The 137,009-nt window shown below is 59.1% G+C and overlaps 6 protein-coding genes across 8 annotated transcripts; 4 read left to right on the top strand and 2 right to left on the bottom strand.

Annotated features, from left to right (window-relative positions):
- The first annotated feature begins 18,440 nt into the window (after nt 1-18,440).
- On the top strand, nt 18,441-20,250 carry FGF4 (fibroblast growth factor 4). The gene is made up of 3 exons (XM_043581963.1): nt 18,441-18,780; nt 19,299-19,402; nt 19,903-20,250. The coding sequence occupies exons 1-3, from the start codon at nt 18,441-18,443 to the stop codon at nt 20,077-20,079; spliced, it is 621 nt and encodes a 206-aa protein (XP_043437898.1). The 3' UTR covers nt 20,080-20,250.
- A 46,890-nt stretch (nt 20,251-67,140) lies between these two features.
- On the top strand, nt 67,141-70,993 carry FGF19 (fibroblast growth factor 19). Its single transcript, XM_043582334.1, has 3 exons — nt 67,141-67,381; nt 67,735-67,838; nt 70,651-70,993. Exons 1-3 carry the CDS (start codon nt 67,141-67,143, stop codon nt 70,963-70,965), a joined length of 660 nt encoding a protein of 219 aa, XP_043438269.1. The 3' UTR covers nt 70,966-70,993.
- A 9,489-nt stretch (nt 70,994-80,482) lies between these two features.
- Nucleotides 80,483-92,762, top strand: LOC122484386. The gene is made up of 4 exons (XM_043582332.1): nt 80,483-80,549; nt 81,120-83,389; nt 83,480-84,587; nt 92,515-92,762. The coding sequence occupies exons 1-4, from the start codon at nt 80,483-80,485 to the stop codon at nt 92,760-92,762; spliced, it is 3,693 nt and encodes a 1,230-aa protein (XP_043438267.1).
- Nucleotides 92,706-102,127, top strand: LTO1 (LTO1 maturation factor of ABCE1). Of its 3 annotated transcripts, none has more exons than XM_043581965.1 (6): nt 92,710-92,882; nt 94,960-95,065; nt 97,045-97,115; nt 99,963-100,080; nt 100,371-100,483; nt 101,027-102,127. In XM_043581965.1, the coding sequence occupies exons 1-5, from the start codon at nt 92,833-92,835 to the stop codon at nt 100,437-100,439; spliced, it is 414 nt and encodes a 137-aa protein (XP_043437900.1). In that variant the 5' UTR covers nt 92,710-92,832; the 3' UTR covers nt 100,440-100,483; nt 101,027-102,127. The 3 variants fall into 3 exon arrangements, with proteins under 3 accessions (XP_043437899.1, XP_043437900.1, XP_043437901.1); XM_043581966.1 differs by having other exon boundaries at nt 101,011-102,127; XM_043581964.1 differs by having other exon boundaries at nt 92,706-92,882; nt 100,371-102,127.
- Nucleotides 102,128-109,743: 7,616 nt separating this feature from the next.
- Nucleotides 109,744-124,760, bottom strand: CCND1 (cyclin D1). The gene is made up of 5 exons (XM_043581961.1): nt 122,471-124,760; nt 120,695-120,910; nt 120,005-120,164; nt 115,803-115,951; nt 109,744-113,215 (listed from the first exon to the last, which is right to left on the bottom strand). The coding sequence occupies exons 1-5, from the start codon at nt 122,666-122,668 to the stop codon at nt 113,051-113,053; spliced, it is 888 nt and encodes a 295-aa protein (XP_043437896.1). The 5' UTR covers nt 122,669-124,760; the 3' UTR covers nt 109,744-113,050.
- LOC122484100 lies at nt 112,511-119,727 on the bottom strand. Its single transcript, XM_043581960.1, has 2 exons — nt 118,060-119,727; nt 112,511-112,524 (listed from the first exon to the last, which is right to left on the bottom strand). The coding sequence occupies exon 1, from the start codon at nt 119,708-119,710 to the stop codon at nt 118,715-118,717; it is 996 nt and encodes a 331-aa protein (XP_043437895.1). The 5' UTR covers nt 119,711-119,727; the 3' UTR covers nt 112,511-112,524; nt 118,060-118,714.
- Nucleotides 124,761-137,009: the final 12,249 nt, after the last annotated feature.

Here is a 137,009-nt window from a genome sequence, read left to right as displayed (position 1 = left end):
ATCCATCTATCCATCCATCCATCCATCCATCCATCTCTCTGTCCATTCACCAATCTACTCACCCATCCACATCCATCCACCAATCCACCCACCCATCCATCCATCCACCCATCTATCCATCCGCCCATCCATCCATCCACTCATTCACGCATCCATCTGTCCATCCATCCATCCATCCATCCATCTGTTCATCCATATATCCACCCATCTGTTCATCTACCCGTCTATCTATCCATCCATCCACCCATCCCTCCATGTATCCATCCATCCATGCATACATACACACACCCAGCCTCGTAGAAGACAGAGGTACAGCTCTAAAGTAACAGGTTGAGAGCAGTGACCTGGAGAAATTCAGGAAAAACCGTGGCAGCTCCCTGTTGGTGAGGACAATGGGACACCGTCAGTTAGGACCCCATTCTTGAGAGCCTTGTGACCAGCCAGCCGCCATCTAGATGACAGCTCGACAACATCCTCGCCCCCCTTCGGAGTGGCCCCGGGGAGTCGAAAGGTCCAGAATGAAGAGCTGAGGCCATGGTTGGAGGGGATGGATGAGAGAAGGAACCGGCTTCGTGGCGAGGGCTGTTTGGAATCCCAGCCCTCGGGGTTGTGCCAGCCTGGGTCTCGATCGAGGCGGGTCTTGATGTCCTGTTCGGGGCTGGTGCGGCCGGGGAAGGTGCTCTACTCACTCTGAGCTTCGGTTTCCTCCTCTGCGAAATGGGGCAATAAAGACACGGACATCACAAGGTTGTCTCCAAGATTCAGTGCCGTGAAAGGGTGAAGGCTGGTGCCTGGCACGCAGACCCCTGGCCAGGCTGGGCTGAACCAAATGGGGTGGACCTTCCAGGTTCTCCAAGGAGGGTGGGCCCCCCCGGCCCTGAGCCCAGGGGGTGCTGGCCGGGAAACCTGCCCTGCTCACTTGATTCTTGTGCCCGGGCTGCTTTTTTGTTACACGACGTTTCTCTCTGACCTCCTCCCTTCACGGACTCTTACCATGCACAAACAAGTCTATCTGCAAGCTCAAATTCTTGAGCGGACTGAACCCCCAAGCACGTGGCAAGGCTTGGTGGCTTTGCCAAGAGCCGCCTCCACCGGGATTCTCTTCTAGCCACCTCTGCCTCCTACGTCCTGTGCCCCTCAGTCTTTCTCCCGTTCCTCCCTCCAGCCCCACTTCGCTGCCTATCCCAAGCCCTTCCCTGCCACAGGACCTTTGCACACGCTGGCCCTTCACCTGGGATCCATGGGACAGTGAGGCCAAGGGACAGTGTCAGCTACACCCTGGTGCTGGCTTTTTGTAGAAGAGAGAGCAGCTCGGAGAGATTGAGCTGTTTCTGGGGGGTCACACGTGCAGAAGGGAGCATGTCAGACCCTTGGCTGTTCCAAGGTCTCTCAGGCTCCAACCCTTGCGCTCCTGCCCTCTGTGCGTCCTGAGGACCGGCAGGACACTCAGGAGTGGGCACGGGGGTGCGGCCACTTTGGAAGACGGTCCGGCGGTTCTCTGAAATGTCAGATAGAGGTTACATGGGACCCCACACTGCCTCTCCTAGGCACGTACCCAAGAGAGCCAAGAACGTACAGCCACACGAACACCTTATAGGGGCGCCACTCACGGGAAAACGTTAGCCGATGGACGGACCGTGAAAACGGGCCGTGGCCGCGCGGCGACGCATTGCCCGGCCGGAGGAAGAAACGACGTACTGGGACGCCGTGCCAAGGGGGGGAAGCCCGACACAAGGGCCACATACCGGTGGTCCCATTTACGCGAAATGTCCAGAATCGCACGTCCGTGGAGACAGAAAGGAGGCTGAAGGTGGCCAGGGGTGGGCGGGGCGGGCGGGGGAAAGGGGATCACGGACACTGGACGCGGGGTTTCTTTCTAGGGTATGGGGACGCCTAACACAGGCGGTGACGGCACACGGTGCTGTGAATACAGAGCCACGGAATCGGGGTGTATGGTAGGCAGACTGTCCCTCAATAAATGTGATGCCCCCCCCGCCACGCCTGCAAACTCTACCGTGACAGTTGGGCTGGTTCCATGCTTTGGGGACAAGTGGGAGACGGGGGGCTGTGTTGTCCCAAGGGGTCTGGGAGGGTACGCTGCCTGCAGTGCCACAGCCCACCAGCAGGTGGCAGCGCGCTCAGCGACGAGCCCCAGGTGCGTCCCGGGACTGAGGACCGGCCACGTGGTCTGCCCAAGCCTGGTAGGCAGGCCCCGCTGGTGACCTGTTCGCAGCACCCGCTGGGTCACCAGGATCAGGCCGGGGGGTGGGGCGGGGGGAGGAGTTGGCCATCAGTTCAGGACTGACCAATCCTAGGGAGGCGACAGCATCCCTGCATGGACACGTAGGATGCCCCTTGGAGGGCACAGGGCCCCCTCCCCGGGGAACGAGGGCAAGACGCAGCTGGTGGGCCTGGTCCTGAGCAGGGTACGTAGCAGGCTCCCACTCTTGCTCCCTGGGTGGGAGACAGAGAACTGCTCCCCCTACTGAGAACACATTCATCCAGACATGATGATGATGATAAGGGGGGGGGGGTGGCAGGAGGAAGAGGAAGAAGAGAAACACGCATTGGCCGCTTGCCTGGCTTGGTGCCCTGTCATTTGGATTGATCCCCACGGAGCGGGGTTCTAATTCTCCTCCACGTGATGGACGAGGAGCCAAAAGCCCAGAGGAGGCAGGCTCCTTGCCCAAGGTCACACAGCCTCCAAGGTGGGAGCCCACATTCAGACCCAGCCACCGGGCTCCCGTACGTGGCTTGGGCTCCAGCGGTCCTAAGGAAGGGCGCGGTTTCACATTTTTGTCTGTGCGCCCTTGATTTCAGCCAGCGGTGCTCCAAATGTGGTCTCCTGACATGGGATTTGGCTTGAAATGCATTCCCGGGCCCCACTGCAGACGTGCTGAACCAGAGCCCCCGGGGGCGGCCCAGCAGCCTGTGTGTTAACAGCCTTCCTGGTGACGCCTGCGTATTTACAAGTCCGGGTGGGCAGGGATACCCCCACAGTCGCTCACGCTCAGCAAGTTAGCACATCGAGCGCTTTGCTATGGGCGGGGGCTTTTCACCCCTCATCACGCTGAACCCCTTCCGGCCACTCCACAAGGCTGGCCCTTGTACAGGTGGGGAGACTGAGGCTGGGGGGTAAAGCCCCCAGCCCCTTGTGGTAGGGCATGAGCTTAGACTGGAAGCTGGGTCTCAGCGGTCGCTGTGCCTGCTGCCCTGGGGACGGACAGTGTTCCTGGGAGGCATGACTGCCCTCTGGCCCACCCGTACATCCTTTCTCGATGGGCTAGGGGGCGGGTGGGGAACTGGGCACAGACGGGCTACCCCCAGGCCGGTACGTGGGTCTTGGGAAGGTCACTGCCACAGAAATGTAGGCATCATTGTCTGAGGCCGCCTGAGGCCTTCTGCTGGAAGGAGACAGTCTGGAGTGGGGGTGGGGGGCCACAGTTCCCCGGAAGTTCACCAACATCTAATCCGGGCCATCCCTGGCCCTGTCAGCAGCAGCTTGGGTCCTTCCAATGCTCACCCCCGACCCCGTGTGCCTACCTCGAGGTTGCTTGCGGAACCAAATAGAATTGGACATCATAGCTCATCTTTCCCCAGTGAAACCTCCTGGAGTATCTGTGAGTTAGTATTCACTCAGCTACAAAGGTCAGAAACCTTAAGGTAAAGGAACTCGAGGCAAGATGAAAGTGTGTAGCTCTCGTGTAAAAGAGGTCCAGCGTGATAAGGCTGCTCCAGATTCATCAGGGTCTCAGCTTCCCCCCATTTTTTCCTTCTGTTTTCGCTTTATGGTGTTGACCTCATGGTACAAAATGGCTGCTTGGGCCCCAGCTGTTCCATCGCATTGCACCCCGCCACGGCAAAGAAGACCAGCGTATCCCCACCTCACAGGACATCTCCCAGAAGCCACACCCCCTAGCACTGCTTTCCTCCCATTGGCCAGACTTCAGTCACACGGCTGCTTCAAGCAGTGACGCCACAGGCAGAGAGAGAAGAGGAGAAGGGGGAAAGGAGAAAGGATTAAGATTTACTGCCAGCCCAGCCTGAGGCCACCTGCTAGAGGTCCGCACCCCTGCTTGTCCCACCGGGAACTTCCCTAACCAGGGCCCAAGAGATGCACAGAGGCTTTTCCAATGGGACACTGAGCGGCCGTTACAGAGGCCCCTTCCCACGCAGGGGCAGGGGCAGGGGCAGGGGCAGGGCAGGGCAGGGCGGGGGCTGGTGCCCTCACCTGGCACTCCCACCCTGCCCTGGGGGCCGGGGCCATTCAGAGGGCCTCGGGCCAGGCCAGCACCGTCTTCAAAACCGCACCCTCACGGGAGGTGCCGGGCTCCGGGACCCTGACCCAGCCATGCGTACTGGACGTTGTCACCTGCAGCCCGTCCTCCGGTGCGACAGCAGGCAGGTGTCCTCCGGGGCCGGGGCTCTCAGCACCTCCGGGAGTGATCTGGTCTCTGCTCGTCACAGAGGCTCACCAGGGGCCCGCACGGGGCACGCAAGGTGGGGCTCGCACCTGAGCCGTGCCCCCCCGTCCCCCATCTAGACTCTGTCTTCTCCCGAACGTAACCCTGCTGTGATTCAGGGGGGGGCTGGGGTGGGCGTAAGCGGGGGAGGGCCCTGGGCCAGGAACAGAGGTTCGAGTCCCGACGGCCGCGGCTAAGGGCCACCACGCCCAAGGCCGGAGTCCCCGCACACACGCGCTCCGGCTCGGGCCACACGACCGTCCTCGGAGGCACGCGCTCTGACTATCGTCCCAGGTTCGCCGATGAGGAGACAGTACGGAGAGGTGAAGCCGTCTGCCAAGGTCACACAGCGCCCCGTCTTGACGGTCAGAGCGTGGGCCCAAAGCCCAAACCTGACTCCTCTTTGCACTCACCGTGGCCCGGGCAGGGCGGTTGCTCTGTCTTTCACATCCTGCATCTCCCTGTAAGATGGGGGTGCCCGCCCCCGCCCTGGCCCCTCGTGGAGAGCCTTGTAAGCCAGGCAGCGCGAGGAGCTCCGGGGAGGGCTCCGGGGCTTTAAGGCAGGCGCGCCACAGAGGTCACGGGCTCCAGCCCCCGCCGCGATGTCAACGAGTGGGGGCCGGGCCGGCTCCTGGGGGGAGAGCGCTGGTCACCGGGCAGAAGTGGCCGCTGTCCAGGGCCAGGCCCTCCTCGCCGGGCCCCACTCCCTCTCTGCATCGAGCTCTGTCCTCGAGGCTGGCGCTGTGGTGGCCACGGGCTGCGGCCCCTCCGGCAGCAGATGATGCCGTCCCATTGGTGGCAGAGAGGTCCCGCTTGGTGCCGTCCACACCGCCCGGCCGCCCCCCCATCTGCTTTCACAGACGCCGCTAACCTCCCCTAAGTGCCGGTCTGGTGCCGATGCCGGCAGAGAGACAAGGGTGGGCCAGTCCCACTGCTGGGCCTGCGCTCTGGAGGCCCCCCGACGATCCATGAGGGACCAACGGCTACTTTCAGATGGTGTGAGCACCGCCTGTTCCACAAGGCAAGCCGTGAAGCGGGCTCCAGAGGGATGTGGGGGATCGGGTGACACTTTGACCCAGAAGATCTGTCTGGGGAGGTGACGTCCAAGCGGACACCTGAGTGATGGGAAGGAGCCCCCGTGCAAAGGGGCTGGCCAGCCAGTGCAAAGGCCCTGTGGTGGGGAAAGTCCCGGGCGAGACCCCAAGTAACCGTGGCAGCTGAAAGGCCGCGCGGAGCGAGGGCAGAGGGGCCCCAGGCCGGTGCAGGCAGGCAGGTCATCCGGGCAGTGCCGCCCTGGGGACTCTGCATTTTGTTGGGAGCGTGCTCAGAGGCTGAGGCCACTCTCCGCCTGCCGGGGGCGCTTTGCGCTTGGCCCACCCGGGGAAAGAGATGCCCTCTGCTCCTGAGGCAGTGACCGCTCACGCTGCCCCCAAGGTATTTTACCCCCCGGCCAGGCCCTCCCTTGACCCCCGACAGAGCTGAGGGATATAAACCTCAGTGTGGGCTTTGCCCATTAACAGCCCCCAGCCCCATCACCCACCAAGTACTTCCAAATAAGAGACCCGAGTGAAAAAAAACAAAGAAAACCAGAGGTGTTTAAATGGGGGACGGGGGTGGCCATGACGGGAAAGGCTTTATGCTCAGAACCGCTGAAGCCACCAGGGTTTCTAGGACAGCTGTCCAGACCCCAAGAGAAAAAGAGGCACAGACAAACGACACCCACAGAAGGCAGCTCCTGGAGACCGATTAGCCCCGCCCCTCAAGGGCACGGGAGTTAACGCAAGAAAATCACTTCAAAACCATCAAGGTCACCAAAACAAAGCAAGTCCGAGCAACCAGCCTGGCGGCCAGGAGAATGAGACGCACTGACCGAACGTGCTGCGGGGTCCTGGGTGGGAGCCTGGGTCAGAAGAGGGACATTGAGGGGAACGCTGGGAAGATGGGATCACGGCTGGACATGGGTTAGTGACAACGTGTCAGGGCTGGTGAGGAGACTGGGTGTGGGGTACACTGGAACGCCCCGTGCTATCACCGTAGCTTTAACGCAAACCTAAAACCATTGTAGAAATTAGAAGTTTGTAACAGGGGCGCCCCGGGAGGCTCAGTCGGTAGAGCGTCCAACTTCGGCTCAGGTCACGATCTCGCGGTCCGTGAGTTCGAGCCCCGCGTCGGGCTCTGGGCTGATGGCTCGGAGCCTGGAGCCTGTTTCCGATTCTGTGTCTCCCTCTCTCTCTGCCCCTCCCCCGTTCATGCTCTGTCTCTCTCTGTCCCCAAAAAAAAAAAAAAAAAAAAATGTTTACGCACAAAGATGTTCATCGCGGCGTTGTTTATAATAGAAAAGGCAGAGAAACGAAACCGTCGGAAACCATCTAATATTAGAAACGGCAGAACGGTTAAGTAAACCGCGGTCCGTCTAGAGAAGTCACAGGGTTCACAAAGATCACAGAACGGTGTGGGAAAATGGTAGGGTCTATTTATTACGTGAAAAAAAGGACCGCGTTTGCAGGATGATTCATTCATCTGCTCGTCGAGCCAATAAATATTTATGGAGGCCCTGGCTGTGCGAGGGAGGCCCTACACTTAAGAGCGGGGGTGCCATGGGAGAAGCGGACTCCGGAGCCAGCGACGATCCGCCCCCCGGGGTGAGGGCACCAATGGAGGTGACCGTGCTGGGCCCCGGGGTCGGGGAGGGGCTGCTAGTGCAGCCCGGGGGGCAGGCAGGTTTCCCCGAGACGAGCCGGCGCTCCGTCTCACAGAAGAAGGTGGGGGCACGCGGACGACAGGGTCCGCACGTGAGGCCCGTCGTCCTGCTGGGTGGGCACCGTGCAGGGAGACGAGGCCTGGGCGCACAGCCAAGGGCATCGGGCCTCCTCCGTCCGCGTCGAGAGCCACGGAGGGGCACGGAGGCAGCGGCCGCATCAGATAGTTCACCAGCCGCTCTGGGGAGTCGCCGCTGCCCCTGCATCGTGGCCCGACCCACACACCGTGATCCGCGCGCCCTAGGTCAGAGGAAGTGTCCCCCCGCCCCCCCCCGCCCGAGCTATCAGGGCCTCTATCTCAGGGGGCCTTTCTGCTGCCACATTCCTGTCCTGCGCGATCAAGATGGACAGAGGCCGCGTCCCTTCCGAGTGCCACGGTCACTGCTTCTGGCGTGTCCACATCCCCTGCCTCCTGGGACCACAATGGCTCGTGAGAAACCAAACATCCCGGGGCTGCCTAGGCGGCCGTCCTCCGCGGGGCCCTGGGTCCTGGGAAGCGCGTAGTCACACAGTCAGGGGCCCAGGGCGTGACGGAGGACGGCAAGAAGCCGTCTGGCCCCGGCCCAGAGCCTCTGTTCGGAAGAGGGGGTCCCCGGGCCCCCTCTGTCCAGCGTGGGGCCTTGCTGCCCGCACACACCCACGCTGCCCAGTGAAGGCAGACAAGCCACCGTCCACCCGCCCACGGGGCTCTCACCTTCCTCGCCCACGTTCTTGTTGAACCCCCACCGCGAGGGGAGGAGGGGGCCGAGGCTCAGAGAGGGCGAGCAACTTGGCCACAGGCACACAGCAGTCGATTGACGGGTGGCGCTCCACAGAGGTCTTCCCATCAGCACGGGCTGGGATGCTCCCAAGCCGGCCTGGGCCTGCTGCCCTCGCAAGGGCCGCTGGGAGAGATCGACCACGGCGATTTGCACTGCCTCAGTTTCCTCCGCTGCCTCCCGGAGCTGCCGATGTGAAACCTACCTGAGACGCGAGCAAAATGCCCCAGGTCCGCCCTCAGTTCATGGCAGCTGCTCTCACGATGTTCTGCCAGAGAAGGGCAGTTACTGTGCCCGAGTTCTGGAAGTTTCCGAGGCCTGAGAGGGTGCATTTCCCCTGGGGAGCCGCAGGGGCAGAACGGCCAGCCGGGTAGGTTCAGAGAGGGAAGACGCTGGAGGTGTGCGGACAGTGCTCCGGGGCCCCAGCCCCCCGCCCCCCACTCCGTTGTGCCCACAGGCCCTGAGCGCCCAGGGGCCCCAGCCTGCACATGGAGTCATCCCTCCACACGGGGGTGCTTCCCTGTTGTCCGGGGTGGTCCCGAGCAGAGCTGAGTGGCCGGGACAGAGGCCGGTGGCCCACGAAATACTGCCGATACTTCCCAGCTGGCGCCTTCCAGACCCGCGTGCCCACGCTGCCTGTGTCGGCGAGATTCCAGAAACACAGGCCACCTGGGGCCATCCTCCACCTTCGGTTCTCCCGTTGCTTCTCTGCTCTCAAGAGAAAAGCGCCTCTCCCCGGCTCACGGGACCCCGGGTCCTGAGCCCCCATTTCCTGCCCGGCCAGCGAGGCAGGGCCTGGGCCCTGGGTCCCGGCAGCCCATTCAGACCTGAGGCCGCCCGGGGCCCCGCCGGGAGGAGACCGGGTGGCCGCTGCCCGAGGTTCGGAGACCACGCGAGTCTGGTTCACCCCCCGGGTGTAGGGTAAAGCCTTCTCTGCTGCCCCCACACCCGGCCCCTGCTGGGAGCCGGGACCCCCGCCTTCGCCGCATCTGGAGGTGCTGGCGGCAGCGGGAGAGCCCCACCTTCCACACAGAGCTACGTTGGTGGCCTGTGGCTTTTTCGAAGGCCTGCCGCACCCTCTGTCCCCTGCCACAGCACGTCCCCCTCGGTGGCGCCTCCGGGCCTTGCTCTCCGCCTAGGTCACCCTCCCCACCCTGACCCGAGCTTCGGGTTGACCAGATGCCTCTCCTTTGGGGGCCGCGTCCCTGACCCCCATCGGCCCCCACCAGGAGGCCCCCCCGATTTCCCTGTCTGAATCCTCACCTGTGGCTCGTTCCTTGCTCAGGATGTGCTCTGGCCGTGGATGGCGGGTCCCCCGAGGCGGGGAGGGCAGTGGGCATCTCCACCACGTGCCCTGTGTCTGAGACCCAGCTACCCCAGCGCAGCTGACGTTGGCTGAGTGACTCACGGGGCTTTGAAGTCCCCCTGCCTGCGCCTGGGGGTCGGGGCGGGGGAGGGAGTCCGTGTCTCCGGGAGGCGGGGAGCGGCAAAGGACGGGCGACGGGGCAGAAAGAGCGGACACGCTCCACTGAGCCCGCGGCCAGCGTCTCGGGGACCGGGAGGCGGATGCGCACCTGATCCAGAGTGCAGCCCGCGACGCACCCTCCGCCCAATCGGGAGTCGCGCCTCTTGGTCGCCGGGACTCCTTTCTGGCTCCTTTGCCCCCGAGCCTCCCCAGGGGTTGCATGTCTGTGATGTCAAAGGAGCAAGAACGTGTCGCGGAGCAAACTCGTCGTCGTCGTGGGCGCCCGGCCGTGGAAATTAAGGGAAGGGGGGCCTGTTTCTTGGGGCTGTGATTCGGGGACTCCGGAACTCAGGCCGTTTCTCCGACACGCTCTTCCCCCCAGACGCCTGTCCGCGGAGTGAGGGCGCATGGGAGCTGGCTCCGGCCAAGCCTCCTGCCCCCGGGCCCGCCGGCCGCCTCCTGCAGCCGGCCCCCCGGGATTGCACAAAGAAAGTAGCGCGTCTGTGAAACAGAAGCCGAGGCACCTCAGGGGGCCGGGCAAGTTTTATTTTGGCTTCGGCCCCACGCTTGCCTGTTGGCCTTTCAGTCGGGCCCTCGAGGCAGCCCCACATGCCAGGGGCGGTCTGGTTTTACTTGAATGAGCTGCTGGGAAGAAGTCTCAGCCCATCTGACCCGGTTCTCAGGGAATGACCTCTGGCTGGGAGCATCTATTTTAAAGGAGGCCGCCATTTGGTCTTCACCAAAATAGTTGAAAGAAGGCCCCAGAATAGCAGGCTGGGTCTGCCCCGGCTTAGAAGCCGCATCCCAGGCTTAGAGCAGGCGCACGGGATGGGGGACGGCAACAAACAGGCGGCAGAGGCAGAAATGATGCTGAGTGGGGAGATCGTAGTTTCTCGAGTGCGGGTGATGCCCCTTGCTGTTCCCTGAGCCCCGGAGGGGGCGGGACAGGGGGTGGGGGATCCCTTGTTTTTCCAGTCCGTGGGGGGGGGGGGCTCGGCTCGGCACCCCTCCCCCCAACCTGGGTAGGAGACGAAGGCACAGCAGCGAGTTTATCTCGCCCGACGGGGGGCCCTAAAAGCAAGCCAGGGGCGACCGCAGAGGACACAGCCAACGAGGTCGACCCTGCAGGAAAACAAGACACAGTCGACTCCGTGAGGGTTCGCTTTGTCCACACCGGCAGTAGTAGGGACTGATAAGACCCGGCTGGTGACAAGTGGGTGAGAAACGGGGCCCGTGAGGCGCGGTCCCCCTGCCTTTCGCTGAATCCTGCCCAGATGCAGCGCCTCCCCACGGTGGCTCTCACTGAGCCAAACACAGCCCTTTAAAGGGCCAGCCTGGCCGGGGCAGAGTGGTCACAGGGGAACCGAGTGCCCTGAGCCCTCTTCAGGAGTGCCTTGGCCGCCAGAGAGGCAGCACGAGCCGGAGTCAGCGACCAGGGTGCTTTGGGGGCCTCCGTGCGTGGAGGGTGACAGCTGGCACAGGGAAGGGGACCGTGAGCCCCCGCTTGCCCAGGGGTGCCCCTTTGGTCCCAGGGCCACATTAGGAGTCTCCTTTTTGTCTCAAGAGGCCACGGCTGCCTTTCCTAAGGCCAGGCTGTGATGCCGTTGGACTTGAGAGGCCAGGCAAAGCTTCCCCGAAAGGTCAAGGTTGCAATGAGGTCAGGAAGGTGAGTAGGGGGCTAATTAGGCAAGGAGAGGGGGATGCCTCTTCGAAATGTCTCTGCCCCCTCCCGGAGGGCCACACCTGCAGCCCAAGCCCCCGTGTCCTCTGGCCCCTTGACTAAGAGGAACAGGTGACCCGCTCCTGGGACAGACCCCCAGGCCGCCTCCCTCGTGGCGGTCCCCACCCCGCTTCACAAAAGTCAGGCTAAGCTCTGCACTGGGAGGTGCCACAGCCTCAGGACAGCAAACGAACGAACAGGGACACCTCCTTCAGCTCCCCCTGACCCAGAAGCAGCCCCTACCGGGGTCGAGAGCAGCTGTAGGGACGGTGGGGCCCGCACCGGGGGGTTGGGGATGCCGACATCTTGGGGAGCGGAGGGCCCCAGGCATGCTGCTCTCACGCCGTGACCCGACCCCCAAATCCCACGCGGATGACAAGGGTGCATCTCTCCTGCAAGGGAGGCCCGAGGTCAGCAGGCACCAGCTCGTGGCAGGGGGCTGGCCGTTTCTGTCTACTTGTGGACACGCTTGTCACCCGGCCCCTCGGTCAGAGCCACAAGTCAGACGCAGGGCATCCGCCCTTGACACACATCCTCCTCGCCTGTGTGAATTGGGAAACGGGTCGGGGGTCTCCCGACGGCGATCTGACGCGGTCGTCTCGCCCCGAGGACCGCCCTGGCCAATCCGTCCAGCTGCGGGTTCCCCCACGTCAGGGGGACGAAGCCTGCAGGACCCGGGGTTGCAAAGAAATGTCCATACAGCACACGAGACGTCAGAAGGTTGTCACCACCCAGCAATGACTCCGCCCCGCCTGTCGCTTTGCTCCCCTGTATCGGGCTCAATGCCGTGCCCCCCCCCCCCCCCCCCGGTCACAAAACAGCTGGCACCATTCAGCCTTGTTCCAAGGTCTTGGCAGAAAAGCCTTTGGAGGAACTGCCCAGAAGCTGAAACGCCGGCTGCCGGTGACTGGTGAGAAATCCTTCGCGGACTCTGGAGGCTTCTGCGTCCTTACCGTTGACAAATTTTAAAAAGGGATCTAGTCCAGGTGTCAGTGGACAGAGTGGGGAAAACCACTTTGGGTGGTAAGTCGTGATTTTGAACACACGCTTGGGCAGGTGTTCGAATCCCTGAGTGACTTCATGGTAACAGAGCACCCCCCCCACCCCCGCCCGTTCTGTGAATGAGGTTGGTATTATGTTCGCAGTATTTTGATCAATTACGTATTAATAATGTTTGTGATGGAAACAAAATCCAGAGCAAAAACGCTCACAAGATCATTTTTAAGACGTTTCAATCCATAGGGGCACCTGGGGGGGGGCTCAGTCAGCTGAGCCTCTGACTCCTAATTTCGGCTCAGGTCATGATCTCACGGTTCGTGGGGTCGAGCCCTGTATTGGGCTCCGTGCTGACAGCTCAGAGGCTGCTTGGGACTGATTGTCTCTCTCTCCCTCTCTCTGCCCCTCCCTGCCTCTCTCTCTGTCTCTGTCTCTGTCTCTCCCTCTCTCTGCCCCTCCCTGCCTCTCTCTCTGTCTCTGTCTCTGTCTCTCCCTCTCTCTGCCCCTCCCTGCCTCTCTCTCTGTCTCTGTCTCTCTCTCTCTCCCTCTCTCTGCCCCTCCCTGCCTCTCTCTCTCTCTCTCAAAATAAATGAATAAACTTAAAAAAAATCAATATTTAGAATACACTAGAGACGGTCTTTGCAATGCTTCCTGATACATTTTGGATTTCAACCAGGGAGGGTCCCTCCCCTGACCTCCTGTCTCAGAGAACGCAGGGCCCCCCAGCCCCTCCCCAAGGGATGATAGGTCCCATTTCCTTCAGTCGTCCCAGATACCTGAGCAGGTGGGCACCGTTGTAGACCCGGCTTTGCAGAAAAAGCAACAGAGGCTCGGAGGGTGTGACTTACCCAAGGCCACACAGCCCGTAGGGGAGGAGCCGGCATCTGGCCCCCGCCTGTCTGTCTCCAAGTCCCCACCATAGGTGATACCTTGGGGTTTTTCTTGGCTTTGCCGTCCCAGGGAGAAGTAAAGAGAAAAGACCCATCTGGGGCAGAGATGCCATACGCAGGCTGAGCATGTTGTCCAGAACTTTCCCTCGGCCCAGCGGGTCCATCCAGGGCATGGGGTGGGAAGGGAGAGGAGAAGGAAGGGAGGAGGAGGGCAGGGCCCAGTTGCCTGCGTTGAGGCTGACCTTTGCAATGACCTGCCTTTCACCCCACCTGCCCCAGGATGATCCTCTGAGGGCCCTGCAGGCTGCGGGTGAGAGGGACGGGGGTCCGGCTCCCTCCCACACGGGTGTTTCTCGCGCCCTCTCATTGAACCTGGCTGATTCTCACGCCCGCCCAAACAGGCAGACCCCTGGCATTGCTGGGAAGAGGGTGGCCTCATTGTCAGAGGTGCTGGGACACGTTGAGCCTAGGGACAGGGGAGCCAGCCCCGTCTCACCTCTGATGACACACCCGTCCCAGCCTTCCTGGTGGTCAGCCCCCAGACCCCTGGGATGGTCACAGCGCTGTGAACTAGAACCCTGGCCTGGTCCACAGGTCTGCCCACCTCTGGACCTTTGCCCCACCGTCCGCTGTGCCCAAAGCTCCCCACCCTTCCCTTGACCGGCCCCTTCTCACCCTGCAGGTGTTGGTGGAAATGTCCCCATCCCGACGGCCTGCTCACTCTCCACTGAGCCTGCCCTCGTGTGTGTCCCAGAGGACATCCCACAACCCCCGAGCGGCAGCCTCCTGGTGGCTCTCTGGTTTGGGGGCTCTCCTTCCCCAAGATGTAGGTTCCGCGGGTCCGCGGCTATCTGACTTGGGCAGGGAGACACAATGCCAGAGTGGACAGACCCCTGAGTGAACCCTGGGTGACCCTTTCCTTCTCTGGCCTCCCACTGTCCACTGTGGAACAGGAGGATCATACTCAGCACCCCTGGGTGGGTCCCTCCTGGCTCCGACTGTCTGATTTGAAATGTGAGAAGGGCCTGGTAGGCAGCGGGGGCACTGACGGTGTTCTATGACTTTCCACGGTTGTGACATCATTGCCTGGAGCTTCATCCCCACTCTGGAGCTCACAAAAGATTTCCCCAACATGGTCTGGATCCCTAACGTCCGCGTGGAGCAGACACGGTTGGGACCATGAGCTCTGCTTCCCAAAAGAGGAAACTGAGGCAGGGATCAGGGTGGCTGGGAGCTTGGGCTTTGGTGTCCAACACCTCAAGGGCTTGAGTCCTGGCTCTGCTATTTGTCAGCCTTGTGACCTGGAGTGATGATAAGCTCCTCCCGCCTTCCCTGCTGTGGGATAAGAGGCAGAGGAGCAGACCCGCCAGGCCTGGCCCGGACTGGCCTCCGACAGCACCCAATAAGTATCCCGGCCACAGCTTTTATCTGGACAGGTGCTCAGGTTCAAGGTCTGGTTATGCATCTAATTCTCATTCTCTCCGCAAGTGTGTGAAGGTAGATCCTGGGCTCTAAGAGAACTGCCCATAGTTATGTGGTGTGTGTGTGTGGGGGGGGGGACAGTCAGGACATGTGCCGGGCCCCTGGCTCCCCAGCCAAGTGCTCCAGCAGGGCAGCAACATCTGAAGTCGGCATGGCCTTCCTGGTCTAAGTGCTAAACACACATCCTCCCATTTAAATCTCCCAGACGTTGTTGGACATGAGAACAAGGATTCCTCAGCTTACAGATATGGAAACCGGGGTATGGTTCATCCAGTTCTCCCAGGCCTGGGTGTCTGATATGTACATGGATGGACGTACCTGGGTATCTGCATGGTGAACCGATTTACTGATTTCTGGTTGGAGAAACTGTCCCTGCACCTGTCACTCTCACCTGGCTGGGTCAGCTTCCAGGTCAAAGAGAACCCAGAAGAATAACAAGGGGGAGGAGAATCCAGTGGGCCCAGAGTGACACCTTGCAGGAAGGCCCTACCGTGAGGGCCAAGTGGAGAGCAGGAAGCTGGGCAGAGAAAACACGGGGAGCATTTGCTAAGTTCCTGCAGCCGGAGAGCCCCGTCTGGCTGAGCTGCCATTGCACTGCCCCGAGGACTGGGAATTTACATTGGCTTCTTTATTAGTAGTAGTATTAGGCCAAGTAAGGTCTTGACGGCTGGGCTGGTCGTTCTGAGAAGCCCTGTCACTCCTGGGAGAGGAAAAGCCCCGTGTGATGATATGACATCGTGGGGTGCTTCGTAGGTTAGAAAAGGTCACGGTTAGGAGGGCTCAGCTCGGAGCCTTTGGTGGGTCCCTCGAGTCACTGGGGATGAAGCAACGTGCAGCGTCCTCGAGGATAAAGATGACCTTGTTGTGCAAACTCCCACCAGCTATTGTGAGCCAGGCCCTGTCGGAACCCCAACAAGGAGCTGCCGCCATGGGGCTGAGTGTCTTGTTAAGGTTGACACCCACCCCTCCACGTAGCTGCTGATAAGCCCATTTTGCAAATGGAGACGCTGACCACGATCAGAAGTGAAACGGCCCATGTTCCGAGGCTAACGGGGACGGAGCAGGAGGCTGGGAGCCCAGAGCCTCCACAGGGCCCCACACGCTTCCTTGGCCCCCAGGTTCGTGGTACACGGGGGTCCCTGGGGTGTGGGTAGGGCCTGTTTCAAATCCTCAAGGGGGCTGGGTCTGGAAACATTCGCCACCTTGGTACCCTTATTCCTCCCGTTGATTAAAGGCGAAAACCCGGTGTGGAGCTTCCTTTGGGGGAGCTGGCAGTGGATCCTGCTGCCCCTGCCAGCGCCCCGCCCCGGGCACAGCGAGGGGTTGGGCGTCCCCCACTTGAACTGGAGGATCTGCAGGTGGAGAGGCTCCAGGCTGCACTGAGCCAGGCAGCCATTCACGCTAGACACGTACTGAGCACCTACTGTGTGCCCGGCCCTGTTAAAGGCCCCGGGGGCACAGCTGGGAATAAGACACGCCTGTGCCTGCTCCCGGACGTGACTAACGGAGGGTCTGCAAGCAAGTGGAGGGACGTCCCGAGGGCTGGGAAGGAGCTCTGACAGAGGACAGCCTCGGTGGGGAAGGGCCACCCGAAGGCCTCCCTAGTGATGGGAAAACCTGGGGACGGTCCTCCAGGGAGGAGGCTGGAGAGAAGCCGGATGGGGCCAAGGGAGAGACTGCAGGAGACGGGGTGGGGGAGGGGGCGGCGCGGGGCCTGGAAACGCGAATACTTCTCCTGCCGGCTGGTTCAACGTCACTGTGACTTGCCAGCCCCGTTGACACCTGAGGAGGCCTGCACAGGCAAGGACGGCGAGTTCCCCGCTCCTGGCACCCCTGCCGGCTGTCGGTCCTTCCAAAGACAGTCACCAGGACCATCGACAGTGTGCGCAGGTGGGCCAGGAGTTCTGGGGGGCCAACCGGAGGAACCAGCCGCTAAATTCCCTCGCCGAACTTTCCAGCAAACAGGAGGCACGGGATGGGAGCTCCCTGAGGGGGGTCCTGGGAAAACAGGACCACGGGCTGCCAAGACATCAGGGGGGCCACCTCCCCAGAGGCGCGCCCACCCCAGCTTCCATGCTGCTTTGCAAATGGGGGGTCAGGGGGCGTCCTGGAGACTGAGAAGGACTTTCGAAGGCTGCACGGAGAGTGGGGAGGGGGGCAGGCTAGGGGTGTCTCTCAGTTTCCTGCATTTGCACCCTGGCCGGAATGATCTTCTTGGCCCAGATCCGAAGTCTCATCTGGGGGGTCCCGGGTCCCTGCAGCAGCTCTGAGCTGACCAGCAGCTCTGGAGCCCAGGAGGGCCCCAGTCTCTGGGTTGGCGCTTCTCTGGCAGGCTGCAGGCCCGGAGGGGGGCCTAGATTCTCACAGAAGAGGCTGGAGGCCTGGCTCAGGTCCTGCCAAGCCCCCCCCCCCAACCTCTTTCTGGGCTTCGGGATGGAGACTTCAAATCTCCCAGGTTCCATCCAACGGGGTGTGGGAGCCCTACAGGGTTCAGAGGTTGGGTCGGAGGGCTCCCCTGGCAGGAATGGGGTAGGAGGTGCGGAAGGCTGAAATGGCCTGAGGACATCTCTGGTCGCAGGAGCTGGTGGCAGCAGGGGCTGAGGGGGGCTCCGACCCCCCCCCCCCCCGGAGCTGTGGCTGGGCAGGACCTGCTGGGAGGTGGAGGCCCAGCTCCTCAGGTACCACAGAAAACAGGTATTTTCACACGGAGGTGAGCCAGCACCTAGAGCGTCGGGTGAGCCCCGCCCCCATCAGGGGGCGCAGCGGGAGTAGTGACAACAGATGCTGAGGGTGTCTCCAGAGGCTTGGCCTGGGTCCCCACTAGGTAGGGGGCTCCGGCTGTGGCACTTGACTATTTCTGTTGCAAATCAAAGGGCAGAGGGCGGCGAAAATCCTGTCTGTCCCTGCGCCCTGCCACCTGTCCTGACGTGGTGCAGGATGTTCGCAGAGGGCGCAGGGCTGTGGCCTCTCCGGGCTACACCCTCCTCACTGCCTCTCCCCCTGCGTTCTCTTGGCAGCGCCCACCCGGAAGCACCCTGCTCCGGGGACGCCTCCACCGGGCTTACGCTGTCGCGGCCCCCAGAGCGCGCGGGCGGCCAAACCAGAGTGCAGGAGGGGCCTGCTGGGACCGCTGGCTTCCTCCTTCCCTGGCCGGGCTCTCGCGTTGCTGAGTGCCCCCAAGCTACCCCCAAACCCAGGAGGGGCTGCAAGGTCCCAGCAAAGGAGCCGGGCTCCCGGGAGTCCCCAAGAAGCCAGGCGCCAAGAGTGGCTGCTGCGAATTGAGGGTGCCCGGGTTAGGGCGGCACTCGGAGAAGCTGCTCAGGCAGAGGCGGAGAGAAGGGGACGGGCGGGGACAAAGTGCGGGAGGCAAAACTTTGGCTGGAAGGCCGGGGTGGAGGAGACGCGAAGGGGCGGGCCAAACAGGTCGGCGAGCCGGGCGAGGCCAGGGGCGGGGGCCGGGGACCCTCCAGGTGGCACCAGCGGCGCTCGTCCCGGCCGCCTCCCCTCCCCCAGCCCTGATTGGCAGGCGGCCTGCGACCGGCCGCGAGCGCCACAGCGCCCCGGGCGCCCGGGCGAACGCGATCGGCCCCCCGCGGGAGTAGGAGGGGGCGCCCGGCTATATATAGCGGCTCTGTCGCGGCCGGCCCAGCGCGCAGGGAGGCGCGCACCGCTCCGCAGGGTCCCAGCCCGGGCCGCGCGTCCCGCCCCGCCGCCCGCCCCTCCATGCAGCCCGGGTAGCTGCCTGCGCCCGGGGGCCCCGTCGCTCGCCTCCCGCTCCTCCGCCGGCCGCGCACTCCCCGCCCGGGCCCGGCCGTGCGCTCCCGCCGGCCGCCACCGGCGCAGCTCGGCCCCGCGGCGTCCCGGGCGCACACGGCGCGACTGACGGACGCGCGGCCCGAGGGCTGGGATGGCGGGGCCCCGGGCGGCCGCGGCGGCGCTGCTCCCGGCGCTCCTGTTGGCCGTGCTGGCGCCCTGGGCGGGCCGAGGGGCCGCCGCCGCACCCACCGCCCCCAACGGCACGCTGGGGGCCGAGCTGGAGCGCCGCTGGGAGAGCCTGGTGGCGCGCTCGTTGGCGCGCCTGCCGGTGGCCTCGCAGCCCAAGGAGGCGGCCGTCCAGAGCGGCGCCGGCGACTACCTGCTGGGCATCAAGCGGCTGCGGCGCCTCTACTGCAACGTGGGCATCGGCTTCCACCTCCAGGTGCTCCCCGACGGCCGCATCGGCGGCGTGCACGCGGACACGAGCGACAGTGAGTGGGGCGGGGGCCGGGGCAGCACCTGCCGGCGGCTGTGGGAAGCTGGGACCGGCTCGGGTCCCGGCCCCTCTGGCGCAGGGACACGAGCGCTCTCGGCCCCCCGGAGTCGCCGCGCGGACTGCCGCTGCGCACCCGGGCGGCCGAGCCCCGCCTCCCCGCCCTCGGAAGCCAAGCCGGGCTCTGGGTGGCGAATTCCAGCGCCTGCGCCCGTGGGCACGGGACGAGCGGCGCAGCCAGCGGCACCCGCGGGGGCCCGGGGAGCGCGTCCAGGTCCGGGACGGCGGGGCCTCCTGGGTCCTACGGTCCGGGGCTGGGCGCGGCCGCCGCGGGGGCCGGGCAGGGAGGCCAGCGAGTCCGCGCCCGCTGGGCCCCGGGGGGTGGGGGGGACCCTTGCATCCATCCGCACCCCAGAAATGAGGGGCCCGGAGGCTCGCAGGCCGAGGAGGGGCGTCCGAGCCGCGTGGGGCGGGCCAGGGTCCCCTGCCCCGGAGTGACCGGCGCCCCGCCCCCAGGCCTGCTGGAGCTCTCGCCCGTGGAGCGGGGCGTGGTGAGCATCTTCGGAGTGGCCAGCCGGTTCTTCGTGGCCATGAACAGCAAGGGCAAGCTGTACGGCTCGGTGAGTACCGCAGGGGCCGGCGGAGCCCCAGGCTGGGGCCGCGGCGCCCGCAGGATCGCTCGCGACCTCTCCAGGCCGGCCGATGCCTGGATCATGGCGACTGTGGTGTGGGTCACAGGATCGCCACCGTCCCGGGCCCCAAACACAAGCGGCCTGAGGCAGTGCGGTGAACTGGGCCAGTGCGAACGAGGGGCAGAGCCCCAGGACGGGGAACCGGGAGATTTCTGCCATCCCTGAAATCCCTCAAGAGATGCCCTCCGCAGCCCTTCTCTGTAGCGTCTCTGGTGGGTTCCAGCCCCAGGACGCAGGACGGGAGCCTTTAGGGCAGGTGGCTGGAGCACCAGCTGCTGCTGCGGGCTGGCCACATCTGTCCCCAGCTTCCCAGGAGACACCTCTCAGCCAGAGCAGGGCCGGGCCAGAAAGGAGCCCCTGACGAGTGGCCCTCAGGGTTCCCTGGCCAGGAGGTGGCCCCTCCTGACGCCGTCCCTTCTCCCTCCCAGCCCTTCTTCGCGGAAGAGTGCAAGTTCAAAGAGATCCTCCTTCCCAACAACTACAACGCATACGAGAGCTACAGGTACCCGGGCACTTTCATCGCCCTGAGCAAGAACGGCAAGACGAAGAAGGGGAGCCGAGTGTCACCCGCCATGAAGGTCACCCACTTCCTGCCCAGGCTGTGACCCCTGGCCTCCCGCCCCGGTGTCTGGGCGCTCGGGGGGCCTTTCTTCAGATGGACAGTTTAAGGCGAGAGTAGGTGTAAGATATTTAAATTAATTATTTAAATGTGTATATATTGCCGCCAAATTATTTATGGTTCTGTGGGTGTGTCTTTTTTTTTTTTTTTTTTTTGGAAAAAAAGACAAACAAAGCGAAACAAACAAACAAACAAAAACCCAGCCCCGGGCTCTCTGGTAAGACGGTGAAGAGCCTGCCACCGGCGTCATTTAAGGGGTCAAAAAGTTGTCACAAGTGTGCTGCTACTTCTCTGTGTGTTTAAAAACGGTGACGTCAGCCGCCGGCCTCAAGCCCGCTTTGCACGGTGCCCTGTAATGTGGCTGTGAGCGTCCCTGCGTCTGGACGGGCCTTCCTGGGGGCCCTGGAGCCAGCTAAGGACCCTCCCAGCCCCCGGCTCTGCTCCCGGCATCCTCCGGCGCCCCTCTCCTTTGGGCCCTGTCGCTGTCCGTCGGGGCGTATCGCCTTACTTGGGGTACAGAAGCCGCACTGTGGGAGTGAGCCCTGCCGCTCTGTTTTTAGACCTGCCAAGACTGACCTTTGAACTTCCCTGCAGTCAATCTTCCTCCATCTCCCCGACGGGGAGACTCTTAGACCACTCTGTAAACCCCCACGCTCCTTTTTTGGATCAGCCACAACCCGCGTTGCTCTGTGGCCCCTGGGAAAGAGGCCGAAGCAACGCAATTTGGTACATCCGACGGAAAGGAACCGACATGCCCGCGGGAAGCTAGACGTGGGCAGACAGGCGTGAAAGACTACAGTTCGTGAGAGCAGGTACTTCTGGTAAGTCATAGAATATAGGGTTAAAAAAAAAGAAAAAAAGCACCAACCTGTGCTTGGGCAGCTTGGGGCTGAGAACGAGCTGTTGACTTTAGGTGAAATGTCCCCATAACGGGACAAAAACACGTGATGCCGTGTTTGCGTGGAGGAAGATGCTGTCCCTCTCCATTGCATTCCCCGATTAAGTGCGTTTCGCATCTACCTCGGGAGCCCTTAAACCAGTCGTCTGGCGAGATCTGCAGAGGGCTCGGACCGGGTGCAGGGGAGCACCACCCCCAGGGTCTCTTTTTCCATATGTAGCCAGAAGGATCGCAGATAGCCTCCGTGCGTCCCATTCAAACCTTGTCACGTTTGAGCTATCTTTACCCCGTGATTTACTTTTAGTAAGGATAATCATGGTGAAAATATTTGCGGACAGCTGTTAGAGTGCACTATATGGTCACCAAGTAACCTTATATTTTTCTTTATATATTTTACAAATGTAACCCCTGTCGGTGGCAGCAAAGACACAGGGGGGCAGGGTCGGTGCTGTTTAAAAAAAGGCCCGAGGTGACGGCAAACATTTAATTTTAATGAATGACTTTTTCGAGTTTCTCCCAAATGACCTTAGCTCGCTACCAGGAATGCTCCGAATGTTTCGTCAAGACTTCAGCGCTCTCCCAGGACGTTCCCGAACACGGCGTCCCAAATTAACTTTATGGGAGTCCACAGACGGCAAGACTGGACGCTCGGATTGGCGTTTTTTTGTCTTTCACATTCCTTTTGGAAACCCTGTGGTTCGAAGGCAAATCATCCACTCAGAACACTGTCCTTCCGCCCACCGAGGCGGCTCGCGAAGCCTGACCGCCACCCGGACGGTACGGTTTCACCTGCCGTCCATGCGGCCGAGCCCAAATGTTTTCCATTTTAATCTGCGTCCTACACTCCGGGAGAGGAGTGTTTCGAGGAGAGGAGATAGATGCTAACGGGTCTCCGCGCGGATGGGGCCGCGGGGCGGGGCGGGGGGTGGGGGGCGGGTGCTGGAATGTGCGGACCTTCTGGATCCAAAGGACTCACGCGGCGAAGTCTTAGATGCCTTGGATTGTGGCACGACACCTCGTCTCAGAGCCCGGTCGAACTGTCAGGAAGTGAGAGGCCTTCCGTGCAGACCGTGGTCTCCCCCCACCACCGGCGCGTGTTCCGCGAGGAGTCACGCGCGAAGCGTCGAAGCGATGCATTCGGACCTTTGAAATATTACGAGGGGTTTCTATTGCCGCGATAGGATTTAGGGTTTCTGTATCTACCGATGTTCCCAGGATCTGTCTGTAGTTCTATACAGGTGCCGACCCCACGTTGTGATGTATGTGCTGTGCACATTGAGATGCCGAATAAATGGAAACATTTATCGTGTATAAAAAGAGCCCCGTTGGACTTGACGTAGCGTTCGGGGGAAGGTGTCGAAAACGATTAAAACCTGCGCCGAAAGGCCAAGTGTAGGGTTCCCTCCCCGTCTCCCAGTGTCTATTTGAGGCCTTGAGCCTTGCAGGGCTGCGGGTGGGGGTGGGGGAGACGGATTTTCGCCAGCTGTGTCCACACAAATGTGGCCTTGAAGACGGGAGCCTAGCGGGGTGTGAGCGTCACGGGGTTTCGCGGGGACTCTGAGTCTTGCGGTTTATTCTCGTGATGGGGACGGTTCACGCCGTCCCCACGCTGGGACCAGCCAGAGCTCTGTGCCCCCTGCCCCGGTCTGGCACGGGCCCCAGCACTCTCCCGGGGGTGTAGAGGGAGCCCCCAGAGCTGGTCAACAGAAGCCCGACTCAAGAGGTGCCGGGGTGGCTTCAGTCGGTTGAGCGTCCGACTTCGGCTCGGGTCAAGATCTCGCGGTCCGTGAGTTCGAGCCCCGCGTCGGGCTCTGGGCTGATGGCTCAGAGCCTGGAGCCTGCTTCCGATTCTGTGTCTCCCTCTCTCTCTGCCCCTCCCCTGCTCACACTCTGTCTCTCTCTGTCTCAAAAATAAATAAAAACACTAAAAAAAAAAAATTTTTTTTTAATTTAAAAAAAAAGCAGATTGACCCAAGCGGAGTTTTCAAACCCTTAAGAAGATGCCACCAAGGAGTCTTGAAATCGATGTGCCGACTACAACTAGCCTTTTGTAAAAAGGAAATGGAGTATGGTCACGTGGAGCAGAAACTTCCAGAGCCCGTCCGCCATCGGAAGGGTATAGATTAGTTTGGGAACACTATGTATATAACGAGTCTCTACTAGGATGTGACATAGGACGTGTCTGCTCGTGTGCGTTGCAATAAAAGAAATTAAGTGGCGACCTCGGGTGCCTAGGATCTGGGTCCCCCACCCCCTCCCCACCAAACAGATGCAATCACCTGACAGAAAGAACCCAAAGGAGGCAGTTGGGGCTGTGGGGTCCTTAACCGTACCCGCTGTGGTCTCCGAGACGTCACCTTCTCCTTTTCGACGCCCGAGACCTAGCTGTGCCCAAGATGTGCACGGGCGCTGTTAGGGGTTGAATCGCGGCCCCCTGAAAAAGAAATGTTGGAGCCCTGGCCCCCAGGACCTAGAAGGTGACTTTGTCCGGAAATAGGGTCTCTAAAGAGATAATTGCGTTAAAATGGGGTCACTCGGCTGGGCTTTAATCCCGTGCGGCTGGTGTGCCTCTGAAGGGTCCGTGTGAAGAAACAGTCGGAGGGAGAGAAGGCTGGGGTGTCGTACGTACAGGCGGAGAGATGCCACAGCACGCCGGCAGCTGGGAGGGGGGCCCCGAGAAGATTCCCTCTCACAGCCTCGGAAGGAGCCGAGGGGCACGCGCCTGGACTTCAGACGTCCGGCCTCCGCAGCGGGGAGACGGCGCGTCCCGGTTATGTGAAGGCACCCAGGGTGGTGGCATTTTGTCACCGCAGCTCCAGAGAGACTAGTACGTGTAGTTGACTCGTATTTCCTCCGGGGTGGGGGGTGGGGGGCAGGGATGAGGCCCGGAGCCCTGACTGGCCAAGTCCAGGCTTGGCTTTTCTTCTGCTGTCCCCTGGGGTCCCCAGAAGGTCTCTGGCCAAACACCCCCGGCCTCGTCCAGCTGCTGGGGTGAAAGCCTCCCGTTTGGTGGCAAAACCCGACAGCCAGACCGAGCCTTCCCGCCTCTGGCACAGGCTGCGAGGGGCCCAGAGGAGGACGGAGGGGCCACTCACTCACTCGTGTGCCTACGACGCTGCCGGGCACAGTGCTAAAAGCTCGGTAGCTAAGTGAGGAAAAGGAAGGGCCGGGGCCCTCGTGACAATGAGGGCGCCGGCCGCCCAGGAGGTCGTGAGAGCCCTGCGAGGTAGATGGGGCCACCCCGAGGGGAAGGGAGGGCGACGTGGGGAGGCAGGTGGCCCCCACCCTGGCCTCGCTGGGGAGTGGCATTTGAGCAAGGACTGGAGGCCCTGAGGGAGGAAGCTCTTCTGGGAAAAGCGTTCCCGGTGGCCGAGGGAACAGCCAGTGCGGAGGTGCTGAGCTGGGGCAGCCCCTGTACGTGGGGGCCCCCCCGAGGGGCGGGGGGGGGCTGGAGTGCTGGCGTGGGGGCGGGGAGGGCAGAGAGGTGGGTCGTGGGGACTCAGCGGAGCAGGGACGCTGCCCGTGGGCGAGAGTGGATGGTGGCGGGAAGGGGACCAGGCTCCCGTCGAGTGGGGTCGTCCTGACAGCAGGTGTCCCAGTGGGGTCCCTTCTCCGGTTGTGCTCCTCAGCCCTGCCCTCTCGGGTGAGCCAGCCTCAGGCCCCCTGCCTCCCAGCTGTGTGACCTTGGACGAGCCCAGTGACTCCTCTGTGTGTGAGGCCCGGGGCACAGTAACGGCTGCTTTTTGTTATTCTTATGCTCCAAACAGACGCCATTGCGGCCTTAACGTCCCAATCCTTTTCACCTTCATGCCTGTGCCCGGAGTGCTGTCCTGTGAGCAGAGGCCCTCTGTGCTGGCAGCTCCTGGCTCCTTGGAGGAGACGCGTCACACCCCGGATTTCTCCTCCTCCGTGCAGCCTCCCTGGTTCACTCCAGCCTGCCTAAAGCAGGAGGGGTCGAGTCCCCTTAGCATTTCCTCAAGGCTAATACTTTGTAAGTGTTCTTGGTTCATAATTTGAATCCTACAAGCTTCCTAAAGAACGTGGGAGGGGAGGCCAGGGCCTACAAGGGGGCAGGGAGAGCAGCCCAGCGCTGAGGCCTGGGAAGGAGCTGAAAGGCCACCGGAGCCCCAGGGCCTCAGACGCCCTTGCTAGACGCTGAGATGCCCCCTCCCCACTTGGAGCCTCGGGCGCTTTCCGCTTGGGGCTGCGAAGCCACCTCTGCCTTCCCGGGTCCACACCCTAGAAGATCCGCATCCACGGGCCTGCCCAGCTCCCGCCCGGAGACGCAGGCCAGACCCTGGGGTCGCCCTCCCGCCCCCACCCACACCCGGCGGACTCTGTCTCACCTCCTCTGAAATCTGTCTTCCCACCTCCCTGCCGGCCCCCCACTTGCCCCTGACGACCCATTCTCGGGGCCTGCTCGGCGCCCGTGTCCCAGGCCGCCTCCCCAGGCTGAGCGGCAACCCACAGCCCCCTGTTGCAGTGAGAACCAAATCACGGCCCTTGCTTGGCATGGCCGCCGCATAACAAGCTACCCCAGAGCTAGCGACTTAAAACAACGGTTTTCTCAAAAACCGTGCACCAGGAATTTGTACAGGACCCGGCAGGGGATTCTGCAGACCAGGGGCCTTACAACAACAGAGATCTGCCATCTCACCATCTGGGGGCCAGAAGTCTGAAATCAAGGTGTTGGGCGGGCCCGAGCTCCCTCTGGAGGCTCTGGAGAGGTCCTTCCTGCCTGTTCCGGCTTCTGGAGCTTCCGGTTCTGGGCTTGTGGCCCCATCCCTCTGGCCTCTGCCTCTGACTTCGCGTGGCCTCTCCTCTGTGTCTCCGTCTGAATTTCCCTCATCTCACGGGGACACTGGTGGTTGGGTTTAGGGCCCATCCTAAGTGGATGAGACCTTATCTGAATTAATTACCTCTGCAAAGCACCTATGTCTAAAACTGTCACATTTACAGGTTCAGAGCGGGCATGAATTTGGCAGGGGAGGGGGGGGGGAGCCCGTAAAAACAAATGAGGGAAGCAGGGCAGGGCCAACAAAGAGGGAAACAAACACGGGATTGCAGTGGAGTCTGGGGTGTGAGCCGTATGCTAGCTCCTTCCCACCTGAAATCATGGGGTCTCTGCTTTTGTACCCCCTTATCAGTCAGTCCCTGCCTACAGACTGCCCGAGGGGACAGCAGATCCTTCCAGGCACAGTCAGGCAAAGTGGCTCCTTTCCTGGAAAGGTAAGGAGCTGGGGGGCTCGGCCGTGAGCAGCCGGGAGGTAGAGACCCCTGGAAAAGGGATCTGGGTGGGGACCACCAGCATCCACCACACCCACAGTTTTTCCTAGCCTTCCAGGCTTATTCATGGAGTAATGAATGACGTAATGATGTGTGCGGGGCCAGCTCCCCCTGTCTCCCCAAGACTGGGATCTTCGGGGACAGGGGGGTGTCCCCAGGACCCAGCGCCACCCTGGGTCCCTAGCAGGCAACCTGAGGAGCCTTTCCTGCCCTCGCTAGGTGTGGAAGTTCAGCGTGCCTTCTCCCCCAGGCCTCAAGTTCACACCCCCCCCAACCTGTGCTGAACAGAGACCCCCGAGCCAGCTGGTCAACCAGCTCACAGCGGGACTCACGGAAAGAGAACTTCCCGGTGCCATGGTCAGGGCGCTTAGCCACTGACTCTCCATCCCCCCCCGCCCCCCCCCCCCGGCTTCTCCCACCCCCGGGCACCTGCCGCCCTCCCTACTCTCCATCTCTGTGAACCAGAGGACTCTAGGGACCTCTCGCCAACAGGATTTGTCCTTTGGTGTCTGCCCTGCTCGTTTCGCTTCGCATAATGTCCTCAAGGTCCCTTCGTGTCACAGCACAACATCCTTCCTTGTTAAGGCTGAGCAATATTCCGTCGTGTGGATGGACCATGTTTATACGTTCAGATGTCGACGGACACGCGGGATGCCTGCACCTTTTAGCTCTCGAGTTTTCCCCAGCCGCTGCACCACGTTCCCTTGCCATCGACAGGGCACGAGGGGTCCGGTGTCCCTGCGTCCTCGCCCACACTTGTCTTTTCCGTTTTATTGATGGAGCCATCCCGATGGGTGTGACACGTATCTCATTGTGGTGTTGATTCGCACTTGCCTGAGGATTAGTGGTGTTGAGCACCTTTTCATGTGTTTATTGGCCTTTTATTCGTCCGGCTTCTTTGCAGAACTGTCTATTCAGGCCCTTTGCTTGGGTTTTAATCAGCCTGTTGACGGGTTTTCGCTCTGTGTGTGTTCTGGGTATTGATCCCCGGTTAGACAGACGAGGTGCAAATAGTTTCTCCGGTTCCGTGGGTGCCCGTTTACTCTGTGGGCCGTTGTCTTTTGATGCACAGATGTTTACATTTTCGTGGCGTCTGGTTTGTCTGTTCTTTTCTTCTGTCGTCTGTGCCTTTGCTGTCTTCTCCGAGAAATCACTGCCAATGCGGCAAAGCTTTCGTGCTATGTCTTCCTCCAAGAACTTCACAGTTGAGGCTTTCCACTGACGTCTTTGAGCCATTTGGAGTTTATTTCTGTGCTTGGTGCCGGATAAGGGCCCTTGTTCTCACCTGGCAGGTAGCTGACTGGCCTCCAAGCCTCTCTTTCTCAGCGGTCTGGGCCTCTGATGGTGAGCTGGGTTTTCCTGTCGATGGAGAAGCTGGAGGATGGCCCCTGGGATGAGGTGGGGTGTTTCTTGCCAGGCTGGTCCCCCGCGTGGCCGCTCCTTGGTGCTCCCGGGAAGAGACCAGGGTGCCCTGGGTTCACATCCGGGGTGATGTGACGTTTTTCACTTCATGAGCTCACTTTCACGCCATCGTGCCCGGCCTCCCCCAGGAGCCCCCTGGCGTGTACACGAGGGGTCATGTGGACTTCGGCTGTCGTGCCTTTGAGGGGCGGGTCTCACACTCTGGACGGCCTTCCACACTCCTGGTGCCCGGGACTCGCTGGGGCTGCTGGTGCCATCTTGGGAGGTGTCCGAACCCAGACTGGGGACCAAGTCAACCTCGGTCCGGGTACTCTGCAACCCCTCCTTCCCCTGCACACACACACACACACACACACACATGGTCACAGAGTTGACCGGATGATCCTAGGAGCCCCAGGATTTGTACCTATGGGGTCAGCCTTGGGCCCCCGTGGTCAGGTCACAGCCCAGGGGTGCTCTCTCTGGCTCCCGAGCCCCAGTGCCCACACCTTTGCCTCTGGCCTTGGACAGCAACCATCCCCCAAGCTGCCCCCATTGGTCCTGAGATGTCCCTCTGTGTTGTCAGCCCCGGGACTCTCCAGCCGAGGTTGGGGGAGGGGGGTCCAGGCCAGAAGCAGGGGAGGCAGCGGGGGAAAGCCTGGGTCTGGGGTGAGTTTTGAACAACGAGATCGAACCCCACTGAGTCCTGTGTCTTCAACCTCAGGATGGAAATAGTAGTAATAAGGCCTCCCGGCAGGTCGTCTGGGGGCTAAGGGAGGTGAGACAGTGCTCCCGAAATCTCACAGCTCAGGGGCCACTAGGGCTGCCACGACTCAGCCCCAGGGGGCTGTGTCATCCTGGGCTCTGGGTTCCTCTGGCACGACTTAAAAACATTTTTTTAATGTTTATTTATTTTTGAGACAGAGAGAGACAGAGAGCAGCAGAGAGAGAAGGAGACACAGAATCAAGGCAGCTCCAGGTTCTGAGCTGTCAGCACAGAGCCCGACGCGGGGCTCGAACTCACGCACCGTGAGATCATGACCTGAGCCGAAGTCGGACGCGTAACCGACCGAGCCACCCAGGCGCCCCCTCCTGTGTGACTTTAACTGCTCCTACAAACCTCGTGTACTTTTATTTGCCTGATATTTTTGTTGCCGCCGATCCCTCCATTACTTAAATAATTTGGAGACTACAGTACCAGCTGAAATGGGAAAACGCTGTCCCTTGCCAGACGCAGGAGGTAGGTAACCCCTGGGAACAAACACAAAATGCAAGATACAGTTACCTGCCCAAAGCTCTGAGCCTGGGGCTCACTATTTCTCTCTCTCTCTCTCTCTCTCTCTCTCTCTCTCTCTCTCTCTTTAAAGAGGGAGATTTGCAAGTGTTAGAAATGTGTTAAGAGCTCCCTGTCACCAAACAGAAACTTTCTCCTCTTAAAGAGCATGGCCTAAAGGGACTCTCTCCCCGTGACATTCCAAGTGATTTAATGGCACCCTCGTCCCACCTAAAATCAGCCCTCCTGCTGGGGGCCAGCGGGAGACCCTGCCCTTGGATAACACCCCCTTAATACACACACAAAGGGCAAAGACAGCCGAGTCCCTGGGCCGATGGGGAGCGCCCTGGGCGCCCTCTCCACACCGCCCCGCCGGCACCTGCCCCTCCCTGTGCACGCGCCCGCACTCTTGGATCAAATACAAAACAGTAGATCGAACTCCGTGGAGGTTTGAGGGTGGTCGTGACTTCTTTGGCTCTCCTCGCAGCGAGTGTCCCCTCCCCTTCTGGCCACCCCCCAGCAGAAGTACACCGTGTGCCTTGTAAGGCTGGGTCGTGAGAGGCGGTCCAGCCTCCGTCTAGTTCACGGGCCCCTTGTCCTTGCGACCTTGAGCCACAGCATCTGGAGCCCAGCGACCCGAGGCGGCCATGTTGGGCGGAAGCCCGAGCTGCATGAAGAGGCCTGTGTCCTTTGTGTGCGGTGACGGTCCTCGCTGTGTCTGGAGCTCAGACTCTCGCAGCCCAGGCACGGGACATGGAAAGAAACCTCCAGGCGCTTGCCTTCTGAGCCGAGGCCCCAGGTATCTTGCAGCCAAGACAAGCTACCTCGTGTCGTGTCCAAGTTCCTCACGACAGACTCCGTTAGCCCGGTAAAATGGTTGTTGCCTTTTTTTTTTAAATGTTTCTTTATTTTTTAGAGAGAGAGTGAGCACAGGGGGTGGTGCAGAGAGGGAGGGAGACAGGGGATCCAAAGCCGGCTCCAGGCTCTGAGCTGCCAGCCGTGAACCCACTGTGGGGCTCGAACTCACAAACCATGAGATCGTGACCTGAGCCGAAGTCAGACACTCAACCGACTGAGACCCCGGGCGCCCCCATTGTCGCCTTCTGCACTAAGTTTGGAGGGAGGGGTTACGAGGAGCAGGCTGCGACGGGGCGGGCGGGGCGGCTCGGTCGTTAAGCGTCTGACTTCGGCTCAGGTCGTGATCTCACGGTTCGTGGGTTCGAGCCCCGCATCAGGCTCTGTGCTGATGGGGAGGGGCCTGCCTGGGATCCTCTGTCTCCCTCCCTGTCTCTGCCCCCCCCCCATTCACGCTCCCTCTCAAAAATAAACAAATAGAAAGGACATTTCTGGAAGAGACGCAGTTAAGGCACAGGAACCAATCTTAAAAATGAGTTTTAAATGTTCAGTAGACGAATTTTTGTTTTTTTAAAGGATGATGGTTGAGTCTTCTGCAGGAGCACCCAGAAGAAATACCTTCCAACTCGTCTGTCTCGCTGCTTTCCTGTGGTCCCGCCCCTGGGCCTTTGCACACTCGCCCTGCTAGCCCTCTGGGGGGGGGGGGGGCTTCCTCTTTCCACCTGCCCGCTCTGGGCACCAGCTCACTCACAGGCCACACGGATAAGCCGGTCTCCTTGTCACCCTCCCCTCGAGGCAACTGCGTCGTCTGAAGTGACCACATGTGCATCTTCGTATTTGCTCCGTGGGTCAGGCCTCGCCCGTCTGGGTCAGGGCTGTGCCCCAGAGTGGGGGCAGGGCACCCAGGGGACCCTCGGCGTGTGCTTGTTGAATGAATAACAACGAATACGTGGAATCCGAACGCCTGGTGATAACCGAGCTGGAATGTGTCACTGTGGCTCAGGACAGGTCTTGGAGGCAGAAGAAACCGGCCTTAAGGAAGTATAAATCATCCCCCGAAGGGTGCTGGACACTTCTGGGTAAGCCGTTCTGTTATTAGCTTTTTCTTTAAATCGGCTCATTTGTTTAAGGTTACTTATTTATTTGGAGGGGGAGGGGCAGCGAGAGAGGGAATCCCAAGCAGGCTCCACCCTGCGCGAGATCCCATGAACCGTGAGATCACGACCAGAGCTGAAATCAAGAGTCGACGCTCAGGGCACCTGGGGGGCTCAGTCGGTTGAGCGTCCGACTTCGGCTGGGGTCATGATCTCGCGGTCCGTGGGTTCGAGCCCCTCGTCGGGCTCTGTGCTGACAGCTCGGAGCCTGCTTGGGATTCTCCCTCTCTCGCTGCCCCTCCCCCACTTGTTCTCTCTCTCTCTCTCTCTCTCTCTCTCAAAAATAAACATTAAAAAAATTGTTTTAATTTCTACCTTTTGGAAAAAAAAAAAAAAGACTGGTAGACGTCTAAATTGGCCACAGGCTCTTCCTGTTTCCGCGGTGTGCGGCTGCAGGGTCCTCCTCAGGGTCCGGCTGCAGCTCTCCCGCCAGGGGGTGGAGTCTGTTTCCCCTCCTTGAACCCGGCCATCCTCCTCCCGCTGAGGTTAATGGAGCAGGAGCCGCACACGAATCTATACGGAGGCCTGGAGCCCAGAACAAGGCAGCCAGCCTCCGGGGCCGGGACAGGCCCCGCTTGCCTGCAGGCCTGTGGTCAGGGCCTCCCCGAACACTCACACTTCCCAGGGAGGCCCCTGGCCTCTTCCCAGCTCCTTGACACGAGCCCAGGAGTCGTGGGCCTTCAACAGAGGAGCAAACAGTGCCTAACAAGCCCCCCGGCCCTTTGAAACTGGCCTGATTTGTACTTCAGAGCTAATGTGATTAGAAATGAGATTGTCACCAGGATATGTTAATGGGTTCAAACAGCTCCCGGTCACCTTCCTGGGGGGCTGCCCCAGATGACTGGAGCCTGGTGTCTCCAGAGCTCTGGAGGGCGCTGGGGGGCTCCAGGGGGGCTCTGAGGGGCTCTAGGGAGTTCTAGGAGGCTCTAGAGGGAAGTCTGGGGGGTTCTAGGATGCTCTGGGGAAGGTCTGGGGGGCTCTGGAAGGCCCTTGGAGCTCTAGACGGCTTTGGGAAACTCTGGGGGGCTCTGAGGGGCTCTAGGAGTCTTTGGGGGACTCTGAGAGGCTCCGGGCAGAGCCTGGGCTGGGGCTGGGGCTCCCGCTTTGCTGAGATCCTTGCTCCTGGGTCTTATGAGAGGCCCCACAGCCCCGTGTGATGATGGGCACCGTGGGTGTCTCCTTTCGCAGGTGAAGATCAGGCTGAAAAGCCAGAGTTTGCCTGGCCAGTGGGTGGGGGGAGCACACTTGGCCCCCGAATTCCTTTAACCCTGTACTCTCCTTAAGCCCTTCTCCCCATAGAGAGGGAAAGAGAATGTCCAGGCTGGAAAGACAAGGAGGTTCACAGGTGTCCGCGCCTCTTGTCCCCGGAGCAAGTGGAAGTCAAAGGGTGCGGTCCTGGGGCAGCTGTGACAAATCGCCATATGCCCTGGGGGCTTAAAACGGCAGAAGGTTCTCTCCTGGTCTGGAGGCCAGAAGTCTGAGACCCAGGTGCCCTGCTCCCTCCGGAGACGCTGGGGGAGGGCCCTTCCTGTTCTCCCAGCTTCTGGGGGCTCCGGTGCTCCTGGGGGCGGCCGCCAGCCGCCAGCCTCTGCCTGCGTCTCCGCTGGCCTTCTCTGTTCTGTCTCTGCTTCTGCTTCTCCTCCCGTGAGGACACCTGCCATTAGGTTTGGGGCCCAGTCTAAACCCAGACTCATCTCACCCCAAGATCCTCACCTTAATTACAGCTGCACAGACCCCTTTTCCGAATAAGGTCACACACGCACAGGTACCTTGTGGGGTTAAAACTTGGGCACATCTTTGGGGGGGGGGGCACCATTCAATGCATTACGGAAAGGGGCCGCAAGCCCAGCCCCACCCCAGCCAGCCTCCCGGACTCCAGATGGAAGAGACAGGGAGCTGCTGGCTGGCCCCACCCAAGGCCACGGCCCAGACACAGCCGACAGAGGAGCAAGCCCAGGCATGGGTGCCGCGCGCGATTCGAGCAGAGACCGAAGCCGGTCTGGGAGGGCGGGGGCAAAAAGAAACAGCTCTCGTCGCCCAGCCCGCGAGGTCCCTGCCACCTTCCCAGCCCCATCTGCCCCCCTGTCCTCCATCCCTGTCCAAGAGGCCCCAGGGCCTTTGCACTTGCTCACTCGGCCTGGAGCGTTCTGGCCCCAGATCTTCACAGGCGGGCTCCTCTGAATCCGAAAGCCTCCTCCCTGCCCCCAACTAAAGCTCCCTCCCACAGCCCCTGCCTCGGTGCCTCCTATCAGCAAACCAAACCATCAAGTTCATGAGCCCCGCGAGGGCAGGTTCCTGCCCACCTCATGTCTCTCCTTCACCACTGCATCCCTGGCGTCGTGGCAGGGGACGTTTGTTGGGCGGGGGGGGGTGAGCACGGACACAGGCGGATGCCCCCTCCCCGGCAGCTCTTGTCTGGGGCAGCGGCTCCACGCTCCCCGTCCCCTGCTGTCTCCTCTGCAGGCTCTGGGGACCTTGAGGACAGTCGGGTCCTGGCTCCCAGCAGGCCACTCCCGCCCCACCCCCGGGATGGCCTGGTCCAGCCAGGTGGGAGCCGGGTAGAGCCCTGGGAGGGCCCAGCTGCCTTCACACCTGGCGCGGCAGGATCATCCTGGCTGCTTGCTGGGGTGTGTGTGCCCGACCCGGAGCCTTTTGGTGACAAATGTGCATTTTTGTGAGCAAGATGGCCTCAGGAAATCTCTACCTATTCATGCGCAAACAGCAGGCCTTGAGCAGCAAGGGTCAGAGGGTGCTGGCCCCTCTCCCGTGGGGCTCTCTCTCATCCAGCTGGGCGTGGGGGACAAGGCCCTGGGTCCCCGAGGTGCCACAGCCTCTGCCTCTGCCTCTAGTCTGAGTCATTGGACCTTGATCCACACCTTGAATACTCCCAGTGACGGGCGCCTCACTCTCGAGACCAGATGGACTGCGTTCGTGAGACGGAACAGAGCTTAATGTTTCGCTGGTGACCTTGGGGTGATACCTCGTCCTCCCTGGGGACACACAAGAGTTATCAGGTAAAATCCCGGCCGGCCAGTTAAATCTGAGTTTCGCCTTTCTAGCGTAAGTATATCCCAAAGATGGCACAGTTTACTGGATTTGGGATGTACTCGTATGAACAAATTATTCGATCTTGATCTGAAATTCAAATTTAACTGGGCGTCCTGTTTTTTTTTACTTGCTAAATCTGGCAACTCTGGCCCCCAGTTCTTTTCTCTGGAGCCTTGAGGACTCTTGGATACTCAGGGCGGGTCTTATGGAGGGAATGTGACCCTCTGTGTGTCAGCTGTACTTAAAAAAAAAGAGCAGGGCAGAGGGTGAGGCCCCGGGGGACTTTGGGTTCAGCCTACCTGTTGGGGTTCCACTTCTGGGTCCTGCCCCACAGGCTGCGCAGAAGCTGTTTTTCTGCTCACTGGCCCTCTGCCCTCTCGTCTTCTGGACTCTCCGTCCTTCTGGCTGGATCGCCACCCTCCAGTCCCCGGTGGGGAGGGAGGGGGCGGGCTCACTTGTCCCCCTCCCTTGCCCTGAGGACAATGTTCCGTGCTACCCTGGCTCGAACCCTGGCGCTCGGTTTCTTCCCCGGGGACCTTGCTGGTGCATGATTCCGAGCAAACCGTCCCAAAGCAGACTCTGGACACGTGGCACGTTGAGGGCCTCCCGTCATTGGGCGTCCGCTCAGCTCTTGGCCCAGAGGGGCGCGGGGCTCTCACGATTGAGCGCACAATTCCTGCCGCCGATCTGCCCGGCGCTATTCCGGTGAAGGGGCAGACACCCTGGCCCCACGGAGCTTACGTTCTGGTTTGGGGGACAGGCGGTGAAGGAAACAAGAGGGGCGCCTGGGGGGCTCAGTCGGTTCAGCGTCCGACTTCGGCTCAGGTCACGATCCCGCGGTTCGTGAGTTCGAGCCCCGCGTCAGGCTCTGTGCTGACAGCTCGGAGCCTGGAGCCTGCTTTGGATTCTGGGTCTCCCTCTCTCTTTGCCCCTCCCCTGCTCACACTCTGTCTATCTGTCTCTCTCTCTCAAAAACAAACATTTAAAAAAGAAAGAAAGAAAGAAAGAAAGAAAGAAAGAAAGAAAGAAAAGAAAAGAAAACAAGATGACTTAGCGTCCCTTCTAGAAGGGATCTTCTAGAAGGCTGGATGGCCACGGGGAATGCCAGCCTGTGGACAAGATGCGGGGCCGCAGTTTTAATTCAGGAAAGCCCTTGCTGAGAACGAGTGTGGCCTCTGAACATTGGCGTGAGGGCAGAAGCCAGCAGGTGGACCTAGGGGGTGCCAGGCAGAGGGCACAGGGGGACTGAGGCTGGGTTTGGGGGGGGGAGGGCTACAGGAGCCGGTGAGGGGGCAGGGGGCCGAGGCAGGCACCGGCCTCTCCTGGGGGTGAAGGGGAGCCGCTGGGTGGTCTGAGCAGAGCAGGGAGGTGGGAGAGGAGGGCGGGCGGAGTGGGGAGCTAGCTCTTTGCAAACACCCCGTGCTGTCCCAGCTCGTGGGGACAGCCGGGCCACCTCCCTGCCCTTGACTTTGATGACCAGTGAGCCTTCAGATTGGAAATGCGTTTGTTTTTTCCCCTTTTCAGTGAATGACTTATTTTCCGGTTTATAAAATGCACCCACCACACTGGCTCATGAGCTCACAGACCCAGAGAAAGAACGTAAGGAATTTCCCAGCAGCACGGGTGCCACTGTCACCCCCTCCCCACAGCCAGGCATTTCTGCCCGGCCCCCTCACCCCTGCCGGGCCCAGCGCCCAGAGGTCCCAAGCCAGCGGCCCCGTGGGAGCAGATTCCAGGCCTAAAGACCCACCCTCGCCTTGGGCCACCCCATCCCGGAAAGGTCCCCTGCCCGGCTCGCCCGTGGGCTGGCTGCTGGCAAAACAGGGGACGGCATGGGTCTCCAGGGACGTCAGGCCATCAGCTGAGCCCTGGGGCGTGGGGGGCGGGGGGGCAGCAGGACGAGACCCAACCAGAAGAGAGGAGGCAGCAGACAGAGGCCGGGAGCGCCCCTGACCCCGGGGAGGGGGGGTCTGCCCAGCTCTGCTGTGCAATCTCGGACAAATCGCTTAATCCCTCTGTTCTGTACGCCGTCCAGCTGCGAAGCAGCACTTAGGAGGCTGGGAGCCTTCATTAAGCCGCCCTGGCGAAGAAGGCCTCCGAGGCCGCAGATGAAAGAAGGCCACTGCTGAGGCACAAAGCGTGCCCGCCCGTGACCCTCTCGGCCCAAGTGCGAGCGGAGGGAGGAGGCGGCTGACGGCATTCGGCCCCTAGCACCCACCTGGCCTGCTCTGGGGCGAGGCTGGGCCCCTACAGCCCTGCAGGGTCTCCCTCCCGGCCCTGTCCCCTCCCTGTGCCTCACTGGGCAACTCGGCGGGCATGTGGCCTTCAGAGGCGGCTGCTCTCGGGGCCAAACAGGGGGCTAGAGGCTGCAGCGGGTGTTAGGAGACACCTGTCTGGGACTGGTGTTCTCGGCTGTGTCACGGCCGGCCTGGCCCGCTGTGTCCTCTGCCAGGACTGCCCCCGTGCCTCGGCCCGGATGTCCCCCTTCTCTCCCCTCTCCTAAGCCCCGCTCGTCCTGCAAGGCCCCCCTCCCACCTCCCCCCGCACGGCTGCTGGCCTCTGGCTTCCGTGACCTGGTTCCTGGGTGCTCGGGACCCCTGACGGGCATGTCGGCGTGTGCTTCCCCCATCCCTTGAGCCCGCCCACCTCAGACCCTGGGCTGGCTCCCTTGTCTCCTGGCCTGCCCACATCCCATCAACGTAGAGACTCTGGTGTTCTGGAAGCATCTCTCCAGCCGAAAGCAAGCCCATTCCCTCTGGGGCCCTGCGCCCAAAGCCCACGTTGGTGGGGCGTGCGGCCTCGAGGGGTGCGACACGGGGTTCCCACGGGGCCTGGCCGTTCCGCTCTGGGGATGTGCCCACAAGGCCGGAGACACGTGTCCTCGCAAAAACCTGGACGTGAACGTTCAGAACGGCACTCTTCACAGCCACCGACAGACAGAAGCCACCCCCATGTCCAAGCGATGAACGGATAAACAGCATGCGATCCGTCCACACGGTGGAGTAGGACTCAGCCACCAAAAGGCAGAAAGCCCGGATATGTGCTACAGCGTGGACAGACCTGAGAGACGGTCACTAAGTGAAAGAAGCTGGACAGAAGGCCACGGACTGCATGACTCTGTACGAGATGTCCCGACTAGGTCAATCGCAGGGACAGAAAGCAGACTGGTGGTTCCTGGGGTGAGGTGGGGGTGGGGGGCCCGGGGATCCTCTGTGCCTGGTGCAGCATCATCGTTCGTTTGGGGGGATGAAAACGTTCTGGAATTAGATGATGGTCACACAGCATGGGGAATGTACTCACTACTCCTGAATTGTGCATGTTGGAACAGTTAAAATGGTAAATCTTTTTTTTTTAATGTTTATTTTTGAGACAGACAGAGAGAGACAGAGCATGAGCAGGGGAGGGGCAGAGAGAGAGGGAGACCCAGAGTCCAAAGCAGCTCCAGGCTCCGAGCTGTCAGCACAGAGCCCGACGCGGGGCTCGAACTCACAAACTGTGACATCATGACCTGAGCCGAAGTCGGACGCTTATCCGACGGAGCCACCCAGGCGCCCCTAAAATGGTAACTCTTATGTGTACAAGCGTTTTCCACGATAAGCAGAAATGTCCCACGTCCAAAAGGAGACACCATCGGTGCGCACTGGAGGGGACAGTTAAGTGACACTCAGTTCACATCCCGCGACGTCAAAATGATGCAGCTAGATGGCCCCGTGATATGGAAAACAGCAGGTGAGCCACAGTTGGAATACAAAGGGTTTGAAAAGTTTGTTTGTGATTCTGTGTGGAAGTTCTAGAAGGATCCTCCCCAAACTTCTCAGGCTGATTATCTCTCGGTGATGGGATTCTAGAAGGGCTGTACGTCTCTCGGGTGGCTCACTAGGCTAAGCGTCCGACTTCGGCTCAGGTCACCATCTCGCGGTTCGTGGGTTCGAGCCCCGCGTCGGGCTCTGTGCTGACAGCTCAGCCTGCTTGGGATTCTGGGTCTCCGTCTCTCTCTCTCTCTGCCCCTCCCCGGCTCACATGCTGTCTGTCTGTCTCTCTCAAAAAGCAAACAAATAAACATTTTGTAAAAACTCTTTAGAAGGGCAGTGTGTGAGCACATTCATTCTTACTATTTCTAAAATGTCCGCAGCAAACTTTTGTAACCAGAAAACGTTTCGGACGCGGACAAAGGAGAAAGCGTCAGGATCTCTCTAAGGTCCTGCCAATGCTTCCTGGGGTACAGAGGTGTGGGGGGTCAGCAGGGGAAAGTCGGAAGGTCCTTCCCCAGCCCAAGTGACCCACATATCTCCCCCCACTGTCCCTTCCCGGCCAGGGGGCCCAGGAGATGAGGAGGGCCCCTGTGGACAGCGGGAGAAGGTGTTTCCTGCCCAGGAAAGGCCAACAACTTTTCTCTGAGGACCAGCGGTATAGCATTCATTCATTCATTCATTCACTCACTCACGCCGCTCTTGGTCCCGACACTCGCTCCGTGCCTGCTCAGGCCCCGCGTGAGAGTCTGGGCAGCCGGGAGGCTGGTTGAGGCAGGAAGGATGCAGGGATAGAAGGCAGGGTGGCAGGCAAGCGTCAGGCCTTGCACCAGCCTCCCTGCAGTTTGCCACAGAGCACTGGACCACCCACCTGGGCTTAGGGGCGATGCATGGTGTGGAGGGGAGCCCAGAAAGTTCTCCCAGGGAGGGGCCCCAGACCAGACATATCCTGTTCCCCAAACAGGGGGCCTCAGAGACCACCCCCTAGCCCACCGCCCTGCTCTCCCTTGCAGTGGACTTGACTTTAATCCGGTGAGCGGACAAGCGATGAGGCCCTACTGTGCGCCAGGCCCCGGGTGCCGGGAGTGAGACACGGGGCCTGCTGGGGCCTCCGTTTGACGGTGGCTTTCCGGGAAAGCCGTCTGGGAAACTAGATATTCACAGAAAATACCTGTAAAATCTAAGTCACTCCCCTGCCCCGAAACTCCAGCGGCACCCCACACAAGGTCCACACACCCTGTGGGACTGGGCGTGGCTGTGCTCCCCGACTCCCGTCTGCCCCGTTCCCCTTGTTCACCGCCCTCCAGCCATACTGCCCGTTCAGGCCGATTCTTCAATGCTCCAAGCTCTTTCCACCCCAGGGCCTTTGCTCTGGCTGCTACCCATCACACGGAACACAGTAGGTGCTCGATAAGTTTTTGTTGAATGCACGAGGGACTAGAAAAAAATAGGGTGTTGCTGACCCCCCCGAAATACTGCCCGGACTCCTGCGACAGGGCTCTGATCAGGGCAGCCCTCTGGTCTCGACCGCACGTATTTTTTTTTTTTTTTTTTTTTTTTTTTAACCGTGGTGAGAATCCGCAGTCATTGCTCGGCTCGGCACTAATCCTGAATTAATGAGGCACCACGGTCCTTTGGTGTTAACATTCTCTGAAGTTCGGCTCAGAAAAAAAAAGAAGAAAAATGAAAAGGAAGGCTCCCCCCTCCCCCCCCCCCAAAGAAAGGCACAAGTGAGCATCGCAGAGTTGGGGGCGAGTCAAGACCAAAGAAGAAAGCACAACCTGGCCCCGATGTTTGGCCCAGGCAGCCTTTGAGGGCCAGCTGTGCCCGGTGCGTTTGTAGTGCGGGCGGCACAGCCTGCCAGATGTTCCGCGGGACGACTGGCACTTCAAACGCCCAGGCCCCAGCCCGTTACCTGAGCAGGCTTTGTGCATTTCAAAGGGGAAGCCACTTGAACTTTCCCTGTAATCATTAGGCCCCAACTTGTCTTTCATGGGCCACGCTGCACGGGGGAGTCCCGACCGTTACCAGGTTCTGATGGCCTTGGAGCCCACCTGGAGAGCCCCACCCGCGGCTACCTGCCGCGTGAGCTCTCGCAGCCCCGGGGACGCCCAGGACCCCGTCTGGCCGCGGTGTGGACCGGGAGGGCAGAGGCGGCCCGCACCCGCCTGCGTGGCCGTGGCGTCAGGCTCCTGGGGCAGGCTTCCCAATTCTACCACCTGTCGGCCGGCAGACCTGGGGCGCGTCCCCGGGCCTCCCCGACCCTCCGTCGGGGGGGTTGCAAAGAATCACAACAGGGCCTATGTTGCAGGCGTGCGGGGAGCTGCGAAGCGCTGGCATTTTCCAAACAACAGAAGCCGGAACCAACGTGTGGCGGGTTGAATAGCATCTTTGCGAGATTCGTGTCCACTCAGAACCTCGGAACGTGACCTCATTTGGCATAAGGATCTTGGCAGATGTGGCTCAGCTAGGGATAGAAATGGGATCTTCCCGGCTTGGGGGGGCGGGGAGGGGGGGACTAAATCCAATGACCGTTGTCCTTCAAGAGGCAGAAGGGAAGAAGGCCCGTAAGAGGAAGCCACGCGCGGGAGGAGATGACGGAGGCGGGGCCGGGGGGACGTGGCCGCAGCCCGGTGACCCCTGGAGCCCCAGGAGCTGGAGGGGCAAGAAGGACCCTCCCCAGAGCCCCCAGACTCTGGCCCGCAGACTGGGAGAGAATACATTTCTGTGCCTTTAAACCTGCAAGTGTGCAATGCTTTATCACAGCCGGCTGGCAAACAATTAAAACAGGCAAATTGTTGCTACTCTAAGGGATGCTCCGTGCAGCCGAGGCGTCTCAACGGAAACCAGGCCCGACGCCCCGCGGTGGCCTCTTTCCAAGGGCAGCACTCTCTGCTTCCAAAGCAAGCGTGGGAGGAGCAGACAGCAAGGGAAACAGGTTTGGGGGTGACAGAGCCGGCTCGAAGCATGGCTCTGACCCCTGCCCGGCCGTGGGACTCTGAGAAGTCACGGCTCCTCTCTGAACCCCAGTCACTTCCCCTATGACGTGGGGACCGTTACATCCACCCTCAGGGTCTCCGTGATGATGAAACCAGATCAGGATGGGAAGCACTCTGGGCCTAAGTGTTCAGTAAAAGCGTGTATTAGTGACCCGTTAGTTAGCTAATTGTCACATAGCAAACAGCCCCAGGAGCAGCGGTAGAAACCAGGGTGAACGCTGACTGCCTCATGCAGTGGCCCCGCGTCCGAGCATGGGAGGAGCTTAGCTGCGTGTTCCCGGCTTGAGATCTCTCATGAGGTTGGACTCAAGCAGCTGGCCGGGGCTGCAGTCTCTTCCGAAGGCTGGCCTGGGACTTCGAGATGGCCCACCCACACGGCCCCTGGCGGGGGACACGGCGGCCTCTCCCTAAGGCTGCTTGGGTGACCTCACAACATGGCCGCCAGCTTCCCGGAGCAAGTGATCCGAGGGAAGACAAGGTGGAGACAACAAGTCGTCTGCTTGTCGTATGCACAGCGTGTCCTTTCTGCCACATTCTACCGGCCACACAGCCCATCCCTGCTGCAGTGCGGGAGGGGGAGGGGACCGCCCAAGGGCACAGATCCCAGAGGCCGGATCCGTGCAGGCCATCTCGGAGGCGGGCTGCCTGGGGTCTAGGACCAAGATGTTCTGGGGAAGGCGGTGGCCCTATCCTCCAGACGCGCCTTGGGTCCAGCCTGCCAGGAGCTGGAAGGCTAATCGGGCCCCATGCCCGGCCGCTGTCTGAATCCCCCCACGTCTCACCGTGTCTCCCTCGCGTGGACGCGCAGGGCCAGCGTCGTCAACTCTCCATTTAGTGGGGTCACAAAGCTCGCTTGGGTAGGACTGCTGGCCCGGAGCCGAGTCAGCCCCCCACAGGCGTCCCCCCTTGCTCCCGGGGTTTCAGCCTAAAGACTGAAGTGAAGGTGTATCGATCGGCTCGGGCCCCGGAGCCCCCCCCCCACATTCTGGGGGGACAGTGGGCGGGACCGAAGGCCTGTCGCAGGGGCACCTTGGGCCCTCACCAGGGGCCCGACGACAGCCTCTCTGGCCGGTCCCCGGGAGTGTGCGTGTGTGAGTGCCTGCGTGTGAATGCGATTTAGACACGGGCCTGGGCACAACTCCGCCCGGAATCTGTTCAATCACCGACACGTACCCAAGACTTGCACCTGATGCACGTGCAGGCGTAAAAAACAGCGAAGCAGGCAAATGCCCTGGACACCCTGGGGGGGGGGGGGGGGAGGACAAAGAATGAGCAGGGGTTTGAGAACATCAGCGCACCCAATGGTCCTACGCTGGAAAGAAAACTGAGGCCCAGAGGAGGATGGGGACCGTGCGCGCGTTCACGGATGCCACCGCAACCTCAAGGGCGAAATCGTAGTTTATTTAAGGTTTGATTGGTAAGGAAACTACCCCTCCCCCACTGTGAGGCCCAGGTACATTGTGTGACCGGGGACCTGGCCAACCAGTGCGTTGAGGTCCTCCGGCTGCAGTGATTGGTTCGCGGACGGCTCGTGACCCAAACTCATCCAATCAGGGGGAAGCCCCGGACTTGGCTTGGGGGGGGGGGGGGGCGGGTGTTCTGGCTCCCTGCCCGCTGGGGCCTGACCGCCCTGGAGCCAGCCGGGACACCGCGGCCGGCAAACTAGGGCTCAGTGATACCCTTTGAACTCCTGGAACAAACCACACCTGATGGCAGCTCTCCCTGCCTACATCTTCTTTGTTTGAGGCAATAAGCCTCCCCTCCACTTTTTCCCTGAACAACTGGGGTTGAGTTTGCCTTCACCTACGACTCCAAGGGTTCTAGCTAATTCGCCTTCCACGTGGGCCACCAGGCCAGTCCGTCTTCCGGAATGAGCTGGTGTCCCTGCTGCCCAGGATGAAGCAAAATTGCACGGGGGGGGGGGGGGGGCAGCCTCCTCTGTGGTGGCTCCTACCACACTGGGGACCCAGCCACTTACGAGGGGCTCGGCCTCTGAGGACCAGGACCACAAAGGCTGGGCTCTTCCCCCCACCCCACCCCCACCCCGGGGCACGCGGCCCGACCGCTGGGCCCGTTGCTAAACTACACACCCACCCTGGGAACCCGTAACACGTGACCCCAGGTGTGGCCACGGGACTCGTCCTGGCCAGCGAAGTGGCCACTCCGGACAGGAGCCCCGAGAGCCGACCAGTGCTTCGCCGCGCCCCTGCCTCCGGCAGGGGTGCAAACTTGGGGTGAGCTGAACCCGCCATCCGCCCAGCTCCCTGGGCACAGCTCGAGGTAGAACCCCCCTTCCAAACCTGGATGGGCGCCGGGCTGGAAGGAGAGACACGGGTTCCTCTCCGAGCTGCTGCGATTTGGGGGGAGGTGTTTGCTCCTGCGGCCCAGCCCAGGCTTTCCCGACCGACCACCGTCCAGAGGGGGAGGAGCTATAGCCGCCGTCCCCCCCGGGAGCCCCGTGACTGCGTCTTGCGGACGGCATGTCCGTGGGAGAGACACAGGACTGGGAAGCAGGTGTGGGCGTCTTCTCCGCCCTCGTGTCCCGTCCTCCAGCTCAGGGTGGGGCGCTCTGTGGCTCTAGGACTGGGGCTGGCCTACCTCGGCCCGCGGACCCGCTTCGGCCGTTCGTGGCGTCGCCTGCGGCCGCTTTCCTGCTGCAGCGGGGGCCTGAGTAGTTTGGGCGGAGACAGTGTGGCTCGGTTAGCCAAAGATGCGTACTGTGTCTTCACAGAAGTTGGCTGATTCCTCCGCCCAGGAGACGGTGGGGCCCAGAGCTAGAGGAATCTGGATCCCTGGGCCGGCACGCGGCCCTCCCCCAGGGGAGCACCCCCATCAAGCGATCGGGTAAGCAGGAGATAAACGTTTGCGGCGTCACGCCACTGATCTTGGTGGCCCGTTCTAGAAACGGGCATTATAGTGATCGGTACACGGCCAGCAGCCACGGGGCAGTGGGAAGAACACCGGCTTCCGTGTCAGGGACCTGACTTCTGTTCACTCGTTCGTGCGTTCATTCACTCAGCGAAGAGCCTGAGCTCCGGTTATGTCCCCGGCACTACCGGATGCTGGGACAGTGCGGTGACTTGGACAAGATTCCTGTCCACACGTGCGCTTTGCTGAGGCAGCGGAGACCCCGCTCTTGACTAGTTTTGTACGTCCTTTCTCTCTCCTGACTCAGCTGCAGCCCCCACCCCGTGAGAGGAGGCATCTCTCCAGAGACCCCGACTCCTGTGATCCCCTGTGACTGTCCAAGGCGCGGGCTTCGGATTGAGTTATGACCCCCAAAAGACACGCTCGAGTCCTACCCCTATGCCTTGCATTTGACCTTATTTGGAAACAGAGTCTTTGCAGGTGTAATTGGTACATTGAGATGGGGTCACGGTGGATCCGGGTGGGCCCCACTCCAATGACCAGTGTCCCTTACAAGAGAAAACAAGACACACGGACACACAGTGAGGACACCACATGACACGTGAAGACAGGGACAGAGATTGGCTGGACGTCTACGAGCCTAGGGACCCCTAGGGTTACCAGCAACCACCAGAAGCTGGAAGAGGCCAGAAGGTGCCCCCCCCCCCCATAGCCTTCAGAGAGAGCACAGCCCTGCCTTGATTTTGAACTTCTGCCCTTCAGGACCATGACAGAATACATTTCCATTATTTTAAGCCGCCTAGTTTGTGGTCATTTGTTATGGCCACCCCAGGACACCGATTCAGTGGCTCACGTGAAGGGCCAGCCAGGGTCTGCCTGGGCCCTGAGATCCCAGAGCTGAGCAGGGTTGACGGGTCTCTCGTTCATAACGTCCCTCTGGGAAGGAACCACCCGAAGAGACTGAGATGAGTCACCGTCCAATGTCTGATCTCCTCTTGGGGACCCCTGGATGGAATTCACGGGGCTTATGAACTAGGAAGAGAAGGAGGTGATGTGTTTATTAAATTCACCACTTTCTCCGTTTACGAGGGCGGGCGAACCACGGGACGTCCACACGGCCCTCGACCTTGTGGTCCCGAGGGGTTTCGGGTGTTTCTATGTCATCAGTGCAGTGGAATAATCTTAGAGGGTCAATTATCCTCACTGCCCCTCCTCAGTGATGGTGGCTGTTGGATCTACTATACCACCTTGCTGTTGATGTTTCTGGAAAGAGGCACAGAATTCCCCGGGGCGCCCGGGTAGCTCCATCGGTGAAGCGTCCGACTTCGGCTCGGGTCACGATCTCACGGTCCGTGGGTTCGAGCCCCGCGTCGGGCTCTGTGCTGACGGCTCGGAGCCTGGAGCCCGCTTCCGATTCTGTGTCTCCCTCTCTCTCTGCCCCTCCCCTGCTCGTGTTCCGTCTCTCTCTCAAAAATGAACATTAAACACAAGCACAGAATTTCCTCAATCCCCAAATCATCTTTCAAATGTGTTTTGATAGCTGCCTTTGAGTGTAATCGGTTACCACTGTCCGCCTTCCGTATCTTCCTCTAAACACTTCAAACGATTATTCAGGGAAGGGGTCGTCCTTGGAAATAGGTTGACCGTCTCTGCTGTAAAGGAGGAGAACCCTCAGCCTTGAGCTGGGCGTGTGGCCCCCGGGGTTCAGACGCCCAGGCAGCCACAAGGCCACGGCGAGAGCGGGGAGAAGCCGCGCGTTGTGTCCTGAAGAGGCAGGTGTCCTCGCCGCGAGCTCGCTGTTGTTTGCGCCTCCTGTGGCTTGACCTGCGCTCCTGTGGCTGCACCGTCTCGTAGTGCACAGGTGAGGACGGAATGTCTGGGGAATGGGCGGGTGGTGGGGCGACGAGGTAGGAGCCAGGCCTCTAGGGGTCCCTCGGGGCTCAGACAGTTCCGTGAGGCAGACGCAAACTTCTGACTTGAGTCCTGCTCGTTTTGGAAACTTTTAAAGGACAGAACTGAGCCGAAGGCTACTCAGTGCAGAGCCTGAGGCAAGGACCCAACCCACCGTTCAGAAAACGGGTGACGCTGGGATGCCCCCCCCCCCCCCCCCCGCCACCACCTGCCCGCTTCTCTGTCCTGCAGCCCTGCCCGGAGGAGCAGATTCTCCGAAGCCCCACTTTCTTCTGGCCTTTGGACCTTCGAGCTGCGGCCAGGAAGCGGCATTCGGGGGCTCCTGCACATAAGCCTCCTGCTAACCCCTGTGCCATGCAGTGGGGGGCAGGCCCTTGGGGCCTCCCCAGCATCGGGGAGCGGGAGGCGCGGGGCAGTAGAGCCGGCAAAAGCATAAGCCCTCAGCCGTGAGACTAGAAGGTTCTTGGAAGCAAGTCCCAAACGACAAAAGATCTGCTGCAGCCCCTCCCTTGACTCTGGGCTGGCCTGGGCTTGCTTAGACCAAGAGCATGTGGCAGAAGTGACCGGGGGCCAGTTCCAGGCCCAGGCCTCGAGGGGCCCGCCAGCTTCTGCTAGCCTTCTCTCGGCGACCCGAGCCACCACGCCAAGAGGCTCGGCTGTCCCGCTGGGAGGACCCCGCGGTGAGACAGAGGTGCCCCGGCAACCCCCAGCCTGCACAGCTATAGCCCAGCAGGGGCACCTGCTATGGAGGTGAAGCCGTCCAGAATGTTCCAGCAGGGGCCCTGGGGAGAGGCGCCCATGGGAGGGGCCCCGCCCACCACGGGGAGTGGAAATGAGCTGTGCCCACTGAGCCCCTCCCAGGCTGCAGAATGGGGAACGAGAAAATGGGGGGCCGGGGGGTTGACTGGTCGGGGGGGAAGCTCTCTGAAACCCCGGCCGTCCCCAAAACACCCCAAAACACTTGGTTAAGAAATCAGAGAAACCGTGATTCCGCCCAACTGCGGATGCCGCCCCTAAGTACATTTGACCCCTCCCCATCCCATTGCCAAGTTCATCTGCACCCCTCCCTGCAAACACTCCCGGGTGGGCACAGGATGGTGAGCTGCAGAACCAGGTCTGGGTTGGACAGAGAGCCCCTCCCGCCCAACTCACACTCCTGGCACATCTCACACTCAAGGGGGGAGACCCCAGAGGGTCCCCGGCACGCAGGCCGGCGAGGGCGTCCCCAGACAGAGGCCTTTCCTTCACCGACAGTCCATTTGGAGAAAAAGGAAGTCGCTCCGAGGAAGCCCCTGGAAAAGCCCCAGGGAAGGCCAGCGGAGCCTGGGGCGGAGAAGGGAGAATTTCTTCTGCAAAAGGTCACTGGTCTGCATTCCCTCACTGGTTTTGCAGCCCGCCGGCCTGTGAAAAGGTCTTTATTCTTCTCCCGGCGCTCCCCAAATAGCCGAGCTGTTTGCAGTGTGGACTCTGGGGTGCCGGGGGAGGAAGGGGCCCAGCTTTCCGTCCATCCCGTTTCCCTAACGGCTTTTTGATGTCGGTTCCGTCAAGCATGGGGCTTCCGAATGTCAGGGCTGCAAATTCCCGCAGAACGTCTCAGAAGGTCCGCCCGGGGAGGATGTCGGCACCCCGACGCCTCTGAGCTGTGCGGAGGTCGGGGGCCGGCTGGCACGGCCTGGGCACCAGCTGCCCTCCAGTAAGGTCACGGTTTCTCCGAGCGCTCAGATGCCCGCCGTGGCTGTGCTGACGTGGCTGTCGCTCTGGGGACGCGGGCCGCCCCCGAGATGTCTGGTTAACGGAGGCCCAGCTGCTCCAGACTCTTCGCACGCTCCCGCTCCCCGTTTCCCTTGGAGCCCAGACTGTCAGATCTGGCCAGCGAGCCGTGGGCCTGATCCGCCTCCGGAGGAGCCCCGCGCGGAGGCTGAAAACGCAGGTGCACGCTGGAGATCCACATCCTGTCTCTCGGTGGGCCCAGCTCTCCGTCGGGTTGTCCTCCGCTTCCTCTTCGGGGGAGGGGGGGACCTGGGCAGGCCCTCCCGCCTCTCGGGGCCTCCGCTCCCTCCTCCGTGAAGTGGGCACAGCGTCCCCCTGTCTGCTGTGTTGCTGAGAAGATTCAGGAGACAGTTTCAAAGGGCCCGCCCACTTTGGGGGCCTAATAGTGGTCCGTCATCTGCCAGATCCCGGGTGCAGCCTCCGGGGTCCGGTGGTGGTGGCAGGGCGGAAAGCCCCCCAGAGACCCGGGGTTCCCAATTTGTAGGCGTCTTGCCCCATAAGCCACCGAGGCCTCCGCAGGGGCCGGTCACCTGTGTCTGAGGCTCCAGCCACCACTTCACATCAGCAAGTTTATTGCCGCCCCAGGGGCTCAGCCCTGTCCTAATGGGCTGGTCCCCCGGGGGAGGGTCCTGCCCTTTGAAGAGAGTCTTTATGGTAATTGTGGTAATGGGTAAGTGGCCTGGGAGGGGGGGCAGGTAGGAACCCCCACCCCCACCCGAAGGATATAATCAAATTAACCCGGAAAACAAATCACTTTCAATCACAGAGCCACTGATCAGACTCCAAGGCCACAAAGCCACTAAAGGCTCAGGGAGAAGGCCAGGGTTGGGGAGGGGGGCGCTTGGCTGGTCCCCAAGTCTTTGGGACATGGGCTGATCACAGGCACAGATGGGGTGGGCCCTGGGCCGCCTTCCCCCCCCCCCCCAGCAGCCAGGCTGTGCTGACCTTGAGCCGCAACCCCGCCATCAGCAAGGCGGATGTGGGGGCACCTGTTAAACTAATGGAAGAGGGGCAAGTTCCTCTGGGGCTCTGTGTGTGCCAAGTGCGCATGCGGGGGTACAGGCGGCGTCTACTGGCCGGCTGTCATTTAAGCACGGACTGGGGCATCCTCTCTCAGCGTTGAGATGGACTGGGGGCCCCGTCTGCAGATGCAGTGTTTTCCAGGAGGCTCACGGGCACAGCTCTGGGCTCCAAGTCGTGCTCCAGCCCCCCTTTCTCCTGGCCTGTCCCCATGAGCGGCAGACCTGCTCTGAGGTCCCGGGATAAACACCAACCGGCCCCTTGACCCCACTCCTCCACCAGCACTTTTTCAGCAGCCTCCCCACCCCCGCTGGGGCCTGCGCACCTCCCTCCCGTACTCCGTGGACCCGCCCGGCCCAGGCCAGCGCCTCCCCAGAACCCCGAGCCTGTGTGCTGCCCCTTCTCAGCGCCCAGCTTGATAGACCCTCCTCGTCCCACTGCCGTCAGAGCCTCAGTGCCCATCGGTCCGTCTCCCTGTGCCTCCTCCCTGTGGATCCCCTCCTTGGGGCTGTCTTCTGGGCCCCCAGACCCACGGCGTGGAGGGAACGACGCCCTTGGGTCCCCGGATGCCCACACAGGGCCCTCCGGAGGTGACAGCTCTGAGCCAGGTGGGAGGAGGCCTCGCCGTGGGGACAGCCGAGGGCCCCGGGAGGCCCCGGGCTCCTGGGCACAGAAGCCGCCTTGGGGAGCCCAGCAGCCACACGGGCACACACCGGCCGGGTTCCCCGTTCCTGGGCGCAGGATGTCCAGCGACAGTATGGTTGCTTGAAGCCACTAAGTTTGGGGGGTGACACCGTCCGTGTGTTTCACTTGTTGTGTGTATTTGTTGTTTGTTTCTTCTGGATCCACCACACGTGTGCACGCGCGTTCACACTCGAACACGCTCTTGCCCACACTCATGCACATCACACACCACCTCTCACACACCCACACGCACACCCGCACACCTGTGTGCACGCGCACACAGCCTCACGCTGCAGTTGAAGCTACGTGAGGGCAGCCTTCGCTTGGTCGCCGACCAGCCGAGCCCCGGGCGGGCTGGGGAGTCGCTGAGGGCGCCGGGCGAGGAGGGTTCAGGTGATTCAGACCCGCAGAGATCGGAAAGCAAGGCGCCTGCAGCACTTGGGGCGCCTTGAGCCCCAGGGAACGTTGCCGCCGGGCCCCCGGTTGCCCTCTGCGGCCACAGGAAGGGGCATGACAGGCCTCCGGGCCCCCCGATGCCAGGAGAGGAGGCGCCGCCCTCCCCCCGCCGAACCCCGTGACCAGCCCGACGGCCTCATCTGTCTCCTCTGTTCATCTTCTGCTTCTCTGACTCTCAAACGGCCCCTTAATTGGCCATTTGGCCCCTAATTTAGGGACGGTGAGGATCAGCCCCCCAAGCAGCATTTCAGATGGCGGCCAGAGGTCTGGAGCCCCTCCTTGGGGTCCCCGGATCTTTCGACTTGGTCACACAAAGGTCAGCCCTGTGTCCTGGCACGGGTGCCTGGGTAGCCTCTGACCTTCAGCTCTTAAACCTGACCCTGGCGATTCAGAGCTGAAGCGCTCAGCAGAAATGGCGAAGAAGGACCCACCCGGTAGTGCGCAGAGAGAGGGCCCTCACGTGCCTGGAGCTTCTAGAACTTCCCTCTGTGGGCACCTGCTGGGCACCATTTCCTTGTTGGCTCCCGGAGTACAGAAACCGGTACAGACCCACCCCAGCCGGGGTCACCGTGGCTTCGTGGCTGTTCGGCTGAGCCGGCAGGAGGCAGGTGCCGTGGCTGCCGATTCCACCTGTCTCTTGCTTGCTCTTGGACCTGGGCGTATGTGCACAGTGTGCAAGCTGGCCTCCTGGTCCCCACACCGAGGGTGACCCCAGGACCGTGATTCTGTAGTGCTGCTCTGAAGGGTCCTTGGGCACGGGCACGGGCAGGTCTGCCTTGTACAGCTGTGCGGGTTGTGCCCTGCACAAGGGCTCCTCCCGGCTCAAGTCTGGCCTGCCCTCCGAGGCTGCAAGGCTGCGTCTGCCCAGAGCGAGGGGGACCTTTCCCAGTTGCACACGGATGCCTGAGAGGCCGGGGGCCAGCTAGCTGTTGGTAGGCCCTCCTAGGGGGCCTTGGGTCCCATGCCCTGCCCGGCTACAACACAGATACGGCCTCAGGGGAGCCAGGCTTGCTCTCTGGGCCTCAGTTTCCCCTGGGAAACACGCATTTCGCAGCTCCCTCCATCCCTGAAACGCCAGGACGGCCAGGACGCGGCACACAGTAGGTGCCCTGTAGCGTGAACTTGGCCGCTGTGGCTGCCTGTGGCATCGGGACGGGACTGGATGATCTGGTCGCCCAACAGGCAGGCCGAGCAGGTATTAGCGGGTACCTGCTGGCTTACCTCAGCCTCTCAGACATTCACAGAACCCACGGCCGCGCCAACGCTCCCCGTTGGCTTATCCACACCTGCAAGGCATTGATGTGGCCCGTCTGATGTGTGTGCTCTGAAACCGAAGCCCCCTTCGCTGTGGGCCTGAGGAGCGTCAGCCTGAGGCCCCAGGAAGGGGGGCCCCACCCCACACAGGGCGCCTGGTCCCCCGCGTGCCCCCTCGGCGTCGTGCAGCACCCCCCCTCCCATTGCCCTGGCCAGGTCCTCCCCACCTTTGTTCCAGGTCCTCCCCCGGGAGCCCCAAGGCCATAGCCCTGTGGAATGCCGCACCTCTGAAGGGCAATAGCCCCCCACGAAGCGGCCAGCATTGTCCCCTTGTCCCCGGGCCTCCCAGCTGCCTCCCACCTCAGGGCAATTTATGGGGTCACGGACCACCTCAAGGGGGCAATTCTCTGCCCTGGTGTAAACGGGGTCTCCCAAAGTGCTTTACAACCCGCTTGTAGCCCCCGGGGACAGCCCGAGGCCCGGTGGCCTTTCCATTTGTCCCCCAGGTCGGGGGGCAGGCGGGGAAGGCCAGGTCCTGCCACCGGGAGCCCCAGCCCCCCTACGCTGCTTTTCTGGTGGTGTTGACAGAAGTCACCTATGGTCATTTTCGAAGCAACACCCCCCCCACCCGGCCCACGCCCACGGCTCTCCAGAAGGACAGGAGCGTGAACCCCACCCCTCCAGGTAACACCCTCAACTTCTCTGTGCCTCAGGCTCCTTAGGTGTGGAAAGGGGGTAATCAGAGCTGCTTTTCAAAATTGGTTGACAGATGTCAAGCACTCGACACTTTATCAGCACGCAAGTGGAAATTGCCCGCAATCTCACCTTCCCGAGGTGCCCTCCGCAGCCCCCCCCCCCCCGCCCGCCCAAGTCTCTGCCTCCTTGCATTGTGGGAAATAGCATACGCACCCAACAGTGCACGCAAGACAGGGCAGGCCCACGAATGCTTTCACAGCGGAGACCCACAGAACCCACGGCCAGGCAAGAGGCAGAGCGGCTCTGGGGTCCAGAACCCTCCCTCTGCCGACCCCAGCCCAGCACTGCCCCCCGCCCCTACTCAGCATCCTGGATTTTTCAGACTTCTGCAAATCATTTCCTTGCTTCCATCCAGACAAGCCTCTCTCTCTCTCTCTCTCTCTGTCTCTCTCTTAAAGGATTCCTTATTTAAAAAAAAATTTTTTTTTTTTAATTTTTTTCAACGTTTTATTTTATTTTTTTTTTGGGACAGAGAGAGACAGAGCATGAACGGGGGAGGGGCAGAGAGAGAGGGAGACACAGAATCGGAAACAGGCTCCAGGCTCTGAGCCGTCAGCCCAAAGCCCGACGCGGGGCTCGAACTCCCGGACCGCGAGATCGTGACCTGGCTGAAGTCGGACGCTCAACCGACTGCGCCACCCAGGCGCCCCTAAAAAAATTTTTTTTAATGTTTATTTTTGAGAGAGAGAGAGAGAGAGACAGAGCACAAGCGGGGGAGGGGCAGAGAGAGAGGGAGACACAGAACCCGAAGCAGGCTCCGGGCTCCGAGCTGTCGGCACAGAGCCTGATGTGGGGTCGAACTCACGAACCGTGAGATCATGACTTGAGCCGAAGTCGGATGCTCAAGCTCAACCGACTGAGCCACCCAGGCGCCCCTAAGGGATTCTTTATTTTAGTTTTTTAAGTCTATTTATGTATTTTGAGAGAGACAGAGACGGCATGAGTGGGTGAGGGACACAGAGAGAGAGCACTGTCAGCACAGAGCCCGATGCGGGGCTCGAACTCACGGACCTGAGTCGGACGCTTAACCGACGGAGCCCCCCAGGCGCCCCCCGAGAGCTTCTGAAAGAAAGTCGTTGCCTGTGTCTTGCCCCCTCCCTCTTCACATTCGCGAGCTGTCGGCAGGCGGCCCCATGAACGTGTAGTTCACCCACTTCCCTTGGCGCTATAATGTTCCACGGTGCGAACGTGCCCCAGTCCGCGTGTCCGTGCCCCTGCACGCGCACTTGGGCTGTTTCAGGCGGCGGCTGCGGGAATGTAACTGCTCGGGCTGGATGGGTCGGGAGTGAAATTGGGGCTCACAGCTCACGGAGGGCTTCAGCTTTACCAGATGATACCACACAGAGCCAGCATTTTGCTGCAGGAACACGGGGCCTGGGTGGCTCCGTCGGTTAGGCGTCCGACCTCGGCTCGGCTCAGGTCACGACGCCACCATTCGTGAGTTCGAGCCCCGCGTCGGGCTCCGTGCGGACGGCTCGGAGCCCGGAGCCCGCTTCGGATTCTGCGTCTCCCTCCCTCTCTGCCCCTCCCCTGCTCACGCTCTGTCTCTGTCTCTGTCCCAAAAATGAAGACACATGAAAACAAATCAAGACCGGCAGCGGTGGGGGCAGTGCGTGCCCGCACAGAGGTACAACCGAAAGGCTTTCCTGTGAACGCTTATGGGCGCAGAGAACATTCCAGAAAAGAGACAGCCTACAGCCCGGCCTGTCAGCAAGGAGACCGCTGAGAAGCGAAGGGGCTACTTTCGCGATTCATTTTATTCGCTTCTTTACCGTCAGCTCCTGGCGCCGTGGGCACGTAGGCGCTGTCGTGGAGCCTGGTTTTACTAAGTGCCGTGAACCCCCACCGCACCACCCCCGACGCCCTCCTCTCCCCTCCTGCCACGCCGGGCTTGTGCTCACGCTGAGCTCGAGGCCCTCCCGCGTACATTTCTGCCCTGACAGGCCGTGTTTCGGGTCCCTGGCTGCCCAGGGCCCAGGCACAGAGAGAGAGGTTCTGGAAAACAGCGCACTCGGCTCGCCACTTTGCTCCCGGTTCGAGGCAGGCCCTCGGTGCGTCATCTCTGACGACGCGGCCCCGTCGCCCCTTGCTGCCTGCCCCCCTCCACGTGCTTGACAGGTGGGAGAGCCGGGGCAGGGCCACACGGTCGAGGCGGGGTGCCCGCCGCTCCTCCTGGGGAGCCCTCGGCTACCCCGCCCTCGGCAAAGGTCCTCTCTCTCCGGCTTCCTTCCCCAGCGCACCCCTCTGCCCGGGCCCCGAGTTATCGAGGCAGGCTGCCCATCTCGCGTCACCTCGCCGCGCACCGCGGCCTTGCGCCAGGGTCCCTGAGCCCCAGGGACCGAGAGAGAAGCGGTTTTGATGGACAGAACCTCCCGGGGCCCGGGTGTCTTTCCGGTACGGCCCCCGCCCCCTCCTAAAAGTGTCCGTATCACGACGGAAGCCCCCAAGGGGGGCCGTGATTTGCTCCCCAGTGGCCCGGTTGGGTGGCCGGGAGGCACGACTGGAAAGTTCCGGCGTCCGTTGCGTGCCAAGCACGGGGCCGGAGACTTCCACCTCTCGCCTCGGTTACCCTTGAGCGCAGCCCTGTTGTACCGTAGGGGAAACCGAGGCTCGGGGTCCAGGGAGCCTCACGCTGCAGGTCAATATCAGACCCAGGAGCACCCAGAGTGAGCCCGCCCCTGAGCCGTAAGGGGCTCCCCCTCCCTCCGCCTGGAAGGATCACAGGTGCAGCCCCCAATTTGTTCCCTGTCCATTAACAACCCCGACCTCTGAACCATACTGGGCGTCAAGGAATTAGGGCAGAGATATGCCACCTTTTGGGAGCTGACACCCCTATTCTTATTTAATTCCACCCCGCCTCCGTCAGTCCCTCCAAGTGTGAGCTGGCAAACATCTGTCCTGTAAATCAAAGCGCCCACAAGGGACTCGCTGGCTTTGACGGGCCTCTGAGAATTTCACGGAGCCCTTTGGAGAAGGCACCGTTGGGAGCTGTGAAAGCATTTGAAAAAGTTAAAAGCCTTCTTGGGTAGCGCAACGTGGCCCGGGGAGCCTGGCTCTGCGCGGGGGTCACCGCCTCAAGCAGCCGGGCGAGGACAGGTCCCCTGACCCCCCCGGCCCGGGGTAAAACCTGGGGACGGTTCCGGCTGGAGAAGCCTGAGTGGAAGGCCATTGTGCCGGCCTCTCGGGTCTTGTTTGGGAGGAAGGGGACACCCGGGGACCCGTGAGACGGTGCTGTCTGCGCACCTTTGACCACTGGAGCCGCACGGACGTCCCCGTATGTGGTCACTCGCCGTTGACGTGGCGTTTCAGTGACCGGTTGGAGTCGCTCAGCCGTGCCACAGGAGTCCTTTGTCCGCCGGCCCCGAGGGAATATCTAAACAGTATTGTTGACTGATCGAGTGACTTCTGTGTTGTGACTATAAAAGGGATCCGTGTCAGGGGCGCCTGGGGGGCTCGGTCTGTTAAGCCTCCGACTTCGGCTCAGGTCGCGATCTCGCGGTCCGTGGGTTCGAGCCCCGCGTCGGGCCCTGCGCGGACAGCTCGGAGCCCGGAGCCTGCTTCGGGTTCTGTGTCTGCCTCTCTCTCTCTGCCCCTCCTCCACTCGTGCTCGATCTCTCTCTCAAAACTAAATTAGGAAGAGCAGAGGGGTACAAAAAGCAGAAATGAAATAGGCGAATTCTATTGCTTTCTAAAACTGTACCTCGGGGCATGTTTTGGGGTTCTTTTCTTGCTCTTACACAATCAAATTCTACTGTGTATTTAGTTTGGTGCTGTTTTCTTCACGCGGCCTTGTACGGGGCCCAGTGTTTGCACATACCCCCATTCATCTGACCGGTTCATTGAGCCCTTGCCTTTTCCAATCCGCTTCAGACCCACGGATTCCCTCCCTCGGCCTTGCCTGCGAAGGGAAACCAAGGCCCAGGTTCCACACAAACCGTCCGGAAGCATCCCTGGCCCCTGCCAGGACGAGCATCCGAGGCCAGCCTCAGGGGCGTCTGGGCCTGCTTAGCTCTCTGCGGGCTGGCTTCCGCCCCGAGGACTCCCATCACTCCCCCCACCACACCCCTACCCGTGAGCGTGTTCCCCTGTCTCTGCTGGAGGCCTCTCCGGGACCACCCCTCTCCCGGGGCGAAGGAGCCACCTCAGCTGGGGCTCGGCGTGCTGTAGTGGGACAAGCATTGACCGATGGAGCCTGCAACGTGTCCCCAGTAGGTGGGTCCCCCTGAATCCTGTGGATGTGACCTTATCTGGACAAAGGGTCTTTGCACATGTACTCAAGTGAAGGACCCAAGATGAGATCACCCTGGATTATCCGGGGGGGGGGGGGCCCTAAATCCAGTGACAAGTGTCCCTGTAAGGAAGGAGCCAGGAGTGGGAGATGTGAGACACAGGTGGCGGGGCGGGAGGGGGAGGGGAGGGGGTGCGTGGGACGGAGCAGAGGGCTGCGGCCACAAGCCCGGGGACACCTGGAGCCCCAGCAGCTGGAGTTACAGGAAGGACCCTGCCCCTCAGAGCATCTGGGAGGATCAGCTCTGTCTCCATTCTCATCTGGGAGTTCCGGCCTCCGGAGCGAAGACCGTATCGGTTTCTGCTGCCCAGGGAGGGAGCCTTTGTTCCCACAGCCCCAGGACGCTAACGCAGGGGTCCGCCGGTTCTGACCTGGAATCCCAGCCCCCGTGCTTGTGGGCTGTGCGGCCGTGGGCGGGAGTCCCCACGGCCCTCCCGGTAGGTGTGAGACTCCAGGTGAAACAGAGCCTGGCACAGAGTAGGTGCCCAAGGAATGGCCACCCGTGTTCTCGCAGATGCTGACTGTCGGTGGGCTGGGCCATTTCGAGTGAAAGAGCACCGAACGCCATGTCCCTACCCCTCGGGAGCGTCCCACGTGAGCTGGTGGGAGGCAGGTCGTAGTGATGCCTGGGGCACGGGTGGTCCGGGGGCCGCTCAGGGGCTGTGTGAGGTGCCTCAGCTGTGGCCCCCCCACCCCCCACCCCGCCTGGCACCAGACTCCACACCAGTAAGGGACAGAGGAGTCGGAGCTGGCCACCCCTCGCCGGGGACATCACATAAGCACATTCCGGGTCACTGGTCCCGAGTGCAAGACAGACAGATAACATGACTCCAACTGTCTTGTGAGGAGGCCTCCGGAAGGAACCCTTAAAACAAACAAAATCATGGGACTGAGACGCTGATGATGAGAGCGGAAGTTTCGCCCACGAGGGGCCAGGCTTTCTACGCTGGTGACGTGGTCGCATCACTGCCTGGCCGGTGTCTGAGGGCCACACCCTGCCCCCCCCCCCCCATTACTGACACCCTCGGGGACGCAGGCCGGCCCGGCCTGCTGAGCCATGATCAGCCAGAGGCAGGGCAGACATCGAGTTCGTGTCTGTCCCTAGCCATTGACCGTGGGGAGTGAGCCCATGGCTCTGCTTGAAGATCGAGGTACGGCCACCTTCCAGGGGCCACGGAGCGGCCACTGCCAGGGTCAGGTGCCGGCATTCCTGTCCAAAGACCACCAGGCACTTAGCGAGGCTGGTGATGAGCTGTGCCTGGTGAGGAGAGGCCTGTGCGTGGAGGGCACAATGCCTGACCGCCTCCAAGGCCAGGCTTGGACTCCGAGGACCCGGTCCCTCCACAGGGCTGATTCCTGGCCTCCCGGGGTCATGAGCCTCTTGGAGAAGGTGTTGAGAACTGTCCGTAGGTGGGGCCCAGAAACCTTGACATGAGATACCAAGGGTTCACGGGTCCTAATTGACACGGGGGTGCCGTCGAGACTTGAACAGGGCTTACGGGTGGATATTTGTGGGAAAGGAGAATGGAGGCAGGTGTGTGGACAAAAGGGGACATGGGGGGGGTTGGAAAGAAGAAGAGAAAGGGGGTAGAGCCGGAGGAGGGGCGTGGGTTGGGGGTCCCTCCGATCTCTACTGGTGAGGACCGTCTGGCTGACGGTCCCCGGGCCTCAGTCTCCCCGTCTGGAGAGTGGGGCTGGGTCAGGCCCTTGCACAGACACTGCATTCTATAGACGGTGGGGAAACAGGAATCAGACCGGAAACAAGGGGGTCAGGGGGAGGGGTGTCACCGGAGAGTTGACGGGTCAGCCCAGGAATGACGGGTGAGGCTGGAACAACCCGGGGGGGGGACCCGGAGGCAAGGGCTGGCGGCGTCTGAGTCCAGACCGGCCCTGGGCAAGGCTTCGGGAAGAGGTCCCTTCTTGTCACAGCTGAAGCACGAGGGGTCTGGGTTGGGGCTCCCGCCCCCCCCCCCAGAGGTGCCTGGCGAGGAGCCCAGCCCGCCTCGGGGGACCCTCGAGCCTTTGCTGAGCCTCTCCTCACACAGCCCTCTGCAGGGTCTCGTCCCATTTCCTAGATGGGGAAACCGGGTCAAGTGCTTGTCCCAAGGCACACGGCAGGAGCCTCTGGAAGGAACCTCCGGCCCCCTTCGTCTGTGGTATGTGCCGCCAGAAACCCTAGCCGGAACTGAGCCCCGAGCATCTGTTTAAATGCCTCAAAACAGAAATACCTCTGTTGTCCGCTGACCTGCTGCTGGGAAGGCAGGCCCGGAAGCCCAGGAGGCCGAAGCCACCGCTCTCCTGTCCTTCCTCCCTTCCTTCTCTCCTCCTTCCTTAACCCATGTTTATCATGCAACTCACGCCAGGGCTGTGCTGGGCTGAGGGGCGACGGCCGTGACCGAGACCTCCACGGCCCCAGCCACGGCGCCCGCCGAACAGACCGCGGGCGTCAGGTCACCCGCGCGCTCACGAACACACACTCGGGCAGGCACGCTCATCCACGGGCACGCACTCGGGCATGTGCTCACGCTCAGGCCCACGCCCGGGAGGGTTCGCGCGCACGCACGCGCACAGGGTCTGGTGGCGCCGGTCACCGGTAATCGGACCGTGCAGAATGCTCCGGAACTGGGCTTCTCAGGGTCTCTTTTCTCCCTAAAAGGGCTGTGGCCTGGGACCTGGGTGCAGATTTGCTTCTGAGGTCTTACACGAGACAAACCACTTCAAACAAGGTGCTGAATTCCCAGTACAGAGTGAGACCCCCCAAATCATTTCCCATTAAAGAAGAAGAAGAGGGGGAAAAAAAAGGCATTACTTACAACCAAGTGACAGAAGACTGAGTCACCCTGCACAGAGTAGGATGGGGTGGGGTGGAGAGAGGGTTCCTGAGGGAATGACAAGACTTTGGGGTCATTCTCCAGGGAATGGCTGCCTCGGAAAATATGTCCTCTGCCTGTGACATCAGGGACGCAACACGACTCCCGTTTATCTAGGAGACATGCCCCCAAGGACCCAAAATAGCCACACTTCTTCCCCACACCCCACTTGGTGCTGCCGCTGTGGGTGGGCCCCGTGGCTTCCCAAGCCTTGGTTTCCTGCTCTGGAAAATGGGACGTATGACAGTGGCCACACGCATTCATGGCACTCTTGTAGAGCCCCCCGGGGACGGTGGCTGGGAACCGGGTGCGTGGGCTGCAAACCGCGACCCAAGCAAGGCCTGCCACAAACTGGTACCAGGCAGGTGGGGTGGGTTCCCCCTCCGTTTTTTTTTCTTTTTTTGAGAAAGTCCACACCTCCAGAGAAGTTTCTAGAGCGGTGTAAAGAATGCCCGTCCCCCTTTCGCCTGTATCACGGCCCTTCCCGCCACAGTGGCACTCTCACTGCCTCGTACACACGCATTTATTTTCCTGAACCGTCGGAACGCGAGTCGTGACCAGGACTACGCGAGAGGACTCTGGCACGGGGCTCTGGAACGCAAGGACACTGTGTACATAACCAGGATGCGAGCGCCCGACCCAGGACACCTAACCACGCAGGTGCTAACTAACCAATGAGAGTCCGCATCCAAAGGTCCCCAGGGGTCTCAGCGGTGCCCTTTATGGCAACTTACTTCCCGGTTACTTTTCAAAAATTGAGGGGAAAGTCACGTAACACAGTGTGAGCCGTTTCATTTACTTATCTATTTTAAGATTTTTTAAATAACATTTTAAGTAATCTCTACACTCAATGCGGAGCTCGAACTCACAACCCTGAGGCCAAGAGTCACACACTCCACCGAATGAGCCAGCCAGGTGCCCCCAGGGTCAACCATTTTAAAGTGTAATCTTTGTTTATTTTTATTTTGTTTATGTTTGTATTTACTTTTGAGACAGAGGGAGACAGAGCATGAACATGGGAGGGGCAGAGAGAGAGGGAGACACAGAATCGGAAGCAGGCTCCAGGCTCCGAGCCGTCAGCACAGAGCCCGACGCGGGGCTCAAACCCACAGACCGCGAGATCACGACCAGAGCCGAAGTCAGACGCTTAACCACTGAGCCACCCAGGCGCCCCTAAAGTGTAATATTTAGGGGCATGTGGGTAGCTCAGCCAGTTAAGCATCTGACTCTTAATTTCGACTCAAGTCATGGTCTCATGGTTCATGAGATCGAAACTTGCCTTGGGCTAGATCGTGGACAACATGGGACCTACTTAGGATTCTCATTCTCTCTCTCTCAAAATAAATAAGTAAACTGAAAAAAAAATAAAGTGTAAAATTCAAAGGCACCTGGCTGGCTAAGTCACAGGAGCACGCGACTCTTGATCTCAGGGTTGTGGCTTCAAGCCCTGCGCTGGGTATAGAGATAACTTAAAAATAAAATCTTTTTTTTTTTTTTAATTTTTTTTCAACGTTTATTTATTTTTGGGACAGAGAGAGACAGAGCATGAACGGGGGAGGGGCAGAGAGAGAGGGAGACACAGAATCGGAAACAGGCTCCAGGCTCCGAGCCATCAGCCCAGAGCCCGACGCGGGCCTCGAACTCCCGGACCACGAGATCGTGACCTGGCTGAAGTCGGACGCTTAACCGACTGCACCACCCAGGCGCCCCAAAAATAAAATCTTAAAAAAATAATGAGTTAAGCGTAAAATCCACCATTGCATTTACTGGCTTCACAGCCACCAGAAAAGGACACTCCTGACCCGCCAGTCAGTCGGTCAGTCCCCGGGGCACCTCCTCCCCAACCCCCTGGAATGACCAGTCTGCTCAAGCAGGTGTCTTAAAATATTTTTTAAAATGTTTATTTAGTTATCTTGAGAGAGAGAGAGAGAGAGAGAGAGAGAGAGAGAGAGAGATGGGGACAGAATCCGAAGCAGGCTCCAGGCCCTGAGCTGTCAGCACAGAGCCTGATGCGGGGCTCGAACCCACGAACCGCGAGATCATGACCCGAGCCGAAGTCGGACGTTTCACCGACTGAGCCACCCAGGCGCCCCATCCCAAGCAGGTGTTTTTAAGAAGGAGCCATCAGCACGTGGGGTTTTTCTTTTTTAAAAAGACTTTATTACAAATCAAATGTCACACTGGAGTCTGGGTGTGCTCCGGGAGGGAAGGGACGTTGCGGGGATAGAGTGTGTTTCTGGTCCCTTCTCTGCTGCCCCCACACCGAACGTCTTTGGGCAAATCTTTCCTCCTCTCTGGTTCTTATTCTGTTCATTTGCTGATCCGGGGCTTCTAAGAAATTGTCTTAAAGGTCCCATCCAGCCCTTGAATGAATCACGTGACCAGGCATCGCGCCTCAGTGCCCCTGGCCTCCGGGAATATCTGTCCTGCTCGAGGGTCTCCTCCCAGGCCTGGGGGAAAGGGCCAAGTGCGCAGAAGTGCTGTCCTTGGGTGGGTGGGGGGTGGGGGGAATCTCACTCGGGGCTTCTCTCTCTCTCGGAGCCTGGCTTCGCACCTCGGTGTTTCACCTGCCAGATGGGTCAACAGCTGACTCCTGGTGCCACCGCAGGAACTCTGTGAGAAATGGCTTTGCGAAGCAGACCCCTCCCCGGAGGTGAGGACTTCTAGGTCGGCGAGGCAGGCGGACTGGCTCTGGTCCCGGGTGAAAGTCGCTGCGCGTCCTCCTCCTGCCCCGGTGGCTTTCTTTCTCTCATGGACGCCTCTCCGAGAGGCCTTCCGGCGGTCCCAAGGTCAAGGGGAAAAAACGAGAGTGGGTAGGGCAGTGTCCGAAACAGCTCCTGAAATGTACTTATGGTGCAGGGGACAGTCTCCGGGATGGGTACACTGCTGGGGACTTCCGGAGAAAGTTCCCGTTCGCGCTACTCCCGCTGGCCCCAACAATCCTGCAACAGAAATGTCAAGCTTCACCCACATGGGGCCCCCCTGCTTGCATCACTGGGTGCCCCAAGCACACGCCCTCTGGCTGGGTTAGGAGCCCTGCCTCTGGGGTGACATGGGGCAAGGAAAGGTCTGATGCCTGAGGTCTGACCCATCAGGAGTGCCCGGAAAGTGTTGGCAGATCAACGAGCAATCAGTACGGGGAGGGAAGCCAGGGAAGGGTGGAAGGAAGGACAGACAGAATGCGCAAGGAAAGCATAGACAAACGGAGAGGCCAATGCATTCATAGCCGCATCGACGCCTCCTGGTTCCTTTAAGTGATTCGTGCACTATATCTTGACCCGCAACGACACGTCAGCTTCTGCTCAAATCACCGAGGGGCACGGCTGTGTCAGGAGCGGGGGGGCCGACTGAGCCGGGGCGGGGGTGGGGTGGCCTCTTGCGGTCCTGCCGGCCAGGGGGCCCACTGCGTCAGGAGGGCTTCCACTCAGCGGCTCCGGGGCTCTCCGGTATCCGTATGTTAATGCTATATTTTTTGGAGGCATCTCTGTTAGCACAGTTCAAGTTTTCTCAGGAAGCTCTTTTTTGTTTTCTTTCACTCGGTGACATTTACCACGTTCTCGCGTTCCTCAGATATCGATACGCCGACAGGTCCAAACATTTTCCATTGAGCACCTGTCCGCTTTGACGAATAGAATCCACGTACAGAAATCAGCTTTGCAGCCACGTCGGCCAGAGTTCCTGGGTCCCAGGAAAGAGTGCCGGCTCCTGTATCACAGATGAGAAAGGAAGACCCAACCACACCCAGGTCCTGCCCAGACAGGGGAGCTGGGCCAGCGGGTGGGTCTCGGGCCCTGGGGGTGGCGTGGGGGGTCTGAATCGGCGGCAAAAGAGGCTTCCCGTCCCAGGACCTGTGGTACTTGCTGTGGCTGTGACTTCAACACAGTCTCAGACTGGGGGAGGTTGTGCCTTCCTTTAGGTGTGGATACAGCAGTGTCGAAGGGGGCTGTAAGAGAGGTTTAATGCCCTGGGAGACGTTCACAAGAAGAGGGGGAAAGGAGGATATAATTCAAATGCTGTTTCTTTTAAAAAATTTTTTTAAATGTTTTTATTTATTTTTGAGACAGAGAGAGACAGAGCATGAGCAGGGGAGAGGCAGAGAGAGAGGGAGACACAGAATCCCAAGCAGGCTCCAGGCTCTGAGCTGTCAGCACAGAGCCCGACGTGGGGCTCGAACTCACAGACCGCGAGATCATGACCTGAGCTGAAGCCGGATGCTCAACCGACTGAGCCACCCAGGCGCCCCTGTTTTTTTTTCTTTCTTTCTTTTTTTTTTTTTAAAGATAAATATATACTTTTTAAAAGTCTGAGGAAGACATTCACCCAAATAGAAGCAGCTCATAATGCGCTCATGATATGCTAGGTTTCAGACTTGTCCCTGGTGTGTTCTTCTGTACTTTTCAAATTTGCAACCACAAACGAGTGCTACTTTTGCAGAAAATATCCAGACTCCACTTCACTGAGGCATTACTTAAAACGCACCCTACTTTTAAGGGCACCATTCAGTGAATTTTGACGGATCTCATTGTCTGTTACCACCCCGGTCAAGAAAAAGGACATTCCCATCATCCCAGAAAGCTTCCTCCTGCCCCTTTCTGGTCAATCCCAACCCCCATCTCCTGCCTCAGGCAACTACCGATCAGCTTTTCGTCACCATAGATTAGACTGGTTTTTTTCCCAGTGTGGCCACTACATTTTAAAATAAGCAGTAGGGGGTGGGAGGGAGGAGAGGGTGGGTGATGGGTATTGAGGAGGGCACCTTTTGGGATGAGCACTGGGTGTTGTATGGAAACCAATTTGTCAATACATTTCATAAAAAATAAAATAAAATAAAATAAAATAAAATAAGCAGTAAATATGAGGCAAAGAGAGCCAGAGAGCAGCCTTTAAATAAATAACAGCTACCCCTTCTATTCTGCACCCGCATATGCTAGGCGGTCTCTACATATTTATCTCTCTCCTTCGCTAACGATATCTTTGCCAGTCCTCACATTAACTCATTTGGAGCTTACAGCGTTCCTTTTGCTGTTTTACAAATAAGGAAACTGAGGCTCAAAGAAGGCTTCCCTTTTCCACTCTGGTAATGGCCTCTGCCAATCTCCCAAAAAGGGGCTGGGAGGTACCCCTTTTTTGGAATAACGATCGAAGTAGGGGAAAAACAGGTCTCGATGGTGCAGAATGCTTTGGGGGGGGATGATGCGTGTGCTAGCATATTCTAACAAAACTGTCTCAGGTGTCCCTGGGTTCCAGTCTTGGCTCGGCCAGGAACCAGTGGCTTCCCCCAACCCAAGTATTCACAGCCCTTCCTGTCCCGGGTTTGTTATGGCAGCTTTTACTTTCTAAGGAAGATTTTTTACCACCACCCAGAAGTTTCTGTAATTACAAAGAACTCAACAGCGGGGAGGGGGCAGGGGATTTGGGAGGGGCATGAGGAGGTACTTATGTACTTAAGAAGGCATGTTTGACATTGTAACGTAAATTTCTACCCATAAAGGGAAAAGAAAAACAGCTATTTTCATAGTGTAAAGACTGGAAGTGAACGAGAACAAGATTTTTCTTGGCCGTTGGGACATGCGTTTAGAAACAACGAAAATCTCTCATTTGCCACAGGAGCACTTCGGACGAGCCAAGGGCGGCCCCAGAAAAAGCGTTTAGGGCAGTTGAAACGATCCCAGTTAACATCACAAGCCAAGCTCTGCTGGTCACCTGGGCCTGAGACCCCTGGGGCCCCGGGCGGCCTGGGCACCGCAGCGAGGACGCCTAGATTCTTGCTCCAAATGCCCCTCCCCTCGGCGAATGAAATCTCAGCCGGGGTGGGTCACCTGGTTCAGTCACCACCAGAAGAATCCGCATCATCCCATCCCAGCATATTGGGGGCTGCGTGGGGTCCCCAGCAGGGGGACCTCACCTTCTCCCGGCAGCTCTCACCTGGAGCGTTGGCCGCAGCGCCCCCTGCTGGCCAGCACCGCCTTCCCTCTGCCCCTCTTGGCTTCCTCCCACTAGGAACACCAGGGGTACCCGCAGACCTGCCGGGGCTCCCGCCCAGCCCACCTGGGTGCAAACACTTGCGGCCTGTCTGGACAAGCCTCAGTTTCTCCAGATGCAGCGTGGGTTCGTCACCCAAACTTTCCGATGAACTGCGTGGCGCACAGCAGAGACTTGGTGGATGGCCGCCACTCTTCACGAACCACGTCCCCGGTACTTTATGTCCACTCTCCCAGGCGACCCCGGGACAAAGCTCAGAGCGGCCACGAGGAGGCAACAGGCCCAGCAGGTCCCTGACCAGTCCAGGGAGTGGCCGGGCACGGATCTGTGGCGAAGACGGTCCCACCCTGGAGCCCACGCCCCCACTCGGAGGCCACAGCACCTCTCAGAGACCAGGCCTGGCCCGGATTTCCAAGCTTGACGGCCTGGGTTCCAATTCCAGGTCCACTACTCACCGGATGCCTGCCACTTTTCTGAGGCTCTCGTCTCCTATCTGTTCCAGGAGGCGGGGACAGAATACCGTGGACGCTCTTAGAGGGGGTTAAGCCGAGAACGCCCGCACTGTGCTTCGAGCAGGGCCTGGGCATAGGAAGCTGATGCCTCGACCGCCTTCCTGAACTCCGTGATCACTGTGGCCAGTCTTCCCACCGTGGCCCTAGGAGGGGCAGCAGAGGAGTGGGGGGTGGAGCCAGAGGCTGGTACCCCCCCCCAGACCGATTTGGAGGGCACCCCCCCCCCAACGCAGCCTCTGCCATCCTCCTCTCTGCCCCACATTTATCCAGGATCTTTAAAACGAAAGCTGCAGGGGAGGGCAATTAAGTTTCATAGGGGCCGCTGTCGATTTAAAGCCACAGGGGGGAAGTAATTAGATTTAACAGAAGCCGTGGCTTTCTGAACCGGGGCACGCAGCGTGGGGGTCCTGGTCTAGAGAGCCTTTGAGATGATGTCTTCTTGCAAAGCCTCTCCTGGTGACATTTTCTGCGCGCGCCGTCATTAACGCCAGTCATTGGGGACTGAACATGGCCTTTACTCATTGAAATTCATTAAGCCTGGCATGGCTTTGCCTCCCCGTGTCTCTATCGTCTGCCCGCCCATTGCCTTGGTGCTGAGACAGCCCGGCCTCTCCCCAAAACTGGCGTCCTGGGGCCCCACACCCAGGAGCGTGGGGGTTTGGAGAGGAAACCGGGAAGCATGTGCGGAAGGGTCCCCAAGAGCACCCTCTCCTTCCCGCCGCGGCATTCTCTGGACGCTGTTGTCCTTTCTGCAAGCATCGTTAGAGAAAGTCTGCAGTTTGCAGGAACCACTTAACCAAGTGGCCCCAATTTCCCCTTCTGGTGCCCGCCCCCGTCCCAGCAGCGCCCCGCACCGCTGTTCTCCCCCCTCGCCTTCCTCCGACCGCGTTGTTCTCCCCCTGGCCCCCCAAGACGGCGCGCCCTGGCACCGGAGAAGAGCTCAGGGACCCGAGGACCGGATCAAGGACAAAAGGCACCCCAAACGCAGAGGGGCCTCCCTGCGCGGCGCCTGGCCCGAGCCGGGAAGCCCGAGTTTCCCCGCCCGCAGCTGGCAGGCCCCCGCGGAGGCGCCTCCGCGGCGACCGCTTCAGTTCGGGGCACCGCCGCCGCCGCCGGCCCAGGCCGGCCCAGAGGCCGAAACCGGGCCCGAAGCGCCATCTAGCGCTCGCCGCGCGCCACTCCCCCATTGTTCCTCCCGGGACTCGAGCCCGGCCCCCCGTCGGGGGGCAATTTACCGGGGTAAAAGGGGGCGGGAGGGGGGCAGGGATCGCGAGAACATAAAACCAGGAAAACGTGAGCTAGTCCGAGCTGCAGGGGGAAATTCTAATGGACAGCTTTACATCTGGAGATATGACGGCTAGGACCGTCGCGGGAGGGAGCGGAGAGCAGGCTTTTAAGGGGAGAGCGCTCCACAGCCCAGGCGAGGCTGCTCCAGACCGGGAGCGAGGGACGCAAAACTCGGCTGGTCACGGGGTTCGGGCTCCCCGCTCCTGCTAACGCCCCGAGACGAGCGCGTTCCCCGGGGCAGCCGGGGGCCCGGGGGTCTCCTTTATTGCTTTATAAAACCAAACTCGCCCAGCCAAGAGCGACCTGGCCCCCGGCCCCGCCGTCGCGCTGCGAGGAGGAGCTCCCCCGAACCCTCCGGTGAAGCGGGGCTACTCCTCCCCCAGGTCCGGGAGGCCTGGGCGGGGTCACCCGGGCGGGGTCCGGGGAGGGGCTGGGGCAGGAGGCGGGGTGTGAGTGGGTGTGTGCGGGGGGCGGAGGGCTGATGCAATCCTGATAAGAAATGCTCGGGAGTCGCGGGCACCCACCCGCCGGGCGGGTAAGACGCGCTATATAAGGTCGCTGGCCTGGAGCCACCGCGCCGTCGGAGCAGGAGCGCTGAGCGCCCAGGCGCCCGGAGCGCACCGTTGCTCGAGGGACGCACCCCGTCTCGGCACGCACAGCCCTGCTACCGCCCAGCCTCCCGCACCCTCGCCGCCAGAACTGCGCCCCGAGCCCGAGGGAGGTGCCATGCGGAGCGCGCCGAGCCAGTGCGCGGTAACGCGCGCCCTGGTCCTAGCCGGTCTCTGGCTGGCAGCAGCCGGGCGCCCCCTAGCCTTCTCGGACGCGGGGCCTCACGTGCACTACGGCTGGGGTGAGCCCATCCGCCTGCGGCACCTGTACACCGCCGGCCCCCACGGCCTCTCCAGCTGCTTCCTGCGCATCCGAGCCGACGGGGGGGTTGACTGCGCGCGGAGCCAGAGCGCGCACAGTGAGTGCCCGTCCGCCCCGGTGCCCCTTCTTCCCTTTACGTCCTGCGGGGACCCTACGTCGTGGCACCTCTGGGTTTTGCTCCCTGCCCGGGGTCCCTGACGGCGCGGGGAGGTGGGGGGATGAGGGCACCGGCACGTGGACCCAGCGCAGCCACGCGTTATCCTTCACTCGCCACCTTCGGTTCCCGCACACCCCCCGCTCCCAGGAACCTGGGTGCTCCATTCCCTCCCCAGGGTCCCAGCCTGCACGCGGAGGTGGAGCGGGGAGGGCGTGGGCCCGTGCGCCAACCGCATCCACGTGCTGTGGGCCCAGAGGGTCCCGGCTACAGCCTTCTGCTTCCCTCACGCTCAGGTTTGGTGGAGATCAGGGCAGTCGCTCTGCGGACCGTGGCCATCAAGGGCGTGCACAGCGTCCGGTACCTCTGCATGGGCGCCGACGGCAGGATGCAAGGGCTGGTAAGTGTCTCCCCCCCGGGGGTACGCGCTGGGGCGCGGGACCTGCGCCAGTCCCCAGGCGGAGCCTTGCTGGGAGAGGGGGGCGGTGCGCGCTGAATCGAATCCAGGGTTTCCTCGCTCTGGCCGCCGGGTCCGGCACGGAGCTCGGAAGGGAAGACGGCAAAGGGCCAGATTAATGGAAAGTGCGAATTCTTTTCCACGGAGGTTTACGGTCCTGGCTAGTGGCCACAGGGCGGATGAGAGCTGCCTTTGCATTTCCAATTGAGCCGCAGGCCGGCCCAGTAGGACGGAGGAAACGCGGGACCCGGCTTGCTTTGATATTAAACAGTGAAACCCACCTCGGGCCTTTGCAGACTCGGCCTGCGCGTGGGTGGTCCTCGCCTCCGTTTCCTTCCCTACGCTGAGAAATAAAAGGAAGGAACGAGAAAGGATATTCACAACTTGGGTCTTTTTTTAAAAAGCCAATCTTCACATGAGGCAGGAATAAAAAAATCACATCTGGGATTGGGAAGGTTTTCAGCTAATTAGTTTTTATCTGCTAGCAGTGTGGTTTCCTCCGGACGCCTTGGGCTCACCTGTACTGCAGAGGCTTTGGGGGGGAGGGCGCTGGGGGGAACGGGCTGGGAAGGCCCAGGTGACCATCGAGGTCTCGGGGCAGGAAGTGTGCGTTTGCTGGGTCCTGGTCTCTGGGAACAAAGGCGGGGGAGTTCAAAGGGAGCCCGCGCCCCTCCCGCGCCCCCGGGCGCACAGAAGAGGCTGTGTGAGGTCCCGGCCGGGCGCTGGGCCTCAATGCAGCCCCGCTGGGCCGGGGCCTCGGACGCTGGAGCGGGGCGGAGGGGGGCGGGGAGGCCGCGCCTCCCGGGATGCCCCCGCCCCCCAGAAAAGATGCAGAGGCCGGGCCTCCCCCGCAGCGCGAATCTTTCTGGGGTCCGCCTTGTTTTGTGGCCCCGAGGCCAGTGTATTGCATCTACACCCGGACTGCCTGCTTCGGGTTTTATGGCGGAGTCCTGCGGGAAAGGGCGAGAGTGGAGTGGAGGGAAGGAAGGGAGGTGGTCGCTTGCTGAAAGCTGACACCCACTCCAAACCCGCAGTTGCCACTTTTGTTATTGCAACAGTTGGGGGGCGGGGGTGGCGGGGAGTAGTGGCCTGAGGACCCGGGGGGCGCAGATGGGTCCACCCACCGTTCAGTCCAAGCTCGGGGGATGGGGGGGGGGGTCGGGGAGGGATGCCCCTTAACCGAAAATCCTGTTCTGCCTCTTGATCCCTTGGTTTTGTTTTATTGTTATTTTTATTTTTTAAGACAAATTCCGCTTTCTCCAAGAAACTTGAAGTCACTTCATTTTCTGTGCGGAGTAGAGCGCGGGGCGCGAGTTCCGCCCAAAGACCCAGCAGCCATCGCTTTTCCTTCCCTTGTTTATTTATCGGTTCGCATTTCCCCAACGTCTGGTGGCTCTGTCCCAGTGCACGGGTCATGGGGGGCCAGGACCTGTTGCTTCATTAGACTTGAGCCTTATCAGCGCCTTATCAGCACCGCACTCACTCACCTGCAGTTCAGCGACCTTTGTAGGCTTGGGCACGAAGGAGACTGGGTGCCTCCCGGGGTTGTTTACCGCCCAGCCCTCCTGGCTCCCCGCCTGGGGCTGTCCTCCGCGTCCCCCACGGGGTAATGACCTTCCCCAGCTTGGCACAGGACTTGGCCCACCGCTGCCTCTCAGCTACCAGTGTTCTGGGACCCTGGGGGCTGCTTTCTGCCCTTCCGGTGGCATTTCCGGCCACCCGCTGGGTGCAGGCTCCGTCTTGGGCCAGGGGGGAGGGGGCTGCCTTTATCCTGATAATCCTGGCAGGCTGCCTGGAAGGCCCTCCGCCTCTGAATGAGGGAGCCCTGATGTTTCCTACCAGGGCATCAGACAAAAAGGCCTCTGGGTCGCCCGCTGTTAACTCAGGCCTCAGTGGGGAGTAGATGCTTTAATCTGGGCCCCAGGTTGGATTGGGACAGCACACCCACTTTAGCAGTGTCTCCCAAAGTGCCGGTGGATGCCTGGAACCTTGTGATGTTAATAGTTGTGCATTTAACGTAAAGGGTGAGGGGCCCAGTATACATATCGCACCTCCGATTTTGTGCATATCAGAACAAGACCAAGTTTAAGGGACGTGATTTAGAGAGAGATCCAAAAGACCCAGGTAACGTATATACAGATACTGAGTATATACACGACATGTATTCCTGGAGTCTATGTGTGTCGAAAAGTTATAAAGGTATATAAAACATCTATATGTATACATTTATAAAGTATATATATGTTCTATATTTAACATTTACTGTTATAATTGTTCACATTTATTTTTTTTAAATTTTTTTAGTGTTTATTATTTTGAGGGGAGGGAGACACAGAATCCGAAGCGGGCTCCAGACTCCGAGCTGTCAGCCCAGAGCCTGACGCGGGGCTCGACTCACGAGCCGTGAGATCACGACCTGAGCCGAAGTCGGAAGCTTCACCGACGGAGCCACCTAGGCGCCCCTGATTTTTCACATTTATATATTAGTATACGCTCACTGTGTATAGTCATTAGTATAATGCATACCTTAATAATACAAGTATATATTTGCATACATAATCATGGACTTTAGACACCTTCGTGCTTTATATAACCTCTAACTCTACGTGCAGATAGATACATACGACCATCACGCAGACCCAAGTGGGAGTATGCACCACAAGTGCTCGCCTGTGCCCGGTTTCCCTGCTCCTTCTGGGGGTGGCACCCCCAGGGGGCACCCACGGGTGCTCACGGCTGTCTCTTTTCTCCCCAGCTTCAGTACTCTGCTGGGGACTGTGCCTTCCAAGAGGAGATCCGCCCCGACGGCTACAACGTGTACCGGTCCGAGAAGCACCGTCTCCCTGTCTCTTTGAGTAGTGCCATACAGAGGCAGCTGTACAAGGGCAGAGGGTTTTTGCCCCTGTCCCATTTCTTGCCCATGCTGCCCGGCAGCCCAGCAGAGCCCAGGGACCTCCAGGACCACGTGGAGTCGGAGAGGTTTTCTTCACCCCTGGAAACAGACAGCATGGACCCTTTTGGGATTGCCACCAAAATGGGGTTAGTGAAGAGTCCCAGCTTCCAAAAGTAACTGAGGCTCTGGCCTCCCTCCCCCCCTCCCTCCCCCGCCTGTAGAGGCCAGGACCCCAGACCTGGCGTGTTTGCAAACTGGGTTCCGGCTGTGCTTCTACAAGTAGAACCCTGTTCCTTTTAGCTTTAGGAAGAAACGTAGACAACTTGTACGTAAACAGAGTTTTACAGTGGCTGTGCCAGCTCTTAGCGGATAGACTTGCATGATCGTGAAATTGTAAGCCCTCCCGCACCCAGCACCTTCACCATTGCTGGATGATTGGCTGTGGGGCCCTGATACTGCTTGAATATCTCCACGGACCCGGGAGCTCACTACCTTTGGGAAGGTACTTACCGCCAAGCTGAAATTTCCTGCAGTTCTCCGTCGTCTCCAGCAGGGCGGGGGGGGGGGGGGCAGCCGGAAGAAAAGACGCCATTTGGAACTCATGTACGGGTGATCAGCTTTGTGAAACCTTGGGAAAATTGGACTCCACCACAGGAGAATTGATGGAAGGTGGCAACTCCAAGGAGGTTCATTGACTCTCCCCAACCGCCCCCCCACCCCAGGACAGAACCGACCGACGGCCCGCCAGGCTTCAGGAACAGGGGGAGCCCACAGGCCGCCTCCAGCCTGGGTAAATCTTGAGAACTCCCGACTACGGCTGGTTCTGGGACAGATCACCGTCACCAGACTCCTTGGCAATCTGCCCAGGGCACACTGGGAAGTCACTTGCTGCCCCCCGGACGGCCAGCGCCCTGCACGAACCCACCGCGTGCCGGGGCTCAGACTGGTTCCCCCAAGTGCACGGCCACCTGGCCACCTGCTCAGAGGGACGGGACGCGAGGACAGTGCCGGCAGCCCTTGCCGTGACGATGCGGGTTTCCACGGGATCCCGTCTGCTTGGGTCACGTGGGTTTCCCACGAGCGCCCCCTCGGGACGGAAACCCACAGGCCTACCCCCTTCCCGCTCCCACACACGATGCCGTGGCTCTGGCGTTCTCTGCCCCCTTAAGCGCCGTGGGTACGGACCAGAGAGGAGCCCACGCCATCTTCTGGGGCTGCTTCTGTTTCCCCAGCCCCGTGCCGGCTCCACGTCTTGCCGTGCCACGGGACTCGACGGCCTCCCTCCTTAGGCAGACCGGCACATTTCATTCAAAGAGCCCCGGATCTCGGCCAGTCACCTGCGGAAGCAGCCGGGGAGAGGGGGCCTTTTCCCCAGCACTTAGTTTCCCACGCGGTATTTATGAGTAATTTATTTTGTTTGATATGTACATTGCTTTATTTTCTTACTTTATTTATACCGCCCCCCCAAGTTGTATTTATGACGTACGTGAGTTTTGTTTTCTACATTAAAGCACAATTTGTACCAGAAGTTACATTTCGTTAGCCACCTGGGTGCCTGTGAGGAAGAGCGGGGGGCCGGGAAGGGAAGCGATCCCGGCGCTGGGCTCAGAGGACACGCTTCGTGCGCGGGCTACGTTTAAAACTCCACTTGGTACGGGAGCTCCTGGGTCATTGTCACCGTCCCCTAAGCTGAGGCTCGGGTGGGTTGAACAATAGGTTAAACCCAGAGGTGGAGGCTGGTTGGAGCCGGCTTCCCTTCCTGCCTGGGTGCCAGACTCCTACACGTTGGGGCAGCCACGGCATAGGAGTGTGTGTGTGTGTGTGTGTGTGTGTGTGCAGATGCCTGAAACAGGCCCCAACTAGCAGTGGCCTGACTGTGTCTCACCCGCAGCATATTGACATTCGTGGCCACAGTATTCTCTGTCGGGGGCGGGGCTCCTGAGTGCTTAGATGATGAACAGGGACGCTGGTCTCCAGCCTCTAGATGTCAGCAGCAACCCCTCATTAGACAGCCAAAAACTGAAAGCAGTTGGCTGCAAAATTCCCCTACTAGCCGTTCATCCTGGAGCAAATCCTCGACCTCTCTGAGCCTCGATTTCCCCACCTGTAAAATGGGACGAGGACGGGGAGAGCGGCGAGGAGGGGAACAGCCACGTGGTGGTGCCTGATGGGGACAAGGGTCCAGTTCAGTCCTTCAGCCGGGAGTTACTGGGCGGGTTATGTCGGCCGTCGCTGCCATGAAGATCGTGGTTAAAGTCTACCGACGCCTCTCACGCCCCTGGCGAAGGGTCCTCACTCTTGAACGTGACAATGTGGGCTGGACGACGCCCGCTGTGACCGGCAGGTAGCATCGTCTACCCCCTGGTTCCACAGGTGAGGGAGGACAGGACCAGCGAGGGAGGGCACTCATCCGAAGTCGCACGGTCCGGAAGCAGCATGGCAGAAGGGCTGCGGGGTCAGGCCGTGAGCCCCCCGCTGTGTCACCTCCAGGAAGTCCGGCCAACCCTCAGCCTGCATCCTGGTGTGGCCGGTGAGATGAACCATGTCTGCACCGCGGGACTGTTGGGAGAATCGAATGGAATTATGTCTGCAAGATGCCTGGTATACAGCGGGCTGACAGCCCACAGCAGCCCTCGCCAGGACTAGAACTCTCGGCCCTGGACGACGATTTCCACTGGCTCTTAAATCTGGTTGCACGTTGAAATCGCCCGGGGAAAAATACGACAGCTAGGCCCCATCCTCAGAGGTCCTGGTGGAACCGGAATGGGCGTGGCCTGGACATTAGGACTCTGTAAAGCTCCCCGGCGATTCAAATGTGCAGCCGAGAATGAGAGCCACAGGAAGACAGTTTCCATTTGATCCTTTGTGCTCTGGAGACCAATGCTTCAGGGGGAAAATGATGTGGCTGTCCTCCCTGCAGCACAGCTGACAATGATGAGTGAATGCACGGCTTTGTAAACTAATTCACACTAGAGTGTTGATGGTTGGTACATTTTCACTGTCTCTGTGGAGAGCCGTCCATCCATAGGAATGGATGACGTGGGCCCTCTGGCAGGAGACGAGGATTATTTTTCAAGGCTGCACCCTTGTACTCACCCCCCACCCCGACCCACCTCTGCTCCACGATTCAGGAAGGAGGGTTTGCCTTTTTGCCGCATCTCCCTTCCCTGCCTCGGACAGCGTTGTCAAAATGTAGCAAATAAAAACACAGCAGCGCCCGGTTCCATTTGAATTTCAGACAAGCAACATATTTTTTAGTATAAGTCCATCCCACGCAGTAGGAGATATACTTACACTAAGAAACGATTCACCGTTCACCCGAAATTCGGATTTAACCGGGTGCCCTGGATCGTACCCAGCAGCCCTCGCTTTAGACCCACCGCACTGACAGGGGGTCAAATGGCGAGAGAGTCGCGGGGGCAGGAAGTAGTTCAGTTGGATAAGCCTGTCCAGGGGTGAGATCCCAGAAGCAGAATCCAGAAGACTTCTTCCTTTGGGCTGTTTCCCCACCTGTGAAGGGAGGATCCTTAGGTTATGTCGCTCTTGGGGGTGACGCACCTTACCGAACGGCCCCACCTGGCTTCGGGCGTGCTGCGGGGGGGGGTGGCCGGTGGGGGGTGGGGTGGCGGGAACTGCTCGGCTTTTGGCGTCTCCTCCCCTGGAAATGACAGATGGTCCCCAGCAGCTCCAGCCTTTTCTATCCTCCTGCAGCCTCAGCAGGGAAGACAGACATCCTGTTCCAGCAACAGCTCCTACCAGGGTCCCAGAACCTTCTGCTGTCCCGAGTTTATTTATTCCCCACCAGATCTCTGCGGCCCGGGGCCCGGGGGGCTCGTATCGGCCAGCCCTGACTCACGATCCCCGACTGTCCTTCAAGAGAAAGGAGCCTCATGGTCTAACACGCTTAGCCCTGGCTTTACCAGTCTGATGGCCGCCGTTCCTTTCTGAGGTTCCGAGTCTTTTTCTGTTATTAGTTCTTCAGAGAACCCAACTTTGCCGCCCTTTGGAGGCCAGGATGGCAACACCTTGTCCCGATTTCCCCTCCGTCTGGGCCGGCCTGTGTTTCTCCTTCATTCCAGCCTGTCTGCGGAGGAAGGCTGTTCTCCACCACTTTCCTCGTCCTCCAGCACCCCAAAATGTGACCGGGTTTGGAGATGGGACCTTTAAACGAGGTGATGGAGGGGGCACCTGGGGGGCTCGGTCGGTGAAGCGTCCGACTTCGGCTCGGGTCACGATCTCACGGTTCATGCGTTCGAGCCCCGCGTCGGGCTCCGGGCTGACGGCTCGGAGCCCGGAGCCCGCTTCGGATTCTGGGTCTCCCTCTCTCTCTCTCAAAAGTAAAGAAACATGTAAAGAAAATTAACGTAAAAGGTGATTAAGTCATGGTGACCTGATGAGAAGACAGGAGCAGGACGCACAGGGAGATCTGTCCTCGAGCTGGGGAGAGAGGCCTCCTGAGCCACCCAGCCTCGGCCTTCCAGCCCCCAGAACAGAGACAACAAACGAGTGTTCGAGCCTCGCCCTCGCTAGCATTTTGTCCCTGGGCTCGTAGCAAACCCCTGTCTGTCTCCACGTGGTCTGTTCATGAAGACACGGTGGGGGGGGTTTGAACCCGCCCCCGCCCCGTCTCTCCCAGAGGGAAGTCTCCCCGAGCAGGTTCCCTGCTTCCCCCCACACCGGGCTCACGGAAGGCCCTGGAAGGTGTTGTGCTGCATTGCAGGCAAGAGACAGAGTGCCCCGGGGCTCTGGCTCCGAGGCCTGTCTCCGGGACGTGCCCGCACAGTGAGGGCTGGAGGGACACCCAGGTGAGGCGGGCTCCTTTTTGGCCAGGTGGAGAAGGTAAACTCTATTCCTAGGGCCTTGGAGGGTCACAGGGGGTCACCCGGCCCCGGGGATGCAGGTCCCTGGGAAGTGCCATCCGCCATGGGGTGTAGAACAGAATGGGGGACGTCATCGCCGGAGTCCCCCAGGCCACGTGGGTGGGGTGCGGTCTCTGTGGCAGTCAGGGCTCAGGGACAGCGGGGGGAGAGCGGGGGTCCTGGGAGGAGTCCTCACCGGCCCCAGCTCTGACACCAGCGGCTGACCCCCTGGGCCCTTCGGGGGGGCCCCATCTTCCCGCCTGTTGACTGGGGGGGTCCTTGGATTCCATTTAGAGGGGTGTGTATTTTTCTTTATTAGCCAAGGTGTGGGCAGGGCCTCACTCCCTCCGGAGGCTGTAGGGGCGAGGATCCTTCCTGCCTCCTCCAGCTTCTGGGGGGCTCCAGGCGTCCCTGGGCTGATGGCTGCGCCCCTCCGGCCTCTGCCTCTGGCTTCATGTGGGTCATCCAGAACGATCCCGTCTCAAGATCTTTACATCTGCCACGATACTTTCCCCAACTGAGGTCACATTCTTTGGTTCTGGGGGTTAAGAGGTGGACACATCGTCTTGGGGAGCATCATTCAACCCACGACCGATGGAAAGTTGAGAGGAATTGCCACGTCGGAAAGGGTACGCACGTTATGCGTCTTTCCAGAGGCCGCCGGATTGCACGCTCAATTTGTCCAGGGGCAATGCTTATGCACGTGACGTGTGCAGTCAGGTCCCTCAGCACCACCGCAACTGTTTACTTTAGGAAGGACGGGGGGCCGACGGTGAGGGCGCCAGGCCTGGAGTTTCACCCACGACCGACACCAGCCCGGGACTGGTAGGGCTCCGGCGGGGTGGGCATGGGAGAGGCCCGAGGCAGGTTGGGGGTGGGTGGGGGTCACCTTCCTCGTCAGCTGTCCAGCCCTGTGGCTCCTGGGCCCCCAGGTAGCGTGGACGGAGCCCAGGCCCAGGTGCAGCCTGGATCCAACACCAGCCCTGGATAAAGCGTCTGAGAGCTGGGGGCAGCTGGGCTCAGACCAGAGCAGGTTGATGGGAGGAGTTCTAGAGTGCTCTCCCTGGGAGACCTGGGACTCGGGGCTCCGCGATCGTGCTCCTCATCGGAGCTGGGTGATGTCAGTCGCCAGGTTTCCTTCTCCTTATGTGATCGGAGTGCTCCCAGCTGGACAGGGGCAGTGAGTGGGTCAGGACCTGCTCTCATGGGGCCTGGGCGGCTAGAGGCTGGGGTAGGTGGTAATGGAGGGAGGCCATGTGGTCGGGGGTGGCTTTAACATCTGCCCCTTAGAAGCCACGTGGCCCCCCCTCGCCCCCAGAGCCTCAGGGTCCACCCTGAGTGATACTGATAACATCCCTCCAGGGCACATTTTTAAGAATTACAAGTGATAACCTAAGAAGAGGTTCTGACACACAGATAAGTGGGTCCTTATCGTCATTATTGTGGCCTGGCTGGGGAAACGGAAGCTCGGGATAAGAATGTTCTAGCCCCGTAAAAGGGCCGCCAGTAGGGATTTCCCGAGCCCGGCGGCAGGTGGCCCGGAGCCGAGCTGGGAGGCGCGGCCCGAAGCGCAACGGCGCCCCCCAGTGGCGGGTGCGCGAACGGCCCGCGCGCGGCCGACTCCGGCCTCCTGCCTGCCAGGGTCCCCGTCCACCTGCCCAGTTTCGCGGAGAGCCTCTGATACTGGACCCCAGGAGGGCGCGGAGGGAGGGGAAGGCTCCTTCCCTGCTGCCACCTGCCGTTAGACACGCGCCTGGAAAATAACACATAAATATACACGTTTATAGATATAAATATTTATATTGACAAAAACGAACATATATCATGTGTATATCTATGAATATGTTTATTGCATTTCCTGCATGCCAGGCACCCATCGTCCCATCATGCCTGCGAGGCGGGGAGGGGACCAGTATTCTTCCCATTTTACAGATGAGCAAATGGAGGTGAGTCCCACTAATGCCCGGTCGGTGAGGCTGATTTTCAGACGCTGAGAAAAGCCGGTTTCCTCGAGCAGCACCACACACCCGAGTAGAGGAGGAAATGGAAACGAGGGTCTGGGCTTTACTGCTGCAGAGCTCAGAATGAGTGTGCTCAGGTTTCGGGAGCCCCAGCCTCGCCCCCCCGAGGTCACTGTCCCCCGTTGGGAGGCAGATATTCAGGCCGGGAGATAGAAGAGCTCTCCCAGGCTGGGCAGGGGAGCGAAAGCCCAGAGAGGGGCGCTGGGGCCAGAAGGACCCTGCAGGCCGTGCTCAAACATGCCAGGCAAACAGGGCCGAGGTGACGTCTGGCCCCTCCTCCCTCCCATGGCCCTGGCGGTGGGGGGGGTGGGGGGGAGGGGGGCTTCCCAGCCAGCCACCTGCCAGCGGAGCTCTTCCGCTCCTTCCTTCGCCCCCACGTCCGGAGCGTCTGTGCTGCACTAGACCCTTGGCAAAGTAAGCTTGCAACTTTGGCATCTGCAAAGATTCAGACGTTCGTATTTTCTTTGACACCTTCGCCGACTTCGAAAATCACAGTTTGGGAGACCCCCTCCTCCTCCTCCCCCCCCCCCCCCCAGCCCCGGCCCGGCTCACGCTAGACTCTGTGCAAGTGGGAAGCAGCCAGCCCTTCGGGGCAGAAGCCACTGAGATGTCAGGGTGTGTCTGTCACTCAGCACAACCGAGCCCGTGCCGACACAAGGGTGCGCGGGAGAGGTCGGTCCCCTCTCGGCCGAAGTAAGTACGGCTGCCGGATCTTTGTGCCACTTTACCCCCGATGGTCTCTGCCTCTCCATAAGCATATTGAGAGGCCTGAGAAAGTTAAAACTTAAAGGCCTGAGAAAATTAAAACTTAAAAGCTTAAGTTACGGGAAAACTGAAACCTAACCAAGCTTAACCAGCTTGTTCCGCTTCTGTACAATTGCTTGGCGCTCCCATGTATTTCTGATCAATCATAGTTGCCTGGCACAACCGTATATTCTTGATCAACCATTGTTACTTGGCACATCCGTGTATTTCTGATCAATCATAGTTGCCTGGCACAACTGTGTATTTCTGATCAACCATTGTGACTTGGCACAACTGTGTATTTCTGATCAACCATTGTGACTTGGCACATCCGTGTATTTCTGATCAATCATTGTTGCTTGGCACATCCGTGTATTCCTGATTTCCCCATGACTTGTTTGTACCTGTCTATAAAAGGGGTGTAAAAACTTCTCTCAGGACCTCTCGTCGTCACCGGCAACGAGTGCGCGGAGGTCCAGGTTCGAACCTGCAATAAATGACCCTTGCTGCTTAGCTTTGACTCTGGACTCTGGTGGTTCGTTTTTGGGGGTCCCTTAGACTCTGGGCGTTTCATTTGGTGCGTTGGCCGGGAAGACCCCCCCCCCAAACCCACCAGACCCCAAGTCAACGGGTCATTTCTGAGACCGATCAGTAAGTGAGCTGGCTCCGTCTGTGTCTGAGTCTGTTGTCTGTTCATTTCTGGCTCTCCCGCGCGGGATCTGTATCAGTGACTGACCTAGCCCTGGCGGACGCGCTATAGGGAAGTCAGTCGGGACCAGTAGGAGACGTCCTCTGGCTCCCGTCTGGGGCACTATTTTGGCCCATCAGAACTCTTTGTTCGGGTTAAGGACACCCGTTCTGTATCTGGTCTCTACTCTAAGGCACCTTTTGTTTGCCGCCGCGCTTGCGATTTAACTTGTCTCCTCTCCCCTGCAGGAATATCCAACTCGCTTCCGGAACCTAAACTAATTTAGCCCATTTATTCTTTACCTATACAGGCTATGGGACAAAACCAGAGTACACCTCTCTCCCTCCTTCTAGCTAATTTCAAAGATGTTCAGGCTAGAGGCCATAACCTAAGCCTGGACATCCGCCGGCCGAGACTCATCACTTTCTGCCGGTCTGAGTGGCCCACTTTCGGGGTGGGCTGGCCTACTGAGGGCACTTTTTATTTGCCTATAGTTGCCAAGGTAAGGGCCAAAACCCTCCGGCCAGGAGAGGAGGGCCACCCAGATCAGGTTCCCTACATCCTCGTCTGGCAAGACCTTATTGAGAACCCTCCACCCTGGATGTCCCCCTTCCTTTCCTCAGGGTCCTGTAAGATTCTCGCGGCACGCTCCACTGACCCAACCAAGCCGCGAACCCCCTCAGCACCCCTACATCCCATATTGCCTGATAGCCAGGACCTACTATCCCTGGACCCCCCACCCTATCTACCCCCTCCCCTTGCACCCCAGGCCCTACCCGCAGCGGCCGCCCCACCAGCTGCCCCGCTGGTCGCCCCTCAAGGGGAACCGGGGGGGCGGGAAGCGGCAGTTGTGCCAGAACCGGGGAGGCTACAGGCAGCGGCAGCACCTAGCCCTATTGCAAATGTAATCAACCATGAAGGGCCAGCCGGCCGAACCCGAGGGCGCACCCAGCGTGAGCCAAGCCCTCACATCCCCGACTCCACTGTAGCCTTACCCCTGCGGGAAATAGGACCCCCCGATGAAACGGGCAATCCCCGACTCCAGTATTGGCCCTTTTCCACCAGTGACCTTTATTTATAATTGGAAAATTCAAAACGCTCGGTTTTCTGATAACCCTAAAGATCTTATAGCCCTCCTAGAGAGCATAATGTTTACCCACCAGCCTACCTGGGATGACTGCCAACAGCTTTTGCGAATCCTGTTTACCACAGAGGAGAGAGAGAGAATTCAACTTGAAGCACGGAAGCTGGTCCCCGGGGAAGATGGTCAACCCACTGTTAACCCTGACCTCATTAATGCAGCATTTCCCCTAACTCGGCCTGATTGGAACCACAACGCGGCAGAAGGTAGGGGACGACTGCTCATTTATCGCCAGACTCTAATGGCGGGTCTCCGGGCTGCAGCACGCAAGCCCACCAATTTGGCCAAAGTATACTCGGTAGTACAAGGTAAGACAGAGAGCCCTGTCACCTTTTTAGAGAGATTAATGGAAGCCTTTAGGCAGTATACTCCCATGGACCCTGAGGCTCCTGAAAATCAGGCTGCTGTTGTAATGTCGTTTGTAAACCAGGCTGCCCCTGATATCAAAAAGAAACTCCAAAAATTAGAGGATTTAGAGGGAAAACAGATCCAGGATTTACTCCGCATTGCTCACCGAGTATATAATAATCGGGACGCTCCAGAGGACAAGCAGCTCAAAGCTACCAGGGAAATGACTAAAGTTTTAGCCGCCATAGTTCAAAAGGATCAAGGGCCCACAGGAGAACAAAAAACTCGCCCTCCTAGGCTCCCCCTAGACAAAGACCAATGCGCCTACTGTAAAGAAAAAGGACATTGGATTCGTGACTGTCCCAAAAAGAAGCAACTGCGCTCAGGGTCAAAGCAATGGCAAACCAGCGCGGCCCCCATCCTATTTACCCAGAACTCAGAATAGGGGGGACGGGGTTCGGACCCCCTCCCCGAGCCCAGGGTAATCCTACAAGTGGAGGGGACTCCTGTGCAATTCCTTGTGGATACAGGAGCACAGCATTCAGTACTCACTGACCCTCACGGAAAAATCTCTGATAAGTCGTCCTGGGTCCAAGGAGCTACAGGGACAAAAAAATATCCTTGGACCACCCAACGAACAGTGGATCTAGGGACAGGAAGGGTAACCCATTCCTTTTTGGTCATCCCAGATAGTCCCTGCCCCTTACTGGGAAGAGATCTCCTCACAAAAATGGGAGTTCAAATTCACTTTCAGCCCGGAGGGCCTAAAGTAACTGACTCCCAGGACCAACCTATCTCGGTCCTCACCATACGACTGGAAGATGAATATCGGCTTCACCAAACTCCACCCTTCCCGGAACAGGATATTAGCTACTGGCTCCACTGGTGTCCCGGAGCCTGGGCAGAAACCGGGGGAATAGGGCTGGCAAAACATCGTCCCGCTCTATTCATAGAAGTTAAGCCAGGGGCTGACCCCGTGAGGGTCAAGCAGTACCCCATGTCAGCAGAAGCCAGGCTGGGCATTACCCCACACATCTGCCGCCTCCTTGACGCCGGTATCCTTAAGCCATGCCATTCGGCATGGAATACCCCATTGTTGCCTGTGCGCAAGCCTAATGGTGGAGATTATCGGCCAGTACAAGACCTAAGAGAGGTCAACAAACGGGTTATGGACATACACCCTACCGTGCCCAACCCTTATACTCTTCTCAGTACCCTCAGCCCAGACAAACGATGGTATACTGTTCTTGATTTAAAGGATGCCTTCTTCAGCCTGCCCTTGGCCCCCAAGAGCCAAGATATCTTTGCATTCGAGTGGGCGGACCCGGAAAGAGGCATAAATGGACAACTCACCTGGACCCGACTTCCACAAGGATTTAAAAACTCCCCTACCCTATTTGATGAAGCCCTCCACGAAGATTTAAGTGAGTACCGGAAATTAAACCCAAATGTGTCTCTCCTACAATATGTAGACGACCTCCTTGTTGCAGCTGAGACCCGAGAAGCCTGCCTCGTGGGGACAAAAAACCTCCTACAGACGCTGGAGAGCCTAGGGTACCGCGCGTCCGCTAAGAAGGCCCAAATCTGCAAGTCTGAGGTAATATATCTGGGGTACTTACTAAAAGGAGGACAAAGATGGCTCACTGATGCTCGGAAAGAGACTGTCCTCCGCATCCCGCGACCCAACACGCCTCGCCAGGTGAGAGAATTCCTAGGGTCTGCGGGATTTTGCCGATTGTGGATCCCAGGTTTTGCTGAAATGGCCAAACCCCTGTACGCAGTTTCTAAAAACCAACCATCGTTTGAATGGTCTGCGGAAGCTGAGCAGGCATTCCAACAGATAAAAAGAGCCCTCCTATCGGCCCCAGCTCTAGGACTGCCCGATATCTCTAAACCTTTCCACTTATATGTGGATGAGCACAAGGGCATAGCTAAGGCAGTGCTGACCCAGCATTTAGGTCCATGGCCCAGACCAGTGGCCTATCTCTCAAAGAAACTGGACCCTGTAGCCGCAGGATGGCCCCCTTGTCTCCGAATAATAGCGGCTACAGCCCTAATGGTTAAAGATGCCGATAAGCTGTCCCTGGGTCAAGAGTTACATGTCACCACACCCCACGCCATTGAAGGAGTACTCAAGCAGCCCCCCGATAGGTGGATGAGCAATGCTCGGATGGTCCACTATCAGGGACTCCTGTTAAATCCTTTGCGGATCACATACACCCCTCCCCGAACTTTAAACCCAGCCTCGCTGCTACCCGACCCTGACATGGACTCCCCGCTCCATGACTGTGCAGACATCCTAGCACAGATTCATGGAACAAGGGAAGACCTACAGGACCAGCCATTACCTGATGCTGAGGTCACCTGGTTTACTGACGGAAGCAGCTTCGTCCATCAAGGGCAGAGGTATGCAGGGGCAGCAGTGACATCTGAGACTGAAGTGATATGGGCAGAGGCTCTGCCCCCAGGGACTTCTGCCCAAAGGGCAGAACTAATTGCATTAACCCAAGCATTAAAAATGGGGCAGGACCGCAAAGTGACTATATATACAGACAGCCGGTATGCCTTTGCTACGGCCCACATACATGGGGCAATATACCGTGAGAGGGGACTACTCACTGCTGAAGGCAAAGACATCAAAAATAAAGATGAAATTCTAGCCCTATTGGCCGCTATTTGGGCCCCTAAAAAATTGGCCATAGTACATTGCCCGGGTCACCAAAAAATAACTGATCCAGTCTCTCGAGGAAATAACCTTGCTGACCAGACTGCACGCCAGGTAGCACAAAACCCCATTCAAGTACTCCCTGCGCAGCTACCAGACCCAGGGCCCCGGGATTTACCCCCACAGCCTGAATACTCAGAGGATGATCTTATCTGGATGCGCAAGCTCCCCATGACCCAAGTTACAGATGGATGGTGGAGGGACTCTAGAGACCGCCTTATCCTTCCCGAAAAATTGGGCCATGCCATCCTTACAAAAATACACCACTCTACCCATTTGGGGCCCCGAAGACTTCAGGATCTCCTCAGACAATCCAAACTGGTATTAAGAAACATCTCTGACCAGACGGAAAGGGTTGTGACAGCCTGTTCCACATGTCAACTCCAAAACGCGCACCCACACGTCACAGCTCATGGCCACCGGAAAAGAGGAACCATACCAGGAGCCCACTGGGAAGTGGACTTCACCGAGGTAAAGCCCGGCAAATATGGCTATAAATACTTACTAGTGTTCATAGACACTTTTTCAGGATGGACTGAAGCCTTTCCAACCAAGAAGGAAACGGCGCAGATAGTAGCCAAAAAGATCCTAGAGGAAATCCTGCCCAGGTATGGTTTTCCAGTCATGATAGGGTCAGACAATGGGCCTGCATTCGTCTCTAAGGTAAGTCAGGGATTGGCTTCCATACTTGGGGCAGATTGGAAATTACATTGTGCTTACCGGCCCCAAAGCTCAGGACAAGTAGAAAGAATGAATAGAACATTAAAAGAGACCCTTACTAAATTGACTATGGAGACTGGCGCTAATTGGGTAGAGTTACTCCCCTACGCTCTGTACAGGGTTCGCAACTCCCCATACAAGTTGGGTCTTACACCCTATGAAATCATGTTTGGCAGACCCACACCTATTATACCTGATCTTAAGTCAAACCTCATTCAATTAGACCAAGATAACAGCCTCTTGTCTTCTCTCAGGGCTCTACAGCGGGTTCATGAGGCCGTGTGGCCTAAACTAAAAGAACTGTATGAGGCAGAACTCCCACCCACTCCTCATCAGTATCATCCAGGAGACTGGGTCCTCGTCAAGCGACACCGGCAGGAGAACCTTGAACCCAGGTGGAAAGGACCTCACCAAATCATCCTGACGACTCCCACCGCCATCAAGGTAGATAACCTCCCCACCTGGATTCACCACACCCACGTAAAACCTGTCGACCCGCTGTCTGACCTCGTGGGACACACTGATAAGAATACTACTTGGACTGTAAACCGGAGTAAGAAAAACCCCTTCAAACTAACCTTGCGCCGTGCCTCCCCTAGACATGTTCAGGATAGTAACCCTTGTCCTACTAGCCCTCAACCTTAAACGCCTAGAGGGAGGACTAAATGCCCCCGTTGACAAACGGAAATTATATGAAGTTCTGTATGGAAGGCCCTGTGATTGCAGAGGTGGCATAGTTAAAACCCTTACCCTGCCACATGGTAAAAGACTAATAGCCGGCTCTATAGGAAGGGGTGGTCACTATCAGCGAATATACACTCAAACCCAAGACTGTGGGACCACAATTGCTCACTTAACCCAGACCTATGACATCACAGGACCCCAAAAACAGCAGTGGTTATGTGTTGACAAACCTAAACCCCTTCCCCCCACAGCAGAATGCCCTTGCTCTACTTTCCAGGAGTCGATGCATAGCTCTTGTTATGACTCCTATCAGCAATGTATGGGGCCAGACAATTCCACAACTTACTTTACAGCTATCTTACAGAGTACCAGGGCCGCAAAAGCTAATGATAATAATATGCAACTTCAAGCTGGCTGCCGTGGCTTAGTTGGAGAAGCTGTCTGCTGGAACCCTCGAGCCCCTATACATGTGTCTGACGGCGGAGGACCCCAAGATACTGTCAGACAGATAGAAACACAAGCGAAACTTAAAGAAATTGCAAAACACATGTATCCACAGCTTAATTACCACCCCCTAATTCTCCCTAGGCACGATCCTTATGAGTTAGACCCTCAGACAATGTCTATTCTAGAAGCCACTTTCTTACTCTTAAACATCTCTAACCCGAGTCTAGCCCAAGATTGTTGGCTTTGCCTACCCCGGCGGACTCTCCGACCCATCGCCATCCCCACTGAAATTAATATCAGCATAACCAATGACTGCTTACCTTCTTCCCTACTTGACCCCTTCCCCGTTCAATTCATTAGCCCATTCAATGCCTCGTGCTTTATAAATAACCTAACCTCCCAAAATAATAACATAGATGTAGGAGTCGTATCCCTTGCCCAATGCCATCAGTATGTCATTATTAACTCCTCGCTATGCAGTACCAACACCACCGTTTTTGTCTGTGGAAATAACCAAGCCTACACTTATCTACCTCAGAGTTGGACTGGAGTATGTATCCTGGCCACCTTACTGCCAGATATTGATTTGGTTGCAGGAGAAACCCCCATGCCCATTCCTAGTCTAGATTTTGTAGCTGGCAGGTCCAAACGAGCTGTGGCTGTTATCCCCCTTCTGGCAGGCCTAGGAATTACAAGCGCATTGACTACCGGGACAGCAGGATTAGGAGTCTCTATACACTCCTATCTGCGACTATCTCGGCAGCTAATTAACGATGTCGAAGCCTTGTCAGGGACAATCCAGGATCTGCAAGATCAGCTAGATTCCCTAGCAGAAGTGGTGTTACAAAATAGAAGAGGGTTAGATCTGCTAACCGCAGAACAAGGCGGCATCTGCTTAGCCCTACAAGAAAAATGTTGCTTTTATGCCAATAAATCAGGAATAGTTCGGACCAAAATCAAACAGCTCCAAGAGGACCTCGCACGCCGACGAAAAGAACTAGCCGAGAACCCACTGTGGTCAGCACTCCATGGGTTTCTCCCTTACCTTCTCCCCCTTTTGGGCCCCCTACTAGGCCTCCTCCTCCTCTTTACCGTCGGCCCTATTATATTCAACAAAATAATGAACTTTATCAGAGATAGATTAAACACCATTCAGGTTATGGTCCTTAGGCCACAATATCAGCTTCTTGACATGGAAAGTGAGCTTAATTAGGTAGCACTGTAGGACCCAAGATTGGGTCCTCAGGTACTTGAGAAAGGGGGGAATGAGAGGCCTGAGAAAGTTAAAACTTAAAGGCCTGAGAAAATTAAAACTTAAAAGCTTAAGTTACGGGAAAACTGAAACCTAACCAAGCTTAACCAGCTTGTTCCGCTTCTGTACAATTGCTTGGCGCTCCCATGTATTTCTGATCAATCATAGTTGCCTGGCACAACCGTATATTCTTGATCAACCATTGTTACTTGGCACATCCGTGTATTTCTGATCAATCATAGTTGCCTGGCACAACTGTGTATTTCTGATCAACCATTGTGACTTGGCACAACTGTGTATTTCTGATCAACCATTGTGACTTGGCACATCCGTGTATTTCTGATCAATCATTGTTGCTTGGCACATCCGTGTATTCCTGATTTCCCCATGACTTGTTTGTACCTGTCTATAAAAGGGGTGTAAAAACTTCTCTCAGGACCTCTCGTCGTCACCGGCAACGAGTGCGCGGAGGTCCAGGTTCGAACCTGCAATAAATGACCCTTGCTGCTTAGCTTTGACTCTGGACTCTGGTGGTTCGTTTTTGGGGGTCCCTTAGACTCTGGGCGTTTCAATATGACTCTCCCTCTGAGACCGGCCGGCCTTTGAGGACTTCGGGGGCGGGGGGGGGGGGGGGGCTGCCTGCCCAGACTCTCCTTGTCTCCTCCTTGCATTTGGAAGCACTGGACGTGTCCCCGTGGATCCCAGAGCAGTCAGGAAGATGGAGGGATTCGGAGCTGGGGGGCCTGGGTGGTGAGCTCGGACCCAAATCTCAGAGCGGGGCCCCAGGGGGGGGGGAGGCTGACCCCTGCCGGCCAGGGCCCTTCTGTAGGGCGTGAGTGCTCGGGGACGCCTCTTGGTCGCGGGTCACAGCACCAGACCCCCAGTCTCTCTGCATGTCTCCTGGCTTGTAGCTGTCAGAGGCTCCCAGCGGGCAGGTAGAAAACGGCCCTTCGGGCTGGGAACGCACACGGCTGCAGCCGCTGGAGAGAACAGGATGGGGTTTCGGCAAAAAGCTAAAAATAGAACTAACGCCTGATCCAGTTATGGCGCTGCTGGATATTTACCCCTCGAAATACAAAACCGCTCATGCAAAGGGGTACGTGCGCCCCCATGATTATAGCAGCATTACTTACTGATAGCCAAACCATGGAAGCAGCCCAAGTGTCCACTGGCTGAGGAATGGGTAAAGAAGACGCGGTATGTATACACGATGGAATCGAAAAGAATGAAATCTTGCCATTTGCAACGGCATGGGTGCAGCTAGAGAGTACAACCCTAAGCGAAATGAGTCAGACAAAGGCAAATACCGTACGATTTCATTCATATGTGGAATTTAAGAAACAAAACAAATGAGCAAAGAGGCAGATCAAGAAACAGACTCCTCATTATAGAGAATAAACTGACGGTCACCAGAGGGAGGTGGGTGGGGGGCATGGGGGAAACAGGTGACGGGGGATTAAGAGTACACTCATGGGGGGGAGGGGGGGCGCCTGGGTGGCTGGGGGGGAGGGGGAGGGGCCTGGGTGGCTGGGGGGGAGGGGGAGGGGCCTGGGTGGCTCAGGGGGGGAGGGGGGGCGCCTGGGTGGCTCAGTCGGTTGAGCGTCCAAATTCGGCTCAGGTCATGATCTCGCGGTCTGTGAGTTCGAGCCCCGCGTCGGGCTCTGTGCTGACCGCTCGGAGCCTGGAGCCTGTTTCAGATTCTGTGTCTCCCTCTCTGTCTGACCCTCCCCTGTTCATGCTCTGTCTCTCCCTGTCTCAAAAATAAATAAAACGTTAAAAAAAAATAAAAAAAAAAAGAGTACACTCATCATGGGGGAGAGGGGGCGCCTGGGTGGCTCAGTCAGTTAAGCGTCAGAATCTTGATTTTGGCTCAGGTCATGATCTCACGGTTTGTGGGTTCGAGCCCCGTGTAGGGTTCCACGCCGTCAGTGGAGCCTGCTTGGGATTCTCTTTCCCTCTCTCTCTGCTTCTCCCCCCACTGTCAAAAAATAAATAAACTTAGGGGCGCCTGGGTGGTGCAGTCGGTTAAGCGTCCGACTTCAGCCAGGTCACGATCTCGCGGTCCGTGAGTTCGAGCCCCGCGTCGGGCTCTGGGCTGATGGCTCAGAGCCTGGAGCCTGTTTCCGATTCTGTGTCTCCCTCTCTTTCTGCCCCTCCCCTGTTCATGCTCTGTCTCTCTCTGTACCAAAAATAAATAAACGTTGAAAAAATAAATAAACTTAAAAAAAAACAACAAATAGAGTCCACTTATCATGACGGGCACTGAGTAATGAATGTATAGAATTGCTGAATCACTATATTGTATACGTGAAAATTATATAACGCTTTATATGAACTATACCAGAATAAAAATAAAAAATAAAAAAAATAGTGGGTTAAAAACAAGAAGAAAAAAGAAAATGGTCCTTCTGAGCAGGCTCCCGCGTTTTCTCCTTTGGGGAAGGAACAGAGGGGAATTAGCCGAAGAGCCTGCCAGGGACCCAAAGCGTGGATTCTCGGTCTCCTGTCCCAGGGGTCAAACTGGGATTTGAAAGCCTCCAAAATGCCTCTTCTTCCAGTTGTGTCTTCCTTTATTTTTGATGAATAAAGAACGAGAGGGAGATTCATTTCCTGGAAGTCGTCGCCTAAATGACTTCCTTTTAAGAATTTGAAACTGCTTTTTTTTTCTTCTGGTTATACAAGGCATATATGCTCCACGATGAAAAGAAAAATCAAACACAGAAACACATCAAGGAGAAGATAAAGATTACTCATCATCTCGTCAACCCATTAGCCAGAAATGAGCACTCCAGCTCTGTAGCTAAGGACTGAATTAATCTGTAACGGGATAAGGACCTATGCTTGCAGGTTATTATTATTATTATTTTAAAGTTTGTTTATTTATTTTGAGAGAGAGTGCACTAGTGGGGGAGAGGCACAGAGAGAGAATCCCGGGCAGGCTCTGCCGTGTCAGCATTGTTAGTGCACAGAGCCCAACACGGGGCTCAAACCCACAAACCATGAGACCGTGACCTGAGCCGAAATCAAGATTCTGATGCTTAACCGACTAAGCCACCCAGGCGCCCCTGCAGATTTTGAAACATATATTGAAACTGGCCGAGAGGCCTGAAGTTTTTTTGTTTTTTTGTTTTTGTTTTTTACTGCCTTGGGAACAAATGACACATTTTGTTTTTATCTCGCTTTTTTTTTTTTTTTTTGTCCTAACAAAATGGATGTGTTTCCAGGTTAACAACTGTAAATCTGCACGTTCAGGTTCATTTTGCTTAGTTTTGCAGGCTGGTGAATATTTTGCTGCAGATATAGGTAAAATTAAAAAAAAAATCAATTCCAGTAAGCGAATACTTTTCAATGAACTTGGATGAATTTCGTTTTTCTCTTTACTTATATTGACTTGGTTCCGTTTGAACCTGAACAAGAATACGTGAAACATTACAATTTTTTGAAGTGTGTTTTACTTGTTAATACGGTGGATTCCCAGGAGTTGATTATACTATCCCCTTGATACTCTTGTTATACATTAAATATTTAATAATAGTGTTTTGAAGCCATTAGAATTAATATAATCAAGGCAAGAAAGTTCTACACCTTTGAAAACCTTTTTAGTTTTCATTATACCTAAACAAATTTATGAATTCTTATTCCATTCAATTAAATGGAGAAATTTCAGTTCCTAAGAGCTACCCAAACAAATATCACGTTTTCTAAAAAACTCAAAAACATAACAGGGAGAAATATTAATTCAGAGTATTTCTACCTACTTTTTAATGGGTTCAGGTATTGAAAAGGACATCAAATTTGAAACATTTAAGAATTTTGAGGGGCACCTGGGTGGCTCAGTCAGCTAAGCATCCGACTTTGGCTCAGGTCATGATCTCATGGTTCCTGGGTTCCAGCCCTGTGTCAGGTTGTGTGCTGACAACTCAGAGCCTGGAGCCTGCTTCGGATTCTGTGTCTCCCTCTCTCTCTGCTCCTCCCCAGCTCACTCTGTCTCTCTCACAAAAATAAATAAACATTTTAAAAGATTTTTAAAAATCAGCTGAAGCTCATCCTTATTAAAAAGAAGAATTTTGAAGTAAATTATATTTGTACTTGAAAATTGCCTTTTCCTATCTTTGAGGCCATGTTTTAAAAGTCTTGTCCTTGTTTGGAAATGAAGCCACTTGTGAACAAGTACTGAACATCCAAGATAACAGGGGTGCCTGGGTGGCTCAGTGGGGTAAGTGTTTGACTCTTGATTTTGGCTCAGGTCAGGATCTCACAATTCGTGGGTTCAAGCCCCACATTGGAGCCTGCTTGGGATTCTCTGTCTCCCTCTCTCTCTCTCTCTCAAAAATAAATAAATCAACATTAAAAAAAAAGAAAAAAATAAAATCTAAGACGACATAACCAATCTCTGACCCTTTAACGTTAAAACAGTCTGGGTTCAAGACAGTATTTTAGGAACATAACCATGGAACACAGTGGGGGAAGACCTCTCCAAAGTTGTTTTTTTTCTTTTTTTCCCCCAAACAATAGTTTGAATCAAATTGTGTTGTTTCTGTAGCACATATAATCTTTCAAAGCTGTATAAAATTATTTAAAAGTTTGAAATTAAGATTCATACCGTTCTGCATACGACTTTATGTCCACAGATCTTGTCCTGTAATCGGTCTCTTCCTCATCACGTATTCTTTTCCCATGGCAAAATATTTGGTTTATTTCATTTTCTTTCAGCTGATGAGGTTTATGTTCAAAAAACCTATTTTAGGGGCGCCTGGGTGGTGCAGTCGGTTAAGCGTCCGACTTCAGCCAGGTCACGATCTCGCGGTCCGTGAGTTCGAGCCCCGCGTCGGGCTCTGGGCCAATGGCTCGGAGCCTGGAGCCTGTTTCGATTCTGTGTCTCCCTCTCTCTCTGCCCCTCCCCCGTTCATGCCCTGTCTCTCTCTGTCCCAAAAAAAAAAAAAAAAAAAAAAAAAAAAGTTGAAAAAAAAAAACAAACCTATTTTATGTATGTAACAATGAAAGAACCACTCCCTTATTTGGGACATATTTGTAATATAAAGTTTTATTACTCATTAATAGGCAGGGAGAAGGATATGGAATTGTATGTGTGTTGCCATTTTGACCTGAAAATTCGAAGAAAATAATGTAACAAAATTAGCAAAAATTAACTGGTGGCCAGAGTGCTGGGAGAGTGGATTTATTTGCTTGCTTGTTTTGTCCCTTTTCCTGCATCCCAAATGTTTTGTGGTTTTATTTGCTGATAAAAAAAAAAAAACCTAAAAATGAAAAGATATTTAAAGAACAAACTCATTTCATCTTCTGAAAATCATATTTCATGGGGCTCTCTTAATGCTCTGAAGACGAAAAAAATATAAAAGAGGATATTTTAAAATTACCGTAATTCCAAAATCTAGATCTAGTCACTGTGAACATTTTGGTGGTGTGCTTTCATTCTTTTTAAAAGGAGAATTGCTTGGGGCGCCTGGGTGGCGCAGTCGGTTAAGCGTCCGACTTCAGCCAGGTCACGATCTCGCGGTCTGTGAGCTCGAGCCCCGCGTCGGGCTCTGGGCTGATGGCTCAGAGCCTGGAGCCTGTTTCCGATTCTGTGTCTCCCTCTCTCTGCCCCTCCCCCGTTCATGCTCTGTCTCTCTCTGTCCCAAAAATAAATAAACGTTGAAAAAAAAATAAATAAATAAAAGGAGAATTGCTTAATGTAATTGGAACTGGAGGATACGTGGAATTCTTTTTCCCCGTGGACCTCAGGAGCATTTTCCATGACCTCACTTTTGCTTCCAACATCATTTCTGGCGGCCGCTGGAGTCGTCACGGTGCTGCGGGGAACATCAGCGCGCGTCCTGGAGGCGAAGTGACAAGGTCTCGGGCACAGACCCCCGTTCTCCACACTGCCTGACCCGTGGGTTCCGCCCTCAAGCCCTGGGCCCGTTGCTTGTCCATTTTAGTAAGCTCTTTACAAACAAGAAACGTGATTCCCTTAGGCATGACGTTCATGAAACACACACCTCTGGATTGTTCCTTAGCTTTTAACGCTATCGCCACTTTGGGCATGCACGGATTTGCATTCTCACGGAGTGAAACGTACTGCTTTTCCCTTTAGGATTTCCTCCACGGCTCTGGCGTAGAAACTGCAACTCCGCGCTCACCTGGCGCCAGAACGCGAAGCCTTGTGTCGCGAAGGGGCCGCTGGACCTCGCCGGCCCCGGCCCCGGCCCCGCCCCCGCGGCCGGCGCGCATGCGTCCTGGCGCCCCGGGCGCCGGCTGGGCCCTCCCGCGTGCCGTCCTTACCCGGCCTGCCCCGCGCCGCCGTCCCCGGAAGTGGCCTCGCCTCCGCGGCGGCGGCGGTGAGTGGGCGGCCGGGGCGCGCGGGTGGCGGCGGCCGCCGCGCGAGGGGGCAGGGCGGGCCGGGCGCGCCGCCATGGCCGGGAGTCAGGACGTGTTCGACGCCATCGTGATGGCGGACGAGAGGTGGGTGGCGGGGCCGGGCCGGCACCCGTTCTCGGCCGCGGAGGCTGCGCGGGCCTGCCGGGCCGCGGGCGTCGGGGGGAGCGCGGTGGGGCCGCGAAGGCCGCGGACGCCTGTGGGGCCGAGAGGCCGTGGCTGCCCCTTCCCCGCTCGGCCGCGCGCCACGTGCCCAGCTGCTGCCCCAGACCCGCCTCCCGCTCCGGGGCGGCCCCGAGCATCTGCTCGGCCTGCTGACTGCCTTCCTCCGGGGACGCCCCGTACTTGGGTGGGACGGGCCTTTGCCATCTGGGCGCTGCCCCCTTTCCTTGTTCCGTGGTGGCGGGACATACGGCCGCATTCATGGGCGCGCTGATAAATGTGTCAGACGTCATCCCTTTGCCTCCAGAGCCCCCGGGGGAGTGCCGAGGGCTGTGACGGCGGGGACCTGTGCGGCTTTGTGGCCGGCCCACCGGAGACATCAGTAGACCTCAGCCCCGAAAGAGAGCGGACATTGAACAATCAGCCGCTGACATTTATTTAGAGCTTTCTGTGAACCCGGCACTGAGCGAAGTGTTGCATCCGCGTGTTGTTTTAGCCCTACTCGTGAGTCAGGCCCTGTAACTCCCCCTGCGTCGCAGAGGGGGCGAGGGCACTCCCCGCCGTCGCACAGCCAGTAAGTGGGAGCTGTACGTTGCCTCATCGGGGGCTCCAGCAAACTTACTTTGTTCTTGGTGATCGCAGGTTAGGACGGTACCAGTTCCGCTGTTGAGCCCTCAGAGTCAGAGCCTTGACTGTGTTCCAGGCGCCGCTGCGGTGGCACATTTTGCGGCGGTCTGATGGCATTTCTCTCTCCCAATGTACTGGGTTGTGATGGGAAGCCCTGTGTATTTCGTAGGGTGTTTTGAAGCAACTGAGCTGATAGACCCACAGAACTCACCTGGCTGCAGACGAGCGGCACCTCGGAGGTTTCAAAAAAGTAGATTCCTGGGCCTTATGCCAGATTTACCAAATTATCGGCGGCGGTGGGGGCCAAGGCTCTTGAATTTGTATCTTTAAAAATTTCCTGTGGGGGCGCCCGGGTGGCTCAGTTGGTGAAGTGTCCGACTTCGGCTCAGGTCACGATCTCGCGGTCTGTGGGTTCGAGCCCCGCGTCGGGCTCTGGGCTGACGGCTCAGAGCCTGGAGCCTGCTTCTGATTCTGTGTCTCCCTCTCTCTCTCTTTCTCTCTCTGTCCCTCCCCTGGTCATGCTGTCTCTCTCTCTAAAATGAACAAACATTAAAAATAGAACTAAGGGGCGCCTGGGTGGCACAGTCGGTTAAGCGTCCGACTTCAGCCAGGTCACGATCTCATGGTCCGTGAGTTCGAGCCCTGCGTCGGGCTCTGTGCTGATGGCTCAGAGCCTGGAGCCTGCTTCCGATTCCGTGTCTCCCTCTCTCTCTGCCCCTCCCCACCTTGTGCTCTGCCTCTCTCTCTCTCGTCTCTGTCTCTCTCAAAAAAAAAAATAAATAAGAATTAACATTTTTTTTCCCTCTGTTTCTGGTATTTTACCAGGTTTGGGAATCACAAATTTACCCCCCCCTCCCCCCCCCCCACGTAGAAGAGGCAAATTGGGTTTCAAGAGGGGCAGTGACTTGCAGCGAGAGACCGACCAACTTAGGATTGGAACCTAAGTTTTCTTTTTGTACTATTTTAAACAGTTGCTCTGTTCTTTTCTTTTCTTTTCTTTCTCTGCTTTCTTTTCATTCTTTCTTTTTTTTTTAAGATTATTTATTTATTTATTTTGAGAGAGACAGTGAGCAGGGGAAGGGCCGAGAGAGAGGGAGAAAGAAAATCTCAAGCAGGCTGTACGCTGTCAGTGGGAAGCCCACCTCAGGACTCGAACTCGGGGATCACGACCCGAGCTGAAATCAAGAGTTGGATGGCTAATCGACTGAGCCACCCGGGCGCCCCTGGGACCTAAGCTTTCTGACTTACATTCCACATTGTCTCTATTATACAGTGTCTCGCCTTGCTGAGTCTGGGGAACGTGGGAGAGAAGGATTTGTCCAGGGCAAACACTCTCCCTCCTGGTTGTTTGATCAAGCTGGTCTCTCCCTTACAGGTTTCATGGGGAAGGATATCAGGAAGGCTACGAAGAAGGCAGTAGCTTGGGTATAATTGAAGGAAGACGGTACGGCACGTTACATGGAGCCAAAATTGGGTCCGAGGTAAGCAAGAACCCCCCATTGAGAAATGAGCCCTTTTCGTGTAGTTTATAATTCGCTTTGATGATCCATATGGTAGAGCCAGAGCATCAAGCCTCCCTAAACAGCAGCGGTCTAGACGGTGCGGATGGAGAAATGTTCTTGGTACGGAGCGACAGAGCAGACTGCTGTACAAAGACGCCTGGTCCCCTTGCGCTCTGCGGGTACCGCGGCTCGTACAGGTTGACGTTTTGTGGCAGCCCCGGGTCGGGCAAGTCTGCTGGTGCCATTGATCCAACAGCATCTGCTCTCTCCACGTCTCCGCGTCACACGTGGGTACTTCTCGCAAGGTTTCAAAGCTGTTCGTTATCTTCTTTTAGGTTTTTAAGGTTTATTTATTTAGAGAGAGACAGCGTGGGTGGGGGAGGGGCAGAGAGAAAGGGAGAGCGAGAATCCCACGCAGGCTCCGCACTGTCAGCACAGAGCCGGACGTGGGGCCGGACGTCACAAAACTGAGATCGTGACCTGAGCCCAGATCAAGAGTCCGACGCTTAACCGACTGAGCCACCCAGGCGCCCCTCAAAGCTTTTCATTATTGTTATTTTCGTTTTGGTGATCTGTGGTCCGTGGTTATGCCTTGCTGAACGCTCGGGTGTTGGTTAGTGTTTTTTAGCAATAAAGTATTTTTAATTAGGGTATGTACATTATTTTTTTTTTTTAAGGCAAAATCAATTGCGCACGTAATACAGTACAGCGTGCTGTAAACATAACTTTCACGTGCAGTGGGAAAGCAAGGCATCGTCTGTTGCGGCGGTCTGGAACCGAACCTGCAGGGTCTCCGAGGTGTGCCTTTATAAAGACAATGAAACTGCCGCCTGAGGAATGAGGAGACAAGTCCTCGGTCACCTCTGTTTGTGCCGGAGTGGCCCGTAGTGGCGCCCTGTGTCTTAAGCCAGCTGAATCCTCACCTTGTGTCCTATGACAGCATTCCATTTCCACTCCCCTTGAAAGTCCATGAAGCGTCCATAGTTTTCCTTCTCGTCTGCCCTTCGTGGCGGATGACCGGCTCTAAACGGCCAAGCCAGTGGCAGTCGTGACTGCGTTAGATGTCTGTTGCGGTAAAGCTGGTCCCCACAGGCGGTGTGGGCCGCAGACAACACGTGCTCATCACGTCACGCGCATTCTGAGGGTCGGGAGTCCAGGAGCAGCGGGACTGGGTGCTTCTTGCTCCAGGCTGCATGGCGCTGGGGTCAGGGTATCAGCCAGGCCTACAGCCATGTGAAGGCTCGACTGGGGCCGGGAGCCCTCCTTCCGGGATGGCTCGCTCACACCGCTGTGCCGGCCACGTGGACCTCCCCATAGGCTGCTCGAGTGTCCTGGTGACGCTTGGCGCGAGCGATCTGAGACAGCAAGGCAGAAGCGATGCTGTCTGTCACGCCTAAATTCAAATTTTTTTTTTTTCAACTTTTTTAATTTATTTATTTATTTTTGGGACAGAGAGAGACAGAGCATGAATGGGGGAGGGGCAGAGAGAGGGAGACACAGAACCGGAAACAGGCTCCAGGCTCCGAGCCATCAGCCCAGAGCCCGACGCGGGGCTCGAACTCCCGGACTGCGAGATCGTGACCTGGCTGAAGTCGGACGCTTAACCGACTGCGCCACCCAGGCGCCCCTGTCACGCCTAAATTCAGAAGCCGTGTGCTGCCTTCTCTTCCGCGTTCTCCTGGCTGCGTGGGCCGGCTTGCTGCGGCTACAGGGGACCACACGGGACACGCCTCCCAGGGTGCGGGGCCCGTGGGGCCTTCTTGCGAGGCTGCCACCCCACTGATGGCTCGGTCTCTTGACTTCCGTTGCGTGAGGCCCAGCAGGTGCTTCCAGAACCTGTGGCGCAAGAAGCACCACTGCCCTCCGTCCCCCCCTTGAGTTCCGAGAGCTTGAAGATTAGATCAAGTGTAGCTGGTTGCTGATTCATCTCACTCTTAAATGTTTTTATAAATTCACAGATTGGGTGCTATCAGGGGTTTGCTTTCGCTTGGCGATGTCTCCTGCACAGTTGTGCCACCGAGAAAGACAGGTAAAGTTGAAGATTTCTTTCTTTTCCAGCATGTGGACCAGGAGTCCTGGTTCCATAGCTCACTGTGACTTTGGACAGTTAATGCGTCCGTCTCCTCACCTCCAAAGTGGAAAAACAATCGGGCCAGACTTGAATGTTGTCGCGATATTTACAGGGAATGGTAAATAGAGAGTGCGGGCCCTGTTTTCGGTGTTCGATGAGCAAGGTTCCGATTACTTCTGAGGAGTTTTTGGCGCCCTCTGCCTTTTCCTGGAATCTTAGATACCCGGCCAGTAAGATAATGTTCAAATTGATGACATCTTCTTGTTCATCTTTCCCCTGGGCTTCTGGTAAGCTCCGTAGGATGTTCTTGGTGTGAACGGGGCTCAGGAATGGTGACTGTGTTGTCGTTAGCTTTTTAATGCGGCTGGTCTGCTTGCGTGATAAGGCATTGAGTATGTTTGACCTGACTCTGGTACTTGGAGGCACCTAGTAAATGTTGGCCGTGTTTTGTATCGTTCGTACTCTTAAACTCTCCCTACTGTGTGCTACCTGCTCAAGCCCCCGCGGCCCCGTTGCACATCTGTCTTTGCCCTAAGCTGGAAATGAGCCTTACGGCAAAAGGCACACGTGGTCTGGCCGTCCTCCTGCTCGAGGGCCCCTGCGTCATGCTGTTGTCTGGTGGCTTTGCCTGGCCTGGGAGGGACCCTAGGACACTGGATAACAGAGCAGGGAGGGTGGCATTCCCCTGTCGGAGCGACTCATTGTCTTATTTGAAATAACTTTGAACTTCTAGAATTTGGGCCGCCTCCGTATCCGAATGTGAGGAGAGGAATGCCGGCGGCTGACTGTGGGTGATGCCGAGATCGCCCGCGATGGGCTGCCTCCATTGAGTCCCCCATGAGTAGCCCAGGGTGGACCGGATGTGGAGTTAGCCCGGGGCACCTCGCCGGGGGTCGGGGCGGGGGGGTGGGGGGGCAGGGGTGGTCCTCTGAGGACTGCGGGAGCAGTCGGGGAGCGAGCGGTCGGCGTCTTGTGGCAACCCTGGGCGGCAGTCCCAGCTGAGCTCGGCTCTCCGTCTGGGTCTGGTCCACGAGAGGACAGGATGGGGAGAGGCAGTGCTTGGCGCTCTCCATCAGTCTCCCCTTCTCTCCAGCTCCGACGCGTGCTGGCTTCCGAAGGAGAGCCGCGCTGTGTGAAGGGGTCCCACAGCCAGGGCCTGCCGCCCCCGCCCTCCATGGGGGCTCCTAAGTCCTTCCTTTTTGTTTTCTTAAAGTTTATTTATTTTGGGAGCGAGAGATTGAGCCTGAGCGTGGAGGGGAGGGGCAGAGAGAGGCGGAGAATCCCAAGCAGGCTCCGCACTGTCGGCGCAGAGCCCGGTGTGGGGCTCGAACTCACAAACTTTGAGGTCATGACCTGAGCCGAAATTGAGAGTGGGACGCTTAACCCACCGAGCCACCCAGGCGCCCCTAATTTCTTCAGGCCGTGCACGCAGCCCCTTGTCAGGAGAAAGCCCTGCAGCCCCCTCGCTGCCGCCCCTGCTGCACCAGCACAGCTGGAGGGGCTCTTTGAAACACAGCCTAAAAGCCTTTCTCACCGAGCTGTGGTTCCCAGGTTTTGCACTTAAAAGAAATTTTGTTAGTTTATTTTTGAGAGAGAAACAGAGCATGAGTGGGGGAGGGGCAGAGGGCGGGGGAGACACAGGATCTGAAGCAGGATCCAAGCTCTGAGCTGTCGGCACAGAGCCCGATGTGGGGCTTGAACCCATGAATCGCGAGATTATGACCTGAGCCGAAGTTGGGTACTCGACCCACTGAGCCACTCAGGCGCCCCCGCAGGTTTTTGCATTTTTATGTCAGTATGATTTTAAAAAATTAAAAAAAAATTTTCTTTAACGTTTTATTAATTTTTGAGAGAGAGAGAGAGAGAGAGAGGCAGAACATGAGAGGGAGAGACAGAGAGGGAGGCCCAGAATCCGAAGCAGGCTCTATCTAGGCTCTGAGCCATCAGCACAGACCCCGACGCGGGGCTTGAAGCCACGAACCACAAGACCATGACCTGAGCCCAGGTCGGACGCTTAACTGAGTGCCCCAGGCTCGGTACAGGTTTTAAATGGTTGTTTAAATGTGCACACGTGTGAACAGTCTCCCCCAGCCCCTGGGGGTGGGCCCCGGCCTCCAGGGTCCGGGGGAAGCGGAGAGACTTAACCCTTGCAGGGTCCAGTACTTTCCCTCCGTCCTGGGTACTGAGCTTTACGGAGATGACTGTGCTCCAGAAAGCCTGTGATGTGGCCGGCAGGTGTGCGTGTTGCAGACGAGGATGCCGAGGCTCAGAGACGTCCCACAGCCGCCCCGCCTCCCAGCAGAGCTTTGTCTCGCCGGGAGAGGGGACCGAACCCGGACCCCTGACCCTGATTCCTGCCCTTGGGGGGAGGGGCTTGCCGGTTTACCTGCCGCCCAACTTGCCAGGGCTGTGAGCGTGAACGTGTCGAGGTCCCGAAAATCCCAGGCCCCAGAGCAGGCTGGGTTGTGCCCCGGCACTCTTTTCTTGTCTGGCTTTGTCTGTCCCCGCGTCTGTGACCTAGAGAAGCCGTGGTTGCTGTGGTCGTGGCGGGCGCTTGCTCCCTGGCCGGGAGACCGGTCTCTCCGGAGCGTCATACACCCCGATGGCGAGTGTGGGGTGTGGGCGAGAGCACGTGGCTAGGTAAATAAATATTATTGAGTGTAGCAAGAAATTAACCATCTGGCTTCTGAACCCAGGCACGCTTCCCACGCCCACCGCTTTCAAGTACGCGATCGGCAAAGCTGCTACATAAGCGGAGCCCATTATGTAAAAGGGACTAAAAGTCTTTATTTCTGTGCTTTACAGCAAGAAGATGAAGGCCTTAGAATCGTTGATTGGAATGATTCAGAAGTTCCCTTACGATGACCCTACCTATGATAAACTTCACGAAGACTTAGACAGAATTAGAGGGAAATTCAAACAGGTCTGTCCCCTGCACGTCTCTCTTCGATTCGGAAGTGCGTTTCTCCGGCGGCTGGTGCGTGGTCTCGGGGCTCACGTCGCTCGTGGTCTGGGGGCTGCGTGTGCCCTGTAAGCGGCATTTCTGCGTCTCCGTGTAAGAAAAGGGAAGACGGCCTAGAGAACGGGGTTAGGACTTCCTTAGGGGGTGGGGTCGTGGAGTCGAGAAGCTGCAGGTAGAAAGTTTTGTTCTGATTTGTGAGTAAAAATACGGAAGGTTTTAAAAAATACACCCTTTTTCTTTTGTGTTTTCAGCTTTGTTCACTGCTGAATGTTCAGCCGGACTTTAAAATTAGTGCGGAAGGTTCTGGACTTTCATTTTGAGGATGACAGATGAACAAAGACGAAACATCAAGGAACAGATGTCCGTATGTTAAGTGTTTAAAAATGTGATTCAAGGCAAAACAATGATGGAGTATTCATTGTTCTGGGGGGAGGGATCCAGTTCGGCCGGTGAAAGGGCTTCCTTCTCCCTGGGGGCCTCCTGTGTCGCCTCGGTGCCCCCCCCCCCCCCCCCCCCCCCCCCCGCCGCGGTCCCTCTACACAGGCCCAGCCTTTGTCGGGTCCTGTCCACGCTGCGGTCTGAGCCGGTCCCCCCCCCCCCTCCCCCCCCCGGCCTCGGGAGGCCTCTCCCTTGCGGTGCAGGGTCCGCTGGCCTTGCGGCCCCCTCCAGTGGACGGGCCCGGCCGGTTCTAGACTGGGGGTGGCCCTGGCTGCGATTCCCCCCCCCGAGCCTGAAATCAGCACTCAGAAGAACAGCTCTTTAACAGCCGAGAGCACCGTGGCTGGCCTGATGGGAGATGGCGGCGGCGTGCCCAGGACAGTGCCCTTCGTTGACCCGTAAGATGTGCCAGCGCCGGGTGATGTGCTCCCCTGTTCCGGTTAATCCCTGCAGCGTTCCCACTTCACAGATGTGGAGACCGAGACCCGCGGGGACTGCCCGGTCCAAGGGCGCCCGGCAAGCAGAGCTGGGGCTCCGTCCTGCGCCCGCCTCTCACCACCGTCTGGTGCCGCCTGCCCTGGAACGCGCCTTCGCAGCCATGGAGCGGGGTCGCTGCTCTCGGGCCCGGTGTGCCCAGGTCCCCACTGGGGAGTCCACCACGGCCGGCTGACGTGGGCACCTGGCTTGGAACGGGTTCCGAGGGAGCCTGGACACGCTCTTCGCACGGCCTCTCTCCGCATCGGGCTGGGGCTTGGCAGCGTTGAGCGTGGGTAAGGGGAAGATACTTCAAGGACTAGATGTCAGGCCACTGTCGTGCTTACGCAGAAAGTTTGGGAGCCTTACGTTGAGGACGCTGTGTTTTCTTGTCCTACGAGTTCCTTTGCCTTCTGCCCGTCCCTGGCAGGCATCCGAATACACCGTGAGGTCTGGATTGCTGGAGCAGGTGACGCAAGGTCGTGGCTCCTGGGCGTCCCTCTGCCCGTGCGTCTGCTCGCCCCCGGGGGCTGGGGGGCAGGGTTGCCGGCAGGTCCCGCCTGCTCCTGTCCGCGGCAGCGTGGCTGAAAGTGACTCGCGAGATTGATAAGGGGTAACCGCGAATCGTCCCGGTTTTTAAATACGTTCCAGAGCGTCTTAGCGACGGCTGTCGTGCCGCCCGGGCCGGTGGTCGTGAGAGCCTGCCGGGAGACCCGAGGCCCGGGGCCTCGAAGGAGCGGGGCGCTGGGTGTTTTCTTTCCTCTGGTTCCGTTGCCCTGGCGAGTGTGCTGAGGACGAGAGAGGTGGCTTCAGCCGGCGAAGGTGGACACTCGGGCTCGAGCCTGGCACGCTGTCGCAGGCGGGGGCGTCACCGCGCACGTCGCTGTCTCCGCCCCAGCTGGCTTCGGGGGCGCTCGCGTGCTCGCGCACCGCCTCACGGCCGGACCCTGCGGCCACAGACACCGACCGCGGGCGTCCCTCGCCGGTGGGATGGGGGGCTCTGGTGGTTTTCCCTGGGGGACTGTTTTCTGAGCGTTCTGTTTTGATAACGTGTTACTGTTACAAGCGGAGAGCACAATAAATAGATTGCAAAGCAGAAGCCCTTCTGGTACCGTTTGTAATGTGACATCCAGCAAATTAACTACTTTCTGGTATTTGGGATTTAGGTACAAAAGCAGGCAGGCATGCAGTCGGCCCGGGCACAGCTTCCTGTTGTGTTTCCGTCCACGCGCCTCCTTGAAACACGGAGATGTGGTTCTTGGGAGAGAGTAGTGCCCTGTGATGTTCGGGGAAGGGTCAGCTCCCGCCGCCCCGGGCCCGGCCACCTGTCCGCACTTACTACTGTTCCCTCCTGCCCAGACCCGCCGTGTCCCTCTCTGTGTCAGCCTCTCCCGCCGCGGGTGTTAGCGTGGGGCCTTTCCCTCTTCCTCTCCGACGGGAGGCCGAGCTGCCTCCCCCGTTTCCTTCAGAGGCTCTGGACCCGGGCTGCCCCCGTGCCCGCCCAGCTCCTTCTCAGACAACTGGACCCGGTGTCTAGGAACCCTTGGCCGCCTCGGACACTCCTTGATCATGGCCCAAACCCAGGCCTCCTTGACGCTTGTGCTCCGTGCCGGGGGAGGTCATCTGCAGCGACTGGTTCAGGCGTGCGCGTGGCTCCCCTCGGCCGATGAGACGCGAGCGGAAGTCTTCTGGGGGTTTCTGGGAAAGGTTATAGCACTCCAGAGAGAACATATCTGTTTCGGAAGCTGTCCCATGGAACGGCTTGTCCCGTGGACGTGACCGACCCCTGGAATCACCGCAGGAGACTTGCACCTGGCTATGGACGAAAGCGCACCTGGGCGCGGTGTGGCAGGAGCCGGCGAGGACCCGGCCCCGGTGGCACCGAGCAGCTGCCGGCCGGCCCCTGAGCCGCATTGCTTCTGGGCTTGACGTTACATGAGCTGACGAATGTCCCCGAGTCCAAGGCTGTTGGGGTTGGGTTTCCGTTCACAGGCAAGGTTTCCTGCTTGTGTTCCCCCGTCCCATCCGATCCTGTCCTGGGCACCTAGTTCTCTCGGACGTTAACCTTTGTCCGTGTTGGCCTTGAGTTTGGGAGCTGTCCGGCTTGGGTGTTGTTTCTTTCTGGTGGGTTCATTGTTTCCCCAAGGCTTTGGCCTGCTCCCTCTTTCCTGTTGGAAACCCCCAGCGTGTTTTGTGCCACTATTAGCCCACTGGGGCCACCATGACAGACACCGTGGACTGAGGCTCAGCCAATAGACATGTCCTGTCCCCCCGATCCTGGATGCTGGAGCCCGAGGTCCAGGCGTGGGCAGGACCAGGCCTCCCGAGGCCTCTGTCCTTGTGTGTGGCCGGCCGTCCTCTCCCTGTGTCCTCACGGGGCCGTCCCTCCGTGCGTGTCTGTGTCCTGATCCCCTCTTCTTGCAAGGACCCCGGTCACACGGGATCAGGGCCCACCCCGGTGACCCCGTGTTACTTTAATGACCTCTGCGAAGACCCCATCTCCAGATACAGACCCTCTGTGAGGTGCTGGGGGTCAGGGCATCAACGTCGGAAATTCAGGGGACACCATTCAGCCCATAGCAGCCACCCGCATGGCTGCTGGGTAAGACTGCTGACTCAGGACTTGGGAGAGAAGAAGGCGTTTCACCTGGAGCTGCTTCATCGAATTCTGGAATGTGAGTGATCGGGACCTAGGGCAATGCCTGCTGCCTAAAAGAGCACCACTTTTCACTTCTTACTTATGTCGTATTCATCTCACTTTTTCTCTCCCCAGGGGTGAGGAAAGAATTCAGAGACGCTCAGGGAGCCTGTCAGTGGGGTGGGGTGTTCAGTATGAGGGAACGGGAAGGTGGGCAGGGAAGGCTTCCTGGAGGAGGTGTCCTTCATCCCACTGCTTTTGTGAGTTTTCGTCGGACCTCAGCACCACAGAGAATCTCCCGCTGTACTTGTGAACAGCAATGGAATATGGAGGTAACCAAAAACGAATCAGCCCGGAGGTCATCCTCCTTCCTAGATCAGTCCCAGTCCTGGATGAATGAAGTGGGCAGCTGGTCTCTGACTCAGGAAACTCAAGTCACCAAGCAAGTACTGTTGACCAGAGAAGAGTGGGCGCGGTGTTCATTTCCTTACAGGGTACGAGTCCCACAGTTGAGGGCCCTGCCACGAAAGGGTCGGTGGCTTGTCTGAGTTGACTAAGTGGCCCCGCTGGGGCTTTGCAGATTCATTGTCCGAATAGGAAGTTCACTCCTAACTTCGGGGGCTTCTAACTCTCTCTTCGTGCCTGATTAAAGCCCCCCCCCCCACCTTCCCCCACCCCCCCCAGCATCAAGGTGCTTGCCCGTTTGTCCCTTGGGGACCCCTGTGGAGACCGCACTTTGGCCGCGTCTCTTCGGGCGCTGTAGCAGATCAGCGGGGCCTTGGGTGGCGGGTCCAGAGGTTCTGTCGTGGGCGATTCCCGAACGTGACCTTGTTTGCGCTGCTCAAGAGTGATGGGCCGGGGAGCGCACGCACCCGGGAGGGCTCGCTGAACTCAAGGCTCAGTGGCAGGTTGGCTCCGTCTTTCCCACCAGGATTCAGCGAGCATGTGCCGTAGCAGTGGGGGAGTGCCCCCGGAATGGCGGGGTGCTCGCTGAACCTGCCCCCCGGTTGGCGAGCTCTGACTCGTCTGTCGTGGGTTGAATTGTGTCCCCCGCAAAGAGCTGTGCTGCAGTGCTCACCCCGGGTGCCTGTGGGTGCAGCCTGATTTGGAAGTAGGGTGTCGGCAGGTGCGGTTAAGGCACGAGGGGGGATGGGTCGCACCCAAGTGACCGGCCTAAACGAGGAGGGGGGACGCACAGGGAGGAGATGCCGTGTGAGGCAGACACGCAGGCGGGGCCGAGGTCGCAGCCGTAAGCCGGAGAAGGCCAGGAGTGCCAGCAGCCACTGGAGGCAGGGAGAGAGCATGGGCCGTCCCGCACCTTGGTTTCAGACCTCCAGCCTCCACAGCTCAGCCCCAGCATTTATATCGGCAACACATTAGATCCAGGAAAGGCAGAAAACGTATGGACACTGCTGTGGGTAAGAATCCTTGAAAACCAAATGACAGGATGCCCATATCAGACTGACTTAAACAGTAAAGGACAGTGATGGTCTCGTGGAACAAAAGGGCTCTCACTGGCTTCAGGAAAGGCTTGATCCAGCAGCTCGTCCGGAGAGTTGGTACCTTCTTTCTGGTTTCCCATAAGACCTGCTTCAAGCTTAGATGCCACCCCAAGGCCCGCAGCAGCTCCCACAGGGTGGTGGGAGAGCCGTCCCAGTGCCCAGGGTCCCGTGGAGGACAGGGGAGGGCTCCCTTTTTCAGAAGCCCCAGGAAACCTCTCTCCCTGTGTCATTGGCTCTGTTAGACTCCGCATTTACCCTCGAGCCTGCCACCGTTCAACACCACCACCCCTGGGTGGGGGCGGGCAGATGTGCTGTTGGGTTTGAGCCCATCCGGGCCTGTCCTGGAGCTGGGGATGGGGTCATTCTCCCCCACGCCACAGAGCGGAAGGACCGGCACCGGGCGGGGGGATTGGGGCTGGCGCGAAGAACGGGAACTGTCCCCTTTATGAGCCCAAAGACGAAGTAAGTGTGGCCTTGCTGCTGCTACCCAGAGAGCTACCGTTGGGTTTGGGGGTCTGTCTTTCCACACCCGGGTGACGCACGGGGTGATGATGGCCTCTACTGAGCAGTGACTGTGTCGGGCGCCGTGCTGAGTACCTCACACACTCGGGCCATCTAGCCCTCACCTCCCGAAAGCACCGAACTGAGGTTACTGAGCTCCAGGTCCGGGCTGGGCCAGGCCTCAGATGCCGAGCAGGGTGCAGACCCCACCCTGCCCTCCGTCCAGCATCCGTTCTCCTGGACACACTTATTCCCATTTTCCAGGTGAGAAAGTTGAAGCTCAGAGAGGGAAAGGTTGCAGAGCTGAGATCCAGCCCCCAGGCCTTTGACGCCCAGACACGCATGCTCACGGACGCACGCGCGCGCGCGCGTGTGTGAGCGTGCTCTCTAAACCGCCGCGGGTCACCTCGCACGTCCGCTGCCTGGAGGAGGGCAGCTTGGCTCGCCGGCCAGGACACCGCCCTGACTCGGGACCACGGACAGAAGCCTGGCACGTGGGTGGCCCCGACCTCGGCCGCCGGGCCTCCTGGCGGAGCCGAGCTTCAAGCGCACGCGCTGGCTGTCACGCGAAGCTTCGTGCGTTTTCTTCAGGCCCACTTTTGAAGACGGTGCCCTTCTCTGCAAGGTGGCCAAGCCAACGGACAGGAGTGCGGGCTCCGGACACACGATCTGGCCCCTGGGCCTGACTCGGTCAGTTCCTGGCCGTGTGATCCAGGCCCCGTCGCTTTCCCTCTCCGGGCCCTGGCCTCCTCATCTACAACAGGAGGCTGAAAGTCGCCACCCTCGGCCCCTGTGCAGCCCACTGCCCGTCGGGGCCCACGAGGCCCGGCTGGCACGCGGCCACGCTCATCCATTTACCGTCGTCCGCGCCCGCTTCTGCCCAGGGGCGTAGTCGAGAGGGACGGAGGACATGCGGCCGGCGGAGCCGCAGCCACTGGCTCCGGCCCTTTGTGCGGACTCTGCCCACGCTTGGCCCCCAAGATGGAGAAGCTTGTAGCCGTGGGAACGCAGGGCCCGCTCACCAGTGGTTTCAAGAGCTGGGGAGGCTGCAAGGCGGGCCCAGTGCCTGGTCTGCAGCTCGCGCTTGGGGCGTCTGAGCCGTTACCCTCCCGTGCCGGACGGAGAAGGAACCCCTCGGAGGGCCGGGGTCTGAGGCGCGCAGTGATCCCCCTGGTTGGCCCACTGGCTCTTAAGAAGACCGAGACGTTGGCCCGTCTGCGCTGCCTACAGCTGAAAATTGAAAGGATTAACGGACGCGGCCTTCTTTGAGAGGCTCGAGGCCCACCGAAGCCCCTTTAGGAGGCTTCGTATTTCCACCCCCCCCCCCCGCCACCTCCTTGTGGGCCCCTGGGAGTGGTGGTGACAATGCCCCCGGATGTGGGCCTCAAGGCCCTCGGCCCGGAGCTGCCCGCCCACCGTCGGCCAGCTATTGTCTGCCGGGCCGCAGTGTGGCTCGGGGCCGGGGGGCCGGTGGGCCAGGGGACTGTGGGAACGGATTAGAGGCCCTGGGTCCGAGTCCCCCTCTGCATAAACTCCTGATCAAAGGCATTCCTGGGATGACAGAGCCCTGTGTGCCGCAGAGGCCTGTCCAGCCCGCGGGGCGTGTGCTTCACGCAGCCAGCTACCCGGACACGTGTGGGAGCCCGCACCGCGGGCGGCCTGCCGTGTAACCGTCGTCCCCCCGCCAAACACAGAGCCAAGGCGCGGGGGCAGCGAGGCTTCCAGGAGGCCCCCGGCACCACGGGCTCGGGTGGGTCCCGGGAGCCCGAGGTGTGGCCGTAGTTCCCGGGGGCCCGGCAGTGCCCACCTCTGCGGACACAGCCGGCTGCTTGCCCCCCGGGGCCCCGGGGGCCGCTCCTCGTGACACAGAGGTTTGCCCATGGCGCCCGGGTTCGGCCAGAGCCGTTCCTCTGCAGCGCACGACACAAGCTGGGGTCGGCCCGCGGGCCCGGCCTGTTGCCCCTTCTGTCCTGTTCCCACTTCCGCTTCTGAGCACCCCCGTCTGCCAGGCTGGGAATAGGGCGGCAGAGAAGGGACAGCGAGGTGTCCGTCCTCAAGGACTCCTAGCCCGGAGTGGGGGACACTCAGGTGTCGTGACTCCTGGACCTTCCAGAGCCACCTGCCGGGGGCAGGGGTGGCGGTGCCTGCAGGGGGGCCTTGAAGGGGAGCGGAGGGGAGGGCACTTCAGGCGCAGAGCCGGAGGCAGGAGATAGTCTGGTGTGTCTGTAGTCCCCGGGGGTGGAGACTCAGGTTGGAGCTTCTGAGGCTGGGGGAACGTAGGTCGGGAGGGAGACTTGAGGGGGGGAGTGGGGCGTGAGTCCGGGAGAGGTGAGGTGAGGTGGGTCAGGTGGGGAGAGGGGAGAGGCGGTGTGGGGTGGGAGGGGTGGGCGGGAGTGAGGTGGGTCAGGTGGGGAGAGGGGGAAAGAGGGTAGACAGGGGTGAAGGAGGAGAGGTGGCTCGGGGCTCGGGCCCTTGGACCAAGCTGGAAGGAGCTAGAAGCCCCCGAAGGTCTGGGCCCAGGTGGTCAGGAGGCAGTGGGCCCAGCGAGGAGGGTCTTTCTGGCTGGGGAGAGGGGGCAGCACGGAGCCTTCGTCTCAGAGGCCCTCGAAGGCCAGCTTCTACCTGGGATACAGGCAGGGGACAGGCCCTCACTGTCCCCCCACCCTCCTCCCCGAGGAGCCACGGGCACTTTGGCAGGGAAGGCCTACAGAGTCCTTTCTCAGGGTCTTCAGAGACCAGAGGCAGGGTGGGGGAGGTGGCAGACCCCTCCACCTGCTGCCCCTGCCCTGCACAGGGGCTTGGGCTCCCCTCCCCCACTTGCTGGATTTCTGCTGGAACCTGATGCCGTGAGGTTGTTACCCCTGCCCCCCGAAACCGCTCCTCAGGACACACCTGGCTGGTCCCCGGGGCTGGGCGCCTATGATGGGGCACATCCGGACACTTGCAGGGCACCGCCCCGGCTCTGACCCCCTCCCGGAGTGCGTGTGGCATGGGCTGTATGTCCGCCGTCAGGCCTGGGGCCGCCGTGGGGAGCGCAGTCACCCTGGTCCCGCCACCCCCCGCCTGTTCCCGGCTGCTCCAGTGCCTGGAGCACCAACTAGCGGATCTGGAGGCTCCCCGCTGGGGTGAGGGGCACCCTCAGGGGCGGGGCTGGTATACAGCAGGAGCCTCATAAAGGCCACGGCGAACTGATCTGATAAGGAGCGCTATCCTTGGCACGTGAACCAGCTTCCCTCCTGAGCGGTCACGCACCCGACCGCCCCGGGGTGGGTGACACGTTGGGGACCCCAGACTCTGAGAAGAGACCCGGGCCCCATGGCGGGGGCCCAAGGCCCGCTGACGCCTCCCCAGTCTGCTCCCCGCCTCCACCTGGGCTGGAAACGAGGCCGGCCACGTGCGTCCGAAGCCAAGGCGGACGTCACAGGTGTCCGCTGGGCCTCCCAGGTCACTAGGTCCGTGTGAAAGGCCACCGGCCTGCGGCCCAAACACGCGCGCTGTGCTCTTCTCCCTGAGCTGGGGGCGCCTCAGGACCGTGATTCACCAAAAGCAAACACCGGTTTGCGCCAGAGGAGGGTTAGTGAATGCCGGCTTGTTTATTTTCCTATCTGCAGATAGCCTGGGAGGGGGCTGGCGGAGCGTGGGCCGGGAACCAGTCCCGAGCTGCCTGCAAAGACACTGACCAGCCGCTCTCCAGGGCTCCACCCTGGGGTCCCAGCGGCCCCTCCCACCGCATGCCCCCGTCTGGACTTCCTTCCTCCCAGCCGAGAGCATCACTTACTCCCTCTGGGTCACCGGGGGACCTCTGGCAATGTTGGGTTCTGGCTGTGACACCTGGGGACTGTCCCGCCATCTGTTGGGAAGAGGCCAGGGACACGGCTAAATACCGCACAGCGCACAGGGCGGCCCCCACCCCCACGACAGAGGAGGACCTGGCCCCAGATGTGGACGGCTCCAAGGTGCGAACCCCCGCGCCCAGTCCGGGAACCGGCCGCTTGGGCACCTGTTCGTCAGCACCGGGCCCCCCCCGGCCCTGGCTCCCTGCCCACCCCAGGAAACAGACAGACACGGCACTGGGGTTTTACCAATTTTATTTCTAGACTTCTCACGTTTGTCTTTTGTTTTCTGCTGGCAACGTGCCGGTTACATGCCTGTGCTGGGAAACGCCGCAGGGTGCAACCAAAATACAGACCACAGCTGCCCACCCGCCAAGAGACCCTCACAGACTTGCTGGTCACAGGACAGACTCCGCTGTGCTCCCCGGACCGGCCACGGCCTTTGAGCACACACGACGTTCACACCCCCCCCCCCACCAGGACAGACCGTCCCTCAAGGGCCCCGTTTGGTTCAGACACAGAGATGCCGCAGCCAGAAGGGTTGAGGTAAGCGGAGGCAGTGCTCCTGCAGGGGCGGGGCGGGGCGGGTTCGGGGCCTGCCAATGGCCTGGGAGCACACAGGCTGACCCCGCTGGGGCAGGGGCCGCAGATGGTGCAAATCCTTGGAGTCGAGCAGCGTGCCAGGCGACACGGGAACACGGCACTGTTAGCTGGCCTCACTGAGGCTTGGAGTCCTTTGACATTAGCATCACGCTGTACTGAAGAGAGCAACACACAGAAAACGCGGGTACAGAATGACAGATGCCACACGGCCGGAGCTGTAACCCGGTCCCGAGGCCGCTCTGAGCGTCCAGAATGACGGAGCCCCGCAGCACAGCACCACGCGGCACGTTAGGACACACTCGTCACAATAATTATAATAATGCAACTTTCATAGCTACACGCAAAGAACGACACGGCTGTAAAAACCACAGTGGTGGTACGTCCCAGGTCAGGAGGACAGCCCAGCATCACAGGCGCAGGGAGGAGGAGGCGGACGTGACCCGGGCCTCGGGGATGCCGGGCTGCGCGCACGAACTCGGCCCGGAGCCCATCCCGCCGGGCCCGTTTGGGGATCCCATCCGCGTGTCTGTTCGCCGAAGCAGGAGGCCGCGGGCCAGACGGGGCCTGACCGCCTGGTCTACACATGGCTAAGAGAAGCATGAGGTATCGTGAAACAGGAACCTTTTTGGAATAGAGCAGTAATCACATTAAGTCAAAATTGATCACATAAAAAAAAAAAATCTACAAAAAAAAAAAGGCATCCTTAATACATTTTTCTATGAGAAAATTAAAACTAGAACATGGCAGTATATGACATCGTAAAACAAAACAAAACAAACTGATCCTCCAATAGCAGCAAAACAATGTGAAAGAGACACAGAAAAGCAACGTGAGTCTGTTTCCAAACCAGGTGCTGGGAAGTCATCGGTAGCAGCGAATCAGGAAGCGGAGCGGCAGCCTGCCCGTCGCGTGGTCCCGCCCTCAGCCCTCTGCGCACACGCACCTCGCGCCCTCGCCAAGCACCAGCCCTGTGCTCTCGCTACCTCCCGACACTCCCTACGCAGTCGTTACAAAAAAGGTACACAGCCAAGATGTGCAAATTGTCTACGGGTTGCTAACCTTTCTTAAAAGGAGGGGACAAGGGGACAAGAATGGGGGGGGGGGCTGAACTGGTTTCGAGTACCCTAATTTTCCACCTAACTGATGCCTCTCGGATCGGGTTCCCGCCCTGGGAACCAAACGGCACAATCCGTGCTGTGTTTTTTTTCTCAGGACTTTTGTTCTCTCTCCTATAAAAAAGGACCTAACGGTTATACACTGTGTGAAACCCATAACACCAAAGGCAGAAAGTTGTGTGTGTGTGTGTGTGTGTGTGTGTGTGTGTGTTTAAATCAAGGGGAGATTACATTACTTTATAAATCATACTGGCCTTACGAACATCCTCTGCAATAAATATTCTTTTTAGCCTTAACTATAAATTATATATTTTAGTGTTTCAAAACCTCCCTAACCCTTAAACTACACCTTCTCGAGGTAAACCTTTAAAGGCCCCTACTCTCAAACACCAGTTGGCACCATAGGATTCCTAAACTTACACTACCCTACAGAGAAAGAAACGCATCATCCTGGCAACATAAGAATGCACTTCTTGACTGGAAGCTCGCCTTCGAGAACACCCCCTCTCGCTAACTCCACAGTGACATGCACTTGCCTCGCAATCCCGTCTGCACCCAAGTACGTGAATATTCCCAAACCATTCCATTAAGAAACTGCCCCCCCCCCTCCACACACAACATAAACAGAGAGATTCGTTGAAAGTGCTTTGAAATGGAATGGTTCTAGAATATCGAGAAGGAAAAAATGGTTCTAGAGCACTGGAGAGGGAAAATGGTTCTAGAACCTCAAACAGGAAAAAGAGTTCTAGCACATTAAAGAGGAGAAATGGTTCTAGAATATTGAAGAGGGAAAATCGTTCTAGAATATTGAGAAGGGGGGGGGCGGGAAGGAGCCGTGGATTTCACCTGGATGTGAGCAGGCTGTGGGTCTGTGGGGTGAGAAACCGGCATCTCCTAAACAGGCCACTACAAAAATATGAAGATTATAAAAATAGAATATATTACGTCGCGGTGGCGGGTTCTCTTTTACAGTAGCGCAGGCCAGGAGTCGGAGCTGGATTTCTGTGGCCGCCACGCCGGCCGGTGCCCGGCCACCCGCCCCGGGTCGGGCCACAGGCGGAGGGAGGGTCAGCACGCGGCCGTGCTGAGCCCTACGCTACGCTAACCGAGGTTACGCCAGCCACTGACAGGTGAGGAGGTTACGCGCCTACCTACGGGATAAAATGAACGCGCACAAATGACTTACTCATAAAGTGACTACATGCCCAAGCAAGCGAGTTGTGGGACGCCTAGAACCGCCTTAAAGCTGTGCTCCTTCAGAACAGCACACGAACACGTTTGCTACCTACGACCCTCTTCCGCTTCAGAAATGGTTTCTTGGCTTTTCTCTCGTTTTTACCGTGTTTTCATGCTTTTTTTTTTTTTTTTTTTTTTTTGCCGTCGTTTTGTTTGAAACACAGAAAGAATCAAATCTAATCCTCCCCTGCAGACTTGTTCCTTGTGTTAATGCCTATCCTTACGACACAGAGACACAAACACGTTCGCATACGACCTAGTTGATTATGGGGTATAAGGTTCTCTATTTTTGTAGCACAGCCTCCCCCCACCCCCTCCCCCCAGCTCAGGGTTATGCAAATACTATTTTTTTTCTCTCCTTTTTTTTTCTTTTCTTTTCTTTTTTTTTTTTTTTTTTTTAAAGACAGCTTCTCGGATACTTTTTTTGTCTTTTGCTTATGTCAGAGACGGAAGGGAGAAAGAGCAAAGGAAAAAAACCGACAGTAAAGGAGAAGGAAGCTTTCCCTTCTGGTCGTGACCGGTCCTGGCGAGGAGCGGTCCTGTCCGGGGAGCACCCGGGGCCGGCCCCTCCCGCGCCACGCACGCGCGCCCTCAAATGTTCACGTCTCGAACGTCGGTGGGTGTGCAGGCCAGGTCGGCCTCCTCCTCCTCCTCCTCCTCCTCCGCCGCCTTGGGGTCTAGGCTCTGCTGCTGGGCCTGGCGCAGGCTGGACTCCAGCAGGGCCTCGATCTGCTCCTGGCACGCCCGGAGACAGTCCTGGCCAGACGGGAGACAGGGAGACAGGGGGTGCTCAGAAGGGGGCCTGTGGTCAAGGCCCTCCTGCAAACGCCAAGACCTGGACCACCTTGCGAAAGTGAGGCTAATCTAAAGCACTGCCTCCCCGCAGTCGGGTGGGGCCACTGCCCGAACCCCAGGACCCACGGGCATGGGCTCTGCTTGGCCCCCGGCTGCCCCGGCCTGAGGAGCCCCCGTGCTCCCTGGGCTACGGAGACCCCACTCGGGTCCGAAGGCCCCGGAGGCCACAGGGCTGCCGGCTGTCTCCCGTGCCCACCCGGTGCCTCCCTGGCCTGTCCCGAGCCCCCCCTCTCCACCACAGGACCCTGGCCCCCCGCTGGAATCCCTCTGCCAGGCTCTCATCCTGGCTCCCTGTTCCCACCAGCCCGAACTCAGCGCTATTTGACCCAGGACAGAGAGGCCCTCTGAGCCCTGCTTTTGGGACTTAACCTCTGCCGTGTCAGCCCCTGCGGTGAACCCAGCCTTCCGACATGAATGGCTGTCAAAAGCGTTAGGCCGTGCATGACTGAGAATGAGCGTTGGGTGGCCCCGGGGGGACTCGGACCCTCTATCCCCCTCTGTCCTCACCCGCTTGGCCTGCACCCTGGGAGACACGCTGGCCTGGCCCAGCGTGCACCCCCGCAATCCCGCGGCCCTCCTCTGCCAGCAATCACCCCGAGTTCTCGATGCCCAAGAAGTGATCTTGGGGAGTCCAGGGCTTCTCGTGGTCTCATGGTGGCCAGTCTCCCCGCAGCTCGAAAGTGCAGGTGTCAGGCTTTGTCCCAACCCCGGGATGCCACGCTGGGGCTTCTTTTCTAGAACCAGGTAGTCTCTCTGGTCCAGCCCGGAAGACAGATCCGAGCCTTTCCCCAGAGGAACAGGTGAACCGCGGGCCCACCTGGGGAGGGGGCTGCGAAACGGGTGTCCAGTGCCCCAGAGAAGGGGATCCAGGCCAGCAAAGCTTCCGAGTGAACCCTGGGGGACCTGCCACGTTTACAGAGCCATACGCTTCCGCGTGGAGGGCTCTCCTACACCACCGGTTCAGTATTTGTTGTGGCTGGTGAGGAAAGCGGTGTAGGTGCAAAAAGCCAGTTTTACGGATGAGGACACTGAGGCGCGAGAGGCCTGGTGTTGGACTCAGGGCAGAGGGGTGCAGGGAGGGACTTGTTTCCTCCTCGCAGCCAGCAGCCTCGGCCCAGAAGAGCCGCCTCTGGCAGCCGGGAGCCAGCTCGGAGCAAGGGCAGACGCGGCTCGTGCCCCAGGAATACGCAGGGCCCCGCCCGCCACCCAGTGTTTTCCGGATGTTTGTCGCCGGGTGACCAGACTAGCGAATTGCAGCCTCAACCGATTTCTCCCCCGTCCTCAGCTGAGATCTTGTTTCAGATCTAACTGACACGATCTCTATGCAAATAAGGGGTCGTGCAGTGATTTCCTACAACTGTCTGTGCCCAGCACCGTCTGTGGGGTCTCTCTCTGAAGGGGAGAGGCAAGGGTCATCTTTCCAGGACACCCCATCCCTCTGGGGGGCCCAGGAAGCACTGAGACTGAGGGAGCTCCCCCCCCAACCCCCCACTGCCTCCGGGAGCCGCCTGCTCCCAACAGGGAGATGAGCAAGCATGCCGCCTCCTCCAGGCAGCCGGCAGTGCTGGGCAGCGGACGGGCAAGCTTCTGCCCCGCAGCCCGGCTTTTCTTCCCCGAATCATGCGGGGAGGTGGCAGCCGCTAGGGCCCACGACGGAGCCTCCAGGCACTCGAGGGTGGGCCGCCAGAAGGCAGCCCGCGTCCGAGCCAGACCCGGACCGGGGTCAGGGCGGTCACTGGCTCCCATAAGGCAGGCCCAGCAGGGCCGAGGGCTGACCTGTCATCCTCGCTGGTCTAATCTGGTAAAGGCCACAAACCCTTGTAATTGTTATTCTCACTCTTTCTTTTAAGACAAAAACGGAACCGGGAATAAAACAATGGCATTTGTAAGCAGGAAGGACACCACGGACTCCGGCTCGGGCTGTAATAGCAGCAGGCACTCAGAAAGGGCCGTAAAACACAAGGTTGTCTCCACGGGCCTTTGTTGCGTCTGGAGACCTCACAGGAGCCCTTTTAAAGCCTCCATTTACGAGCCATCCGCATTGTTGCGCAGACAAAGCTGGACGGGGCCACAGCTCCACATGCCATTAGGGCACGGATCACTGACGGGCCTGCCTTGTGGCCCCGCTCCCTGGACGGCTCACCGGGAGGGGTTTATGGCTCCTGCCTGCTCCTGGGAAACCTGAGGACCCTCCTGGCCTGCCAGCAAGTACTGCGAGATGCTTCTCCTTCCAAAGGAGCCCCGGGCGGGTGGGGTGAGGCCGGCGCCCGGGCAGCCTGGGGCCAGGGCTCTGTATGACCAGGTCCCTTGCGTCTGAACACGGGGCACCCCCCCGCCCTCCCCCATCACGTTTGGGGGCCTTGGCACGAGCCATGGCATTTCCCATCAAGGAACTGGCTTTGGACCCCCGGGTACTAGAAGCTTCTAGTAGCCGGTTGCTGGGCAGGCCAGCCAAGCCAGCGTAGGAGCGGCGCCACCGATCGCTTACCGCGTCACACTTGATCACTTTGGAGAGGAACCGGGTGAGGCGCGGATAGGACAGGAAGCTGTTGGAGCTCCCCAGGGGCAGGCCTTGCACCGCGGCCAGCACGCTCCCCGCTGCCACCATGGAAGGCGGGTTGGAAATGAACTTCACGTCTGCAGAAGAAAGGGAGAGAGGCGAGGGGCTGTGAGCGGGCGGCGGCGGGGCGGGGGGGCCTCCCCGGGACCCCGTGGTCCCACCAGCCCTGCGTCAGGGTGCGGAGGCCGGGAGAGCACAAGCCGGGCCTGCGTGGCACCCAGCTGGAGCTGGGACACCGGCAGAGAACGCAAAGGCCTGCGGGGAGGGGCGTCGCTCTGCTGGAGCCCTGGGAACGTGTTGCTTATTCACATTCTAAAAGGTGACAAACCTACAAGGGAGAAGGCATGCTGCGGGGCCACAGGGACTGGAGACGGCCCGCCAGGCCTCCAGGGACCCGGCCTGTACTCTCGGGAGGGGTGCACCTGTCTCACCTTCCCCAGGGCAGCCCTCTGGGCATGCGCAGGGGTCCTGCAGTGGTGGCCTTGGATGCTTATCCTCTGTTTGTCCCCCTCCTGGGACGTGGCGTTACCTCATTACTCCACCCGCCAGTCGCCAGTCGCCAGCATGCCGTCCCCTCTGCCCCAGGCACAGCTCGGCGAGGGCGGAACCCCTGCCTTTGCTCCGAGGGTGAGGCCAGCACTCGCCACACTTGTTACAGAAAGGTGGGAAAGCAGGAAGGATGTTTAAGCAGCCACGTGGTGCCCCGTGGGCTGCCGTTCTGTGACACAGAGCCAGGAATTCTTGGTGGGGGAGGCCACCGAGTTCCGAATCTCGATCGGGGGCTCAGCCCCTTTGCCTCATCTTACACGCATAGGGCACAGGACCGGGCTGGGTGAGCGGAGCGTGAGAGGAGGGGACCTAGTGGGCCAGGGTGCTTGTCCCCAGCAGCCTAGCTGAGGCTGCATCCTGGGAGGAGACATCAGGCTGTACCGTTGCCAGCAAAGCAGGCTGGGGAAGAAAGGAGCCACCCTGGAGGGGGAACAGAGCCCGCTGCCGGGCACCGTGGAAACTTGAAAAAGAAATACCTAACCAGGCCCGCCCCCCTCTTTCCCTCTTTAAATGGGAGCATTTCCAGGGCGCCTGGATGGCTCAGTCGGTTAAGCGTCCGACTTTGGCCTAGGTCATGATCTTGCAATTTGTGAGTTTGTGAATTTGTGAGCCCCACGTCAGGCTCTGTGCCAACAGCTCGAAGCCTGAAGCCTGCTTCAGCTTCTGCGTCTCCCTCTCTCTCTGCCCCTCCCCTGCTCATGCTGTCTCTCTCTCTGTGTCTCAAAAACAAATAAATGTTAAAAAAAAGTTTTAAAGAAAAAAACATATTAAATAAATGGGAGCATTTCCACCCAGTCTGTGAGTGGAGAGCCATGAATGAAAAGCTTGTCATTGAGGGACATCAGGGCTGCAGGGGCACCTGGGTGGATCAGTCGGTTAAGCATCGACTTCGGCTCAGGTCGTGATCTCCCAGTTCCCAAGTTCGAGCCCTGCATCGGGCTTTCTGCTGTCAGCAGTGGAGCCTGCTTGGGATCCCCTGTCCCCCCCGCTGTCTCCCCCTCCCCTGCTCACATGCATGCTCTCAAAAATAAACATTAAAAAAAAGTTGCTGCAGTCCCAGCAACAATTTGGTTGGAGCTCGAGACTCCCGTCCAAGACGGATGGTGTAACAGGGGGAGGGCTCGCTCCTGAAGCCCATGTCCCCACTGAAGCGTATGTGCGCCTTTGCGGTGTGGGGCTTATGTGTGTAGATAAGGAATATGTATGTGTGTGTGTGTGTGTGCATGTGCGCACGGCGCAGGGCTTACGTACGTAGGTAAGGAACAACCTGACTATATCGTCCAACACTTCGACTCGGCGCCCAGTGCAAAGAGCCTGGGGCCACTGCCAGAGTAGCCGCTGGGGCTGTGCGGGTTTGCTGACCCTTGCTCAGACCCATCCGTTAGACTCGATTTTTCTGTCTGCTTCCAACAGCACCTGTAGTTTCTTTACCCAGCCCACTGCGATTCTCCAGAAGGCTCCAGTGCACACGCAGGCATATACGTTAACAGAAAACCCACCGCGGTGCGGGGGATACGTGCACATCTGCAGATATGCGGGAGGCCCAGTTTACAGGCACACACAGCACGGAGAGCAGAGACCCCCCCCCCCCCACGACACCGTTCAGCGGGACCCTGGCCCCGTGGCGGACAAAAACATCTTTGGGGGCCTTTGCTTACACGTCCCCCTCACGCCGGTCTGTTTCTGTTTCTGAGCTGCCATCGCGTTACTCCAGAGAGAGTGGTCCCCTCGTGACCAAGGGCCCGGCTGCGCCTCGGCTATGTCGCAACCGTGCAGGTGAGGATTTGGACCGAGAATCTTTCCAAGGAGGGACGTGGATGGGCAGGTGCCCTCTCCTCCCCCGGCCTCCTGTCTCCCGCGGTGGGGGCGGGGGGGGGCCCACCCTGGAGGTAATGCATGTGAAAAGCTGTCGCAGCCAGCCAGCCATCACTGCACCTTCCCTCCAGGTGGACCCCAGGCACCGGGGCCTGGGATGCACCCTGCAGGCCCCAGGTTGGGGGCGGGGGGTGGTGGTGCTTGCTGGGCACGGTCTCAGAGGCCCCGCGTGCTTATGCACGGCGGCCCGCGGCAGCTGGACAGCCAGCACCAAAGCGCGTTTACAGCCTCCGCACCAGGCTCGCTCGCCTCACTGCCAGCGCCCCACGAGGGCTCCACACCCCACTTCCGCGGGGTTCTGGGAGAGGGGAAACTCCAGGCTGCCCCAGCCATCCTGGGGGGGGAGGGTGTACAAGAACCGTTCCTTGCATGATCTCCAGGAAACTTTGCCATTTCTCTGAACCACTTTCAGCTCCTTAAAAGGCTGCCTGGAAGTCTCCGGAGGCCTCTCTCTTCTGAGGCGCCCCAGCCAGAGAACGCCTCCCTGCCTGCTTGAGGGGCTGGCCCCCGGAGGCGGAGGGGACGGCCCGCGGGAGGCTCCCTACCCCTGCCAGAGGGCTGGAGCCACCACCCCGCAGATCCGTCAGGGCCCACGGTGTGCCCCCCCACTCCCCTTGCTTGGAAGGGCTCAGCGGAGGGGTTCGTGCCTTGTGCTCTAGGAGGACGAGCAGGGTGGAGAAGCCGGCAGACTCTCGCCTGACCCGGAAATCCCAGCCACCAGAGCACCCGGACAGCGGGAGGGTGCCGGGAGATGTCGGAACAGGGGCTCTACCGCTCCCGGGCAGGGAGTGAAAGAGGCCAACCTCCCCCCCCTTTGATGTTGCGTGGCCCACAGACTGGGGGAGCCCCACACGATGTCTGAGGCCTGACCCGGGGCGGAGGTGGCCCAGTGTGGAGCTGGCTGGGATGAGGACGTGGGTCCCCAGGCAGGGTTCTCCAGGTCTGCTGGGCCCAGTCCACGTGATCAGAGGGAGAAAGAAAGGGGTCGGCGTCAAGGTCAGGGCCCGGGGGAGACAAGGCCACACCGGGCACGCGTCTGCCTGCCCTGACTTCTGAAAGGCTGGCTGTCCCAGGGCCCGGGCCAGGGCAGTGTCAGGCAGGGGCCTCCAGGGACCATCCAGAGCCCTGCCAGCAGGGGAGAAGACTGGCCCCCTGCTGCCAACCGTGGCGGCCCAAGCCCGGGCCGATCTGAAGCCCCTCCCAGGGCTCAGCTGAGCCCAGCCGGCCCGAGGCACCCCTGGCGGGGCCTCTGGCGGCCAAGTTGTGCTGCTGGCCGCCCCCGCACGAGGGCTGCTGCTGGCCGCCCAGAGCACGTGGTGCAGGCACCGCGGGCCGGCACTCCCCACCCCTGTAGGCGCCCCTGGCAGGTGGCCCAGCCCGGGAGAGGCCAGAAGGGGGCCCCTTGAGGACATGGGGAAGGACTGGTGTGTGTGTGTGTTGGGGGGGGGCGGGAGGACGGGAGTGGGGAGGCAGGCTGGGCAGCCGAGGTCAACCTCTCTCAGCATGGAGTGGCCGCGGCCTGGCCACCCACCCACACCCATCCCCGAGGCGCTGCGTGGTGGCCGTGGCCAGCCTCCGCTGCCCGACCCCAGGGGGGCACCACCCCCCCAGCCCATCTAGCCCCAGCGCACAGCCCGAGGAAGGAAGAGGAGCCCCTGTGAGAGGCACCCCGGGAGACCAGGGCCAGCAGGACCCAGCTGCCCTACCTGTGGCACAGAGGGCGACGAAGGTCTGCGCGTGCTTCCGGATGATCTGTTTGTTCTCCTCGGCCACGGGCATTTTGGAGAGGAAGTGCTCGATGAAATCGTGCGGGGTCATCGCGGCCAGGTTCCACTTGAGCTTGTTCACCAGGACCAGCTCCATTTGCTGTGAACGTGGGGTGACCCAGGGTAAAGAGAGGTGCAGGGGCAGCCCCTGCCCCTCCCCTCCGTGGGGCACGGCCCAGGAGAGAAGGGATAAGGGATGCTGGGGGCCCAGGAGGTGGGGGAGAGCAGGCCATCCCCAAAGAGGTCCCCAAAGAGAAAGTGGCGTGGAAAAAAAGGCCCACTGTTCCCAGGTCGGGCCAAAAAATGACCCCCACCTGGAACGCAAGACCTGGTAGCCAGCGCGGGCCGCCAGCGTCGTCGCCGCTAGAGGGCGCGCGCCGCCCACTTTTCGGCCGCGCTAGGGGCGCAGACGAGTGGGAGTCCGAGCGACCGCGAGCGGTGGGGCGCCGCAGCTGGGGGGCGGCGGGGGTCCCGCCCGCTCCTCGAGGGGGGCCCCACCGAGCGGTCGCCCGCCCATGGGGCATAGGGAGTGTCGGCGGCCCGCGGGGCCTCCTGCCCTCTGCACCTCCCCCACCCCCGGGGTCCTGGGGGTCCTGGGGCGTCGGTGGGCGGTGGGGGGTCCCAGGTTACCAGCAGCTCGTCGGGCCGGATGGAGTTGTCAGTGTAGATGCACAGCTTCTCGGCCGTCAGGGGAATGGTCTCCTTCATCTTGGAGGCCACGAACATGCAGGTGGCCCCCAGCAGCTGCAGGCGGCTCTTTTTCACGGGCTCCAGCGACAGGAAGCGGTCCAGGTAGTTCATGGCCAGCGGGAAGACCTCTTCCTCGCACTTCTGCTCCTCACAGACCTGCCGGGGCACGGGGGCCGTGACCGCCGCCGCCGGGCCCCCTCCGCGGAGACCCCGCGGTCACCCCCTCCCCTCCCCCCCCACCGGGCTCGCGCTGGGGCTACGGGTCGTCCCGAGCGCGCGGCGGGTCGGGGCAGGGGGCGGCAGAAGCGGCGGCTGCCGCGCCCCCTCCCCGGCGTGTCCCCAGTGCCCACCCTCCCCGAAACTGAAAGGGAAAGTCCCAGCGAGGCTGGCACGGTGGGGGCGGGTGTGGGCACGGCTGGCGGCGTGCGCCGCGCGCGGGCCGCCGGCCCCGGGGACCCCGGCCCGCGTGGGTGCTCCGGGGACCGCCGGGCCGGGGCTCGCTCCAAACGGGGTGCGGGGCCGCGGGGCGGGCCGCGGGGCCGGGCGCCGCGCTCACAGCGCCTGCGAGACACAAAGGTGGCGTCCCAGGCCGCCGCGCCGCATTTCCCCAGACGTCATCTTTTCAAAAAATATTTAAAAATATTAAAAAAATAACTGAGTACATAAAAAACCCCTGAAAATGACCCTCGGGCGGCCCTTTACCCAGGCCGGGGGTCTAGAGCTCGTTGCAGACTCCGGGGAGAGCCCCAGGAATTCAAACTCGGTGGCCCCCCCTTCCCCCTGGGCGCGGGCGCCGTTTCCCTCTCGCAAGGGCACCACGCCGCACTTTCAAAAATTATTTTAAAATATCTGCGGGTCCCCCGGGCGCCCACCGGAGACCTGAAAATGTGCCCCGGGCCGCCGGCTTGCTCCAGGCAGGTCCCCCAAGCCGAGACCCCTGCAGACCGGGGTCAATCCCCAGCGTCTTGGGGGCCACGCGACCTTGCAGCTCGGCGTGCTCTCCGGCCCAGGCTGGCCGTTCGGGGCGCCCCGGGACTCGCAGCTTGAACAAAGGGGCCCCTCTTCCCGAGCGGGGTCCCCCCCAAGCTGCCCGCGCTCCGTCCCCGCGCCCCTCCCTCCGGTTCCCGGCGGCCGCGCGGCCCCTCGCGGCGGCCCCAGCGCCTCGCCGGCCGCTCCCCGCCCCCACCCTGCCCCCAATTATTAATAAACACTTTTGCTTTGCAATAAAAGAACAAAGATGGCGCATAATACTGGCACGAGCGGCCCTTGCATACGTGTCCGTGGATATTAATTTAAAAATCAAATCTATGCCCCCTCCCCCTGGAGCAGGCGGCTCGCGGCCGTGCAGGCAGAGAGGAGGCGAGGGGGCTCGGGCGCAGGCAGGGGCCACAAAGGGCGCCCAGGCCGCCGGCCCGCACCCTCGAGCCAACTGGGGTGCCCCTGGCATTGGCTTTCCCCGAAGGGGACCCCTCCCCGACCGCTCCCCCCCCACCCCCCCGCCAGGATAGGGAATCTCAATCGACCCCACCCCCACCTCCTCCCCGTTCAAAAAATACCCACAATATCTATATATTGTGAAAATGCGGTTCCTAGCAACACCCCGGCAAACTTCAAAGTTGAGGTGGGAGAGAAGGGAGGGAGACGTGGGCAAAGAAATGTGGGTTTGGGCAACAAGTTGCAGGAAAGGTCCTAAGAAAGCGGCCCGAAGCCCCGCACCTCCAGCATCCAGGTGGCCACGATCTTCCGCATGGACGGCAGGATCTCCTTCTGCACACACTTGAAGTAGGACACCGAGGGCGCGCAGGTCTCCTCCGCCTTGAGCATGGCCCGCAGCACCCGGTCGTTGAGGAGGTTGGCATCGGGGTACGCCCGGCGGATGGTCTCCACCTCGCAGCATAAGAGTTGGTGTGCCATGGCTGGGGCTCTGCTGGGCGGCCTGGGGACGGCGGTGGGTCCCGGGTCGGTCCGCGCTCGGCTTTAGCTCCCGCTGTCCCGCGCTCCCTCGAGCTCGTCTGCCCCTCGCCGGAGCGCGCGGACGCTGCTGCTCGCTGCTACTGCGCCGACAGCCCTCTGGAGGCTCCAGGACTTTGCAACTTCCAACAAAACTCCCCTGTAGTCCGTGTGACGTTACTGTTGTTAAGCAGAGATCAAAGCCGGGCAGAGAATGGGAGCGGGCGGGGGGGAGGGGGGGCGGGCGCAGGGGGAGGGGGCGCGGGCTCCGAGCGCCGGGGAGCGGAGAGGGGCAGAGCCCAAAAGCCATCCCGGAGGCGCCGCGCCTGCCCCGCGGCGGAGTTGCCCCCGAAGCCTGGTTTTCATAGAAATGCAAATCGCCCGAGGCTGCCTTTCTCCCCGCCGGGGAAGAGGGGTGCAAGGGTGTCTGCCCTCCCCGTGTGGGTCCCCTGGGATTTGGGGAGTGGGTGGAGGTGGCTTTGCAGGGGGGACAACGGGGGGGGGGCGGGCCACACGCAGCCAGGGGAGAGCGCATGGGGGGGGGGGGACTCTGGGGCCCGGCGACACCCTATACACGAGCCGGGAGAATGGGCGCATTTCCGAAAACGCCACGAGGGCACCCACGGGCGGACAGGCGGCCAAGGAATCTCAGCGTCTGCATCTTCTTTCATTTTCATTAACACGTGTAAATTTCAGGAACCATTTAGCATTCAGGGACGCGGAGCAGAGTCCGCGACCCTGGTGGAGGCTTCATTCCCGCGCCAGGGGGGGGCTCGTTGCAAATGCCCGAAGGGGTATCCCTAAACCCTAAAGGGATTTCAGCCTAGCATGAGCTCGCTCAAAAAATAAAATAAATAAAATAAATGCCCGAAAATTCCAGCAGCAGCCCAAGATGGTGGCCAGCATTTCCTTCATCCTGTCCTCCTCGCCTGGGGGATCTGCGAGTTGGCTCCCTACCTTGACCAGTACATCCTTTTAGGGATCCCCAATCTCCCCAGCCCCCCACCCCCGTCCCGGCAATTTAACAGCTAGAAAAACACCCTGGATGGAAGGCTGCGAAAACAAGTTGTCTCTGTCCTGCCTCATTTTTTAATTAAAAATAAATTAAATCGCTGGAAATATTAGTCGCGTCTCTGTGACAAGACCACCGGAAGCTTCCTAATCGGTTTTGGTGGGGGGTGTGGACACCTCTGCACCTTTTACAATCAGCCCCGGGCTGCATTCGTGAGCCTGTGGGGGGATGGCAGGGGCTGGCAAAAATGAGAACGATTCCAAGTTAAAGAAATGGGTGTACTGATCTGGTTTTAAACAAAATCTATACGTATTTGTGGTTATACCAGAGGGAACCCAATGTTATCGCTAAACTAAGAGATATACAAAAGAACACAGAAAAGTGGTCTTAAAAAAGTTTTTAAGATTTAGTCTTCTTCGGTTGCTTTTTTTTTTTTTTTTAAATAAAAGGACATTTTGCCCTGTCTTAACTTTTAAAAAAAGTTTTTACACTACCTGCCCCCACTTAAGAAAACTGTTCATTTACTTCCCTCTGGACATAGTGGAGCGTCATCAAACCGTCGTATCCTCTTAGCAGTAAAGGCTCAAAAAATACGGATGAAAAAGCCCCCTCCCCTTCGCCAAGGGCACACGCAGCAAGACAGGACACCCCCCCCCCACTTCCAGGGCTGATTCTTCCCGCTCCCCCTCCCCCGCCGGGTATTAGGGTTACGAATATTCCGGGTCCAGGAGGGTAATTACCCCCGGCTCACGCCTCGTAAGCGGTGGGTGGCCCGGGCGGGGAGCGCCCACCGCCGTGTCCCCCTCCCCGGGCACCCACGCTCGCCTTGGCCCCGGGCACGCCGGTGCCTCGCAGCAGCAGCCCGCGCACGAGGGCGGCCCGACTGCTTTTTCATTCATAAAATCCCGACCGGGCGGCTGCCCCGATGATTTATGGGGCTGCGCGCTCTCACCGGGCCGCTTCTGCCCCGGGGGGCGAGGGGACCGAGCCCCGCGAGCGCCTCGGTCCGGTCCGGCCCGGGGCGGCGGGCGACGGCGAGGGGCCGCGGGTCATAAAGAGGCTCGCCCACTACGGCTAAACGGGCTCCGGGTCCGGGAGGGAGCTTCCCCCTAACCCGGGAGAAAGACAGAGGAAACTGGAATTAGCATGAGCCAATGGGGGCGCGGCGCTGTTACTAGGCGGACCGGGCAGATCTCGACTAGGAACTTCGTTGATTTCCCCGCTCAGGGACGGGCGCAAAAGTGCAAGCCCGGCCGGCGAGCGTGAAGAGCCGTCCAGGAACCCGCGGGGGAGGCGCAGGAATTTGGGGCCTGGCGGGGAACGCCAGCGGCCCAGCCCCCACCCCGGGGAGCCCAGAAACGCGTCCCTGGGGCTGCAGAGGGGGCCGACAGCTCCGGCCCCTTAAGGGCGGCCGCTTCTAGGAGAGCCGAGGGCGCGTTTTTATTTTAATGTGTGTGTGTGTGTGTGTGTGTGTGTGTGTGTGTGTGTCCCAAAGAGAAAAGCAACTTAAAAAAAAAAAAAACTTTTCTGTTGCAGTTTAATTTTGCACTGCCTTTAAAAAAAACCCCACCACGAAGCAGGAACTGCGAGTCCTGGGCTCATTTAAAGTGCTCTGCGTTTATTTCTCGGTGACTATTTGGAGACAAAGGGCCAGCGGCCCAATCGGGAAGGCACTACGTTGGTTGGAAAGAAAATCCCAAAGTAACCGAAATCACCTTCCCGCTTTCCTGGCCCCCTCGCTCACCACCCCCAGGGGAGACGGCGGCCGCGGTGGATCTTCGGCCCCGAGAGGGCGAATTCCGCGGCCGGCGCGTTTGCCACCGTCCCTGGCTGTGGGAACCTTCATTCAGGCGGGGGAAGGGAGCGCGTTCATTCAGGAACCGGCCCGCCGCGGCGCCGACCCCTGGACGCACTGCGGCTGCGCGCCGGCCCGCGGTGGGGCTTTGGGGAGGGGGGGGGGGGGGCGAGGCCCAGTGGAGCTCTTCCCCCGGCCTCGACCTCCCGCAGCCGCCCACCCCACACAGGACCCGAGCTGGCGCACCCAGGTGGGGTCACCTGCAGCCGCATACCTGGCGGCAACTTGAAAGGAGCTGGCTCCAGCTCCGCGAGTTTTCCATTGTTAAGCCCTTAAGTCGCTCTGGAAAACGCTTCCGAATGCTGGCCACGGGGTCCCCCGGCGCGGGGGCTCCCCTTCCCCCACCCTGCTCGCCTCGGGCGCGCCCGGAGGTCCACGTGCCTGCCGCAGTAGCTCCGCCTGGGCTCTGCGGTGCCCACCCGGGCGCTCCAAAGCTGCGGGGCGTGCCGGGACGAACTCCGGCTCCGGCGCCCACCTGGGAACGGTCCCACGTTGGGAACGGGGGCAGCCGCACCTCCCACCGTCCCAAGCCGCCCATGTGCGTTTCCGCCCCTGAGAGTTAATTCCAGCCACACACGGACTAACCCCCTACCCGAGTCCCGGTCGTCTGCCTGGCGGGATGCGGGGACGGGGCACTCCGCTCCCAGCTCTGAGGGCTGTGGGCACGATGTGCCCGGAGTTAAAGGGCAAACCCCAACAGGTGTGGGGGTGGTGGCTCACAACGCCCCCGGTTTCCCTAGGAAAAAGGTGCAGTCTTAGGGGTGAAAGAAGAATCCAACGCCTTGAACTTCGTCCCTCAAAACTCATCGCCTGGTGTCCTGAGCTATTGTATGAAACCCCAAAGTTCGCTAGGAATTCCCTGGACTCTTGGCTCAGGCCCCTGGCCGGTCTCTAGCCAAGTGTCGCGGAGTGGGAGCCCAGACCGAGCAGATAACCACCTCCAACCGAGGTAAAGAAATCGGTTGGGGGGTGGGGGTAATGACCTAAGAGGCCAAGACGTGTCCCCGTGTCCCGGGGCCGGGCAGGGCCAAGGCCTACCCGAGGTGGAGCAGACCCCGCCCCTGACCAGGGCGCGGAGCGCCGCTGCGGCGACTCGCGGGGGCGCCGCGGAAGCAAGAGGGGTGGCTCATCCGCGCCGGACCTTCCCGGACGAGGACCCGCACTGATACCCTTGTGGACTCCCGCGTGCTCCCGCCCCGCCCGGGAAGGGCTCGACGCCCCCTCATTCGCCTTGGAGGACTTGTCACTCGCTCCCCAACCCCGCACTTTCCCCGAGACCGTGTTGGGGGAGGACCCCACATCCTCGTGCCTGCTTCTTTGTGCCCTTGGGATGCCCCAAAGCGTTCCCAGCCTTCGCTTTGGCCTTGGGGGTGGGTGGAGGGATGGCCGGGGTCTTTATTATGGGGAACCTCCGAGTTCTGGGGCTCCAGACACTTGCCAGGAGGGGAAAGGGAAGGACAATTTTTGTTTCCAGGTGCGCAAATTGGGGTTGCACGCCCAACGCCCAGCACCCCTGCTCTTGGGTCCCTTGGCCTCGCGCCGTGAGGGCTGGGGGCGGATCGCGGGTCTGGACCCTCTGGGGAGTTCTGGGCATGCGGAGTCCGAGGGGCCCAAAGGGCCGCGGTCTAACACCAAACCCCGCCGGGGTGCTTGCGCGGGGTTCGACCTACTCCCGCGAGTCCTGGGCGATCGGCGGGGGGCCGGGGTGCGGTCCGATGGGGGAGAGATGGGAGGCGAGAGCGCGCGCCCGGGAACCTGGGCCTTGGCTCCGGAGCAGCTCAGGGCCGCGCCGCGCATTCCGCACATTCCCGCCCGGCCTCGGTTCCGCCGCCACGTGGTTGCTCAGCGCGCCGCGCTTACCGTAGGGCTTGGAGAAGGCGCGCATCCGCGGCCCCGGAGCGCGTGCAGACCTCCCAGGGTGCGGGGCGCGGAGGCCAGTTCCAGCCACCCTACCCAGCAGCCCTCGCCTCTCTCTCCTCTGCATAGATCGCTTTCTTGTTGTTTGTTGTTTTTTTGTGTTTTTAAACGTAACAAGAGTTGTACTGCTGGAGTGATGACAGACTCATTTGTAAAGGCGGGGCCGGAAGAGTCTCAGGCCCCACTGCTATTTGTAATTGGGTGACTGTCCATCTGAGGAACACGACCGAACCAGACGAGTGAGTGCCTTCCCAGCGGTGACAAAGCTCGTCAGAGGAGCTGCGGCTTCGGATCGTTTTCTCCTCCTTTTCCGTCTTCAAACTCAGTGGGTGGCTCAGTCGATTGGGAAGCTGGGAGGAGCTTAGCCCGTAGGGAAAAGCCCAATAAGCTGGCTATAACTATTTTTTTTTTTTTTTTTGGTAAAGTCCTTAAGGGTCTTTTTCTGAGGATCGGTTCCAGATAAAGAGTCCAGCACATCCCTGGATCCTGAGCAGCAGACCTTGACGGGCAGGATGCCTGCCTCTGCCTCCTGGGTCCCACTGGAACCCATAGGACTGGGGCTAGGCTGAGGTCCCTCCCCGCTGCTGGGAGGGGTGAGAGGGCTCCAGATAGCGCCACCTCTCCCAATCCCCAGTGGACAGATGGCTCTCCCCGCAATCACCAAAGGGGGGATGGGGGTGGGAGGGAAAGGCTGTCCCCCTCCCCCCCCCCCAAATGTGAGGCATGCCCATTTTCGCCTAGGACCTACTGCAAGGTTTGGAGAGCCATCCTTCACTCAGGTACCTGTCCTCATTCCTCGCTTCTCCTGCAAGGTACCCCACCCCCAAGCTCATTGCTATCGTGCATTTCACCTTCCAGACAAACCTCAGAAACACACTTGGTGGGTGGGGAAACTGAGGCACCTTATCCAGCCTCATGCGGCCGGCAGCGTGTCTGTGCCCTTAGCCTGCACCTCCCTCGGTGTCGTGGGCACCGTCAGAACAATTTCAGGGGCCTTTGAAGCCGATAAGGATAATAATCTACCTTTTCAAGAATTCACGCAAAGCCCAGCCCTTTTTTCAAGGTATCAGGAAGTTTGCAGCCATGTTTGCGAAGCGGCCAAGCCCGCCACCCACATGCACCTGCCAGGAGCCGTGCGGTCTTGGGGAAACCCCTGTCTTCAGGTGGGGTATGGCCTCACTCTTCCCAAGGCCACGGAGCAGAGCGATTAAGGTAATATGTGTGAAGCAGTGAGCAGCCCGGCCTGGCCTGGTGTATGTCAAGGCCTGTTAAATGTATTCATTCATGTATTTGTTCTTGTGCAGAAGGAAGGCCATGTGATGCGCCGTGTATGTGGAATTGATTAAACATCTCCGTTTACATTCAGAAAGAGGACGTAAAAACGACTCTCTAGTCTGTAAGCTTGCTTTTACTTGCTGAGTTCTCCTGAGCTGGCCGTGGACAGGAGACCTAAATCCTAGAATGCATTTTTAAATTAAAGAGAAGTCGAGCCGTGTTAATCTTCCCTCCTTCCTTCTCACCCTGGCAAAGGAGTAGACAAGCTTACTTAAAAAGGAAGCGCGTCCATCGGGGGCACAATCGGCCATACAAGAACGAAGGATATAAAGTGGGGGGGGGGCGGTTCTGCTGGGTCCAAGAGGGCCGGTCCCGCAAGGCACTGCTCAGGTCTCTGGATGAACAGGGCTTGTGCCTGACATCCCTTCGCGTAAAAAGATCCCCTCTCTACTCAAGGGGAAGCGGGGAGGCAGTCCCAAGTGACATTGGCCAAAGGTGTGGGTCAACGTGACGTGGCTAGAAGCCGAGAGGCACAAGTGTAAGAAGCCGGGAGGCTGACCGTGTCAGCCCACGGCCGGGGCACCGCCTGCCCAAGGGGAGGATGGAGAGGGTCAAGGAGCCTGGCTTAAACATTTAACTGTAGCTGGAGCTTCTAGAGGAGAGAGGGCCCCTGGGCTTGCCTGCCTGGCGGGGGGTGGGGGGGGTGGGGGGGGTGGGATTCCTGTGCCCCCAGGACCCTGGGTATCTATTGCCCTTTGCGCCTTTGGACTGAGCTGCCTGGTTTCCTTCTGACCCAGAGACAAGGCTGGAAGTACCAGCTGGAGAGCTTTCAGGCAAAATGCAACGTTAGATGCAGCGACAGCTGACGTCCCGCCAGCTCCCAGGGCCTTCCCGGCTCCCTTCCCTCTCCTGCTTCAGTACTGAGCATGTAGGACGCCCTCGGCAAGGAGCACCTTGCCCGGGAGGTGTCTGTCCTTGACCCAGAGGGATGAGCTGACCTTTAGTCCTCACGCTGGGGGCGGGGGACCGACTCCTGGGCAGCCTCGTGACTTGGGAGCCTGTAGGGAGATGCGGAGACGTGGAGTGAGGGGCTGGCTCCTAAGTCCGTGGCGGGGAGGGGGGTGTGGGGATTAGGACCCTGAGCCGGGTGTGGAATAAAGACCTTGGTATTACATCCAGCCCCATGGTGCTTCCTTAGCCGACCATCCACAGAATATTTACCAATACCAGAGAGAAGGGGTGGGGTAGGGTGGGCCAGCTGAGTCCTCAGCCTCTACCTTCAGCCTCAACCCTCCCTTGGCCTTGGAGAGACCGCTGTTACAAAGGGCCACCCACCGGGGGGCCTTAAAGTGACGGACATTTGTTCCGTCACGGCCTGGAGGCCAGTGTCCCAAATCAAGAAACAGGGCCACGCTCCCCCCAGAGGCTCCGGGGGAGGCTCCTTCCTGCCTCTTTCAGCCTCTGGGGGCTTCAGGTGTCCCTGGGCTGGTGGCTGAACCCCTCCAGCCTCTGCCTCTGTCTTCCTGTGGCCACTCTTCTGTGTTCCCTCTTCCTCTCTTATAAGGACACTTCCTTGGATTTAGGACCCACACGGATAACCCGAGATGATATCATCTCAAGATCCTTCATTTGGTTACATCTGCAAAGACCTTTTCTTTTCTTTTTTTTTTTTCTCCAAATAAGGTCAGATTCGCAGGCTCTGGTGGTGGGGAGGTAGACATGTCTTTTTGGGGGGCACCGTTTAACCCGCTAGGGCTGGGGAGAGGGAGAAACAGGGGGTGTGCTTTGTGGCCGCTTAGAGTAGACAGTCACATCCTTGTGTTTGCCAAGGACTTGGTTTGAGTCAGGCCTTCTTAACAGTTTGGGGGCAGGGAGACAGACCTCAAACATGACTGAGTCGCAGTCTCTGTCCTCCAGGGGCTTTCCATGGACACCTGAGATACAGTGCCTGGAAATTGCTTCTGAGTGAGAGTTCATGGCCAAATTGGCAGGTGCCTTCTGCAGGCCACCACTGTCCTCTCCGGACACAGAAGTACCGAGCATTCCGGTTGCCATTAGCATTCGGACGGGGGTGAAGAGAAAGGCTTCACCCAAGAATGAGGAAGGGCACAGAATGAACAGGCAAGGAGGCAGGAGAGAATGTTCTAGATGTTTGAACGGCACAGAGAAAACCCTAAGGGAGAAAAGTGCAGGGTATTCTCTTCCCTCAAAAGCAAAGAGTCTCGGGGGCCTGGGTGGCTCGACTGGTTGGGCGTCCGACTTCAGCTCAGGTCACGATCTCGCGGTCCGTGGGTTCGAGCCCCACGTCGGGCTCTGTGCTGACAGCTCAGAGCCTGGAGCCTGCTTCGGATTCTGGGTCTCCCTCTCTGCCTCTCCCCTGCTTGTGCTCTGTCTCTCTCTCTGTCTCAAAAATAAACATTAAAAAAAAATTACGCCCTCTACCTCCATTTTACAGATGAGGAAATCGAGGCCGGCAGGCTCATGTGGCCATGGCGGAGCTGGGATGCGTCCTGGCTCTGTCTGACTCTAAAATCCAGGAGAAAGAGGCACATCACAAAGCACCTAGAATCGCGAGGTTCACTTTTTTAAAAAACAGCTTTATTGAGATATAATTTACGTAGCGTAAAGTTCACTCATTTAAAGTGTACAAGCCAGTGGTTTTCAGTCTATTCCCAGAGTTGTGCAGCCATCACCAAGATCTCATCGTAGGACATTTTCGTCACCCCCCAAAGAAGCCTTGTGCCCACGTGGTGGTCCTTGGGTTTTTCCTTCACCCCCCCTCCTCTGTCAGAATCATGCCCTCCTGAGTGCCCATGAGCAAGGTTTCATGTGGTTTCTTGTGTCTCTTTTTGTAGCAGGGCTCATCCTGAGCGCACCTCCGGTTGGGGGTCGGTTCCCGGGCGTTAGCTCTCTGGGACCCAGGAGACCCGAGACAGACCTGGACACTTTGAGAGAGGATCTCTCAACCATTTGCCGCCTCCTGCCTCACCCTTGTCCCTGCTTCCATATTTCCTCCTTTTCCTTCCGCAGGGAGCTCAGAGCGTCTGGAACCACAGGCATTTATAAGGAATGTTTTTGGCCATGACTTAAGAGCCTCTGTAGGATCAGCTCCTAAGTAGCTGTGCGTCCTATGTAGCCGTGCATCCTAAGTAGCCGTGCGTCCTGTGTAGCCGTGTGTCCTGTGTAGCCGTGTGTCCTAAGTAGCCGTGCGTCCTATGTAGCCGTGCGTCCTAAGTAGCCATGCGTCCTGTGTAGCCGTGCGTCCTAAGTAGCCATGCGTCCTATGTAGCCGTGCGTCCTAAGTAGCCATGCGTCCTGTGTAGCCGTGCGTCCTCTGTAGCCGTGCGTCCTAAGTAGCCGTGCGTCCATCCATGCCCTGTGAAGCTGGAGGGGAGGGTAGACATTGCCAGGAGCCCTGGCACAGGCATCTGTGGTGCCTCGGCTCTGATTCTCACCGACTCAACCCGCACCTTTAGCATCCCAGATGTAACCCAGGGGGTCAACCTGAAAAAGAGAAAATAATCTTAGGGGCCTCTGTTCAGAACAGGCACCATCCCCACTGTCAAGGAGCGTGGATAAGTGGACCTACCCACAGGGGCCGCGTGAGTCCCTTAACAGGGCAGTGGCCGATGGCGGGGGAGCAGGAAGGAAGAAACCAGGGAACCTCCCGTGAACTCGCCCGAGGGTGATTGCGGGTGTGTATGAGTTACCTACTGCTGTGTAACGAATCAGCCCGGCACCCAGCAACGTACAACAGCCGGCACTTTCTCGAGCAGTGGCTGAAGGTCAGGAAGCCGGGAGACGCCTGGTCAAGCGGCCTGGCTCCAGGTGCCTCGTGAGGCTGCAGTGAGGTGTCCGCGGGGCTGCCTCACCTCCTGGTCCTCACACACGGCTCGGATACGGAGACAGCCCAAATCAGAGGCTGCGGCCTTTCACGGCCTCATCGGAAAGGTGGAATGCTATCGCTCCGCCACATGCTGTTGGTCACGTAGACCGGTCCTGGAGCACTGTGGGGGCAGGGGGGGCGCTGCACAGGGACGTGAATGACGCAGGAGGCCATTCCGGAGGCTCGTGGAACCGGATGGGGTTTCCAGGTTGAGGAAGTGCGGGCATAGGGGCACAGGTGGGGACAGAGCCGTGGGCGCCGTGGGAGACGTTGAGTTGTGCCTGGTCTAGGTGCGGCTTAAGCTGATTGTTTCCCCGCACGAATCCCGCAACTTTGTCCTTGTCAGGTGCACATGCAAGTGCGGGGCTGTGTCTCTTCTGTCCCTGAGGTCACGGGGTCTGGTGACAGGGCCCGGGCCGGGGCAGTCATCCGTAGAGTCGTGGTGGGGACGGTACAGAGTCCTCGCGGGGCAGGACGTGGGGCGTGTCTTACCTCCCCCCTGTTCCTGCCTGTTTCCTGCCTCTGGGTTTCCTTTTCTACCGAAATCCGTCAGCGCTGGGGTTTGTCGATTGCCACAGAACCCGACGAGCCGGGCACCAGCACTGAGAGCACTCGCGTCCCGCGGGACCCGCGGCTCCCCTGCCACGTATGTGCCTGTGAGAGTCACCCTTGAGGCGAGCTGGTGTCCGATAACCGGGGGAGGGAGGGGGCAGAACTTCTGGTGTATTCGGAGGATGGGGGAACATTAAGGGGAAAAAGCAAGATACAAACATATCCAGGCATCACTAGCTCAACTGTAGGACAGACACAGCTGGTTCGAAGGACATAGAACAAGACGGGAGGAGCTGAGACTTGGGGAGGGGGGATGGGAACGATGTTTTCCCCTTCCGTCTATATTTTAGTTTAGTTTTATGTTCTTTTTTGTTTTTCTGTTTAGATAGCGCATGACTTTTGTTTGCTTATTTATTTGAAAGAGAGAGGACGCAAGTGAGGGAGGGGCAGAGAGAGGGAGAGAGAGAATCCCACAAGGGGGAGAGAGAGAGAGAGAGAGGAGTGGAGCTCACCCAACGCAGGGCTTGTGTTTTACTCGAAGCGGGGCTCGAGCTCTCCCGGCGTGGGACTCGAACTCACGAACCGTGAGATCATGACCTGAGCCCCGCAGGTGCCCTTATTTTTATATTCTATGTGTTTTCCATCCACTGTATTCTCTTATGAACGAATAGTATTTTAGAAACGAGAAAAAGGAATCCAACCAGAAACAACTCCAAAGATACTCGGTCGTTTTCCAGCAACCGCCTGCCCCGCCGGTCCCCCCGTGGTTGTCCTTGGAACCCCTGAACCAGACCCTGTAGTTCATCAGGCAGTAACCACATGGGGATCCTTTCCATCTCGGAGGAGCGGCCCCGGCCCCAGTCATCAGCTCGGGAGAATCCTAAATTCTCGGGACAAGTTCTTCCAGCGGACGAAGGAGCGGGAGGCTGGTGTGTTAGGTAGAGTTTAGTCGGCCCCAGGGTAGACACTTTGTAAATGCGAGGCCAGGCCTTCCCAGCACCGGGTGGTGACCACTTAGGAGCAGGGGAGGCCTGGACTCTGCCTCCTAGGATGCCAGGCGTGGGCCGAAAACAGGAGGGGTGCCAACGGGAACCACCAGATGCAGCCTAAAATGTGCCATGCTCCCTCTCTCCTCTCTGGCCACCCGGGCTGGGGCCAAAGAGCGGCCATCTTTCCTGAGTAAACTTAAAAAAAAATGGGGCTCCTGGGGGGCTCCGTCGGTTGAACGTCTCACTCTTGGTTTCAGCTCAGGTCACGACCTCACGGTTCGTGAGTTCAAAGCCCTGCATCGGGCCCTGTGCTGACAGTGCAGAGCCTGCTTGGGATTCTGTCTCTCTCTCTCTCTCTCTCTCTGCCTCCCTCCCCTGCTTGTGCTCTGTTTCTCTCTCTCTCAAAATAAATAACAACTAAAGCCAAAACAGAGCACCCACAACGCCGCTTTCATTAGCGCCCCCCAAGAGTGAAACACTTAGGTATTAAGTCCAACAGGACACGTACAAGATGTACCCGGCGAAGCGCACGGAGCTCTGATGAGCGAAATCAAAGATCTGACCAGGTGAGGAGAGATTCCCGTCCACGCCTGGGAAGACCACCGGTCAAGCTATCGGCTCTGCCCAGCTTGGTGTGCAGGTTCGAAGCAGTTACGATCCGGCTCCCGGCGCGTTATTCTGCGGACGTTGGCACGCCGATGCTTCAACTTCCTTGGAGACGCGAAAGACGCGGGGCAGCCAGCTCAGTGCTGAAGCAGGACCCGCCAGAAGGCCCACATTCCTCAACTTCAAGACTGACCATAAAGCCGGCTCGTAGAGCAGAGCCCCGGTTGTGACCATCGTCCCCGGGTCTGTGTACCTGCTCCCTTCCCCCACCCGCCTTGCCTGCCGCCCTTGAGCACTCTGCCTCATGATGTCACTCCCCGGCGGGTGCCCTCGGCGGCTGCCCAACCCCCTCCCCCGCCCAGAAGATGTTCTACAATCACCAGCCCGGCCCTCCCAGGAGCCCACGGAAGGGAGAGCCCCCCACGAGCCTGGCCTCCAGGGAAGACCTCTCCTGGGAGCCTTTGGAGTCTGGAAAAGCGAGCTCTGGGCTTTGACACAGAGGCGGGCTGAGGCCTGGGGATCTGTCTGCCAAGGAGGCTCTTGGAAATCGCAAGAGCCAGGGGGCTCCTGGCCTTCGGGGTCCCCTCGACGACGTGCCCCGCACCGGAGCACCAGGGCCCCAGGACGGTCCCAGGCCGACCTTGGCGGGGCGGGGGAGGCGTTGCTGGCCCCCGTCCGGGGCCCTCCGCGTGGGCGTTTGTCGTGGGACCCCGGCTTGCGAGGCACAAACCCTCGTCGCAAGAGTGGGAGGCTGCCCGGGAACTTTGCAAAATTGGGAAAGCGAGTGTGTTCCCCGTAGCAGAGCGCGTTGGGCCGTCCCCTCGCCCCTGATTAAGGGGAACTGGTGTTTGTGGGGGCGTTCAGCAAGAGGCCTCTGATTGGGAGACAATTTTGTGGCTTCGGCCTGTAATTTGCATTCGAGGGATTGGGCACAGTTAATGTGATAAACTTGCAAACCTCCGCCTGGGACCAGACGCCGCCCGCACAGGGGGCCATCAAAGCTGGCGGTGCAAAGGCTCTGCTCCTGGGGCCGCGGCCGGCCGGGGAGGCTGGGCCCTCTCATGGCTGCCTTTGAAAATCCGGGAAGACGAGCCACCGGTCTCGTTCACCGCCGAGATGGAAATGCACGCCGCCGTCGGCTTCCGTTTCTGTTAGATGTGGGTGTTCGAGATTATCCGCGTCCTCAACTATAAACTTTTTGAGGCAGACGGGAACTGTCCTTAGCCCACCTGGGGGCCTGGCACGCTCTCGGGCTTCGCACAGCTATGCTGGACCAGAGAAGGAAGGAAGGAAGGAAGGGTTAGAAGATGTGTGTTTGGCTTGAAGAGCGATGGCCACGGGCCCGTCCAGGTCGGGTGTTTGCCCCAAGAGATCTTCCGGATGGCCAGGGTCATCCGAATGTCACCAGGAACACAAGGGCTCTTTGTGGCTAGTGACCACATCAGTCCATTTCTCCTGCTTCCTAAATCACCGAGGTTGGGCCACGGAGAAGACAGACAGACGCTAAGCGTCTGTGTGCGCGTGTGTTAAATGTTGTGGGTGAATCGGGAGGAGGGCAGAGATGGCTGGGGAGGCTGACGGAGAGACGGATGGGAGCGGGGAGAGGGAGGGGGTGGGGGTGGGGTGGAGGAGTCAGTAGCCACCTGTGGGACCCCCTCGCTGTCCCTTCAGGCTCCCCGGACCTGCATTCCCCACCGTCGCCCTCGAGAACACACGCTCTACGCTGGCACCTGTGTAGTTTCCGATGGTCTGGTTTTATACCCGTGTATCTTTGGTTCGGCTCCTGCCTCCCTTGTGACCAAAGTGGGGCCAATTCCCAGCTCCCCTCCATCTGGCCGGGGGAAGGGCAGGAATTCTCCAGCAGGCACCCTTACCGGGACACAGAAGGCAGACAAGCCAGCAGCCCAGGAGACTCCAACAGACGCGAATGAGTTTCTACGGCGCAACTTTCTGGTCCCGACTCAAAGTCAGATCTAATCAGGGGCCGGTCGGTTAGCTGAGCTGACACTATCGATGGGGAAGCAGGCTCCGTTTCTTCCCCTTCCTAAAGGTTAACAAAGATACGCAAACATCTAGGGCTAAGTATACCTTCCGGTGTGACTTCAGCAGGGCATGTGATTTTCGATAACATCTCTGGACCCGATGATAATGGAGTCCAAGGTGGTTCTCCCAGTTAAACGGGGACCCTGAGCGATGGCAACCCGGGGGAGCGG

Source organism: Prionailurus bengalensis, chromosome D1 (assembly GCF_016509475.1).
Source record: "Prionailurus bengalensis isolate Pbe53 chromosome D1, Fcat_Pben_1.1_paternal_pri, whole genome shotgun sequence".
Lineage (NCBI taxonomy): Eukaryota > Metazoa > Chordata > Mammalia > Carnivora > Felidae > Prionailurus > Prionailurus bengalensis.
The sequence above is the reverse complement of the archived record's forward strand: the minus strand, read 5'-3'. Positions and strand labels throughout refer to the sequence as shown.

Coding starts and splice junctions, on each gene's coding strand:
- FGF4 (XM_043581963.1), top strand. CDS start 18,441: ATGGCGGGGCCCCGGGCGGCCGCGGCGGCGCTGCTCCCGGCGCTCCTG. Junction 18,781..19,298: donor GCACGCGGACACGAGCGACA/GTGAGTGGGGCG, acceptor CCCCGCCCCCAG/GCCTGCTGGAGCTCTCGCCC. Junction 19,403..19,902: donor AGGGCAAGCTGTACGGCTCG/GTGAGTACCGCA, acceptor TCTCCCTCCCAG/CCCTTCTTCGCGGAAGAGTG.
- FGF19 (XM_043582334.1), top strand. CDS start 67,141: ATGCGGAGCGCGCCGAGCCAGTGCGCGGTAACGCGCGCCCTGGTCCTA. Junction 67,382..67,734: donor GCGGAGCCAGAGCGCGCACA/GTGAGTGCCCGT, acceptor CCTCACGCTCAG/GTTTGGTGGAGATCAGGGCA. Junction 67,839..70,650: donor ACGGCAGGATGCAAGGGCTG/GTAAGTGTCTCC, acceptor TTTTCTCCCCAG/CTTCAGTACTCTGCTGGGGA.
- LOC122484386 (XM_043582332.1), top strand. CDS start 80,483: ATGGCGGGTCTCCGGGCTGCAGCACGCAAGCCCACCAATTTGGCCAAA. Junction 80,550..81,119: donor AGTATACTCGGTAGTACAAG/GTAAGACAGAGA, acceptor TTGTGGATACAG/GAGCACAGCATTCAGTACTC. Junction 83,390..83,479: donor TAGCACAAAACCCCATTCAA/GTACTCCCTGCG, acceptor TGGATGCGCAAG/CTCCCCATGACCCAAGTTAC.
- LTO1 (XM_043581964.1), top strand. CDS start 92,833: ATGGCCGGGAGTCAGGACGTGTTCGACGCCATCGTGATGGCGGACGAG. Junction 97,116..99,962: donor TGTGCCACCGAGAAAGACAG/GTAAAGTTGAAG, acceptor TGTGCTTTACAG/CAAGAAGATGAAGGCCTTAG. Junction 100,081..100,370: donor TTAGAGGGAAATTCAAACAG/GTCTGTCCCCTG, acceptor TTGTGTTTTCAG/CTTTGTTCACTGCTGAATGT.
- LOC122484100 (XM_043581960.1), bottom strand. CDS start 119,710: ATGTCCTCAAGGGGCCCCCTTCTGGCCTCTCCCGGGCTGGGCCACCTG.
- CCND1 (XM_043581961.1), bottom strand. CDS start 122,668: ATGGCACACCAACTCTTATGCTGCGAGGTGGAGACCATCCGCCGGGCG. Junction 120,165..120,694: donor TCCGGCCCGACGAGCTGCTG/GTAACCTGGGAC, acceptor CCACGTTCACAG/CAAATGGAGCTGGTCCTGGT. Junction 115,952..120,004: donor CGTCGCCCTCTGTGCCACAG/GTAGGGCAGCTG, acceptor TTTCTTCTGCAG/ACGTGAAGTTCATTTCCAAC.